The sequence below is a fragment of the Sciurus vulgaris genome (assembly GCF_902686455.1).
Source record: "Sciurus vulgaris genome assembly, chromosome: 4".
In the NCBI taxonomy this organism is placed as follows: domain Eukaryota; kingdom Metazoa; phylum Chordata; class Mammalia; order Rodentia; family Sciuridae; genus Sciurus; species Sciurus vulgaris.
In genome coordinates this window covers 289,459-413,006 of record NC_136464.1, presented here as the reverse complement: position 1 = coordinate 413,006, position 123,548 = coordinate 289,459, and the positions used below count along the sequence as shown (strand labels likewise).

At 54.5% G+C, this 123,548-nt stretch overlaps 4 protein-coding genes across 12 annotated transcripts in view; 3 read left to right on the top strand and 1 right to left on the bottom strand.

The window, feature by feature from the left end:
• Positions 1 to 2,359: 2,359 nt before the first annotated feature.
• On the bottom strand, positions 2,360 to 3,336 carry LOC306660463 (olfactory receptor 226-like; the record flags this gene model as incomplete). The annotated part of the gene is made up of 1 exon (XM_079138737.1): positions 2,360 to 3,336. One exon carries the CDS (start codon positions 3,334 to 3,336, stop codon positions 2,380 to 2,382), a length of 957 nt encoding a protein of 318 aa, XP_078994863.1. The 3' UTR covers positions 2,360 to 2,379.
• A 19,325-nt stretch (positions 3,337 to 22,661) lies between these two features.
• SCART1 (scavenger receptor family member expressed on T cells 1) lies at positions 22,662 to 32,343 on the top strand (the record flags this gene model as incomplete). The annotated part of the gene is given in 13 exon segments (XM_079138418.1): positions 22,662 to 22,873; positions 24,177 to 24,494; positions 25,343 to 25,639; positions 26,518 to 26,826; positions 27,222 to 27,527; positions 27,704 to 28,021; positions 28,099 to 28,413; positions 29,697 to 29,773; positions 29,775 to 29,792; positions 29,794 to 30,016; positions 30,165 to 30,233; positions 30,306 to 30,620; positions 32,219 to 32,343. Coding segments are annotated over 13 exon segments (2,754 nt in total). The 5' UTR covers positions 22,662 to 22,809.
• A 3,915-nt stretch (positions 32,344 to 36,258) lies between these two features.
• On the top strand, positions 36,259 to 63,724 carry LOC306660458 (scavenger receptor cysteine-rich domain-containing protein SCART1-like). 9 transcript variants are annotated; one of them, XM_079138721.1, is made up of 14 exons: positions 36,259 to 36,395; positions 36,680 to 37,021; positions 37,601 to 37,912; positions 56,420 to 56,728; positions 57,124 to 57,429; positions 57,605 to 57,922; positions 58,000 to 58,314; positions 59,596 to 59,913; positions 60,062 to 60,130; positions 60,203 to 60,517; positions 60,741 to 60,767; positions 61,491 to 61,628; positions 62,128 to 62,322; positions 62,794 to 63,722. In XM_079138721.1, exons 1-14 carry the CDS (start codon positions 36,323 to 36,325, stop codon positions 62,871 to 62,873), a joined length of 3,117 nt encoding a protein of 1,038 aa, XP_078994847.1. In that variant the 5' UTR covers positions 36,259 to 36,322; the 3' UTR covers positions 62,874 to 63,722. The 9 variants fall into 9 exon arrangements, with proteins under 9 accessions (XP_078994847.1, XP_078994846.1, XP_078994845.1 ...); XM_079138720.1 differs by lacking the exon at positions 56,420 to 56,728 and adding an exon at positions 38,447 to 38,761 and having other exon boundaries at positions 60,744 to 60,767; XM_079138719.1 differs by lacking the exon at positions 56,420 to 56,728 and adding an exon at positions 38,447 to 38,761.
• A 2,420-nt stretch (positions 63,725 to 66,144) lies between these two features.
• The window catches only part of LOC306660471 (scavenger receptor cysteine-rich domain-containing protein SCART1-like), a 97,388-nt gene continuing 39,984 nt past the window's right edge, over positions 66,145 to 123,548 (top strand). The window contains 4 exon segments of the mRNA XM_079138745.1: positions 66,145 to 66,281; positions 66,566 to 66,907; positions 67,488 to 67,799; positions 68,334 to 68,648. Of these exon segments, the coding sequence (XP_078994871.1) occupies positions 66,209 to 66,281; positions 66,566 to 66,907; positions 67,488 to 67,799; positions 68,334 to 68,648 (1,042 nt within the window). The 5' untranslated portion in view covers positions 66,145 to 66,208.

Sequence of the window (123,548 nt, the reverse complement as noted above, 5' to 3'; positions counted from 1 at the left end):
AAACCTCACTGTGGGCAGGTGATGTGCCCACGTGCCCTGTGCCTGGCAGACCTGGGTGCGGGCAGGTCCTGTCCCCCTGTGCCCTGTGTCTGGTAGACCTCACTGTGGGCAGGTCCTGTGCCCGTGTCTTGTGCCTGGCAGACCAGGCTGTAGGCATGTCCTGTGCCCCTCTGTCCTGTGCCTGGCAGACCTCACTGTGGGCAGGGCCTGTGCCCCTGTGTCCTGTGCCTGGCAGACCAGGCTGTGGGCATGTCTGTGCCCCTCTGTCCTGTGCCTGGCAGACCAGGCTGTGGGCAGGTCCTGTGCCCCTGTGCCCTGTGTCTGGCAGACCTGGCTGTGGGCAGGTCCTGTGCCTGGGAGACCTCAGGGCATGTACAGGGCTCAAGCTTCCAGTGAATAGGCCAGGCTGTGGTCACCGGATTCTGCTGGTCTCTGCAGTGCAGCACCTGCCAGCTGGCACTTCAGATGCCACTTAATAAAGCAAAGCCGCCTCAGTGAAACAGGTGTTTTTGGTTTTGTTTTGGTACTGGGGATTGAACCCAGGGGATTCTACCACTGAGTCACATCCCCAGCCCTTTTTATTTTTTATTTGAGACAGGGTCTTGTTAAATTCCCTGGGCTGACCTTGAACTTGAAGTCCTCCTGCCTCACCCTTCAAAGTCACTGGGATAACAGACATGCCACCCTGCCAGGCTCCACTCTATTTTTAACAGATCAGTTCACAGCAGTTTGGTTTGGAAGTCCATCCACTTGGAAGAGGGAGGTGCTCATGATTTCTGAGTTAAATGTACCCCTCCTGGAACATTTGTTCCATTGTTCAGGCTGCAGGGTCAGGCCCCCTCTTCCTGGGCACGTGGGGCAGGGCTCTGGGTCTCCCCTGATTCAGATGCAAAGATGGTTCCCTCAGGTCCAGCAGTGCCCAACAAGAAGCCCTCCGGTGGTCTCGCCCACAGTCCTGGCTAGAGCACCTGGTTTGTCTGCCTTTGTTCCTTCTTGCCTCTGCCCTTCTCACACCTCCCCTGGGAGGGCACCCAGAGAGACCCTCAGGTACATACCACCCCTAGAGCTGCTGCAGACACCTTCCAGGACTTGGAGGGCCCTGCCCCTCATGCCCTGGCCTGTGTGCCTGCACCCCACCCGTGTGCCTTGCTAGCCTCCGGCTACAGGGTGGGGCCATGACTTGCATACCATGGTCAGCAAGGGGCCTGTTCCACACAGCCAAACCAGACTTGAGCGTCCAAGAGGGCCCCTCCTCTGCTGTGCGTGCTGAGGTGCTGAGTACAGCACAGGACTGCCCAATGTCCTCTGCAAGGTGGACACCCTGCAGTTTGGCCTGCACAGCTGTAATTGTCCTCTGAAGGATCCCGGTGTGACTTCTAACCACACACAGGTGTCTCTGCCTCTGGCTTGGTGCGGGTGGTAGTGGTCCTCATGCCACCTGAGGTTGTGCACTGGGAGGGGATCTGAGTGTGGGCCAGATGCTGCTGCCCCGGCCTTCTTCCTGGGCCCTCAGGAGGAGCAGATGGAGGCTCCTCCAGGAGACTGAGGGACTGGGTTCCCCAGCTGGCCCTTCAAGCCAGGCCCATGGTCAGCATGGGCACCGGTGGTGGGTCTTGTTTGGACTTGGGGTTTTCTGCAGACTCCTACCCTCAGGTAGCTTTGAAGCACTTTTGCTAGGGAGCTGCTCAGGTCTCCAGGGGCTCCTCCTCCATACAGGTGGACAGCATGGGAGGGGAGCAGAGCAGGCACTGGGGAGAACCCCCCAGCGGTGGCTAGTGTCCAGAGGGCTGTGAGCCTGGGTCCCTGATGCCATTTCCTGTTCCAGACTCCTTTCTTCCTCTGGCTCCTAACAGTTGGATTGGGCCAGTCCCAGTTGGGCATTGGGTGGCTGAGCAGCTGTGATTGCTTGGTCATCCCAGCCCCACCTTCTCTGCCCTGCCCTGCTCTGAGCAGTGTGCCACCTTCTTCAGATGTCCTCTCAAAGGCCACTCTGAGGCCCTGGAGGCCTGGCTGGAGGGCTGGAGGGGGACCACCCAGCACGGCCACAGGCTGGGTCAGAGGGGTGGGTGTGCCTGGCACTGGCTGCGCTCCCTGGGCGATGTGGGTAGCCGGAGGGTCTGCGCACCTAGGTCCCCACCTCCATCCTTGGGTGGGAAGGGGCTGCAGTGTGAGTTGAGCACCACCTTTTTTGGTCCTGGTCAGGGTGAGGGCTCCCAGGGGACCCTGCTGGGCACAATGGAAGTGAAACACAAGGGGATGGGTAGGACGTGGGCTGGGGCATGAGGAGGTGCCCACCCTTCTGCAGTTGCCACTGGCCCTGCTGCCTTCAGTGACCTGTGAGGTGCAGGGCTGTGAGCAGGTGGGGGTGGCATGGCCTGCCTAGGAGGTGCCCCCCAGGGCCTGGGCTGCCCTCTGTACCACCCTGTGCAGTGCCCGCTTGACCTCCTGATTCCGCAGGCAGTAGATGACTGGGTTGAGCAGGGGCGTGAGCACAGTGTACACCACGGACACCAGCTTGTTGTAGTTGAAGGAGTAGATGGCCCGCGGTCGGGCGTAGATGAAGAGGGAGGCTGAGTAGAAGATGACCACCACGGCCAGGTGTGAGCTGCAGGTGGAGAAAGCCTTCTGCCGGCCACCTCGGGACGGGGTGCGCAGCACTGCCCCCAGGATGGCCGAATAGGAGAAGATGGTGAGCAGCAGTGGCCCCAGCAGGATGAGCAGGGCCAGCAGGAAGTCCACCAGCTCCGCCACCGACATGTCGGAGCAGGCCAGGTTCAGCAGCGGTGACACGTCACAGAAGAAGTGGTTCATGACGTTGGGGCCACAGAAGCCCAGCCGGGAGATGAAGAAGACCTTCCCCAGGGAGATGGTGAAGCCTGAGAGCCAGGAGCCGGCCGCTAGGAGGCTGCAGAGGCCGGGACTCATGAGGGCCGGGTAGCGCAGGGGGTTGCAGACGGCCACATACCGGTCATAGGCCATGACGCCCAGAAGCGAGCACTCGGTGCAGGCCAGCGCCAGGAAGAAGTAGAGCTGGGCCATGCAGCCTGTGAAGGAGATGCGCCGGAACTCGGGCGCAGCCAGGCTGAGCAGCATCTTGGGCACAGTGACGGAGACATACCACACCTCCAGGAAGGACAGGTTGCTGAGGAAGAGGTACATGGGCTTGTGCAGCATGGTGCTGGTGCGGATCACGGCGATGATGACCAGGTTCTCTGTGACGGTCAGCACGTAGGCCAGCAGGAACAGCAGCAGGAGACACAGGCGGAGCCCCACAGGGCCAGTAAAGCCCACCAGGATGAACTCGGCCACCTCTGAGCGGTTGCCCCTTGCAAACATGGTGCCCGCCACCTCACCTGGGGAGCAGAGGTGGAGGGTTAGGCAGGGGGCGGGGAGAGGCCAGCAGCCCCTGAGTTGAGCTCCCCTTGTGTGGGAGGGAGGCCTCATCCTTGATGTACACTAAGACTGCCTGCAGCTCAGCCATGGCCTCCAGGCCTGTTTCCTGCTGGACCATGGAGACCAACAGCTGGCCGGGCGCAGACCTCAGAAAGACGTCCAGGTGCTGTGAGAGCATCTGAGAGGACGTCTGGCTGCGAGGACTTGCAGCACACTTGGTGACGTCACCGAGCCCCCTGAGTCCTCCCTGCCCCGGTCTGGCTGTCCCCCGCGTGGCTCACACCCACTGCCTGTGGGGTGGGGAGAGGCCACCCCAGGTTCAGGGGTGGGTAGTCAGGGCCATCAGAGTCAGGAAAGGGGCCTGGGGCTGTCTCAAACCTAGCAGCCAGACCCCAGGAAGGTGGCAAGGAAGGGGGCCTGGGGCCAGCAGAGGGGCTGTGGTTCAGTTCGCAGGTGAGTGGCTTTGGGTGAGGCAGGAAGGGCCAGGGCCTGGCCGGCTTCCTCGCCTGTACATGAAGAAGGTGGGCTCTGTAGAAGCTCTCCAGGGATTAAGAAGGTGCAACCCCACCTCGCAGTGCTGCTGCCACCAGAGGCTCTGCAGGGGTTGGCTTAAGGGAGTAAAGCCCAGAGCAGAGGTGGCCCCTCACCCCATGTGGAGTTGGAGTCTGCTCCTCCTGCCCAGTCTCCCCAAATATGGCTGAGCTGGGCTGGGACCCCTGTGCCCAGCTTATAGTCAATCTGTCCATTTGGACAGGGTGGAGTTTTGCTGCTAACCTCAGAGTAAAGCTCAGCAGTTTGCTGCACAAACCAGTGTTTCCTGAATACATCTGGACGGACTGTTGAGGACCACTCCAGTTCTCTGCCCTGTACTACCTTTAGCCTGCCCTCAGCTGAGGGACTGGAGATCAACACAGAAGTCAGTGTCTCTGCTCTACAGCTACCCAGGAGCCCCAGGCTCCTCCTGTCCTGGGCGTGGGGTCCTCCGATGCTGATCGGCGATCAGACGCTCCAGTGGGTGCCTGCTCTTTGCAGGCCCCAGGAGCATCATGGACCAAGACCCCTGCAGGGAGGGTGGCACTCCAGCATCGGTGCCCAGCCTGCCCCTGTGGTGGCTGCCCCAAAGCCCCCTCTGCAGCCCTAGCCCTATGTGTCCCCCATCCACAACCCCAGCATGCTGCTTGGGGCTTCAGCAAGACTAACAGGAATAGTTTTCATCCTGAAAGGACCACAGAGGCAGGAGAGCTCAGGGTGTGGGCTCTGGGACAGTGGCTGGACTCAAATCTCTTCCTTCCCTTAGCCTGCGATGTTGGAGAGGACAGTCTGTGGCCATGATGTGCTCATGGCAGGACCACGACTAGGCTGCAGAGGCAGGCCACAGCAGCCTGGCCCAGATGCTCACAGGGTCGGAAGGCAGGCTCTGAGGACAGGGTAGCCCACTGGTGACCTCTTCTGCTTACTTCATGAAGTGGGAGCAGGGTGGAAGCTCTGCAGGGGACCATCAGGGGTGCTGCACAGCAAGAGGCTCTGGTTAGACCTTAGTAGGGTCAGCCTGCTGTGCCAAGGCTTCCCTCTGCACAGCCAGAGCCCACGTTGCTGTCTCCAAGGGGCCCACCTAGGGAGCTGGTCTGGGTAAAATGAGGCCTGGGCCCCTTTACCTCTACACGGCTCCTGTGGCTCATGACAACCCACTGCCACTCAGATCTGCCACCCACCAGCTGAGGGCTTGGGACAAACACCTGCCTCCTCCAGTCGTTTCTCTCTGAAGGGTGGAGAAGTGTCACTTTATCTGATAGGACTGTGGTTAGGGAGCAGCAGCAATCCACTCTCATCACGCAGACTTGTGGACACCAATTGGAAGGTCCTGGCCTCTGCTGCAGAGGTACCACAGGGCTCTAGGGCCACCGAAGCTGGCACAGGGGAGTGTCACATCCTACACTCGGAGATGCTGCGGTCAGGCTCCAAGATGCTCATATGCAACACACATGCTGCACAAACCCCCAAGATGCTCTTCCAACACATGTGCCCCAAACCAACACGTGTGCCAAATCATACCCTGTCCCCCCCACTCAAATTCACTTGCAGGGTAGCCAGGTACCCACATCAGCACTACACCCACCTCCAGGCCATGTGCACATGCCCCTAGCACAGGCCTCATGCAGGCAGCAGGCTTCTGCTGGTCGGACAAACATTCTTCCCAAACAGACCCAGCCTGGGCACATGCAGGTGTCCCCAGACCCTGGTGCCTTGGAGATACACACTGAGTCCAGCCTCTAGAGCCCCCACTCCTCCACAGAAGCAAGTAGGAAAACACAGCTGTGAAACAGGGATACCATGAAGCCACAGACACACTGCCCACCACACTGACACCTGACCAGGAAAAGCATGCTCACCAGCATACCCTATACAGGCTCACTGCCCAGCGGAGTCACAGGCACAGGCACACATGGGCATGCTCAGGATCATTGAGGTACATGGGAATGAGCAGACACACACAGATAAAGACATGTGTACAGTTGTACAAACAGGTGAACATACAGGTGCACATAGTGCACTCTCAGACATACCTGGGCACATATGCAGGTATGCACAGGTGCATACAAAAGCACATGGCACATGCATGCTCATGCAGGTGCACACAGATGCACACAGGTACATGCAGGTGCATGCACAGGTGCACATAGGTGCATAGAGGTATGCACACAGGCACATGCAGGTGCACATAGGTGAATACACAGGTATGCACACAGGCACTTGCAGGTTCATACACAGGTATATACACAGGTGTGTATACAGGCACACTCGTGACACAAACACTAGAACCCCTCAGGTCTCACCTGTGCAGAGGCTGGTGAGGTTTTAGTAGTGGATCTGGGTTTGAGTCCCAGCAGTGCCCCAGTAGCTCAGCTCTGACTATTGGTCCACTTCTGCACCTGTGTGGGACTGGGGCTGAGCTGTCCTTCCCAGGTTTTCCTTTCCATGCTTTTTGAGGATCAGGGACTCAGCAGACATGCTTCCTTACCTTGGCCTTGAGGACTCAGGGGCTCAGTGTGAGAAGTTGTAGTGGTGGTTCTGAGGGAGTGAGGACCAAGGCTAGGGCAGGCTGACCAGGGGTCAAACACAGAGGGCCTCTCACTCTCACTGAAACCAGACTGGGTGCTGGATCCCACAGGGTCCGCAGGTGGCCCCGGCACATGAGGACAGTGGTGTTTGCTCTTGGACGGAGCACAGCTCCCTGTGACCATCTGGGTCTGTTCCAATAAGACCAGAGCTTGGGGAGTGCAAACCTAGAGAAGTCTGGCTTCATAGGCAACTCCCCCACAATGAGGGAGACTTGTCTGAGTCGGATGAGAATGGACAGCAGAGAAGGACGCAGATGCCTCTTCCTGTGTTCTGATGCTCCACACGTTGGACTGGTGAGACAGTCCCTGCGCTGGGCAGGCCTGCAAACAGTCCTCAGCCTGGAGAGGGCAGCCAGAGTGCACCCCTCGGCCACAGTGTGCTTCTGAAGAATGAGCTGGCTGTGTATGTGGAAAGTCTTCCTCCGTGGCACAATCCCTTCCCCCAAGAACTCACAGGAGAGAGAAACTGAATAGGCGGGGCTGGAGCTGGTGAAGGGAGTAGAGGCCACTCCTCACCCAATCCCCGGGTGACCCATGGCAGGTCCCTCTCCCCTTCCCCTGTGACCATGTCTATCAGACTGGTCACAGATTGGGGCAGATGGACACCTGCCTCCTGCATGGCAGGTGTCAGGGGTGGGTGGCACGCCTATCAGACTGGCTTGATTGGGGCAGATGGACACCTGCCTCCTGCATGGCAGGTGTCAGGGGTGGGGGGCACACTGCAGCACAGCCAGTCCTCATCCCCAGCAGGGGCCTGAGGAGCAAACTACCTGGACCGCTGGGTCCCCTGCCCACCCAGGTCCAGAGCTGTGGGAACAGCCCCCAGACCTCCACCTGCCTGCTCAGAGTAGTCCTGCCTTGTCCTCACCCTCCTATCCTTGGTCCACTTCGAGGGACACTGCGTGGGTTGAACTGTGGAAGGGGTACAGGCGCCAGGAACCTCTGTCCCAGGCACTGAGACTGCAGGAGGACCACAGCCTGGCTCTGCCCTTTCATGGTGGCTGCCTGCTGGGAATCCAGGACGTGGAGGGTTAGCAGGTGCTCCCTGAGTGACCCCACTGGGTGGGCCTGCATGCTCCAGGGTTGGGGTGGTCCTTGCGGTGTAGGGGAAAGGCTGGTGGGAGGCAGAAAGGTGCCAGGGCCTAATAGGGATTCAGCCCCAAGTTGTGGCTGGTGGCTAGGATTGCTGACCAGTCCCTTGGAGGACGTGCAGTCCACAGAGCTTGTAGCCAGACCTTGGGGATACCTGGGGCTAGCGCAGTGGCTTTATGGTGTCATACCCGAGAATTCTCTGACAAATGTCAGTCACTCCTCTGCCCCTTGGCCGTGTCTGGGGCCTCCTCCTTTGTCGGGGCCATGCTGGACCCTGCTGTGACCCCAGCTCCACAAGGCGCTCAGGTGTGGGAGGAGACACAGTGGACTCGTGAAGGGCAGCTCTGTGGCACATGAGGGGCAGACCCTGCGCAGAGATGCAGAGGGGCCTGAAGCACCACACCCACCGTGTCCCACTCAGCTTTGGTTCCTTCTCAGAAGCAAGCCGCAGGGTAGGGCTTGACTTCCTGCCACACACACCCGGCCTCCTCCAGCTGTGCTTTGCTCTGGGCTGTCCCCAGTGCCCAAGGAGGCTTCTTCTGGCCTCCACCTTCTTTCTCTCTTGGCTTCTAAAGTCAACAAGGAAAATGGCCCAGCCTCTTCTCTCATGAACTAAAGGTTGGGAGGCCCTGGCCTGTGCTGCCTCTTCCCTGTCTCCGTCTGCCCTGTGTCCTGGCCAATTTGCAGTCCCACTCACCTCCCCGTCCCCAGGAGGCAGGAACTGGCCTGCCCTCTGAGGCTGCCCACGTCTCCTGTGCCACACTCTGAGAGCCCTCGGGCAGCAGTCAGACAGGAGCGGCTCCTCTGCCTCCAGCTCTCGTGTCCCGGGGGCTACTCCTGCAGACCCTGAGTCAGCTCCAAAGTCCTTCCCTCCTGCATTTGGATTTACGTCTTCACAAACTGGGTCTTCTGGCATCCCAGTTACGTCCACCCCTCAGCGCCTTTCAGTTTTCTGTGAAAGCCTTCCGCATCTTTCGTTGGTTAATTTCTAGATATTTGATATTTTTGCTGCTTTTCTCAGTGGGAGCTACTTAAGAGAATTCATTTTTGGTTTGTTGCTCTGGGTAGAAGTGCAATGACTTCGGCCTATGGCTATGTGTAGTAGGCTTGCTGAGCCTCCCTGAGACTCCTGCCAACTTTCCTGCAGATTCTTATGGACTTTTTCCATCCCTGTCTGGTGATGGTGGTTTGGTCTCTTGCTTTCCAATCTCTGGCCTCTTTGTACTTATCTTCCTGCCTGTCACCGCTTCTGCTGTGCAGTCACCCAGCTGTGGTGAGGGCAGAAAGTAGGACGTTTACCCAGGCGTGTTGGCTGGTGCTCCTTCTCAGGCGGAGGGAGTTCCCCAACTCTAGCTTGCAAAGTTGTGGCTATTTATCTATGATTATACATCAGCATTGCATGTATACAGATTGCTGCTTCTCATGAGATGGAGACGTGGTTTTTTGTGCTTGGTTTCTCAAGGTTAGGGCACCTGACTCTAACATTAGGCTTCTCCCAAGAGCAGCGTGGGGCACTGGGGGTGGGCTGCACTAGTTTCTGGCTCTGCTTGTTCTGCTTCTGGTGTTTTCTTTGTTGGCAGTCTCTCTTTAAAATTCTTTGTGGGGGTCTATTTGACACACAGTAAGCTTCACGCGCTTCAATTGCACAATTTGATGAGTTTCTACGTTGGAACACACCCATGAAACCACGGCAATCAAGATAGGGAGCTTCCCTCCGGCCCAGCTCTCGGCTTCCTGCCCTGCGGGAAACCACCCAGCACTTTAGGGCCCAGGTCATCTTGCATTTCCTAGAACCAGCGTAAGCAGGCCCATGGTGCTTGCCCTCCAACCTGAGTTGGGCAGAGGCCTCTCTGCTCCTCTGGAGAGCATACCTCCGCCAAGCCCCTGGCTCCCGCTTACTCACCGGTGGTGGGCGCTTGGGCTGGTGGGGACGCTGAGTGCCGAGAGCATTCATGTGCACACCTTTTCATATGCGAGGTCCACGTCCAGGAGCAAAACGCCAGGTCCTGTGCAGTGTGGTCCACCCTTCCTCAGTGTCCTGCTTTTGGCCTTCTGGCCGCCAGGCCCTCTCCAGCCCCTGAAGCCGTCAGCCTTCCCATGTTAGCCCCTCCAAGAGGTGGGGAGTGGCTTTAACTCAGGTTTCCCTAAAGACTAGTGGCCTCTTCCTCGTGTATTTGCCATCTGTACCTCTTTTTTGGCAAGGTAGAAACATTTTGCCTATTATTTTATTGGGTTGTTGGTTTTTATATTCTTAAGTGTGAGTGTCCACTGCATCTTCTGAGTATAAGTCCTTTATTAGAGACGTGATTTTCAAAAATTTTTCCCAGTCTAGAGCTTGTCTTTTTGTTTTCTTGACAGCCTATTTCAAGGAGAAAGTTTTAATTTTGACAAAATTTAATTCATCTATTGTTTTTTTATTTCACACTTTTGGTGTCATATTCAGGCAATCTTTGCCTAATTCAAAGTCACAAAGATTTCCTCCTTTGCTTTCTTTGAGAAGTTCCATAATTTTGAGTTTTACACTTAGGTCAATGAGGCCTGTGGAGCTAATTTTTGCACCTGGTGAGGTGCAGCTCAAAGCTGAGTGTTCTCTGACTGAATCGCCTTGTGTCTTTCACAAAAGTCAGTTTCCGTGTTTCTGTGAGTCCATTTTGGCCTCTGTGTAGTCACACTGATCCATTGGACTGTCTTGACATCAACCTCACACTTTCTTGACAGATCTGACACCGGTGGTGGGTCCTTCAAGCTGTTCGCTCTGACACGGTGGTGGGTCCTTCAAGCTGGTCGCTCTGACACGGTGGTGGGTCCTTCAAGCTGGTCGCTCTGACACGGTGCTGGGTCCTTCAAGCTGGTCGCTCTGACACGGTGGTGGGTCCTTCAAGCTGGCTGCTCTTCCTTGGCCCTGGCTGCTCTACGTCCTCTGAGGTCCCGTGTGGATCTGAGTTTTTGGATGTGATCATCTGAAGCTGTAGATGGGTTTGGTGAGATCTGGTGTCTGGGCAGCACCAGTCCCTGGTGTGTGCTCTGTCCTCTTGCTTGTCCAGGGCTCTTGCTGACCCCCAAACCCTGTAGTCCTCACTGTACAGACCTCTTACAATTTGTGGCCATGTGCCTCCAAGTAGACTGCATTTTGATGGTGTGAATGGCACTTTCAAGTTTTAACTTGGGGCTGTTTTTGTTACTCTGTAGAAGGAGGATTGATTCTGCGTGCTGACCTTGTGTCACTCAGTGCTGCTAAATGCCTTCCTAATTGGAAAAGTTCAGTGGGGACATGGAAGACACTAAAAAAGATCTACAGTGAACTTCCAGAGTGGAACACCTGGGATGAGATTACTTGGGGTGTGAACATACCCATAGCAGATGCGATAAGTAACGACAAGGAAAGATGAACACAGTGTGCCAGGCGAGGAGGACATGGGAGCCTAGAAAAGAACAAAGAAGAAATCTTAAAACTTAAAAACAACATCTGTTATTAAAAATTGTGGAACCGATTAACATGAGGAGGACATGGCAGGAGGAGCATTTTATCCATTCATCAATTGAAGGGCATCTAGGTTGGTTCCATAGTCTGGCTATGGTTAATTGAGCAGCTATGAACATTGATGTGGCTGTATCTCTGTAGTGTGCTGATTTTAAGTCCTTTGGATATAGGCCAAGGAGTGGGATAGCTGGGTCAAATGGTAGGTCCATTCCAAGTGTTCTAAGGAATCGCCACACTGCTTTCCAGAGCGACTGCACTAATTTGCAGCCCCACCAGCAATGTATGAGTGTACCTTTTTCCCCACATCCTCTCCAACACCTATTGTTGCTTGTATTCTTGATAATCGCCATTCTAATTGGGGTGAGATGGAATCTTAATGTAGTTTTGATTTGCATTTCTCTTATTACTAAAGATGGTGAACATTTTTTTCATATGTTTGTTCATTGCTTGTAGATCTTCTTCTGTGAAGTGTCTGTTCATTTCCTTAGCCCATTTGTTGATTGGGTTATTTGTATTCTTGGTGTAGAGTTTTTTGAGTTCTTTATATATTCTGGAAATTAGTGCTCTATCTGAAGTATGAGTGGCAAAGATTTTCTCCCACTCTGAAGGCTCTCTCTTCGCATTGCTGATAGTTTCCTTTGCTGAGAGGAAGCTATTTAGTTTGAATCTATCCCAGTTATTGATTCTTGCTTTTATTTCTTGTGCTATGGGAGTCCTGTTAAGGAAGTCTGATCCTAAGCCAACAAGTTAAAGATTTGGACCTACTTTTTCTTCTATAAGATGCAGGGTCTCTGGTCTGATTTCAAGGTCCTTGATCCATTGTGAGTTGAGTTTTGTGCAGGGTGAGAGATAGGGGTTTAGTTTCATTCTGTTGCATATGGATTTCCAGTTTTCCCAGCACCATTGTTGAAGAGGCTATCTTTTCTCCATTGCATATTTTTGGCCCCTTTGTCTAGTATTAGAAAACTGTATTTATTTGGGTTTGTGTCCGTGTCCTCTATTCTGTACCATTAATCTACCTGTCTATTTTGGTGCCAATACCACGCTGTTTTTGTTACTATTGCTTTGTAGTATAGTTGAAGTTTTGGTGTGATAACCCCTGCTTCACTCTTCCTGCTAAGGATTGCTTTAGCTATTCTGGGTTTCTTATTCTTCCAGATGAATTTCATAATTGCTTGCTCTATTTCTGTGAGGTACATCGTTGGGATTTTAATTGAAATTGCATTGAATCTGTATAGCACATTTGGTAGTATGGCCATTTTGACAATATTAATTCTGCCTATCCAAGAACATGGGAGATCGTTCCATCTTCTAAGGTCTTAGGAGGAGCATTTTAAATGCTGTTGCATGAGTTCCCAGCATGTTGTGTGAAGTTAGAAATGCCTGTCATTAGGAAAGACAGGGAGCTGAAAAATGCATGGCTAACCCGGTGGGAGTCAGGAAGAGAGGAGCGAAGCCAGTCCTGTGCTGAACACATGGCTGCATGGCACACTAGGAAGCGCAGACCCAGCTGTGTCGGCTTACAGGGGCAACACAGCAGCAGGAGCAGGGTAACACAGGTACATTGAGAGACATCCCATGTTCATGGATTGGAAAAATTAATACCATTACAGCATCTATACCCTCAAATGATCTACAGATTCAATGAACGCTATTAAAATACCAATGGCATGCTTCACACAAACAGAAAAAAGATCCCAGTATGGAACCATAAGAGACCCTAAATAGTCAAAGCAATCCTGAGCAAAAAGAACAAAGCTGGAGGCACACAGCACCTGCCTTTACAATGTACTACAAAGCAATAGTAAAAGAACATCCAGGTATGGGCATAAAAATAGACCAGTGAAGAGACCAGGGATAAACCCACATATCTGCAGTCAAGTGATCGTTGATGAAGGTGCACGCTTATTATTTATTTATTATTTCTTTTCAATAAATGATCTTGGGAAAAGTGAATATCCACCTGCAGAAGAATGAAATTAGACCTTTATCTCTCACCATGTATGAAACCAACTCAAAATTGGTTGAAGACCTAAATGTAAGACCTCAAACTACGAAACTCCTGAAGCAGACCACAGGCACCTCCTGTGGTCTTGTTCTGGGCAATGATCTTTGGGCTCTGACCTCAAAAGAAAAGACAACCAGACCCCAGACAGAAAAATGGCAGTGTATCGATTTACTTCTGCAATAGGAAGCTATCAACAGAATGAAGAGACAACCTTCAGAAAGGAAGAAATTATTTGTAAACTATATATTTAATAGGAGGTAATGTCATAAACTGACAGGAAACTCAAGCAACTCAATATCAAGAAAACACATAACCCTATTAGCAATGGGTAGAAGATATGCACAGATGCTTCTCTGGAGAAGAAACATAAATGACAAACAGGTACATATTTAAAAAGCTCAATATCATTGATTGTCAGGGGAATGCAAATCAAAACCACAATGAGATCCCAATTGAACTATGCTCATTTTCAATTAATTTTGAATATTCCATCCTCTTTGCCATTCGATGTGATTTTTAATTGTGTAAGTCTACGGGGCACAGTGTCCTACTCTGACACATGCACTCGTGCATGATGGTCCTGTCAAAGTCATCAGCATTTCACTCTCCTTGAACACTTAGACTTTGCTGCTCTGCTCACAGTCAGGTACATGCTTTGCAGTGGTGTGCAGCTCAATGCTTGTGTGTAGCATGCAGTGGTGAAATCAGACCAGTGACGTTTCCATCTTCTCCTTAAAAACACTACAATCAGTGTTTTAGTGTCTACAGAGGTTCTTCTGGAATCTTGAGTAGATTGCACCCCACCTGAAGACCAAATGGGGAGGGTAGACACAGTCCGTCATCATCCAGTCTTTCAGCGTGGTGTGTGTTATGGGATGCAAATTAAAAACAGACCGATCACCACTGAGAAGTTCAAATTTGAGAGTCTTTATTAAGCCAGCCGCTGACTGTCTCACACAATGCCCCCAAAAAATGGCTATTGGGAGAACAGCCCCGACCACAGGGTTGTAGGGGTTCTTATACCAAAAATCACATTAATCATAAGTGTCTGTTGCTATGATTCAAAATTACACATTAACATCATGAGATCATCGATAGAAGGGGAAGTGGGTCAAAGTGACCCTTACCTAGGCACACACTAAAGAATGGTTGCTAACATCCACACAATCACCGTTCACATGGTACATTGTTTAAGAGCGATAGACATCAAAAGAGCAATTCTTCACTACATAGGAGTTGCCATTGTATATTATTAAACATGTCACACCAAGTAACTGGTGATGGGCACAGAGGCAGGTGTTCCCATGGGAGAAGCTTATTTCCTACATAACATGGAGTCTCAGAGCAAACTGGAGTCTGTTTAGTCATTTCTCTTAGAGTCTGGCCTGTGACAGTCTCATGGAGCCAGATCTCTCAGCCCATCACAGTGAGTCTTCTCACTTATGTAGACATGCCTTGATTGATTTCATCAATGGTCTGCGGTTCTCAGCATGCAATCCTGCACTTGTGTTGTTAGATTTATCTCTCGGTAGTTAATTTTTAAGTACTATTATGAATGACACTTAAAGAAATTGCTAAATTCCAATTATTCATTGCTAGTATACAGAGGACCAATTGCTTTTGTGGTTTGATTTTTGTATTCTAAACTTGATAAGCTTAATTATAAATTCCAAGTTTTTTTTTTTTTTGTAAATTCCTTGAGATTTTCCACCTAGATAATAATTATTTGACCTAGGAATAAAATGTTTTATTCCTTCCTTTCTAATCTACAATCTTTTAACTTCCTTTTCTGCCCACACACTAAGACTTCCATTAAAATGTTGAAGAGAAGCAAGGAGGATACCCTTCCCTATAGTTTGTGGGGGAAGTATTCAATCTCACTATTAAGAGACCTTGGCTGAGATGTTTAGTCACATTAAGGTAGTTATTCCCTTCTGTTCCTGGGGCACTGACAGCTTTTATCTTAGATGGAAGTGCCACTTGTCAATGCTTTTCCAACACTGTGAGATGATCATCTGCTGCTACTTCTTGAGTCTGTCTATGTGCTGGATTATGTCAAATGATTTTCATTGTTGTGCAGCTTCTCATTCCTGGGATAGATTTAACTTGGTTGTACTGTGTCCTCTTATTTATTTACTTAACAAATTTACTGCACTGTAAATTATGCACCATAAAAACCACCCAGCGAATGACTTTAAAAACAAGTTTTTTGGGTTGTACATCTGCCACCTCAAACCAGTTGTGGAACATTTCCATCATGCCTGCCTTCTTTATATGTTGTTGAACCTGATTGGTTAATGTTTTCTCAAGATGTTTACATCTTTGTTCAGGAGATAATGTTGGTCTGCATTGTTTCATGCAACGTTTTTGCTGGTTTTAATATGAGGGTAATGATGACTCAGAACATACTGAAAATTGCTGAATTTGTTCCTTTTTCTAGAATACTCTGTGTGAACTGTTCTTTCTTTCTTAAGTATTTGGTAGGATTCACCAGTGAGATGATCTGGGCCCTAAGTTTTCAGTTTGGAAGGTTTTAAACTAAGGATTCAAGTTCTCTAATAGACAGAGGATATTCGGGTACTCCATTTCTTGGTTAGGGACTTTGGTCATCTGTCTTTCAAGGATTCAGTTTCCTCACCACTGACAAATTTATGGGCAGACAGCTGTGTCCAGTGTTTTCTTATTATCTTGTATGTGTCCAGCGTCTGTGGAGATTTCAGTTCCTTAATTCTTGATGTTGGTAATTTGTCTTTCCTCCTTTCCTTCAACGTTCTGGCTAAAATGTACATCCAGTTGGTTGATCTCAAAGAACCAACTATTGGGTTCATTAATTTTCTCCTTTCTATGGTTTCAGTTTTGCTTATTTCCGCTCTTAAGTTTATTTTCTTCTGTTTGTTCTTTTCTCCAGTTTCTTAAGGAAAAATGTAAATTATTGATTTTAGAGCCTCCTTTTTTTTTCTTTTTTTTTGCTTTTTAAAAAATTTTAAAATTTGTTCTAATTAGTTGTACATGGCAGTAGAATGCATTTATACATTTTGATAAATTGTACATAAATGGAGTATGATTTCTCATTTTTCTGATTGTACACATTGTAGGATAAATTGGTCATGCAGTCATATATGTACATAAGGTAATGATGTCTATTTCCCTCTACTATCCTTCCTACCCCCATACCCCTTCCCTCCCTTCACTCCCCTCTACCTGATATAAAGTAACTCTATTCTTCCCTAGCGACCCCTGCTTATTGTGAATTAGCATTCACATATTAGAGAAAAAATTCGGTCCTTGTTTTTTGGGGTTTGGTTTATTTTGCTTAGTATGATGTCTCTAGCTCCAGCCATTTACCAGAAAATGCCATAATTTCATTCTTCTTTAAAGTTGAGTAATATTCCATTGTGTATGTGTGCGTGTATGTGTGTGTATACACATGTATATAACATTGTATATAACGTGTGTGTGTGTGTGTGTGTGTGTGTGTGTGTGTGTGTGTGAATCCATCCCATTTATTGGGATTTAACTTCTTGTGCTTTAGAGGTCATGTTAGGTAAGTCAGACCCTAGGCTGATTTCTTCTATTAGGCACAGGGTCTCTGTTCTAGTGCCTAAGTCTTTGACCCACTTTGAATTGAGTTTGTGCAGGGTGAGAGATAAAGGTTTAATTTCATTTTGTTACATGTGACTTTCCATTTTCCCCAGCACCATTTGTTGAACAGGCTATCTTTTCTCCAGTGAATGTTTTTGGCACCTTTGTCTAGTATGAGATAACTGTATTTATCTGGGTTTGTCTCTATGTCTTCTATTTGGTACCACTGGTCTATTTGGTTTATTGTTTCCTTCATATTGTTTCAAGGATTTCTGTTTGGTTTTTTTTTTGAGAATCTCTATCTATTTGTTGAAATGATCTTTTCCTTCCTGCAGGTGCTCTTTCAGCTTATTGGTATTATCGTTCATTGCCTGCATTTGCTCTCTTATCTCAACCTTTGCTTCGCGAATCATCTTAATCATGTATAATCTGAAGTCCTTTTCTGACATTTCTTCTACCATACTGTCATTGAATTCTATTAATATAGAATCTAGATTTGTTTGGATCATTTTCTTCCCTTGTTTTTTCATGTTGTTCATGTATCTTCCCCTCTAGCAGTGCAGATCTGGGGTATTGCGGATTTCCCCCTATAGGCTTATAGTGGCCCTATAGGTTTCCAAAACCTTTTCTGACAATGAACTTCCAGTCTCCAGCAGGTGTCTGAGGAGGATTTACCCCACCTAAAGATCGGAGCTACAGGCTTCCAGGATTATCCAAGATGGCTGCTCTGGCTTCCAAATGTGTTGGCAAATGGGAAGCTGCAGCTCAGGGTGTGGACATGGTCAGCTGGAGGTCCTGGAGGCGGGATGCAGTTGATCCGGCAGGGGTCCTGGAGGTCTGGTGTGTTTGGTGTGGTTGTGGGATCCTGGAGGCTGGGTGCAATCAGTCGGTCTGGCGTCCCGGTGATAGGGCGCAGTCAGTTGGTCTGGGGGTCCTGGCAGCAGGGAGCAGTCAGTCAATGTGAGGGTCCCAGAGGCAGGGAGTGATCCGTCGGGCTGAGAGATCCTGGAGACGGGGCTCAGTCACTCCGGCCAGGGATCCTGCTGGGCCTGGCTGTTGTCTCAAAATGGCGGCAGCCACATGTAATCAAACCTGCAGGTACTGTAACAGTGAACTTCCAGGCAGCAGCAGGCAGCTGGTTCTCCACTGGTGGTCGCCCGATCAGTTTGCTGACTGTTGTCAGATGATCAGGAGGTGAACCTCGAGCGTTGGGTGATGGATAGGTGTAAGGCAGGTGATGGACAGGCAAGAGGCAGGCAAATGGTGGATGATAGGCGCCTGCCAGTGAGCAATCTGCACTCAAAAAAGGCGTCGATATGCTGGCAGAATGCAGGTGATTACAGCAGACAAATGGGGTAAACAGCAGGGGATCGATAAGCAGCAAAAACTGCCTCACCAAGAAACAGATATCCTCTACTTGAAACCAGAGTTACGGAGCAACAAGGAACACAGCCTCCCTCTAGTCCACCATCTTGGATCTCCTCTGGTACCACTGGTCTATGTGTCTGTTTTGGTGCCAATACCATGCTGTTTTTAATACTATAGCTCTGTGGTATAGTTTGAGGTCTGATATTGTGATGCCTCCTGCTTCACTTTTCTTGCTAAGTATTATGTTGGTTATTCTGGGTCTCTTAATTTTCCAAATGAATTTCATGATTGCCTTTTCTAGTTCTATGAAGAATGTCATTGGGATTTTAATAGGAATTGCATTAAATCTGTATAACACTTTTGGTAGTGTGGTCATCTTAACAATATTAATTCTGCCTATCCAGGAGCAGGGAGGTCTCTCCATCTTCTAAGGTCTTCTTCAGTTTCTTTCTCTAGTGTTCTGTAGTTTTCATTGTAGAGGTCTTTCACCTCTTTTGTTAGATTGATTCCCGTAGAACCTCCTTCTTTTTGAATAGAGGAATTTAATGTGTTAGTTTCTCACTAATCCCAGTTTAGTTGTAGCTCACAAATTTTGATTTGCTGTATTTTAATTTTCACTTAGTTCAAAAAGTTTTCTGATTTCCCCAAAATAAAAGGCTTCATTTTGTCCCATGGATTATTTTGAAATGTGTGGTTTAATTTTCAAATATTTGAGGACTACCTAGATAAATATGTTGATGATTTTAACTTCAATTATAATAGGATCAGAGGGCATATTTTGCATAATTTCTATTTTTTAAAATTTCCCAGGATTTATTATATGGCTTAGAGTCTGCTCTATACTGGTGACTTTTTGTGTTAAAAGAAGGGATTTTCTGATGCTGTTAATGGATGATGTTTGTGTTAGACAACTTTCTGTCCTTATGAAAAACTGCCTGAGAAATTCAACCTGAAGGTGGTAAGGTTTATTTTGTCTCAATTTTAGAAGTTTCAGTCACCTGGTCTGGTGGCTTTGGGCCTGTGGTGAGGCAGTCTATCAGGGCAGATGTGTGTGGTGGAGGAAAGCTACCCTCCTCATGGCAGCCAGAAGGGAGGGGTGGGGGAGGGGGTCCCCTGCAGGATAAGCCTTCAAGGTCATCCCTCCAATGACCCATGCCCTCCAACCAGGCCCCGCCACCTCCTCTAAATCGTGAATCCACGAACAGAAGATTGATCACTGCTCTGCTCAGGGCTCTCACGGCCTGATGGCCTCTCACAGCCCCACTCTGAACACTGCTGCATTGGGACCAAGCCTCCAACAAGGAACTTCTGGAGGACATTCAAGATGCAAACCACAACAGTGCTGGACATGAATTCGAGGTCAAGTCTTCATATCCTAGCCGACTGTCCACCTCCTCTACTGATTACTGAGAAAGGAGTGCTGGCTTGTCCAAGTGCATTTGTGAGCTTGCCCAGTGTTTCTTCAAGTTGTGTTGGATTGTGCTGCGTGTATTCAGCTCTGCCGCTGTGTGCCTTTGCACCGAAGGTTTTGTTTTCTTACCAAATTGACACATTTATCATTGTATAATGCCATCTCGTAATATTTCTTATTCTGAAGTCTTCTTTATTTGATCTTAATACAATTAACCCATAGTTCTATTAGTATTTTTATTTATCTTTTTTCATCTTTAAATTGTAAACTTTGTCATTTTACTTAAAGTGGGTGTGTTGTAGACAGCATACAGTTAGGTCTTTGAAAATTTTTTGTTTTGAAATAATCGTAGAGTCAGGAATTTGCTAAGAAGCATGTGGGGAGATCCTGTGTGTGTCTTACCTACCCTTCTCCAGTTTAGTTTAGCACTGTGCATAATTACAGTGCAATATCAAACCAGGAAATCAACATTGATACAACTGTGGAGCTTATTAAGAGTTCACCAGTTACCTGTGCATCCTGTGTGTGTAACTTGTGATTTTGTCACACATGTGACTTCAAAGAGCCATCACAGTGAGCAAGTTCCTTAGCTGCACCTTTACCATGGGCTCCCCCTTTACAGTTACCCCTTCACCCTCACTTACCTGATCCAATTGTGATCCATCTCCATGTTACTTCAAAAATGCTTATAATGGAACCGAGCAGCATGTCTCTTTTGGGGATCAGCTTTTTCTATTCAGCATATTTCCTTGGGTTGCTCCAAGTTGTTGCAGGTATAAATGGTCCATTCCTTCCATCGCACGACCATTTCTTGTGCTCTTCACCCACTGAAAGACATTGGGACTTTCCAGTTTCTGGCTAATATGAATGTAACTGCTGAGTGTTGCGTGTTCAATGTCATCGCTATTTTAGAGAAGACTCTGACAATTCTGCTGTGATGGTTAGTTTCATGTGTTAACTTGACTGAGTCACAGGGTGCCCAGATATTTGGTCAAACATTATTGTGAATGTTTCTAGGGTGTTTTGGATGAGTTAACATTCAAATTGACTGACTCTGTAATGCTGATCGCCTTCCTAATGTGGGAGAGCCCATTTCAAGCAGTAGTAGGATGATCGGCAGTGTAAGGTCTTTACTCTTGCCCCCACTAAAACTTTGACAGTTTGGAGCACTGCTTCTATGCACGTGGGGTGCCACCTCAGGAAACATCGTGACTTTGCCTTCAAGTAAAATGTACATGACAAATTCAGGAGATGAGGGGCGGCTCATCCTGCCTGCTTCTGCTTCTGCCTGTCGTGCCCCCTTCCCTGATGGAATCCTCTGTTACTGTCTTCTTCCTGCTCAAGAGCTCTCTTTGGCCCAGGTCCTTTGGCAACTGTACTCTGGGGCAGGTCTTTACTTCCCCACCTCCAGGGGGCAGCTTCACCAGGCACGGGTGGGCAGGTGGCTGTTCCACTCCACTGGCTTCCCTCTTGGAGGGAGACTGCTGGCATCCAGGTTGGCAGCACAGCCTTCTGTGTGGCTGCTTTAGGACTTTCCCCCTAGTCTTCAGTTTTCAGAAGTCTCATTGTGATGTGTCTTGCTGTGAATTTCTTTGAATTTATCTTACTTGGGGTTTGCTCATCTTCTTAAATCTGTAGGTTTGTGTTTTTCACCAAGTTCAGGGAGGTTTCAGCAATTATTTCTTCGAATCCATTTTTGGTTCTGCACTCTCTCCTTTACTTCCTGAACGTCCAGTGACACAATTCTTAGAACTTTTTCTGTCCAACAGATTGGGGCTCTACTAATTTCTCTCCTTTTTTGGTGAATGAATTCTATTGGTTTGTCCTCAAATTTATTGGTGCCATCTTCTGTCATTTCCATTTTAGCATTGAGGCCATTCACCAAGATTGAAAAAAAAAGGTTATTATATTTATAGTTCTGTGATATCTGCTTTTAAATAGCAGCTTTATTGAGATATAATTAATGTACAACAAATGCACTCTTCCAAAGCATATGATGCAGGAATGTCAGGATATTTAGAATCATGCCGCATCACCATTAGCTACTTTCAGGACCATCATCCTCTCAGAAGGGACCCTTTGCCACATCCTCCGGCCCAGGCCCCCGCCTGGGGCTCCTGTTCTGGACTTTTCGTGTGAACGGGATCACATACAGAGTCCCTGTGCATTAACGAACACGTGCTTCCGGGGCTCATCTGCACTGCGGCCTGTCAGTGCTGGTGGTGAGTGACATTTGTGTAGAGGACATGCCGCATCTCTCTGATTCACTCACTGGCCGCTGCACTCTGGACTGTCTTCGTTTTTGCCGACGATACACAATGCTGCTGTGACTGTTCCTGTACAGGACTTTGTGTGGACATAAAGTTCCATTTCTCTTGGAGATATGCCTAATGGTGGAATTGCAGGGTAGCAGGGCACCTTCTGTGGTTGCACTGTTCTCCCATCCCACCAGCAAAGGATAAGAGTTCTGCTTGCTCCACCTCCTCACCATTGCCTCATTGTTATAACTTCTGTTTCTTTGGTAAGCTTTCTGCTTTTTTCCCATTTGTTTCATTTGAAACATATTTGCAATTTGCGACTTACTGTGGGAGCATTTTTCTGACAGTTTCCAAACACTTTCAGGTAATTCTGACATCTAATCCCTCTTGGTATTGGCATAAGCTGATGGTCTTTTATCCCCCAGATTGTAGCTCTCTCAGTTCTTCATGGGGTGAGTGATCTCGGCCGTCCCTGGGCATTCTGCTGGCACATCAGGAGACTCTTGATCCTAGCACGTCTTCTCTTTGAGCAGGCAAGCACCCAGGCTGGCATGCGATGCTGCTGCCTGCTCCATGGGCTTTGGTTTCTGTGGCACCTTAGTCTCCAAAACCTCCCGAAGTACCCTAGTCTGCCTTAGCCTTATGGTGCTGCTGACTCTGCCCAATCTCTAGGGCACTGCCCGTGGGGGCAAAGGTGCTGGCCTGGGCTGTCTGGGCATGGTCTTGCCATCTGTGCTGGTGCAGGAGCTAGAGCTGGAGTGTGGAGAGACACGGGCTGGCTGCTGTGCTGCTGGGGGCAGATGGGCCACCTGTCGATTGTGGGGTCTGGCTAAGGCTCCCCATCAGCAGTTATCAGCAAGGGAGGAAAGCCCCAGCCTGGGCCCCTTGCTCACGTCTGGCGGCGCATGGGGCCAGCAAGGTCATTGGCTGCTCTGCTCACAGAGGGAGACATCTGCCGACTCACCCTGGAAAGGCCTCCTGTCCCCATTGGCCCAGGCCAGTGGTGGCTTCACATCTATAGACCCAACTCCGGGCCACGACCTCCACCATTGCCTCAGTGCTCTGAAAGCTGACTGAGCCACAAGCTCCGTGGAACCATGTGGGCAGCTCTCTGGACCTTGTGGCTGGGGCCCTTTCTCACTCTCAGGGCAGTCCCCATCGGTGAGTTTCTCCTTCATCATCCACAGGACTTTCTGGAGGCAGTGGCTCTGTGGATGCCCAGGCCCTGGGACACAAGCATCCCCTGCCACCTCCACCTGTCTGCCTGGCTCTCATTAGCCCGGAGGCTGGTGGGACACCCTCAGGAGGGATATGGGCTGTAAAGGACCCGACCTCTGACTGAGAGGGTCCAATCCCAGCGTAAGCTTGGAGCTCAGGTGCAGGTCTGGGTTGGCACCTGGCCCCAGGGACCCAGATGGACACTCAGTGCTGATAGGTCCTGTGGGGGCTGCTGTCCCCTGGGTTAGGGTTGGGGCCCACAGGGCAGTGAGGGCAGCATGGAGTCCCGGGGTGTGTGTGAGGGGCTACTGGGTCAAGAGTAGAAAGCTACAGAGAAGGAGACCTGCAGAAGAGATAGCACGTGAGACTGGACATGACAGGGAGCCCAGGTTGAGTGTGCAAGAGTGTGCATGCGAGAAGGCATGGTGGGCATCTGCAGGGGTCTGCAGCTTGCAGGGCCCTTGAAACTGAAGGAGGAATACTGCTCTGGCTGGGCTCGTCCAGGCTCAGCAGGGAGGTAGCCCTGTGTGGACAGAAGCCACAAGGTGGGAGTGTAGTTAGAGCCTGTGGGCAGCTGGGGGACAGCGGCAGAAGGGGCGGGCACTGGCACCTACAGAGGTCAGTGGTGTGTTGCTGTGGCTGGGGTCATGGTTGAGGGCTTTGTGCTGGTGTTCAAGACGGCAGACCAGAGTGTGATCCTTCCATAAACCGGGTGGGAAGGGATGAGGAGGGATGAGGAGGGTCTTGGTGGAGGAGTGCAGGGCAGTGATGGTCAAGGGCCCTGCAGGAGACACAGGCTCCCTGGGGAGGGAGAGACACAGGGCCATCTCCCTCTCTCTGAGCCCAACCCCATATGGGACCTTCTCTCTTCTGAGGGTACAGGGTCCACCAGAGTCTCTGGAGGTGAGTTTGGGGGACTGCAGAGTTTCAAATGGAAGTGGGAGCACAATATCTGGGAGCTCCTGGCCTCCAAGGACAGGGGGACTTCCTTGCTTTGCAGGGCATTACCATGATGTTGGTGCTCCAGGCTAGGGAGGGATCAGGGAGAAGAATTGGGGGAGACATGGGGTAGCGGACTGGTCTCCATGCAACCCCCATCATCTTTCCAGAATTGCACTGGGGTGCTGATTTGCAGAGAAAGTCCTTGGAAGCAGCCCCAGGAGGATTCAGCCTGCTCACAGTCTGGTTCCTCTCTCCACCAGACCCAGGGGCATTCTGCCCTCTAACCAGACCTGTCCTTCCCAAGACAGCTCTGGTGACCTGAGGCTGGCACTCAGACAGAGTGCGTGCGACGGAGTGGTGCAGGTCCGACGTGATGGGGAATGGGGACACTTGTGCAACCAGGAGTGGACGCTGGCAGAGGCCTCTGTAGTCTGCAGGCAACTGGGCTGTGGCCGTGCAGTTGGTGCCCCCAAGTATGTTCCGCTACCAGGAGAGGTGGCTCGGCCCTGGCTGCACAATGTGTCCTGCCAGGGCAGTGAGTCCTCCCTCTGGGAGTGCAGCCTGGGCGCTTGGAGTCAGAGCGCATGCCCCCACGAGTGGGTGGTGGTTGCTCTCTGTGCAAGTGAGTAGGGTGGGAGGTTGGGGGTGGGTCTGGAGGACCCCTGTGAGGCTGGGGAGGACCTGGGGAGGGTTGGGAAGGGGACAGACCTGGGGGAGCGGAGGGGTGGGTTTGAGGCTCTCTGGCAGGGGGTTCTTGGTCAGGCCCTGGAGCACTCTGACTGCAAGTTGCTGCCATCTCTTTTTCCTGGATAGTCCCTGTGTGTTAGAATCCTTTGCTGTTCTTTCAGATGCTAGGCCCTACTCCATGGGCTGGTGCCGGGCCTGAGGTGTAGGATGATGGGCCAACTGAACAAGGGTCCTGCTCCACTGAGCTTAGGCTGCTTTAGTGAAGCGGGGCAGGCTTTAGGAGGGCCCAGAGGCCACACAGGCGTGCACTTACGGTTTCTACGTAGATGGCTGAAAGGCAAGTCCTCTCCTTTGGATGTCTGGCTTGACATTGTTCAGCTATGTCTGGGTGCTTTGTGTGGCCAGGAGCTAATGATGACCCTCATTGCATCTGGTCACTGGAGCAGAGCCTCTTGAAAATACCCTATAGAGTCTTGGGGATTAGTGTGAGGCCACCATGAAGGCCTTGCTAAAACATGCTGAAGACTTCAAGGGGGTGACCACAGAGCATTGGACAGGGTCACTGGACTCTGAAATCTGGTCCTGACTCCATTTCCTGAAGGAGAGGTAGGCAGATCTGCACTGTTGTTCCTGGCTCTTACGCTGAAGACAGTACCAGGTAGGCACTGTCATGGCCACACAGAAGCATCTGGAAAGATCTGTCACCAGGGTGTCTGCAGCCTTCAAGTGACCATGTGCCTAGCAGAGTCTGAATCTTTTGTAACATGGGCCTGTGCTTCACAGATGGCACTTTTCGGGAGGTCCGGCTGGTGAAGGGCCACAGTCCCTGTGCAGGACTCCCTGAAATCAGGAATGTGAATGGGGTGGACCGCCTCTGTGGCTTGCACCTGGAAGAGGCCACAGTGTTCTGCCAGGAGCTGGGGTGTGGCCCTGCACTCCAGGCCCCCCGCCAAGGTGTGGGCATCATCAGGAAGTACATGGTTTGCAGGGGCACAGAGCCCACCATCCGCAACTGCAGACTCAACAACAACCTGCGCAGTGGCTGTGACCTCCAGCTGGACGCAGAGGTGATCTGCTCAGGTGAGGCTGTCATGCCATGCTCCCAGGGTCCCTCAGGTGATGCCAGGCCTGGGCACTGCAGAGGTGCCAGGGAGCCATCCTGCCTGAGGCCTTGGGTGCAGATCATTGTGGGTGCAGTGTTCATGGCTGGTCCTCTTCATGGCACCTGCACAGATGGCTCTCAGAAGGGATGACAAGCAGGCTGGGAAGTCAAGGGAAAGCCAGAGAGGAGAGGACTGTTTGAAAAATCTGAAATTCTCTAGCTCACAGTTGCCTTTGGTAGGGACCTAGAGATAAAGGGCCCAGGAAGTGCTTTAGTAGGTGCTGCCGAGTGCGAACGGGCAGGCTGCAGGTGTGCTGAGGTCTGTGTGCTGCACCACACAAGAGTGGAGCAGGTTTCTGGCGACCCAGAGAGGTGCCAACTCAGCACACCCAGCCACGTAGGGGTCCTTGCTGAAGGTGCAGGGCTGACCCAATTCAGCTGAGATAGTTGCAGGCTAACAGGCACTTGGTCAGTTCCTCCCAGCCCTGTCTCAGGTGTGTGTGAGCTGCACTGCACTGAGTATGGGGGGCACAATCTACCAGCCATGGTGCCCACAAAAGGCAGTGCCCTCTGGCCTGAGGGGACCTTGATCTTACCTCTGAAATTGCAAACGAACTTGATACTACCACCTGGACAGGCAGAGACTGTGACAAATGTGCCTGTCAGAGCAGGTGACCCTGACCTCTGGCGTTAGGTCTATGGTGATGGGCCAGTTTTTGGCTGTATCGGGCAGACCACTGGACCCAGACAATATTCCCTGGCTTGAGCCTCCTGTGGGTGTAGTTGAAAGGGTTAGCTCAGGGCCATTCATCTGACAACACCTATCTCCCACCTGAGTGAATGTCGATTCTACCAGGACACATGGAGGCCCGGCTGGTGGGCGGCGAGCACCCCTGTGCTGGGCGCCTGGAGGTTCGTCGGGGCCTGAGCTGGGGCACTGTCTGCCACATGGACCTGGACCTGCCCACAGCCCACGTGGTGTGCCGGGAGCTGCAGTGCGGGTTGGCCGTGTCCACAGTCCAGGGCGCCCTCTTTGGCCAGGGCTCAGGGCCCGTGTGGACGGAGGCCTCCCGCTGTGCGGGCAACGAGTCCCTGCTCTTCCACTGCCAGAGGGAGCCGGGGCACCAGTGCACGCATGACCAGGATGTGGGACTCAGGTGCTCAGGTGAGGCCTAGCGTGGACCACAGAGGTCAAGCCCTGTCTTTCTTGCCAATGTTCCTCCATGGACCAAACCTATGGCTCTGAGGCGAGGCCCTAAGGGTCCTTTAGGGCAGGAGTGTGTGTGCAGGAAGTGTTTGGTTCTGCTGGTTGAAAGGAGGGGAGGAAAGGAAGGGGAAGGATTCTGGCTATTTAGGGATAGAATCAAGGGCCACCCTGCATACTGGGGGCTCCTCTGCAGAGTTGTAGGAGCTGAAGGCTGATTCTCTGGTAGGTGGGGGGCTACAGGAATCAAGGTTCCACTCTGTAAGCAGCACACTGGGTACGAAAGAAAGAAATGGCCAAGCAGGGTGGCTTTTAGGGTGTGCGAATCCGGGCCACAGGACTCCGTCTCTCCCCAGAATTCCGGCTGGTCAATGGCAGCAGCAGCTGTGAGGGCCGCGTGGAGCTCCAGGTGCAGGGGTCCTGGGCGCCCCTCTGTGCCACCCACTGGGACTTAGAAGATGCCACCGTCCTCTGCCACCAGCTGAATTGCGGCAGGGCTGTGGCCACACCCCCAGGAGGCCACTTTGGGGAAGGAGGAGCTCCCCTCTGGCCAGATGTATTTCACTGTGTGGGGACAGAGCCCTATTTGTGGAATTGCCCGGTGAGCACGCTGGGGGCCCAGGTCTGTGCCCCAGGAAATTCGGCCTCTGCCCTCTGCTCAGGTGGGTGAGTAGGATCGTGGCAGAGGAAAAGGGAGGTCGGCAGGAGGTTGGAAAAGTGCTCAGAGAGCGCACTCCAAGTGTGCTGAGAGTGGGCGGGGCTTTGCGGGGTGGGCTTTGCCCCTTTCTAGGCCGGGGCCACTAACCCTGAGACCATGGGACCCCTCTTGCTCCTCTAGGTCTCCTCGACGCCCTGCGTCTGAGCGACGGTCAGAGCCGCTGCGATGGCCGAGTGGAGGTCGCCCTAGACGGTGCATGGGGCCGCGTCCTGGACGACGCCTGGGACCTGCGAGGCGCCAGCGTGGTGTGCCGGCAGCTGGGGTGCGGAAGGGCAGAGCGAGCCTACGATGCGCCCGCCCCTGTCCGCGGTGTCCTGCGGGTGTGGCTGAGCCGCGCGCGCTGCATGGGCTCTGAGACTCGCCTGACCCAGTGCAATGTGTCCACGTTCCAGCTGGTGCCCGCGGGGGCCTCGCGGGACGTGGGCGTCGTGTGCTCTGGTGAGTGTGGAAACAGTCTCTTCCCCCAGCCCCCTGGCCCCCAGAGTCCAGGCGCCCCTGACTCAGTCTCTCCGCAGGGAGCCTGCGGGTGCGGCTGTCCGCTGGGCCAGGGCGCTGTGCCGGGCGCCTGGAGGTGCTGCACGGGGGCGAGTGGGGCACCGTGTGCGACGACTCCTGGGACCTGCAGGACGCGCACGTCGTCTGCAGGCAGCTGGGCTGTGGCCACGCCCTGAGCGCACCGGGGTCCGCCCACTTTGGGGCTGGGGCTGGACCCATCTGGATGGACGAGTTGGCCTGCATGGGCGATGAGTCTGCTCTGTGGCAGTGCCCGTCGGGAGGCTGGGGACAACACGACTGTGGGCACAAGGAGGACGCTGGGGTCTTCTGCTCAGGTGGGTGCCTTGTCTCCTGGTGTCTTCATGGGGGCGGTTGGGCATCTAGAAAGCCTCAGGGTTCCCATCTGGAATTCTTAATTTGGCCCATGTTACTGTGTGGACTTTCTGCAAACCACATTTAAGGTGGTATTATGAAGTTCTTGGCTCACACACCTGCCTCCCTCTTGGTGGACATTCTTGGGTCGGGGTTTGTCATTGTTCCCAGAGATAACCACTGTTGTGGTGGCCAGTCACCCTCAGGGTGGACATCACCATGGGCGGGCACTTATGGAGGTTCCAATCTCTGGCACTGCTTGGTGCAGGTGCCATGGAGTCTGTTCTGTCATAACCCACAATCCAAAGGGAGGGAGGTGGTGCTGATCTTACCCCAGTAGCCAAAGTTCCAGGCAGCCTTCCTTCAGTGCTGCTCCTAAGTTATCTTACTTAGTTATGGCCATTAAAAATTGTTATGATCTTGCTGGAGGCAATTTTTATCAAATTTTCTATAATTATCCTGGCACAGTTACATGAATGTTATTATCGCCCTTGAGGTATAATTTAAAGGGTCTCCATGCTGTACTCTGGGGTTGTATCATACAACCCTGCCACACATCACTCAGGGCCACACTGGGCATAACTAGACCTTGAGCCATCAGGATCAATGCCAATTTACAGCATGAAGCCCTGGACTAAATCATGGTTTTGACTTATTTTTTAATGTCATTAATCAAATTTTAAAAAAATTATTTTAAACTGACAACACAGTAAGTACATATTTGCTGGGTGCAGTGTGACGTTGCAGTGCACAGTGTACAGCGAGCCCTGGCCAGACCAGGGGACTGGCTCGAGCGTCCCCTCAACGTAGCCCACCTCTTGGTGTTGGGAAGATTCCAGTCTTCTCTACTTTCCACTCTGCAGTGTTCAGTTAATTGTTGACAGCACGGTTATCCTACCTGCCACGGGACACTGGGAACCAGCCCTCCTGTCCAGCTGCTCTGGCAGCCATGTCCACCTCCCTCCCCTCCCCTGCAAGAGGCTGTCGCACATCGGAGGTCGTCACTTCCCCTTCCTTCGTGGTGCGAGTCTTCTGAGTGAGGTGCCATCCCACCTGCCTGTGTCGCGGCCTTGTGCAGACAGGTCCTGGGTGTGCCGTCTTCCTCCAGGAGGTGGAGTTTGGGTCTTGCACCGAGGTGTTTGTTCCATCCTGATGCATCTGGCTGCCTCCTCCTGAGTGGTGCCCAGGGCCCCCCACTTCCACGCAACAGGCCTTCCTTCCTACAGGGTGTGCTTGTGTCCTGCAGAATCTGTGGCTCTGAGGCTCCAAGGAGGTCCTGGTGGCTGTGCTGGCTGGCTGGACGTACTCTACAATGGGACATGGGGGTTCTGTGTGCAGCAATGGCCCTCAAGGACATCTCCTTGACTATCATCTGCCAACAGCTGGGGTGCGGGGATCTGGGCTGGCTGGAGAACAAGCCATTCCCAGGGGCAGGTTCCAGCACCTCCTGGGTGGACAATGTCCAGTGCCGCAGGCTGCACAGTTCCACTCTGTGGCACTGCCCTTCTGCCCCCTGGGACCCACACTCCTGCGCTCTGGGAGAAGAGGCCTGGATCACCTGTGCAGGTGGGCATGGCTGTGCTGGGTGCCCTTCTGACAGTCACAGAGGGCTGAGGTCAAAGCTGTTCTGACCTGGAGCCATGGGGATCTGCACACTTCCTCTGAAGCTGCCCACCCATTAACACGCTTATACGTGTTGGGTGCTTGTGTACAGGACTTTCACCGACAAGGGCAAGGGCTTCTGGAGAGACCTTCAACTGTTCATCAGCCCTCAGCTGCCCAGGTATGCCTCTGTCCGCACGCAGGTGCCCCTGCCCCGCTGGTGCGGCCCGAGGTAACCTCTGCACCATTCCAGAGGAGGGCGCGGTGCGCCTGCGCGGCGGCGAGGACGGCTGCTCTGGACGCGTGGAGCTCTGGCACGGGGGTTCCTGGGGCACCGTGTGCGACGACTCCTGGGACCTGGCGGATGCCGAGGTCGTGTGCCGCCAGCTGGGCTGCGGACGGGCGGTGGATGCCTTGCGGGGCGCCGCCTTCGGCCCTGGCTCGGGGCCGGTGTGGCTGGATGAGGTGGGGTGTCGCGGCAGCGAGGCGTCCCTGTGGGGCTGCCCGGCGGAGCCCTGGGGACGTGGAGACTGCGAGCACAAGGAGGACGCGGGCGTGCGCTGCTCAGGCGGGCGCCCGGGGGCGTGTGCCTGCGTCCCCCTCCTCTGCTTGGCCACATCCCACAGGGTTCGGTTGGGTGCTCCTGGCACAGGCTGCCACCTGGGTCCTGGGTGCCTCTGCCGAGGGTGGCCAGGCAGCCCCTGGGTGCTGGCAGGTCGGTGCTGCTGGGGCGCCTCTGCCTCCCCATGCTGGTGCTCAGGCCATATTTCTCCAGCAGGTGTCCCTGGGACCACTGCATCTGGTAGGTGGCATCCTGTCCCCCCCCCCCCCCCCACCCCCAGTCCTTGTGTGCCTAGAGGCCCTGCAGTGGGGCTCAGCTCTGACTGCCCTGGGGACCTCTGGGAGCAGGTGTCCTGGTCAGACCCTGATCAGGTGATCCAGGCCCCTTCCCTGATGACAGCAGCTGTCCTTCCTGTGCCTGGGTGGGTGAGGAGCCTGTGAGGGGCCGAGGCCCAGGCCCTGGCCTCAGAGGGATTTTCCATGGTGCCTGGGTGGGCCCTTGCTTGCTGTGGCCTCTGGGATTTTGTGGCTCTAGGTCCACAGCAGAGCAGAGGCAGGGGCAGAAAGGCGCATAGTGCTCTTCCTGGGTGCATGGGCTGGTCGTGAGTCCTGTGCCCCGAACCTGGGCCTTCGCACCTGGGCCTTGTCCCCTGGATTTTCCTGGCTGAGCTCCGAGCCCTCTACCCAGGCCCTCACACCAGGACCTTTGTTCTGAGCCCTCCACTGGGGCCTGGGCACTTGGGCAGTCCTGTCCGTATCCTCTCACCTGAACCTTGAACCCTGGGCCTCCCCGCTAGGCACCTCTGCCATGGGACCCTCTGGCCATCTGAGGGGGAGCACTGCCTGTGGGGGGTGGCACTGAGGCCCCGCCCCATGCACTCCGCCCCCGAGAGGCTGAGGTCATCCAGACCCAGGGTCACAATGCCCCAGGCAGCCAGTACTCAGGAGGCCCCTCCTGCCCCCACAGCCCCTTCCCTGGCCCCTCCACCTGCTGCTGAGGCCTGGACCCTGCCTGGGATCGCCTGCCTAGTCCTTGGCTGTGTCCTGGGCCTCGTCCTTGTGGTGCTGGGTGTCCAGAGGTGCCACAGCAGCGCTGCCTGCATGGGTAGGTGGATGAGTGGGCATGGGGAGCAGGGTCCCTGGGGGCGGAGTCTGGGGCAGCTCTAGGGATGCCAGTGGGCAGGCCCTCTCTGCTCTGGCCGCTGTCCTGCCTGCTGCAGGGTCTTCCTAGCAGCCACCGCTAGGTGAGTTTCTGTGGAGCCACAAGGTGTCGGGGACCCGGGACCTGGGCTTGAGTCTCACTCCGTTTTGAGAAGACCTACAAAGAGAGTCCTCTTTCCTGGGCACCAAGGAGTCTCTCATCCATCCCTCACGCTGCCCTTTTATCTGGGGCCCGTCAGGGCGTGTCCAGGGCTTGGGACTGACCCCTTCCCCCCAGGACCCTTTGATCTGTGGTCCAGGGTGGGGCAGAGCATGACTGAAGGTCCTGCTGTGCAGAGGCTGTTGCAGAGGAGCTGGGTTTCTGCATGTGTGAGAGGCTCCAGGGGCCAGTGGGAGGGGCTCCGTCTGCAGGGGTGGTCCCTCTGTGAGTGGTTGCCTTCGCAGGTTCTGGACTGTCGGGACAGCAGCCCTCGGAGGGCGTGTATGAGGACATCGAAGCTGTCCCTGTCCGGGAGAGAGATGACGCGTCCCCAGAATCCAGGGACCCCCGTGCAGGAGGAGGACTATGACGATGCAAGCAGAGCTGGTAGGAGGGCCACCAGGATGAGGGGGAGGAGGCTGGGGCCCTGCTGAGCCCCACAGGTGTGCACCTCTTTGCCCTGGGGTCCGTGGTGCTGCTCTTGCTGTACTGCTCCCACGTGCAGGGCTCTGCTCTGGCCAGCACCTACATTTAAAAGGTCCCGAGTGGTTGCTTCTGTGTGTCTGGGTCCTCACTGCATCTCAGGCCGGGGCGTTGGACAGAGCCCTGTCCCTCAAGGCTGCTGCCTAGGCTGGAATCCTGCAGTGGGCAGGATGGTGCCCAGCAAGGTCCTGCTTCCCTTGGTTTCCCGTTGGAGCTGTGCTCAGTGTGCTTCCAACACCAGGTCCCTGAAGGCTGAAAGGGAGGCCCTGGGTGGCTGGTGGAGTTGGAGGGTCTCCATGTTAGAACAATCCCACGGCTGCACCCAGCCCGTCCCATCCCTCTGCGGCTTCCCCTGCCATGGGGACCAGGAGCTGAGCACTGGGGGGCTCTGGGAAGTCCCTGAGGACCACATGCACATATCTCTCCTAATCTCAGGTGGGGCTCCCGGCAGCCTGGTTCCTGGAGCTCAGGCTGGGAGTGAAGAGAGTGGGTGGCCCCTGGCCCAGCCCACGATGACCCTGAGATGACCTTCTGGGACTGTGAGCTGTGTGGTCCAGAGCATGAGATGAACCCAGCAGGCTGGGTGTCTTCCTTGCCCTCGTTCTCAAACCACATGTTGTTCAAGTGCCTTTGGCCTCACTCATTCCTCGCCAGTCCTCCAGGACTGTGCTCCAGGGTCCCCCTGTGTCCTGGGCCCCCTCTCTGCCTCTCCTTGAGCTTTGTGCCCCTGTGTGACCCATGCTTTGCCTGTTCCCAGCCCATGGTTTTCCTAGCAGCTGTCCCTGAGATGTTGGGTGAGGTTCCCCGATGAAGGTCCCATGGTGACCACCTTTGATGTGCAGGCAGGGACGTACTCCTCAGCAGGAAGCTAGTGTACCTCAGGCCCACCTCTCACAAGTGTCCTGGTCTGGATCCCAGCACATCCTGGACACTTGGTCACATGATCAGTGCATATGTGAGCACAGCCTTCCTGCCCCCCTTGAGCACTGCCGTCCAGGAGCACGTGCTCCATTTTGCCACCTACCCTGGCCACCCCTCCAGGAACACCTACTGCTTTGTCCAACACGGTGACTTGTACTCAATAAACATCATGGGGTACCCGGACAGACCTGAACAACTTCTGTAGTTGCACTTGGTCCCAGACGCCCTAAGCACACCGTGCTGGAGGTCGGCTGCCCTGTTACACGTCAGCAGTCCTGTGTCTCACTGTTCTCTAGATCACACCCTCTGACGTGGGTCATGAACTGCTCGGCCTGGGACACTCTCCAGGGCCTCGTAGTCAGATTTTGTTCAAAAACACTGACTTGGGCCTGTAGATGTCCTTGGGTGGCTGGAGTGGGCTGAAGAGGCTTGGCATTCTGTCCCTTCATTTGGGGTCTGCGTCCTCTGCTGCCTTCACCTTCAGGTCAGAGTCTCGTCAGCACCACACACAGGCTTGTGAAACACTCGACACATCCTTGTGCAAACTCTAACACGGGCTTCACTTGACCCCAGACTTGCCCTGCCTCCCTCTACCCCTTTTAAGACTAAAGACACCTGCCCATCCACCATGAAGGGGAACCACTGTACCTTGAAGGGAAATGATAAGAGGTGGGCATCCAGGTTCCTGGAAGATCTCTGCCTGTTCCCCAAGAAGTTCTGGCTGCTCCTCTGCTCTGTTAGCCTACCCCTCCACCCTCCGGAGTGCAGGAGCTGATTTGTGAGCCAAGCTCCACCTTCCCTTCTCTGGCCACTGAATACAGCCTTTTCTTTTCCATCCTTCTCGTGGACAAGGTTTTGTCTGGGGATGAGACTCTGAGTTGGGTAACGTCCCCTGTTTACCTCCATCTGCAACCATGTCCACTGTGTCCACCATTCCTTTCCCCCAACCATCATGAAAGCCACTGTGAGCACTCACCACAGGACCAAACATCTCTGACCCCACCATCTGTGGGAAATATGTTCCCTGATGTCATGCTTCCTTACTTTGGAATCCACTTTTTAAGAGTGAAAGTATTCATGGTTGATGAGGACGGGCCTGACAAAGTCCTGGTGGATAATGGTCCTCATGGTATTCCCTGTGTGTGTAGAATTTACCTTCCTGGTGTCCTGGTGAGCGGTGGATCCTACAGGAAGGCTCATGTAGAGTGGACCCTCCAGGTGTCCTGGTGGGCAGTAGACCTCCTGTTGGGCCATGGACCCTCCTGGTGAATCCAGGTGCATCCAGGTGGGGAATGGACTTTTTTCTGGGCAAGAACACTGCAATTGATGGGTGCGGTTGCCCCAAGTCTACTCTGGGTAGCTTGGGGTTTGGCGACTTTCCAACTGTTCATCCATATGGAGCAGACCTCCATGGAGTGTGGGCACTGGGCAGGACTTGGACGACCATGTGGAAGCTGTGTCCATGACTGTCAGGTCACCTAAAGCCTCAGAGTGCACTGGGGGCTCCCACAGTAGAAGAGGATCTGGCCCTCAGCTTCCCATTTCCCTGCTGGCTGCCTCGTCTTCCTTGTGGTGGTGCAGGCCTCTCTCTGCCCTGTCTGTCCCCTGCTCTTTGACCTTTGGAAGTATTGGAAGCCCCCAATTTGAGCAGGAGTGGTCCCAGCTTCTTCCTGCAGGAAATGGGGAAGTCTGCCACATGCCTTCAACTCTCAGTTGCATCTGTGGGAACTTCTTTAGAATTCTGGTGGGTGGAGTGAGCTTCTGGGGCTCCATTTGTCTTTGGGGCTGGCTTCCCGATGGGTCTGGATCAGGGCTGGGGTGTGGGGTGACCATGTGGGTGGTGACCTTTCCCTGTGTGATCAGTGTCCCTTCCTGTTCAAGGGACGATGGCACCTCTGCGTGCATCTCTGCCGTACAGCCCTCTCTCCACTCGTGTCCCTGGTCCTGGGCCTGCTGCAGTCTGCTCAAAAGGGCCCGCGGGGCTCTTGGTCTGTGCTGTCCCCTGTGATCCTGATAACTGCTCACTGAGGGGCCTTGGCTCTTGATCATGTACTGGGTCTCCATAAGTCAGGTTTCAGATTCTGGGATTTTCTTTGTGTTGACTGAGATCATTCTATTAAAAACCGATGGTCATTTCGAAATCTTTAGAATGTACAGATGCACAAGGAAAAGTGAAACAGTCACCTCACACTAGCGCCCAGCGTGAGGCCGCCCTCCAAGAAGTGAGCATGCTCAGCCGTGGCGAGCCTGTCCCTGCACACTCTATCTGCATGAGCGTTTAGAGGTGAGTTCAGTTCTCAAAGTCCACTTGGTGGGAATGCCACCTTCTCCTGTGCTTCCCCTTGACTGTTGGTCACCCACGGTGGCTCTCAGGTAATAAGCAGGTGTCTTCATGGCCTACTCATTTCCCCTCCTACAGATAATCCTTCCTTCATCTAACTGCCATCCATGACTGCACACTTGACTGTCTGTAGATGGGCCTTCCCCACGGGGAGCTGAGTGCCCTTCAGGCCTGCAGGCTTGAGTATGTTGATTAAATGGACAACTGTCTATTCCTGGTGTTCAGATCACGGAAGGACCCAGATCTTCAGCCACATCTAGTGAGTGAGGCAGAGAAAGACCTTACTTCCCCACTGGCCCTGGTCTCGGAGGCTGGGGCCATCAGGTCCTGGCTGGGAAGCAGTTCCTCAGCCTCACACTGGGGCTGCATGAGCCCCAGCTGCAGGAAGCCCAGTCTGGTCTCAGCACACACTGCTAGTGCTGTCTGGCTCCAGCATGGTGGGTGTGTGCAACTCCAGGTGACAGATGTCTGCTATGCTGTGGGGAGGCCCCGGGCGCTACCGTCTCAGAACAGCGTCACTGCAGCATCGGAGTCCACCTTCCGCGAGGTGGCAGAGCATAACCCCCACCCCGTTGTGAGAGAGCTAGTGTGAGCTGCAGCTGCCATGTGGCCAGGCACAGTGATGTCCCCTCTGAGGCTGTGGCCCCTGCTCCTGGCCTGCTGGGCGCACCCTTCAGGTGAGTGTGCACTGCCGTCTGCAGGTTCTGGTGGTGGGGACACAAGTGGGGCATCTTGGGTGGTTGAGTGGTCCAGTGCTGGTCACTCCTGGTACCTCGTGTCTTGGTGCACATTTTGCTGTCTTGCATTTCATCAGAGTAACTGTTCTGATGCCACCAAAATACAGTGTCAATAGATAAGAACTTGGAAGGAGATAAGTCTGGGACTTGGGATAGAAACCGAGGGAAGCTTTCTACTCCCGGATCATTTGAAATAAATAACCAAACCTCCTCCCTCCATTTAGGACTCGTCCCTGAAAGCCAGGCTGGAGCAGAGTCCCTGAACCTCCTGGGGGGCGGGAACCACTGCGAGGGCCTCGTGCAGGTGCAGTACAGTGGGCAGCAGGGTGTGGTGTGCGGGGACGGCTGGGACATGCAGGAGGCCATGGTGACCTGCAGACAGCTGGGCTGTGGCCCTGCCTTGTCCACCTCCCAGTATGTTCTGCGGCCTAACGAGATGGAGCCGCCCTGGCTGCATGGCGCCCAGTGCCAGGGTGAGGAGGCCTCCCTGTGGGAATGCTCCCAGGGGACCTGGGTCCCCCTCAGTGGCTGCGACTGCCAGTGTGTGGTGGTAGTCATCTGCTCAGGTAGGTTAGTGGGACCCCGAGCCCCCTGGCCTCTGGGACCTCCTTCGCCTACTGGGCTTCAGAGGCCCTGAATGCCGGGTAGGAGGGCAGGTCTGGCCGGGAGTGAACCCTCATCACCTTAGAGCCCCTGGTCCTGGGGTGCCCCCTGCTGTAGCATGAGACAGGGTTTTCCTCCTCTTTCCTGCTGGACAGTCTTATTACTGATGCCCACCCTGGTCTTCAGGTCTCTGGGCTCAGCTGCCCAAGCTGTTTCCCTCTGGTCTTCAGGGGACCTCAGGGAAGGCCTTGGCCTGTACCTCGCCATGTGCAGAACTGCACCCAGTTTCCCAGCTTCCCAGGTGGGTGCTCACAGCAGGTGCCAAGACCCTGGAGGCTGCTCTCCTGCTTCGCCCACCCAGACCAAGACCCTGCAGCCCTAGGAGGAGGGGCTTTGTCACTCAGATGTCCTGGGAACCAGCACAGGATGGAGAAGCAGCAAGGGGCCTCATGGCTGCCTGTTGGGGCTGGCCAGTCCAGACTCGGCCCTAAACACGTGCCTCAGGCAGAACTGGCAGCGCTGTTTCTCCTCTGTACCATCAGGCGGCACTACACGACGAGTCCACCTGCGTGGTGGTGGCAGTCCCTGTGCCGGAAACTTCGAGCTGGTGAACCCAGACAACTCTGTCCTGAGATGCAAGCTGCACCAGGAGGAGGCGACTGTGTTGTGCAGACAGCTGCGGTGTGGCGCCGCTTTGCGGTGGTTCAGAGCCCACCCAGGAGGGACCCCTGGGGGCCAGGTGCAGAAGTTCGTGACCTGCCAGGGTTCAGAGCCTGATATTTTCCAGTGCAACATCAACCTGAACTTCCTGCAGCAGTGTGACCTTCCTTCCTACACCGAGGTGGTGTGTGCAGGTAGGACTCCTCGCCCAGAGCCTTCTGGCTTGGATGTTTGTATACCAGGGAGGGCAAGGCATCTGCCTCACAGACTTGGGGCAGCACCAGTGGAAACCTCTTCCCCTGCAGGGGTTGACGTGACTTTGCCTTTCCTCCTAGTGGTGGTCTGGGGTCCTGGAGCTGTCCCCTGTGGCTGTGCTGTAGCTTCGGCTGCTCTGGTCAGGGCTCCTATCCAGCCTGAGCCCTGAAAGGGCATCTACTCCTGCCTGTGGTGTCCCCTGGGCCCATGACTGCCCAGGGGGCCAGGGGTGGTGGGTAAACCTTTGATGACAGACTCTGAGGGTCCAGGGTCCCAGGGAGATGTGGGGAGGGTGTTAGGATCCTTGGTCTGCAGGTCCAGTACTTGCCCAGCAGGCTTCCAGACCCCTGGGTGGGTTCTCCTGCACCCTTCCTCCCGTGGACTGGAAGGTGGGTCATCATGTGGCTTCACACCAGGGTCCTTCCTGGAGGTGGTCCTGCCCTCTGTTGCTCCAGTTCAGCATCTTCCCCCAGGACACATGGAGGCCCGGCTGGTGGGCAGCGAGCACCCCTGTGCTGGGCGCCTGGAGGTTCGTCGGGGCCTGAGCTGGGGCACTGTCTGCCACATGGACCTGGACCTGCCCACAGCCCACGTGGTGTGCCGGGAGCTGCAGTGCGGGTTGGCCGTGTCCACAGTCCAGGGCGCCCTCTTTGGCCAGGGCTCAGGGCCCGTGTGGACGGAGGCCTCCCGCTGTGCGGGCAACGAGTCCCTGCTCTTCCACTGCCAGAGGGAGCCGGGGCACCAGTGCACGCATGACCAGGATGTGGGACTCAGGTGCTCAGGGGAAAGTGAGTGAGGTCTCAGGTGCCCTGGTGGTGTCTGGGTGGCTGTGCTGGTCCTGAGCAGGGAGGCTCTTGGGGGAGGTTCTGGCTCGATGGCTGACTGGACAGGAGGGCTCTGGCTAGGTTTGTCTGTCACTGGCTATCTTGATCTCTTGTCTCCTTCCTCTTCCCCATTTGTGCTTGGTTTCTCAAGGTTAGGGCACCTGACTCTAACATTAGGCTTCTCCAGAGCAGCGTGGGGCACTGGGGTGGGCTGCACTAGTTTCTGCTGGCTCTGCTTGTTCTGCTTCTGGTGTTTCTTTGTTGGCAGTCTCTCTTTAAAATTCTTTGTGGGGTCTATTTGACACACAGTAAGCTTCACGCGCTTCAATTGCACAATTTGATGAGTTTCTACGTTGGAACACACCCATGAAACCACGGCAATCAAGATAGGGAGCTTCCCTCCGGCCCAGCTCTCGGCTTCCTGCCCTGCGGGAAACCACCCAGCACTTTAGGGCCCAGGTCATCTTGCATTTCCTAGAACCAGCGTAAGCAGGCCCATGGTGCTTGCCCTCCAACCTGAGTTGGGCAGAGGCCTCTCTGCTCCTCTGGAGAGCATACCTCCGCCAAGCCCCTGGCTCCCGTTACTCACCGGTGGTGGGCGCTTGGGCTGGTGGGGACGCTGAGTGCCGAGAGCATTCATGTGCACACCTTTTCATATGCGAGGTCCACGTCCAGGAGCAAAACGCCAGGTCCTGTGCAGTGTGGTCCACCCTTCCTCAGTGTCCTGCTTTTGGCCTTCTGGCCGCCAGGCCCTCTCCAGCCCCTGAAGCCGTCAGCCTTCCCATGTTAGCCCCTCCAAGAGGTGGGGAGTGGCTTTAACTCAGGTTTCCCTAAAGACTAGTGGCCTCTTCCTCGTGTATTTGCCATCTGTACCTCTTTTTTGGCAAGGTAGAAACATTTTGCCTATTATTTTATTGGGTTGTTGGTTTTTATATTCTTAAGTGTGAGTGTCCACTGCATCTTCTGAGTATAAGTCCTTTATTAGAGACGTGATTTTCAAAAATTTTTCCCAGTCTAGAGCTTGTCTTTTTGTTTTCTTGACAGCCTATTTCAAGGAGAAAGTTTTAATTTTGACAAAATTAATTCATCTATTGTTTTTTTATTTCACACTTTTGGTGTCATATTCAGGCAATCTTTGCCTAATTCAAAGTCACAAAGATTTCCTCCTTTGCTTTCTTTGAGAAGTTCCATAATTTTGAGTTTTACACTTAGGTCAATGAGGCCTGTGGAGCTAATTTTTGCACCTGGTGAGGTGCAGCTCAAAGCTGAGTGTTCTCTGACTGAAATCGCCTTGTGTCTTTCACAAAAGTCAGTTTCCGTGTTTCTGTGAGTCCATTTTGGCCTCTGTGTAGTCACACTGATCCATTGGACTGTCTTGACATCAACCTCACACTTTCTTGACAGATCTGACACCGGTGGTGGGTCCTTCAAGCTGTTCGCTCTGACACGGTGGTGGGTCCTTCAAGCTGGTCGCTCTGACACGGTGGTGGGTCCTTCAAGCTGGTCGCTCTGACACGGTGCTGGGTCCTTCAAGCTGGTCGCTCTGACACGGTGGTGGGTCCTTCAAGCTGGCTGCTCTTCCTTGGCCCTGGCTGCTCTACGTCCTCTGAGGTCCCGTGTGGATCTGAGTTTTTGGATGTGATCATCTGAAGCTGTAGATGGGTTTGGTGAGATCTGGTGTCTGGGCAGCACCAGTCCCTGGTGTGTGCTCTGTCCTCTTGCTTGTCCAGGGCTCTTGCTGACCCCCAAACCCTGTAGTCCTCACTGTACAGACCTCTTACAATTTGTGGCCATGTGCCTCCAAGTAGACTGCATTTTGATGGTGTGAATGGCACTTTCAAGTTTTAACTTGGGGCTGTTTTTGTTACTCTGTAGAAGGAGGATTGATTCTGCGTGCTGACCTTGTGTCACTCAGTGCTGCTAAATGCCTTCCTAATTGGAAAAGTTCAGTGGGGACATGGAAGACACTAAAAAAGATCTACAGTGAACTTCCAGAGTGGAACACCTGGGATGAGATTACTTGGGGTGTGAACATACCCATAGCAGATGCGATAAGTAACGACAAGGAGATGAACACAGTGTGCCAGGCGAGGAGGACATGGGAGCCTAGAAAAGAACAAAGAAGAAATCTTAAAACTTAAAAACAACATCTGTTATTAAAAATTGTGGAACCGATTAACATGAGGAGGACATGGCAGGAGGAGCATTTTATCCATTCATCAATTGAAGGGCATCTAGGTTGGTTCCATAGTCTGGCTATGGTTAATTGAGCAGCTATGAACATTGATGTGGCTGTATCTCTGTAGTGTGCTGATTTTAAGTCCTTTGGATATAGGCCAAGGAGTGGGATAGCTGGGTCAAATGGTAGGTCCATTCCAAGTGTTCTAAGGAATCGCCACACTGCTTTCCAGAGCGACTGCACTAATTTGCAGCCCCACCAGCAATGTATGAGTGTACCTTTTTCCCACATCCTCTCCAACACCTATTGTTGCTTGTATTCTTGATAATCGCCATTCTAATTGGGGTGAGATGGAATCTTAATGTAGTTTTGATTTGCATTTCTCTTATTACTAAAGATGGTGAACATTTTTTTCATATGTTTGTTCATTGCTTGTAGATCTTCTTCTGTGAAGTGTCTGTTCATTTCCTTAGCCCATTTGTTGATTGGGTTATTTGTATTCTTGGTGTGAGTTTTTTGAGTTCTTTATATTCTGGAAATTAGTGCTCTATCTGAAGTATGAGTGGCAAAGATTTTCTCCCACTCTGAAGGCTCTCTCTTCGCATTGCTGATAGTTTCCTTTGCTGAGAGGAAGCTATTTAGTTTGAATCTATCCCAGTTATTGATTCTTGCTTTTATTTCTTGTGCTATGGGAGTCCTGTTAAGGAAGTCTGATCCTAAGCCAACAAGTTAAAGATTTGGACCTACTTTTTCTTCTATAAGATGCAGGGTCTCTGGTCTGATTTCAAGGTCCTTGATCCATTGTGAGTTGAGTTTTGTGCAGGGTGAGAGATAGGGGTTTAGTTTCATTCTGTTGCATATGGATTTCCAGTTTTCCCAGCACCATTGTTGAAGAGGCTATCTTTTCTCCATTGCATATTTTTGGCCCCTTTGTCTAGTATTAGAAAACTGTATTTATTTGGGTTTGTGTCCGTGTCCTCTATTCTGTACCATTAATCTACCTGTCTATTTTGGTGCCAATACCACGCTGTTTTTGTTACTATTGCTTTGTAGTATAGTTGAAGTTTTGGTGTGATAACCCCTGCTTCACTCTTCCTGCTAAGGATTGCTTTAGCTATTCTGGGTTTCTTATTCTTCCAGATGAATTTCATAATTGCTTGCTCTATTTCTGTGAGGTACATCGTTGGGATTTTAATTGAAATTGCATTGAATCTGTATAGCACATTTGGTAGTATGGCCATTTTGACAATATTAATTCTGCCTATCCAAGAACATGGGAGATCGTTCCATCTTCTAAGGTCTTAGGAGGAGCATTTTAAATGCTGTTGCATGAGTTCCCAGCATGTTGTGTGAAGTTAGAAATGCCTGTCATTAGGAAAGACAGGGAGCTGAAAAATGCATGGCTAACCCGGTGGGAGTCAGGAAGAGAGGAGCGAAGCCAGTCCTGTGCTGAACACATGGCTGCATGGCACACTAGGAAGCGCAGACCCAGCTGTGTCGGCTTACAGGGGCAACACAGCAGCAGGAGCAGGGTAACACAGGTACATTGAGAGACATCCCATGTTCATGGATTGGAAAAATTAATACCATTACAGCATCTATACCCTCAAATGATCTACAGATTCAATGAACGCTATTAAAATACCAATGGCATGCTTCACACAAACAGAAAAAATCCCAGTATGGAACCATAAGAGACCCTAAATAGTCAAAGCAATCCTGAGCAAAAAGAACAAAGCTGGAGGCACACAGCACCTGCCTTTACAATGTACTACAAAGCAATAGTAAAAGACATCCAGGTATGGGCATAAAAATAGACCAGTGAAGAGACCAGGGATAAACCCATATCTGCAGTCAAGTGATCGTTGATGAAGGTGCACGCTTATTATTTATTTATTATTTCTTTTCAATAAATGATCTTGGGAAAAGTGAATATCCACCTGCAGAAGAATGAAATTAGACCTTTATCTCTCACCATGTATGAAACCAACTCAAAATTGGTTGAAGACCTAAATGTAAGACCTCAAACTACGAAACTCCTGAAGCAGACCACAGGCACCTCCTGTGGTCTTGTTCTGGGCAATGATCTTTGGGCTCTGACCTCAAAAGAAAAGACAACCAGACCCCAGACAGAAAAATGGCAGTGTATCGATTTACTTCTGCAATAGGAAGCTTCAACAGAATGAAGAGACAACCTTCAGAAAGGAAGAAATTATTTGTAACTATATATTTAATAGGAGGTAATGTCATAAACTGACAGGAAACTCAAGCAACTCAATATCAAGAAAACACATAACCCTATTAGCAATGGGTAGAAGATATGCACAGATGCTTCTCTGGAGAAGAAACATAAATGACAAACAGGTACATATTTAAAAAGCTCAATATCATTGATTGTCAGGGGAATGCAAATCAAAACCACAATGAGATCCCAATTGAACTATGCTCATTTTCAATTAATTTTGAATATTCCATCCTCTTTGCCATTCGATGTGATTTTTAATTGTGTAAGTCTACGGGGCACAGTGTCCTACTCTGACACATGCACTCGTGCATGATGGTCCTGTCAAAGTCATCAGCATTTCACTCTCCTTGAACACTTAGACTTTGCTGCTCTGCTCACAGTCAGGTACATGCTTTGCAGTGGTGTGCAGCTCAATGCTTGTGTGTAGCATGCAGTGGTGAAATCAGACCAGTGACGTTTCCATCTTCTCCTTAAAAAACTACAATCAGTGTTTAGTGTCTACAGAGGTTCTTCTGGAATCTTGAGTAGATTGCACCCCACCTGAAGACCAAATGGGGAGGGTAGACACAGTCCGTCATCATCCAGTCTTTCAGCGTGGTGTGTGTTATGGGATGCAAATTAAAAACAGACCGATCACCACTGAGAAGTTCAAATTTGAGAGTCTTTATTAAGCCAGCCGCTGACTGTCTCACACAATGCCCCCAAAAAATGGCTATTGGGAGAACAGCCCCGACCACAGGGTTGTAGGGGTTCTTATACCAAAAATCACATTAATCATAAGTGTCTGTTGCTATGATTCAAAATTACACATTAACATCATGAGATCATCGATAGAAGGGGAAGTGGGTCAAAGTGACCCTTACCTAGGCACACACTAAAGAATGGTTGCTAACATCCACACAATCACCGTTCACATGGTACATTGTTTAAGAGCGATAGACATCAAAAGAGCAATTCTTCACTACATAGGAGTTGCCATTGTATATTATTAAACATGTCACACACCAAGTAACTGGTGATGGGCACAGAGGCAGGTGTTCCCATGGGAGAAGCTTATTTCCTACATAACATGGAGTCTCAGAGCAAACTGGAGTCTGTTTAGTCATTTCTCTTAGGTCTGCCTGTGACAGTCTCATGGGAGCCAGATCTCTCAGCCCATCACAGTGAGTCTTCTCACTTATGTAGACATGCCTTGATTGATTGCATCAATGGTCTGCGGTTCTCAGCATGCAATCCTGCACTTGTTTATGTTAGATTTATCTCTCGGTAGGTTAATTTTTAAGTACTATTATGAATGACACTTAAAGAAATTGCTAAATTCCAATTATTCATTGCTAGTATACAAGAGGACCAATTGCTTTTGTGGTTGATTTTTGTATTCTAAACGTGATAAGCTTAATTATAAATTCCAAGTTTTTTTTTTTTTTGTAAATTCCTTGAGATTTTCCACCTAGATAATAATTATTTGACCTAGGAATAAAATGTTTTATTCCTTCCTTTCTAATCTACAATCTTTTAACTTCCTTTTCTGCCCACACACTAAGACTTTCCATTAAATGTTGAAGAGAAGCAAGGAGGATACCCTTCCTATAGTTTGTGGGGGAAGTATTCAATCTCACTATTAAGAGACCTTGGCTGAGACTGTTTAGTCACATTAAGGTAGTTATTCCCTTCTGTTCCTGGGGCACTGACAGCTTTTACTTAGATGGAAGTGCCACTTGTCATTGCTTTTCCAACACTGTGAGATGATCATCTGCTGCTACTTCTTGAGTCTGTCTATGTGCTGTGATTATGTCAAATGATTTTCATTGTTGTGCAGCTTCTCCTTCCTGGGATAGATTTTAACTTGGTTGTACTGTGTCCTCTTATTTATTTACTTAACAAATTTACTGCACTGTAACTTAGGCACCATAAAAAACACCCCAGCGAATGACTTGTAAAAACAGTTTTTGGGGTGTACATCTGCCACCTCAAACCAGTTGGGAACATTTTCATCATGCCTGCCTTTCTTATATGTTGTTGAACCTGATTGGTTAATGTTTTCTCAAGATGTTTACATCTTTTGTTCAGGAGATAATGTTGGTCTGCATTGTTCATGCAACGTTTTTTGCTGGTTTTTAATATGAGGGTAATGATGACTCAGAACATACTGAAAATTGCTGAATTGTTCCTTTTTCCTAGAATACTCTGTGTGAACTGTTTCTTTCTTTCTTAAGTATTTGGTAGGATTACCAGTGAGATGATCTGGGCCCTAGTTTTCAGTTTGGAAGGTTTGTAAACTAAGGAATTCAAGTTCTCTAATAGACAGAGATATTCGGGTACTCCATTTCCTTGGTTAGGGACCTTTGGTCATCTGTCTTTCAAGGATTCAGTTTCCTCACCACTGACAAATTTGATGGGCAGACAGCTGTGTCCAGTGGTTTTCTTATTATCTTGTATGTGTCCAGCGTCTGTGGAGATTTCAGGTCCTTAATTCTTGATGGTTGGTAATTTGTCTTTCCTCCTTTCCTTCACGTTTAGGCTAAAATGTAATCCAGTTTGTTTGATCTCAAAGAACCAAACTATTGGGTCATTAATTTTTCTCCTTTCTATGGTTTCAGTTTTGCTTATTTCCGCTCTTAAGTTTATTTTCTTCTGTTTGTTTTTTTCAGTTTCTTAAGGAAAAAATGTAAATTATTGATTTTAGAGCCAGCTCCTTTTTTTTTCTTTTTTTTGCTTTTTAAAAAATTTTAAAATTTGTTCTAATTAGTTGTACATGGCAGTAGAATGCATTTACATTTTGATAAATTGTACATAAATGGAGTATGATTTCTCATTTTTCTGATTTGTACACATTGTAGGATAAATTGGTCATGCAGTCATATATGTACATAAGGTAATGATGTCTAGTTTCCCGCTACTATCCGTCCTACCCCCATACCCCTTCCCCTCCCTTCACTCCCCTCTACCTGATATAAAGTAACTCTATTCTTCCCTAGCGACCCCTGCTTATTGTGAATTAGCATTCACATATTAGAGAAAAATTTCGGTCCTTGTTTTTTGGGGTTTGGTTTATTTTGCTTAGTATGATGTCTCTAGCTCCAGCCATTTACCAGAAAATGCCATAATTTCATTCTTCTTTAAAGTTGAGTAATATTCCATTGTGTATGTGTGCGTGTATGTGTGTGTATACACATGTATATAACATTGTATATAACGTGTGTGTGTGGTGTGTGTGTGTGTGTGTGTGTGTGTGTGTGAATCCATCCCATTTATTGGGATTTAACTTCTTGTGCTTTAGAGGTCATGTTAGTAAGTCAGACCCTAGGCTGATTTCTTCTATTAGGCACAGGGTCTCTGTTCTAGTGCCTAAGTCTTTGACCCACTTTGAATTGAGTTTGTGCAGGGTGAGAGATAAAGGTTTAATTTCATTTTGTTACATGTGACTTTCCATTTTCCCCAGCACCATTTGTTGAAACAGGCTATCTTTTCTCCAGTGAATGTTTTTGGCACCTTTGTCTAGTATGAGATAACTGTATTTATCTGGGTTTGTCTCTATGTCTTCTATTTGGTACCACTGGTCTATTTGGTTTATTGTTTCCTTCATATTGTTTCAAGGATTTCTGTTTGGTTTTTTTTTTTTTTTGAGAATCTCTATCTATTTGTTGAAATGATCTTTTCCTTCCTGCAGGTGCTCTTTCAGCTTATTGGTATTATCGTTCATTGCCTGCATTTGCTCTCTTATCTCAACCTTTGCTTCGCGAATCATCTTAATCATGTATAATCTGAAGTCCTTTTCTGACATTTCTTCTACCATACTGTCATTGAATTCTATTAATATAGAATCTAGATTTGTTTGGATCATTTTCTTCCCTTGTTTTTTCATGTTGTTCATGTATCTTCCCCCTCTAGCAGTGGCAGATCTGGGGTATTGCGGATTCCCCCTATAGGCTTATAGTGGCCCTATAGGTTTCCAAAACCTTTTTCTGACAATGAACTTCCAGTCTCCAGCAGGTGTCTGAGGAGGATTTACCCCCACCTAAAGATCGGAGCTACAGGCTTCCAGGATTATCCAAGATGGCTGCTCTGGCTTCCAAATGTGTTGGCAAATGGGAAGCTGCAGCTCAGGGTGTGGGACATGGTCAGCTGGAGGTCCTGGAGGCGGGATGCAGTTGATCCGGCAGGGGTCCTGGAGGTCTGGTGTGTTTGGTGTGGTTGTGGGATCCTGGAGGCTGGGTGCAAATCAGTCGGTCTGGCGTCCCGGGTGATAGGGCGCAGTCAGTTGGTCTGGGGGTCCTGGCAGCAGGGAGCAGTCAGTCAATGTGAGGGTTCCCAGAGGCAGGGAGTGATCCGTCGGGCTGAGAGATCCTGGAGACGGGGCTCAGTCACTCCGGCCAGGGATCCTGCTGGGCCTGGCTGTTGTCTCAAAATGGCGGCAGCCACATGTAATCAAACCTGCAGGTACTGTAACAGTGAACTTCCAGGCAGCAGCAGGCAGCTGGTTCTCCACTGGTGGTCGCCCGATCAGTTTGCTGACTGTTGTCAGATGATCAGGAGGTGAACCTCGAGCGTTGGGTGATGGATAGGTGTAAGGCAGGTGATGGACAGGCAAGAGGCAGGCAAATGGTGGATGATAGGCGCCTGCCAGTGAGCAATCTGCACTCAAAAAAGGTGTCGATATGCTGGCAGAATGCAGGGTGATTACAGCAGACAAATGGGGTAACAGCAGGGGATCGATAAGCAGCAAAAACTGCCTCACCAAGAAACAGATATCCTCTACTTGAACCAGAGTTACGGAAGCAACAAGGAACACAGCCTCCCTCTAGTCCACCATCTTGGATCTCCTCTGGTACCACTGGTCTATGTGTCTGTTTTGGTGCCAATACCATGCTGTTTTTAATACTATAGCTCTGTGGTATAGTTTGAAGGTCTGATATGTGATGCCTCCTGCTTCACTTTTCTTGCTAAGTATTATGTTGGCTATTCTGGGTCTCTTAATTTTCCAAATGAATTTCATGATTGCCTTTTCTAGTTCTATGAAGATGTCATTGGGGATTTTAATAGGAATTGCAATTAAATCTGTATAACACTTTTGGTAGTGTGGTCATCTTAACAATATTAATTCTGCCTATCCAGGAGCAGGGGAGGTCTCTCCATCTTCTAAGGTCTTCTTCAGTTTCTTTCTCTAGTGTTCTGTAGTTTTCATTGTAGAGGTCTTTCACCTCTTTTGTTAGATTGATTCCCGTAGAACCTCCTTCTTTTTGAATAGAGGAATTTAATGTGTTAGTTTCTCACTAATCCCATTTTAGTTGTAGCTCACAAATTTTGATTTGCTGTATTTTAATTTTCACTTAGTTCAAAAAGTTTTCTGATTTCCCCAAAATAAAAGGCTTCATTTTGTCCCATGGATTATTTTGAAATGTGTGGTTTAATTTTTCAAATATTGAGGACTACCTAGATAAATATGTTTGATGATTTTAACTTCAATTATAATAGGATCAGAGGGCATATTTTGCATAATTTCTATTTTTTAAAATTTCCCAGGATTTATTATATGGCTTAGAGTCTGCTCTATACTGGTGACTTTTTGTGTTAAAAGAAGGGATTTTCTGATGCTGTTAATGGATGATGTTTGTGTTAGACAACTTTCTGTCCTTATGAAAAACCTGCCTGAGAAATTCAACCTGAAGGTGGTAAGGCTTATTTTGTCTCAATTTTAGAAGTTTCAGTCACCTGGTCTGGTGGCTTTGGGGCCTGTGGTGAGGCAGTCTATCAGGGCAGATGTGTGTGGTGGAGGAAAGCTACCCTCCTCATGGCAGCCAGAAGGGAGGGGTGGGGGAGGGGGTCCCCTGCAGGATAAGCCTTCAAGGTCATCCCTCCAATGACCCATAGCCCTCCAACCAGGCCCCGCCACCCTCCTCTAAATCGTGAATCCACGAACAGAAGATTGATCACTGCTCTGCTCAGGGCTCTCACGGCCTGATGGCCTCTCACAGCCCCACTCTGAACACTGCTGCATTGGGACCAAGCCTCCAACAAGGAACTTCTGGAGGACATTCAAGATGCAAACCACAACAGTGCTGGACATGAATTCGAGGTCAAGTCTTCATATCCTAGCCGACTGTCCACCTCCTCTACTGATTACTGAGAAAGGAGTGGCTGGCTTGTCCAAGTGCATTTGTGAGCTTGCCCAGTGTTTCTTCAAGTTGTGTTGGATTGTGCTGCGTGTATTCAGCTCTGCCGCTGTGTGCCTTTGCACCGAAGGTTTGTTTTCTTACCAAATTGACACATTTATCATTGTATAATGCCATCTCGTAATATTTCTTATTCTGAAGTCTTCTTTATTTGATCTTAATACAATTAACCCATAGTTCTATTAGTATTTTTATTTATCTTTTTCATCTTTAAATTGTAAACTTTGTCATTTTACTTAAAGTGGGTGTGTTGTAGACAGCATACAGTTAGGTCTTTGAAATTTTTTGTTTTGAAATAATCGTAGAGTCAGGAATTTGCTAAGAAGCATGTGGGGAGATCCTGTGTGTGTCTTACCTACCCTTCTCCAGTTTAGTTTAGCACTGTGCATAATTACAGTGCAATATCAAACCAGGAAATCAACATTGATACAACTGTGGAGCTTATTAAGAGTTCACCAGTTACCTGTGCATTCCTGTGTGTGTAACTTGTGATTTTGTCACACATGTGACTTCAAAGAGCCATCACAGTGAGCAAGTTCCTTAGCTGCACCTTTACCATGGGCTCCTCCTTTACAGTTACCCCCTTCACCCTCACTTACCTGATCCAATTGTGATCCATCTCCATGTTACTTCAAAAATGCTTATAATGGACCGAGCAGCATGTCTCTTTTGGGGATCAGCTTTTTCTATTCAGCATATTTCCTTGGGTTGCTCCAAGTTGTTGCAGGTATAAATGGTCCATTCCCTTCCATCGCACGACCATTTCTTGTGCTCTTCACCCACTGAAAGACATTGGGACTTTCCAGTTTCTGGCTAATATGAATGTAACTGCTGAGTGTTGCGTGTTCAATGTCATCGCTATTTTAGAGAAGACTCTGACAATTCTGCTGTGATGGTAGTTTCATGTGTTAACTTGACTGAGTCACAGGGTGCCCAGATATTTGGTCAAACATTATTGTGAATGTTTCTAGGGTGTTTTGGATGAGTTAACATTCAAATTGACTGACTCTGTAATGGCTGATCGCCTTCCTAATGTGGGAGAGCCCATTTCAAGCAGTAGTAGGATGATCGGCAGTGTAAGGTCTTTACTCTTGCCCCCACTAAAACTTTGACAGTTTGGAGCACTGCTTCTATGCACGTGGGGTGCCACCTCAGGAAACATCGTGACTTTGCCTTCAAGTAAAATGTACATGACAAATTCAGGAGATGAGGGGCGGCTCATCCTGCCTGCTTCTGCTTCTGCCTGTCGTGCCCCCTTCCCTGATGGAATCCTCTGTTACTGTCTTCTTCCTGCTCAAGAGCTCTCTTTGGCCCAGGTCCTTTGGCAACTGTACTCTGGGGCAGGTCTTTACTTCCCCACCTCCAGGGGGCAGCTTCACCAGGCACGGGTGGGCAGGTGGCTGTTCCACTCCACTGGCTTCCCTCTCGGAGGGAGACTGCTGGCATCCAGGTTGGCAGCACAACCTTCTGTGTGGCTGCTTTAGGACTTTCCCCCTAGTCTTCAGTTTTCAGAAGTCTCATTGTGATGTGTCTTGCTGTGAATTTCTTTGAATTTATCTTACTTGGGGTTTGCTCATCTTCTTAAATCTGTAGGTTTGTGTTTTTCACCAAGTTCAAGGGAGGTTTCAGCAATTATTTCTCTTCGAATCCATTTTTGGTTCTGCACTCTCTCCTTTACTTCCTGAACGTCCAGTGACACAATTCTTAGAACTTTTTCTGGTCCAACAGATTGGGGCTCTACTAATTTCTCTCCTTTTTGGTGAATGAATTCTATTGGTTTTGTCCTCAAATTTATTGGTGCCATCTTCTGTCATTTCCATTTTAGCATTGAGGCCATTCACCAAGATTGAAAAAAAAAGGTTATTATATTTATAGTTCTGTGATATCTGCTTTTAAATAGCAGCTTTATTGAGATATAATTAATGTACAACAAATGCACTCTTCCAAAGCATATGATGCAGGAATGTCAGGATATTTAGAATCATGCCGCATCACCGTTAGCTACTTTCAGGACCATCATCCTCTCAGAAGGGACCCTTTGCCACATCCTCCGGCCCAGGCCCCCGCCTGGGGCTCCTGTTTTGGACTTTTCGTGTGAACGGGATCACATACAGAGTCCCTGTGCATTAACGAACACGTGCTTTCCGGGGCTCATCTGCACTGCGGCCTGTCAGTGCTGGTGGTGAGTGACATTTGTGTAGAGGACATGCCGCATCTCTCTGATTCACTCACTGGCCGCTGCACTCTGGACTGTCTTCGTTTTTTGCCGACGATACACAATGCTGCTGTGACTGTTCCTGTACAGGACTTTGTGTGGACATAAAGTTCCATTTCTCTTGGAGATATGCCTAATGGTGGAATTGCAGGGTAGCAGGGCACCTTCTGTGGTTGCACTGTTTCTCCCATCCCACCAGCAAAGGATAGAGTTCTGCTTGCTCCACCTCCTCACCATTGCCTCATTGTTATAACTTCTGTTTCTTTGGTAAGCTTTCTGCTTTTTCCCATTTGTTTCATTTGAAACATATTTGCAATTTGCGACTTACTGTGGGAGCATTTTTCTGACAGTTTCCAAACACTTTCAGGTAATTCTGACATCTAATCCCTCTTGGTATTGGCATAAGCTTATGGTCTTTTATCCCCCAGATTGTAGCTCTCTCAGTTCTTCATGGGGTGAGTGATCTCGGCCGTCCCTGGGCATTCTGCTGGCACATCAGGAGACTCTTGATCCTAGCACGTCTTCTCTTTGAGCAGGCAAGCACCCGGCTGGCATGCGATGCTGCTGCCCTGCTCCATGGGCTTTGGTTTCTGTGGCACCTTAGTCTCCAAAACCTCCCGAATTACCCTAGTCTGCCTTAGCCTTATGGTGCTGCTGACTCTGCCCAATCTCTAGGGCACTGCCCGTGGGGGCAAAGGTGCTGGCCTGGGCTGTCTGGGCATGGTCTTGCCATCTGTGCTGGTGCAGGAGCTAGAGCTGGAGTGTGGAGAGACACGGGCTGGCTGCTGTGCTGCTGGGGGCAGATGGGCCACCTGTCGATTGTGGGGGTCTGGCTAAGGCTCCCCATCAGCAGTTATCAGCAAGGGAGGAAAGCCCCAGCCTGGGCCCCTTGCTCACGTCTGGCGGCGCATGGGGCCAGCAAGGTCATTGGCTGCTCTGCTCACAGAGGGAGACATCTGCCGACTCACCCTGGAAAGGCCTCCTGTCCCCATTGGCCCAGGCCAGTGGTGGCTTCACATCTATAGACCCAACTCCGGGCCACGACCTCCACCATTGCCTCAGTGCTCTGAAAGCTGACTGAGCCACAAGCTCCGTGGAACCATGTGGGCAGCTCTCTGGACCTTGTGGCTGGGGCCCTTTCTCACTCTCAGGGCAGTCCCCATCGGTGAGTTTTCTCCTTCATCATCCACAGGACTTTCTGGAGGCAGTGGCTCTGTGGATGCCCAGGCCCTGGGACACAAGCATCCCCTGCCACCTCCACCTGTCTGCCTGGCTCTCATTAGCCCGGAGGCTGGTGGGACACCCTCAGGAGGGATATGGGCTGTAAAGGACCCGACCTCTGACTGAGAGGGTCCAATCCCAGCGTAAGCTTGGAGCTCAGGTGCAGGTCTGGGTTGGCACCTGGCCCCAGGGACCCAGATGGACACTCAGTGCTGATAGGTCCTGTGGGGGCTGCTGTCCCCTGGGTTAGGGTTGGGGCCCACTGGGCAGTGAGGGCAGCATGGAGTCCCGGGGTGTGTGTGAGGGGCTACTGGGTCAAGAGTAGAAAGCTACAGAGAAGGAGACCTGCAGAAGAGTAGCACGTGAGACTGGACATGACAGGGAGCCCAGGTTGAGTGTGCAAGAGTGTGCATGCGAGAAGGCATGGTGGGCATCTGCAGGGGTCTGCAGCTTGCAGGGCCCTTGAAACTGAAGGAGGAATACTGCTCTGGCTGGGCTCGTCCAGGCTCAGCAGGGAGGTAGCCCTGTGTGGACAGAAGCCACAAGGTGGGAGTGTAGTTAGAGCCTGTGGGCAGCTGGGGGGACAGCGGCAGAAGGGGCGGGCACTGGCACCTACAGAGGTCAGTGGTGTGTTGCTGTGGCTGGGGTCATGGTTGAGGGCTTTGTGCTGGTGTTCAAGACGGCAGACCAGAGTGTGATCCTTCCATAAACCGGGTGGGAAGGGATGAGGAGGGATGAGGAGGGTCTTGGTGGAGGAGTGCAGGGCAGTGATGGTCAAGGGCCCTGCAGGAGACACAGGCTCCCTGGGGAGGGAGAGACACAGGGCCATCTCCCTCTCTCTGAGCCCAACCCCATATGGGACCTTCTCTCTTCTGAGGGTACAGGGTCCACCAGAGTCTCTGGAGGTGAGTTTGGGGGACTGCAGAGTTTCAAATGGAAGTGGGAGCACAATATCTGGGAGCTCCTGGCCTCCAAGGACAGGGGGACTTCCTTGCTTTGCAGGGCATTACCATGATGTTGGTGCTCCAGGCTAGGGAGGGATCAGGGAGAAGAATTGGGGGAGACATGGGGGTAGCGGACTGGTCTCCATGCAACCCCCATCATCTTTCCAGAATTGCACTGGGGTGCTGATTTGCAGAGAAAGTCCTTGGAAGCAGCCCCAGGAGGATTCAGCCTGCTCACAGTCTGGTTCCTCTCTCCACCAGACCCAGGGGCATTCTGCCCTCTAACCAGACCTGTCCTTCCCAAGACAGCTCTGGTGACCTGAGGCTGGCACTCAGACAGAGTGCGTGCGACGGAGTGGTGCAGGTCCGACGTGATGGGGAATGGGGACACTTGTGCAACCAGGAGTGGACGCTGGCAGAGGCCTCTGTAGTCTGCAGGCAACTGGGCTGTGGCCGTGCAGTTGGTGCCCCCAAGTATGTTCCGCTACCAGGAGAGGTGGCTCGGCCCTGGCTGCACAATGTGTCCTGCCAGGGCAGTGAGTCCTCCCTCTGGAGTGCAGCCTGGGCGCTTGGAGTCAGAGCGCATGCCCCCACGAGTGGGTGGTGGTTGCTCTCTGTGCAAGTGAGTAGGGTGGGAGGTTGGGGGTGGGTCTGGAGGACCCCTGTGAGGCTGGGGAGGACCTGGGGAGGGTTGGGAAGGGGACAGACCTGGGGGAGCGGAGGGGTGGGTTTGAGGCTCTCTGGCAGGGGGTTCTTGGTCAGGCCCTGGAGCACTCTGACTGCAAGTTGCTGCCATCTCTTTTTCCTGGATAGTCCCTGTGTGTTAGAATCCTTTGCTGTTCTTTCAGATGCTAGGCCCTACTCCATGGGCTGGTGCCGGGCCTGAGGTGTAGGATGATGGGCCAACTGAACAAGGGTCCTGCTCCACTGAGCTTAGGCTGCTTTAGTGAAGCGGGGCAGGCTTTAGGAGGGCCCAGAGGCCACACAGGCGTGCACTTACGGTTTCTACATAGATGGCTGAAAGGCAAGTCCTCTCCTTTGGATGTCTGGCTTGACATTGTTCAGCTATGTCTGGGTGCTTTGTGTGGCCAGGAGCTAATGATGACCCTCATTGCATCTGGTCACTGGAGCAGAGCCTCTTGAAAATACCCTATAGAGTCTTGGGGATTAGTGTGAGGCCACCATGAAGGCCTTGCTAAAACATGCTGAAGACTTCAAGGGGGTGACCACAGAGCATTGGACAGGGTCACTGGACTCTGAAATCTGGTCCTGACTCCATTTCCTGAAGGAGAGGTAGGCAGATCTGCACTGTTGTTCCTGGCTCTTACGCTGAAGACAGTACCAGGTAGGCACTGTCATGGCCACACAGAAGCATCTGGAAAGATCTGTCACCAGGGTGTCTGCAGCCTTCAAGTGACCATGTGCCTAGCAGAGTCTGAATCTTTTGTAACATGGGCCTGTGCTTCACAGATGGCACTTTTCGGGAGGTCCGGCTGGTGAAGGGCCACAGTCCCTGTGCAGGACTCCCTGAAATCAGGAATGTGAATGGGGTGGACCGCCTCTGTGGCTTGCACCTGGAAGAGGCCACAGTGTTCTGCCAGGAGCTGGGGTGTGGCCCTGCACTCCAGGCCCCCCGCCAAGGTGTGGGCATCATCAGGAAGTACATGGTTTGCAGGGGCACAGAGCCCACCATCCGCAACTGCAGACTCAACAACAACCTGCGCAGTGGCTGTGACCTCCAGCTGGACGCAGAGGTGATCTGCTCAGGTGAGGCTGTCATGCCATGCTCCCAGGGTCCCTCAGGTGATGCCAGGCCTGGGCACTGCAGAGGTGCCAGGGAGCCATCCTGCCTGAGGCCTTGGGTGCAGATCATTGTGGGTGCAGTGTTCATGGCTGGTCCTCTTCATGGCACCTGCACAGATGGCTCTCAGAAGGGATGACAAGCAGGCTGGGAAGTCAAGGGAAAGCCAGAGAGGAGAGGACTGTTTGAAAAATCTGAAATTCTCTAGCTCACAGTTGCCTTTGGTAGGGACCTAGAGATAAAGGGCCCAGGAAGTGCTTTAGTAGGTGCTGCCGAGTGCGAACGGGCAGGCTGCAGGTGTGCTGAGGTCTGTGTGCTGCACCACACAAGAGTGGAGCAGGTTTCTGGCGACCCAGAGAGGTGCCAACTCAGCACACCCAGCCACGTAGGGGTCCTTGCTGAAGGTGCAGGGCTGACCCAATTCAGCTGAGATAGTTGCAGGCTAACAGGCACTTGGTCAGTTCCTCCCAGCCCTGTCTCAGGTGTGTGTGAGCTGCACTGCACTGAGTATGGGGGGCACAATCTACCAGCCATGGTGCCCACAAAAGGCAGTGCCCTCTGGCCTGAGGGGACCTTGATCTTACCTCTGAAATTGCAAACGAACTTGATACTACCACCTGGACAGGCAGAGACTGTGACAAATGTGCCTGTCAGAGCAGGTGACCCTGACCTCTGGCGTTAGGTCTATGGTGATGGGCCAGTTTTTGGCTGTATCGGGCAGACCACTGGACCCAGACAATATTCCCTGGCTTGAGCCTCCTGTGGGTGTAGTTGAAAGGGTTAGCTCAGGGCCATTCATCTGACAACACCTATCTCCCACCTGAGTGAATGTCGATTCTACCAGGACACATGGAGGCCCGGCTGGTGGGCGGCGAGCACCCCTGTGCTGGGCGCCTGGAGGTTCGTCGGGGCCTGAGCTGGGGCACTGTCTGCCACATGGACCTGGACCTGCCCACAGCCCACGTGGTGTGCCGGGAGCTGCAGTGCGGGTTGGCCGTGTCCACAGTCCAGGGCGCCCTCTTTGGCCAGGGCTCAGGGCCCGTGTGGACGGAGGCCTCCCGCTGTGCGGGCAACGAGTCCCTGCTCTTCCACTGCCAGAGGGAGCCGGGGCACCAGTGCACGCATGACCAGGATGTGGGACTCAGGTGCTCAGGTGAGGCCTAGCGTGGACCACAGAGGTCAAGCCCTGTCTTTCTTGCCAATGTTCCTCCATGGACCAAACCTATGGCTCTGAGGCGAGGCCCTAAGGGTCCTTTAGGGCAGGAGTGTGTGTGCAGGAAGTGTTTGGTTCTGCTGGTTGAAAGGAGGGGAGGAAAGGAAGGGGAAGGATTCTGGCTATTTAGGGATAGAATCAAGGGCCACCCTGCATACTGGGGGCTCCTCTGCAGAGTTGTAGGAGCTGAAGGCTGATTCTCTGGTAGGTGGGGGGCTACAGGAATCAAGGTTCCACTCTGTAAGCAGCACACTGGGTACGAAAGAAAGAAATGGCCAAGCAGGGTGGCTTTTAGGGTGTGCGAATCCGGGCCACAGGACTCCGTCTCTCCCCAGAATTCCGGCTGGTCAATGGCAGCAGCAGCTGTGAGGGCCGCGTGGAGCTCCAGGTGCAGGGGTCCTGGGCGCCCCTCTGTGCCACCCACTGGGACTTAGAAGATGCCACCGTCCTCTGCCACCAGCTGAATTGCGGCAGGGCTGTGGCCACACCCCCAGGAGGCCACTTTGGGGAAGGAGGAGCTCCCCTCTGGCCAGATGTATTTCACTGTGTGGGGACAGAGCCCTATTTGTGGAATTGCCCGGTGAGCACGCTGGGGGCCCAGGTCTGTGCCCCAGGAAATTCGGCCTCTGCCCTCTGCTCAGGTGGGTGAGTAGGATCGTGGCAGAGGAAAGGGAGGTCGGCAGGAGGTTGGAAAAGTGCTCAGAGAGCGCACTCCAAGTGTGCTGAGAGTGGGCGGGGCTTTGCGGGGTGGGCTTTGCCCCTTTCTAGGCCGGGGCCACTAACCCTGAGACCATGGGACCCCTCTTGCTCCTCTAGGTCTCCTCGACGCCCTGCGTCTGAGCGACGGTCAGAGCCGCTGCGATGGCCGAGTGGAGGTCGCCCTAGACGGTGCATGGGGCCGCGTCCTGGACGACGCCTGGGACCTGCGAGGCGCCAGCGTGGTGTGCCGGCAGCTGGGGTGCGGAAGGGCAGAGCGAGCCTACGATGCGCCCGCCCCTGTCCGCGGTGTCCTGCGGGTGTGGCTGAGCCGCGCGCGCTGCATGGGCTCTGAGACTCGCCTGACCCAGTGCAATGTGTCCACGTTCCAGCTGGTGCCCGCGGGGGCCTCGCGGGACGTGGGCGTCGTGTGCTCTGGTGAGTGTGGAAACAGTCTCTTCCCCCAGCCCCCTGGCCCCCAGAGTCCAGGCGCCCCTGACTCAGTCTCTCCGCAGGGAGCCTGCGGGTGCGGCTGTCCGCTGGGCCAGGGCGCTGTGCCGGGCGCCTGGAGGTGCTGCACGGGGGCGAGTGGGGCACCGTGTGCGACGACTCCTGGGACCTGCAGGACGCGCACGTCGTCTGCAGGCAGCTGGGCTGTGGCCACGCCCTGAGCGCACCGGGGTCCGCCCACTTTGGGGCTGGGGCTGGACCCATCTGGATGGACGAGTTGGCCTGCATGGGCGATGAGTCTGCTCTGTGGCAGTGCCCGTCGGGAGGCTGGGGACAACACGACTGTGGGCACAAGGAGGACGCTGGGGTCTTCTGCTCAGGTGGGTGCCTTGTCTCCTGGTGTCTTCATGGGGCGGTTGGGCATCTAGAAAGCCTCAGGGTTCCCATCTGGAATTCTTAATTTGGCCCATGTTACTGTGTGGACTTTCTGCAAACCACATTTAAGGTGGTATTATGAAGTTCTTGGCTCACACACCTGCCTCCCTCTTGGTGGACATTCTTGGGTCGGGGTTTGTCATTGTTCCCAGAGATAACCACTGTTGTGGTGGCCAGTCACCCTCAGGGTGGACATCACCATGGGCGGGCACTTATGGAGGTTCCAATCTCTGGCACTGCTTGGTGCAGGTGCCATGGAGTCTGTTCTGTCATAACCCACAATCCAAAGGGAGGGAGGTGGTGCTGATCTTACCCCAGTAGCCAAAGTTCCAGGCAGCCTTCCTTCAGTGCTGCTCCTAAGTTATCTTACTTAGTTATGGCCATTAAAAATTGTTATGATCTTGCTGGAGGCAATTTTTATCAAATTTTCTATAATTATCCTGGCACAGTTACATGAATGTTATTATCGCCCTTGAGGTATAATTTAAAGGGTCTCCATGCTGTACTCTGGGGTTGTATCATACAACCCTGCCACACATCACTCAGGGCCACACTGGGCATAACTAGACCTTGAGCCATCAGGATCAATGCCAATTTACAGCATGAAGCCCTGGACTAAATCATGGTTTTGACTTATTTTTTAATGTCATTAATCAAATTTTAAAAAAATTATTTTAAACTGACACACAGTAAGTGCATATTTGCTGGGTGCAGTGTGACGTTGCAGTGCACAGTGTACAGCGAGCCCTGGCCAGACCAGGGGACTGGCTCGAGCGTCCCCTCAACGTAGCCCACCTCTTGGTGTTGGGAAGATTCCAGTCTTCTCTACTTTCCACTCTGCAGTGTTCAGTTAATTGTTGACAGCACGGTTATCCTACCTGCCACGGGACACTGGGAACCAGCCCTCCTGTCCAGCTGCTCTGGCAGCCATGTCCACCTCCCTCCCCTCCCCTGCAAGAGGCTGTCGCACATCGGAGGTCGTCACTTCCCCTTCCTTCGTGGTGCGAGTCTTCTGAGTGAGGTGCCATCCCACCTGCCTGTGTCGCGGCCTTGTGCAGACAGGTCCTGGGTGTGCCGTCTTCCTCCAGGAGGTGGAGTTTGGGTCTTGCACCGAGGTGTTTGTTCCATCCTGATGCATCTGGCTGCCTCCTCCTGAGTGGTGCCCAGGGCCCCCCACTTCCACGCAACAGGCCTTCCTTCCTACAGGGTGTGCTTGTGTCCTGCAGAATCTGTGGCTCTGAGGCTCCAAGGAGGTCCTGGTGGCTGTGCTGGCTGGCTGGACGTACTCTACAATGGGACATGGGGTTCTGTGTGCAGCAATGCCCTCAAGGACATCTCCTTGACTATCATCTGCCAACAGCTGGGGTGCGGGGATCTGGGCTGGCTGGAGAACAAGCCATTCCCAGGGGCAGGTTCCAGCACCTCCTGGGTGGACAATGTCCAGTGCCGCAGGCTGCACAGTTCCACTCTGTGGCACTGCCCTTCTGCCCCCTGGGACCCACACTCCTGCGCTCTGGGAGAAGAGGCCTGGATCACCTGTGCAGGTGGGCATGGCTGTGCTGGGTGCCCTTCTGACAGTCACAGAGGGCTGAGGTCAAAGCTGTTCTGACCTGGAGCCATGGGGATCTGCACACTTCCTCTGAAGCTGCCCACCCATTAACACGCTTATACGTGTTGGGTGCTTGTGTACAGGACTTTCACCGACAAGGGCAAGGGCTTCTGGAGAGACCTTCAACTGTTCATCAGCCCTCAGCTGCCCAGGTATGCCTCTGTCCGCACGCAGGTGCCCCTGCCCCGCTGGTGCGGCCCGAGGTAACCTCTGCACCATTCCAGAGGAGGGCGCGGTGCGCCTGCGCGGCGGCGAGGACGGCTGCTCTGGACGCGTGGAGCTCTGGCACGGGGGTTCCTGGGGCACCGTGTGCGACGACTCCTGGGACCTGGCGGATGCCGAGGTCGTGTGCCGCCAGCTGGGCTGCGGACGGGCGGTGGATGCCTTGCGGGGCGCCGCCTTCGGCCCTGGCTCGGGGCCGGTGTGGCTGGATGAGGTGGGGTGTCGCGGCAGCGAGGCGTCCCTGTGGGGCTGCCCGGCGGAGCCCTGGGGACGTGGAGACTGCGAGCACAAGGAGGACGCGGGCGTGCGCTGCTCAGGTGAGCTGGCGGGACCCGGGCGGCCCGGGGGCGTGTGCCTGCGTCCCCCTCCTCTGCTCGGCCACATCCCACAGGGTTCGGTTGGGTGCTCCTGGCACAGGCTGCCACCTGGGTCCTGGGTGCCTCTGCCGAGGGTGGCCAGGCAGCCCCTGGGTGCTGGCAGGTCGGTGCTGCTGGGGCGCCTCTGCCTCCCCATGCTGGTGCTCAGGCCATATTTCTCCAGCAGGTGTCCCTGGGACCACTGCATCTGGTAGGTGGCATCCTGTCCCCCCCCCCCCCCCACCCCCAGTCCTTGTGTGCCTAGAGGCCCTGCAGTGGGGCTCAGCTCTGACTGCCCTGGGGACCTCTGGGAGCAGGTGTCTGGTCAGACCCTGATCAGGTGATCCAGGCCCCTTCCCTGATGACAGCAGCTGTCCTTCCTGTGCCTGGGTGGGTGAGGAGCCTGTGAGGGGCCGAGGCCCAGGCCCTGGCCTCAGAGGGATTTTCCATGGTGCCTGGGGTGGGCCCTTGCTTGCTGTGGCCTCTGGGATGTTGTGGCTCTAGGTCCACAGCAGAGCAGAGGCAGGGGCAGAAAGGCGCATAGTGCTCTTCCTGGGTGCATGGGCTGGTCGTGAGTCCTGTGCCCCGAACCTGGGCCTTCGCACCTGGGCCTTGTCCCCTGGATTTTCCTGGCTGAGCTCCGAGCCCTCTACCCAGGCCCTCACACCAGGACCTTTGTTCTGAGCCCTCCACTGGGGCCTGGGCACTTGGGCAGTCCTGTCCGTATCCTCTCACCTGAACCTTGAACCCTGGGCCTCCCCGCTAGGCACCTCTGCCATGGGACCTCTGGCCATCTGAGGGGGAGCACTGCCTGTGGGGGTGGCACTGAGGCCCCGCCCCATGCACTCCGCCCCCGAGAGGCTGAGGTCATCCAGACCCAGGGTCACAATGCCCCAGGCAGCCAGTACTCAGGAGGCCCCTCCTGCCCCCACAGCCCCTTCCCTGGCCCCTCCACCTGCTGCTGAGGCCTGGACCCTGCCTGGGATCGCCTGCCTAGTCCTTGGCTGTGTCCTGGGCCTCGTCCTTGTGGTGCTGGGTGTCCAGAGGTGCCACAGCAGCGCTGCCTGCATGGGTAGGTGGATGAGTGGGCATGGGGAGCAGGGTCCCTGGGGGCGGAGTCTGGGGCAGCTCTAGGGATGCCAGTGGGCAGGCCCTCTCTGCTCTGGCCGCTGTCCTGCCTGCTGCAGGGTCTTCCTAGCAGCCACCGCTAGGTGAGTTTCTGTGGAGCCACAAGGTGTCGGGGACCCGGGACCTGGGCTTGAGTCTCACTCCGTTTTGAGAAGACCTACAAAGAGAGTCCTCTTTCCTGGGCACCAAGGAGTCTCTCATCCATCCCTCACGCTGCCCTTTTATCTGGGGCCCGTCAGGGCGTGTCCAGGGCTTGGGACTGACCCCTTCCCCCCAGGACCCTTTGATCTGTGGTCCAGGGTGGGGCAGAGCATGACTGAAGGTCCTGCTGTGCAGAGGCTGTTGCAGAGGAGCTGGGTTTCTGCATGTGTGAGAGGCTCCAGGGCCAGTGGGAGGGGCTCCGTCTGCAGGGGTGGTCCCTCTGTGAGTGGTTGCCTTCGCAGGTTCTGGACTGTCGGGACAGCAGCCCTCGGAGGGCGTGTATGAGGACATCGAAGCTGTCCCTGTCCGGGAGAGAGATGACGCGTCCCCAGAATCCAGGGACCCCGTGCAGGAGGAGGACTATGACGATGCAGCAGAGCTGGAGGAGGGCCACCAGGATGAGGGGGAGGAGGCTGGGGCCCTGCTGAGCCCCACAGGTGTGCACCTCTTTGCCCTGGGGTCCGTGGTGCTGCTCTTGCTGTACTGCTCCCACGTGCAGGGCTCTGCTCTGGCCAGCACCTACATTTAAAGGTCCCGAGTGTTGCTTCTGTGTGTCTGGGTCCTCACTGCATCTCAGGCCGGGGCGTTGGACAGAGCCCTGTCCCTCAAGGCTGCTGCCTAGGCTGGAATCCTGCAGTGGGCAGGATGGTGCCCAGCAAGGTCCTGCTTCCCTTTGTTTCCCGTTGGAGCTGTGCTCAGTGTGCTTCCAACACCAGGTCCCTGAAGGCTGAAAGGGAGGCCCTGGGTGGCTGGTGGAGTTGGAGGGTCTCCATGTTAGAACAATCCCACGGCTGCACCCAGCCCGTCCATCCCTCTGCGGCTTCCCCTGCCATGGGGACCAGGAGCTGAGCACTGGGGGCTCTGGGAAGTCCCTGAGGACCACATGCACATATCTCTCCTAATCTCAGGTGGGGCTCCCGGCAGCCTGGTTCCTGGAGCTCAGGCTGGGAGTGAAGAGAGTGGTGGCCCCTGGCCCAGCCCACGATGACCCTGAGATGACCTTCTGGGACTGTGAGCTGTGTGTCCAGAGCATGAGATGAACCCAGCAGGCTGGGGTCTTCCTTGCCCTCGTTCTCAAACCACATGTTGTTCAAGTGCCTTTGGCCTCACTCATTCCTCGCCAGTCCTCCAGGACTGTGCTCCAGGGTCCCCCTGTGTCCTGGGCCCCCTCTCTGCCTCTCCTTGAGCTTTGTGCCCCTGTGTGACCCATGCTTTGCCTGTTCCCAGCCCATGGTTTTCCTAGCAGCTGTCCTGAGATGTTGGGTGAGGTTCCCCGATGAAGGTCCCATGGTGACCACCTTTGATGTGCAGGCAGGGACGTACTCCTCAGCAGGAAGCTAGTGTACCTCAGGCCCACCTCTCACAAGTGTCCTGGTCTGGATCCCAGCACATCCTGGACACTTGGTCACATGATCAGTGCATATGTGAGCACAGCCTTCCCGCCCCCCTTGAGCACTGCCGTCCAGGAGCACGTGCTCCATTTGCCACCTACCCTGGCCACCCCTCCAGGAACACCTACTGCTTGTCCAAACGGTGACTTGTACTCAATAAACATCATGGTACCCAGGACAGACCTGAACAACTTCTGTAGTTGCACTTGGTCCCAGACGCCCTAAGCACACCGTGCTGGAGGTCGGCTGCCCTGTTACACGTCAGCAGTCTGTGTCTCACTGTTCTCTAGATCACACCTCTGACGTGGGTCATGAAACTGCTCGCCTGGGACACTCTCCAGGGCCTCGTAGTCAGATTTTGTTCAAAACACTGACTTGGGCCTGTAGATGTCCTTGGGTGGCTGGAGTGGGCTGAAGAGGCTTGGCATCTGTCTTCATTTGGGGTCTGCGTCCTCTGCTGCCTTCACCTTCAGGTCAGAGTCTCGTCAGCACCACACACAGGCTTGTGAAACACTCGACACATCCTTGTGCAAACTCTAACACGGGCTTCACTTGACCCAGACTTGCCCTGCCTCCCTCTCCCCTTTTAAGACTAAAGACACCTGCCAGCCACCATGAAGGGAAACACTGTACCTTGAAGGGAATGATAAGAGGTGGCATCCAGGTTCCTGGAAGATCTCTGCCTGTTCCCCAAGAAGTTCTGGCTGCTCCTCTGCTCTGTTAGCCTACCCCTCCACCCTCCGGAGTGCAGGAGCTGATTTGTGAGCCAAGCTCCACCTTCCTTCTCTGGCCACTGAATACAGCCTTTCTTTTCCATCCTTCTCGTGGACAAGGTTTTTCTGGGGATGAGCTCTGAGTTGGGTAACGTCCACTGTTTACCTCCATCTGCAACCATGTCCACTGTGTCCACCATCCTTTTCCCCCAACCATCATGAAAGCCACTGTGAGCACTCACCACAGGACCAAACATCTCTGACCCCACCATCTGTGGGAAATATGTTCCCTGATGTCATGCTTCCTTACTATTTGGAATCCACTTTTTAAGAGTGAAAGTATTCATGGTTTGATGAGGACGGGCCCTGACAAAGTCCTGGTGGATAATGGGTCCTCATGGTATTCCCTGTGTGTGTAGAATTTACCTTCCTGGTGTCCTGGTGGAGCGGTGGATCCTACAGGAAGGCTCATGTAGAGTGGACCCTCCAGGTGTCCTGGTGGGCAGTAGACCTTCCTGTTGGGCCATGGACCCTCCTGGTGAATCCAGGTGCATCCAGGTGGGGAATGGACTTTTTTCTGGGCAAGAACACTGCAATTGATGGGTGCGGTTGCCCCAAGTCTACTCTGGGTAGCTTGGGGTTTGGCGACTTTCCAACTGTTCATCCATATGGAGCAGACCTCCATGGAGTGTGGGCACTGGGCAGGACTTGGACGACCATGTGGAAGCTGTGTCCATGACTGTCAGGTCACCTAAAGCCTCAGAGTGCACTGGGGGCTCCCACAGTAGAAGAGGATCTGGCCCTCAGCTTCCCATTTCCCTGCTGGCTGCCTCGTCTTCCTTGTGGTGGTTGCAGGCCTCTCTCTGCCCTGTCTGTCCCCTGCTCTTTGACCTTTGGAAGTATTGGAAGCCCCCAATTTGAGCAGGAGTGGTCCCAGCTTCTTCCTGCAGGAAATGGGGAAGTCTGCCACATGCCTTCAACTCTCAGTTGCATCTGTGGGAACTTCTTTAGAATTCTGGTGGGTGGAGTGAGCTTCTGGGGCTCCATTTGTCTTTGGGGCTGGCTTCTCGATGGGTCTGGATCAGGGCTGGGGTGTGGGGTGACCATGTGGGTGGTGACCTTTCCCTGTGTGATCAGTGTCCCTTCCTGTTCAAGGGACGATGGCACCTCTGCGTGCATCTCTGCCGTACAGCTCTCTCTCCACTCGTGTCCCTGGTCCTGGGCCTGCTGCAGTCTGCTCAAAAGGGCCCGCGGGGCTCTTGGTCTGTGCTGTCCCCTGTGATCCTGATAACTGCTCACTGAGGGGCCTTGGCTCTTGATCATGTACTGGGTCTCCATAAGTCAGGTTTCAGATTCTGGGATTTTCTTTGTGTTGACTGAGATCATTCTATTAAAAACCGATGGTCATTTCGAAATCTTTAGAATGTACAGATGCACAAGGAAAAGTGAAACAGTCACCTCACACTAGCGCCCAGCGTGAGGCCGCCCTCCAAGAAGTGAGCATGCTCAGCCGTGGCGAGCCTGTCCCTGCACACTCTATCTGCACGAGCGTTTAGAGGTGAGTTCAGTTCTCAAAGTCCACTTGGTGGGAATGCCACCTTCTCCTGTGCTTCCCCTTGACTGTTGGTCACCCACGGTGGCTCTCAGGTAATAAGCAGGTGTCTTCATGGCCTACTCATTTCCCCTCCTACAGATAATCCTTCCTTCATCTAACTGCCATCCATGACTGCACACTTGACTGTCTGTAGATGGGCCTTCCCCACGGGGAGCTGAGTGCCCTTCAGGCCTGCAGGCTTGAGTATGTTGATTAAATGGACAACTGTCTATTCCTGGTGTTCAGATCACGGAAGGACCCAGATCTTCAGCCACATCTAGTGAGTGAGGCAGAGAAAGACCTTACTTCCCCACTGGCCCTGGTCTCGGAGGCTGGGGCCATCAGGTCCTGGCTGGGAAGCAGTTCCTCAGCCTCACACTGGGGCTGCATGAGCCCCAGCTGCAGGAAGCCCAGTCTGGTCTCAGCACACACTGCTAGTGCTGTCTGGCTCCAGCATGGTGGGTGTGTGCAACTCCAGGTGACAGATGTCTGCTATGCTGTGGGGAGGCCCCGGGCGCTACCGTCTCAGAACAGCGTCACTGCAGCATCGGAGTCCACCTTCCGCGAGGTGGCAGAGCATAACCCCCACCCCGTTGTGAGAGAGCTAGTGTGAGCTGCAGCTGCCATGTGGCCAGGCACAGTGATGTCCCCTCTGAGGCTGTGGCCCCTGCTCCTGGCCTGCTGGGCGCACCCTTCAGGTGAGTGTGCACTGCCGTCTGCAGGTTCTGGTGGTGGGGACACAAGTGGGGCATCTTGGGTGGTTGAGTGGCCCAGTGCTGGTCACTCCTGGTACCTCGTGTCTTGGTGCACATTTTGCTGTCTTGCATTTCATCAGAGTAACTGTTCTGATGCCACCAAAATACAGTGTCAATAGATAAGAACTTGGAAGGAGATAAGTCTGGGACTTGGGATAGAAACCGAGGGAAGCTTTCTACTCCCGGATCATTTGAAATAAATAACCAAACCTCCTCCCTCCATTTAGGACTCGTCCCTGAAAGCCAGGCTGGAGCAGAGTCCCTGAACCTCCTGGGGGGCGGGAACCACTGCGAGGGCCTCGTGCAGGTGCAGTACAGTGGGCAGCAGGGTGTGGTGTGCGGGGACGGCTGGGACATGCAGGAGGCCATGGTGACCTGCAGACAGCTGGGCTGTGGCCCTGCCTTGTCCACCTCCCAGTATGTTCTGCGGCCTAACGAGATGGAGCCGCCCTGGCTGCATGGCGCCCAGTGCCAGGGTGAGGAGGCCTCCCTGTGGGAATGCTCCCAGGGGACCTGGGTCCCCCTCAGTGGCTGCGACTGCCAGTGTGTGGTGGTAGTCATCTGCTCAGGTAGGTTAGTGGGGACCCCGAGCCCCCTGGCCTCTGGGACCTCCTTCGCCTACTGGGCTTCAGAGGCCCTGAATGCCGGGTAGGAGGGCAGGTCTGGCCGGGAGTGAACCCTCATCACCTTAGAGCCCCTGGTCCTGGGGTGCCCCCTGCTGTAGCATGAGACAGGGTTTTCCTCCTCTTTCCTGCTGGACAGTCTTATTACTGATGCCCACCCTGGTCTTCAGGTCTCTGGGCTCAGCTGCCCAAGCTGTTTCCCTCTGGTCTTCAGGGGACCTCAGGGAAGGCCTTGGCCTGTACCTCGCCATGTGCAGAACTGCACCCAGTTTCCCAGCTTCCCAGGTGGGTGCTCACAGCAGGTGCCAAGACCCTGGAGGCTGCTCTCCTGCTTCGCCCACCCAGACCAAGACCCTGCAGCCCTAGGAGGAGGGGCTTTGTCACTCAGATGTCCTGGGAACCAGCACAGGATGGAGAAGCAGCAAGGGGCCTCATGGCTGCCTGTTGGGGCTGGCCAGTCCAGACTCGGCCCTAAACACGTGCCTCAGGCAGAACTGGCAGCGCTGTTTCTCCTCTGTACCATCAGGCGGCACTACACGACGAGTCCACCTGCGTGGTGGTGGCAGTCCCTGTGCCGGAAACTTCGAGCTGGTGAACCCAGACAACTCTGTCCTGAGATGCAAGCTGCACCAGGAGGAGGCGACTGTGTTGTGCAGACAGCTGCGGTGTGGCGCCGCTTTGCGGTGGTTCAGAGCCCACCCAGGAGGGACCCCTGGGGGCCAGGTGCAGAAGTTCGTGACCTGCCAGGGTTCAGAGCCTGATATTTTCCAGTGCAACATCAACCTGAACTTCCTGCAGCAGTGTGACCTTCCTTCCTACACCGAGGTGGTGTGTGCAGGTAGGACTCCTCGCCCAGAGCCTTCTGGCTTGGATGTTTGTATACCAGGGAGGGCAAGGCATCTGCCTCACAGACTTGGGGCAGCACCAGTGGAAACCTCTTCCCCTGCAGGGGTTGACGTGACTTTGCCTTTCCTCCTAGTGGTGGTCTGGGGTCCTGGAGCTGTCCCCTGTGGCTGTGCTGTAGCTTCGGCTGCTCTGGTCAGGGCTCCTATCCAGCCTGAGCCCTGAAAGGGCATCTACTCCTGCCTGTGGTGTCCCCTGGGCCCATGACTGCCCAGGGGGCCAGGGGTGGTGGGTAAACCTTTGATGACAGACTCTGAGGGTCCAGGGTCCCAGGGAGATGTGGGGAGGGTGTTAGGATCCTTGGTCTGCAGGTCCAGTACTTGCCCAGCAGGCTTCCAGACCCCTGGGTGGGTTCTCCTGCACCCTTCCTCCCGTGGACTGGAAGGTGGGTCATCATGTGGCTTCACACCAGGGTCCTTCCTGGAGGTGGTCCTGCCCTCTGTTGCTCCAGTTCAGCATCTTCCCCCAGGACACATGGAGGCCCGGCTGGTGGGCAGCGAGCACCCCTGTGCTGGGCGCCTGGAGGTTCGTCGGGGCCTGAGCTGGGGCACTGTCTGCCACATGGACCTGGACCTGCCCACAGCCCACGTGGTGTGCCGGGAGCTGCAGTGCGGGTTGGCCGTGTCCACAGTCCAGGGCGCCCTCTTTGGCCAGGGCTCAGGGCCCGTGTGGACGGAGGCCTCCCGCTGTGCGGGCAACGAGTCCCTGCTCTTCCACTGCCAGAGGGAGCCGGGGCACCAGTGCACGCATGACCAGGATGTGGGACTCAGGTGCTCAGGGGAAAGTGAGTGAGGTCTCAGGTGCCCTGGTGGTGTCTGGGTGGCTGTGCTGGTCCTGAGCAGGGAGGCTCTTGGGGGAGGTTCTGGCTCGATGGCTGACTGGACAGGAGGGCTCTGGCTAGGTTTGTCTGTCACTGGCTATCTTGGATCTCTTGTCTCTTCCTCTTCCCCAGCTCTTTTGTGCACCTCTGCTGTGGTTATGGAGAATTGTCTGTGGACGTTCTTCACCCATTTCAGAAATGAGGTTCTCATCTTTGGAGACCCCCTGTGAGTTTTTGGTACTTCTGTGTAGCAGACCATTATTAATGTGTGACCTGCAAATGCTCCCCACTCTTGTTGACCTCCCCTAGGCATGTGTCCTTCAGTGCCAATGTCCCCAAGTGTGACGAAGCCCAGTGTCTCTCTTGCTGCTTGTGCTTTGGTGTCATAGCTGAAGATCTGACGGCACGATCTCAAACCTGGAGCTCCCCATCTGCACTTTCTACTGAGCCTTTTGGGCCATTCTCACTCTGAGTTCCTTTTGTGTCGGGTTAGGAATGTGCCAGCATTACTCTCTCACCTGGACGCCCAGTGTCCCCAGTGCACTTGTTCTCAGGCTGTGTTCACCTCCCTGGTGGCCCTGGGGGTCTTCCAAGGTGTGGGACACCAGCGCGTGTGTCTGATTCTGGTCCTCGGCTCCCTTCCACGGAGCCCTTGGCCCATCTCTGTGGCTCCACGTCATTCTCTTCAGAGGAGATCTGTAGCAGTTTTCGAGTCAGGACGTGTGAGTCCTCCGACATCGTTCTGTTCATGTAACTTGGCTGTTTGGGACCTTTTTTATCTACATGAATTTTGGGATTAACTCTTACGTTTATTCAAAACCCCAGCTGCTTGGATTTTGATGGAGATCACAGTGAACCCTCGGAATGCTCTGGGTGGTCTGCCTTCTTCACAGAACCACTTCCTCCCACCTTTGAACAGGAGGCGTGTGCCCCTGTGTGTAGGTCTTGTTGAAAATCTTTTCAAATGAAGTGTATTTAAAATATTTTTATTTTAAACTGACACACAGTAAGTGCATATTTGCTGGGTGCAGTGTGACGTTGCAGTGCACAGTGTACAGCGAGCCCTGGCCAGACCAGGGGACTGGCTCGAGCGTCCCCTCAACGTAGCCCACCTCTTGGTGTTGGGAAGATTCCAGTCTTCTCTACTTTCCACTCTGCAGTGTTCAGTTAATTGTTGACAGCACGGTTATCCTACCTGCCACGGGACACTGGGAACCAGCCCTCCTGTCCAGCTGCTCTGGCAGCCATGTCCACCTCCCTCCCCTCCCCTGCAAGAGGCTGTCGCACATCGGAGGTCGTCACTTCCCCTTCCTTCGTGGTGCGAGTCTTCTGAGTGAGGTGCCATCCCACCTGCCTGTGTCGCGGCCTTGTGCAGACAGGTCCTGGGTGTGCCGTCTTCCTCCAGGAGGTGGAGTTTGGGTCTTGCACCGAGGTGTTTGTTCCATCCTGATGCATCTGGCTGCCTCCTCCTGAGTGGTGCCCAGGCCCCCTACTTCCACGCAGCAGGCCTTCCTTCCTACAGGGGTGCTGGAGCTGCCTGTGCTGACAGCAGGTGGCTGTGGACTATGGACTTGCTGCTGGCTCCTGTTGTGTCCTGCGGGTCTGCGAGTCTGCTCTTGAGCCAGTTCCAGGCAGTTTTGGTGATGCTGCATTGGAAGGTGTCTTGGAGCGGGGTGTTGTGACGCTTCCATTGGTCCCCTTCACTGAGCTCAGGATTGCTGTGGCTGCTCAGGGCTGTTCCTGGCTCTGTACGGGTTTTAGGAGTGTTTTCTATCTCTGTGAGGAATGTCACTCCATAGTCCAATTTGGGTAATGTGGGCATCTACAACACGAGGGTCTTCCCCGTTCTTGGTGGCCCTTCCTTTCCTTCAGTAGCACTTGGTGACTTCACCATGGAGGCTGTTCCCTTGGGGTGAACTCCATGGCAGGAAGTTTGGGTTTTGCTGCCTTGTGAGGGGAATGTCGTCACGGACAAGCTTCTCAGCCATCTTGGTGTGTGAACAGCTGCTGAGTGTCGCAGGCTGCCTCTGTGTCCTGCAGTATGATGAGATGTGGACATCAGTTCTAAGAGTGGTTCATGGTGGAGCCTCTCAGGTTTCTGACGTGCAGACACCTGGTCTGCGGACGGTGTGGGGGCCTCCGCCGGCCGCCGCTGCTCTCTGGCGAGGCTCACTGCTGCACCGCTGTGCTGGAGACCTGCTGGGGATGGCTACCTCCTCCCCACCCAGTGCTGTGGGCTGTGGCTCATCGCGCGCGACCTTTCCATGCGGGCTGCCCTTCTTGCTTTGCTTCTGAGGGTTCTTCTGAGGGGGAGGTTGGATTTGCAAATGCTCTTCTGCGAGCGCTGGGAGGCGGTGTGGTCTGCGCCCATGCTTCTGAGGTGATGTGTGTCCTCATGGGTCCCAGCGCATTGCCCAGCTGTGTGTCCCTGGGCACCCACGTGCAGCTGCATTTGATTTGCTGTGTTCTGTGGAGGTTTGGTGTCTTTGCTCACTAGGTCTTTGGTTGTGTGTTTTCTCTTTCTTCTGTGTTTATCTAGCTTGGTGTCAGAGTAGGTCTGGTCTCACAGATGGGTTTGGAAGGGTCTCCTGCTTTTGCACATTCAGATAGTTTGAGAAGGAATCGCTTTAGTTCTTCTGTAAAGGCTGGTGGTATTCGGCAGGGAAGCTGCTCTGACCGGGCTTTTCTTTTTGGGGAGACCCTTTCCTGCCAGTGCACCTCATTGCTTGCTATTGGCGTGCTCAGCTGCGTGGGCTGCCCGCGTTCCGCGTCCACCATCCTGTCCTGTTCTCGGGGCTTGGGATCTGTTGCTCTGTGGGTGTTCAGGATGGTCGGGATGGGTTTTGCTGAGTTGCTTTGTCTGGGCATTCCCTCTCTCTTCCTCTCGCTCCTGGTTGGTCTAGCTGCAGGTTTCTCGGCTTTGCTGATTTTCAGGACTTCCTCTCTTTCTTGTCAATGCTCCAGGCTTTTCAGCCTCTCGTTCATTTCTCCTGCTCTGCTCTCTCTTCTCTCTCTCCTGCCAGGGTTGTTGGGCCTTTTGCTGCTTCTCCTTGGGATGCGCTGCCAGGTGCCAGTTGGGGTCTCCTATTCTCAGGCGCCGGCTTGCTTCGGCCTGCTGCTCCCTGCTGCGTTTGCAGTGTCCTCAGGCTTAGGTCTCTCCCTCCCTCTCGTTTTCTGTGGCCTTGGGATGAATCCCAGGGCCTGGCGCACACTGCGCGCATGGCACCACTATGCTCTGACCTCTGTCCGCCACACGTTCTCTCAGTTGTGTTTTCATTTCCTTGTGTTTTTAGAAAAGTGTGAAATTCCCTCTTGATTTTTCGTTGGCCCACTGGTCATTCAGGGCGAAGTGCTTCAGTCTCCGTGTATTCAGTGTTCCTACTGTTCCTGGTGTGGCTTTCTGTTTCTATTCCATTGTGGTCAGACAACGCAGGCCGAGTCCGTGTTTGGATTGCTTGCGACCTGGCCTGGGCTCCACAGGTCGGGCAGGAAAGGCGTCTCCGGCAGCTCCTGCTGACGTGCTTGGTCACAGGCCCAGGTCCATCTCCTCGTGAGGCGTGGCTCCCAGGGTGGTGCTCTGTGAGCTCCTGACTACCCGACCTGTGCCCTGGTGAGAGTGGGGTGCTGCGCTCTGTGCTGGACCTGGAAGGTGGCCCTCACTGGGAACCTGTGGCACATGCCCAGGGAAGTGGCGTCTCCGTTGCCAGGGTCACTTCCATTCACAGCTCGCGTCCGTGTTGCACTGACCCCACGGCAGCAAATGCACCTTTGTCTTTTCATAGTTAACATCTGCTCCATCCAGCATGGGCAGAGCCTGTCCCGCCTGCTTTGGTCTCTGTGTCCTTCATTCTGTACGTGGGGTACCATTGGCTGATGTGCATGCTGAGTCCCCTCAATGCCTGAGATAAACCTCACTTCGTTTTGCTGTGTGGTTGCTTAGATGGTGGCTCTACCTCTCTGCTTTATTTTGTTGACGGCAGGCTTCCCGGGTTTGGTTGGCACTTTCATTCTGACAACAAGTCTTTGTTAGGCTTGACTGTCAGAGTGACGCTGGCCTCATGGCGGCCAAGACAGTGCTCTGCTCCTCTTACTGTTTTGGGGATCTGGAGGAGGGCTGGTGTGAATTTCCCTAGCGTTTCCAAGTGAATTCTGCAGTAAGCAAAGCAAGCCCTGCCTGTTTGTTGGGAGGTGGCTGCTGACCAGACCTCGCTGCCAGTTTCTACGTCCTGTTGGTTCCGTTTTGGCCTCTTGTGTTTTGGAGGACTTGCTCCTTCAGCTGGGTTTTCTGGATCCTTGGCATAGCTACTCAGAGTCCCACACATTCCCTAGGACCCCTAGAGGTCCCCACTTCACTTTCCGTGTTAGCCGTCTGAGCCTGTTTCACTGCCTCCTCCACTTCAGACATCCTAAGGATTGGTCTTTCCAGAAACCAGATCATTGGTCTGGCAGGTTCTTTATGATGTCCAAATCGCTGTGTTCCCACCCCGACAGTCCTCTGGGCTCATGGGCTTTGTTGTTCCTCTTTGTAGCAGTTCCTTGAGGAATAACGATAGGGTCCTGAGTAGAGTTCACTCTTCTTTCCAAACGTCCTGACAGCAGCCTGAAGTTTCCACTGAGGACAGACATATTGCACCTGTGAACTGGCATGTGTTGGTTCTGTTGCCAGATAGCTTATGACTTCCACTTGGATTTGAGTCTTCAACTCATTATTTATGAATTAGATTAAACTCTACACATTTGGAAAATTGACAGGTTCCTTTGCTATTGAATGTTGTCTCGCCCATTGTGGTCAGAAAAATATCTCACAGATTAAATATTTGACAGTTATGTTATATGGTCTAACACGTGCAGTGTGCTGGAGGGTGTCCCCTGCACCTAGGGACAGTGTGTCCTAACTGGGGGAGTGTCCTGGAGGGTGTCCCCTGCACCTAGGGACAGTGTGTCCTAACTGGGGGAGTGTCCTGGAGGGTGTCCCCTGCACCTAGGGACAGTGTGTCCTGATGGGTGGAGTGTCCTGAAGGGTGTCCCCTACACCTAGGGACAGTGTGTCCTGACGTGTGGATCGTGCCGCAGGGTGTCCCCAGCACGTAGGTACACTGCGTCCTGACGTGCGGAGTGTGCTGGAGGGTGTCCCCTGCACCTAGGGACAGTGTTCATGACATGTGGAGTGTCCTGGAGGGTGTCCCCTGCACCTAGGAACAGTGCGTCCTGACGTGTGGATCGTGCCGCAGGGTGTCCCCAGCACGTAGGTACACTGCGTCCTGACGTGCGGAGTGTGCTGGAGGGTGTCCCCTGCACCTAGGGCAGTGTGTCCTGATGGGTGGAGTGTCCTGAAGGGTGTCCCCTACACCTAGGGACAGTGTGTCCTGACGTGCGGAGTGTGCTGGAGGGTGTCCCCTGCACCTAGGGACAGTGTCTCTGACGTGTGGAGTGTGCTGGAGGGTGTCCCCTGTACCTAGGGACAGTGTGTCCTGACGTGTGGAGTGTCCTGGAGGGTGTCCCTTACACCTAGGGACAGTGTTCCTGACGTGTGGAGTGTCCTGGAGGGTGTCCCCTACACCTAGGGACAGTGTTCCTGACCTGTGGAGTGTCCTGGAGGGTGTCCTCTGCACCTTGGGACAGTGTTCCTGACATGTGGAGTGTGCTGTAGGGTGTCCAATGCACATAGGGACAGTGTTCATGACATGTGGAGTGTCCTGAATGGTGTCCCCTGCACCTTGGGACAGTGTTCCTGACATGTGGAGTGTGCTGTAGGGTGTCCAATGCACATCGGGACAGTGTTCATGACATGTGGAGTGTCCTGAATGGTGTCCCCTGCACCTTGGGACAGTGTTCCTGACATGTGGAGTGTGCTGTAGGGTGTCCAATGCACATATGGACAGTGTTCATGACATGTGGAGTGTCCTGGAGGGTGTCCCCTGCACCAAGGGGAGTGTTCCTGACATGTGGAGTGTGCTGGAGGGTGTCCCCTGCACCTAGGAACAGTGCGTCCTGACGTGTGGATCGTGCCGCAGGGTGTCTCCAGCACGTAGGTACACTGCGTCCTGATGTGCGGAGTGTGCTGGAGGGTGTCCCCTGCACCTAGAGATAGTGTTCCTGATCTGTGGAGTGTCCTGGAGGGAGTCCCCTGCACCTAGGGACAGTGTTCCTGACCTGTGGAGTGTCCTGGAGGGTGTCCCCTGCACCTAGGGACAGTGTTCCTGACATGTGGACTGTGTTGGAGGGTGTCCCCTACACCTAGGGACAAGGTTTCTGACGTGTGGAGTGTGTTGGAGGGTGTCCCCTGCACCTAGGGAGAGTGTGTACTGACATGTGGAGTGTCTGGAGGGTGTCCCCTACACCTAGGGACAAGGTTTCTGACGTGTGGAGTGTGTTGGAGGGTGTCCCCTGCACCTAGGGACAGCGTGTACTGACCTGTGGATTGTCCTGGAGGGTGTTCCCTGCATGTAGGTACAGTGTTCCTGACCTGTGGAGTGTCTTGGAGGATGTCCCCTGCAACTAGGAACAGTGTTCCTGACCTGTGTAGTGTACTGGAGGGTGTTCCCTGCCCCTAGGGACAGTGTTCCTGACGTGTGGAGTGTGGTGGAAGGTGTCCCCTGCACCTAGGACAGTGTTCTTGACATTTGGAGTTTCCTGGAGGGTGTCCCCTGCACCTAGGGACAGGGTTCCTGACATGTCGAGTGTCCTGGAGTGTGTCCACTGCACATAGGGACAGTGTTCATGACGTGTGCAGTGTCCTGGAGGGTGTCCCATGCACCTAGGTGAGTGTTCCTGACATGTGGAGTGTCCTGGAGTGTGTCCCCTGCAACTAGTTAAGTGGTCCTGACCTGTGGAGTGTCCTGGAGGGTGTCCCCTGCACTTAGGGACAGTGTTCCTGACATGTGGAGTGTGCTGGAGTGTGTCCCCTGCACCTAGGAACAGTGCGTCCTGAAGTGTGAATTTTGCTGCAGGGTGTCCCCAGCACCTAGGAACACTTTCTCGACGTGTGGAGTGTGCAGGAGGGTGTCCCCTGCACCTAGGGACAGTGTTCCTGACCTGTGGAGTGTCATGGAGAGTGTCCCCTGCACCTAGGGACAGTGTTTCTGACCTGTGGAGTGTGCTGGAGGTTGTCCCCAGGACCTAGGACAGTGTTCCTGAAGTGTGGAGTGTGCTGGACGGTGTCCTCTGCACCTAGGACAGTGTTCCGAATGTTTGTAGTGTCCTGGAGGGTGTCCCCTGCACCTAGGACAGTGTTCCTGATGAGTGGAGTGCGCTGGAGGGTGTCCCCTGCACCTAGGACAATGTTCCTGATGTTTGTAGTGTCGGGCGGGTGTCCCCTGCACCTAGGGACAGAGTTCCTGACATGTGGAGTGTGCTGGAGGGTGTCCCCTGCACATAGGGACAGTGTTTCTGACGTGTGGAGTGTGCTGGAGGTTGTTCCCTGCACCTAGGGACTGTGCGTCCTGATATGTGGAGTGCCCTGGAGGGTGTCCCCTGCACCTAGGAACAGTGCTCCTGACCTGTGAAGTGTCCTGGAGGGTGTCCCCTGCCCCTGGGGACAGTGTTCCTGATGTCTGGACTGTGGTGGAAGGTGTCCCCTGCACCTAGGACAGTGTTCCTGACGTTTGGAGTGTCCTAGAGGGTGTCCCCTGCACCTAGGGACAGTGTTACTGACATGTGGATGTCCTGGAGGGACTCCCCTGAACCTAGGACTGAAGTGTTCCTGAAGAGTGGAGTGTGTTGGAGGTTGTCCCCTGCACCTAGAGACAGTGTTCCTGACCTGTGTAGGGTCTTGGAGGATGTCCCCTGCACCTAGGGACAGTGTTCCTGACGTGTGGAGTGTCCTGGAGGGTGTCCCCTGCACCTAGAGACAGTGTTCCTGACCTGTGTAGGGTCTTGGAGGATGTCCCCGCACATAGGGACAGTGTTCCTGACCTGTGGAGTGTCCTAGAGAGTGTCCCCTGCACCTAGGGACAGTGTTCCTGACATCTGGTTGTTCTGGAGGGAGTACTCTGAACCTAGGACAGTGTTCCTGAGGTGTGGAGTGTGTCGGAGGGTGTACCCCGCACCTATGGACAGTGTTCCTGACCTGTGGAGTGTCCCGGAGGGTGTTCCCTGCACCTAGGGAGTGTTCCTGACGTTTGGAGTGTCCTGGAGGTTGTCTCCTTCACCTAGGGACAGTGGTCCTGACGTGTGGAGTGAGCTGGAGGGTGTCCCCTGCACCTAGGACAGTGTTCCTGATGAGTGGAGTGTGCTGGAGGGTGTCTCCTGCACCTAGGACTGTATTACTGACGTGCGGAGTGTGCTGGAAGGTGTCCCCTGCACCTAGGACAGTATTCCTGACATGTGGTTGTCCTGGAGGGTGTCCCCTGCACCTAGGGACAGTGTTCCTAACATGTGGAATGTGCTGGAGGGTGTCCCCTGCACCTAGGGACAGTGTGTCATGAGTTGTGAAGTGTCCTGGAGGGTGTCCCTGCACCTAGGACAGTGTTCCTGACGTGTGGAGTGTCCTGGAGGGTGTCCCCTGCACCTAGTGATAGTATTCCTGACATGTGGAGTGTGCTGGAGGGTGTCCCCTGCACCTAGGGACAGTGTGTACTGACCTGTGGAGTGTCCTGGTGGGTGTTTCCAGCACCTAGGGACAGTGTTCCTGACCTGTGTAGGGTCTTGGATGTCCCCTGCACCTAGGAACAGTGTTTCTGACCTGTGGAGTGTCCTTAGGGTGTCCCCTGCTCCTAGGGACACTGTTCCTGACCTGTGGATTGTCCTGGAGGGTGTCCCCTGCACCTATGACAGTGTTCCTGACGTGTGGAGTGTGCTGGAGGGTGACCCCTGCACCTAGGGGCAGTGTTCCTTACCAGTGGAATGCCTTCGTCGATGTCCCCGGCAACTAGGGACAGTGTTCCTGATATGTGGTTGTCCTGGAGGGAGTACCCTGAACCTAGGAGATTGTTCCTGAGGTGCGGAGTGTGTTCAAGGGTGTAACCCGCACCAAGAGACATTGTGTCCTGAGTTGTGAAGTGTCGTGGAGGGTGTCCCTGCACCTAGGACAGTGTTCCTGACGTGTGGAGTGTCCTGGAGGGTGTCCCCTGCACCTAGGGACAGTGTTCCTAACATGTGGAGTGTGCTGGAGGGTGTCTCCTGCACCTAGGCACAGTGCGTCCTGACGAGTGGATTGTGCTGCAGGGTGTCCTCCGCACCTAGGTACGCTTTTTCAAGACGTGCGCAGTGTGCTATAGGGTGTCCCCTGCACCTATTCATAGTTTTCCTGACATCTGGAGTGTGCTGGAGGGTGTCCCCTGCACCTAGGGACAGTGTTCCTGACCTGTGGAGTGTCTTGAAGGGTGTCCCCTGCACCTTGGGACAGTGTTCCTGACCTGTGGAGTGTCCTGGAGGGTGTCCCCTGCACCTAGGACAGTGTTCCTGACGTGTGGAGTGTGCTGGAAGGTGTCCCCTGCAACTAGGACTGTGTTCCTGATGTTTGTAGTGTCCTGGAGGTTGTCCCTTGCACCTATGTACAGTGGTCCTGAACTGTGTAGTGTCCTGGAGGATGTCCCCTGCACCTAGGACAGTGTTCCTGATGATTGGAGTGTCTTGGAGTGTGTCCCCTGCACCGAGAGACAGTGTTCCTGACCTGTGGAGTGTACTGGAGGGTGTCCCCTGCACCTAGGGACAGTGTTCCTGACTTGTGGAGTGTTCTGGAGGGCGTCCCCTGCACCTACGGACAGTGTTCCTGATATGTGGATTGTGCTGGAGGGTATGCCCTGCACCTAGGGGAGGGTTCCTGACGTGTGGAGTGTGCTGGAGGGTGTCCCCTGCACCTAGGGATAGTGCGTCCTGACGTGTGGATTGTGCTGGAGGGTGTTCCTTGCACCTAGGGACAGTGCGTACTGACATGTGGAGTGTGGTGGACGGTGCCCCCTGGACCTAGGGATAGTGTGTCCTGACGTGTGGAGTGTGCTGGAGGGTGTCCCCTGCACTTAGGGACAGTTGTTCTGACTTGTGGAGTGTCCTGGTAGGTGTCCCCTGCACCGAGGTACAGTGTTCCTGACCTGTGGAGTGTCCTGGAGGGTGTCCCCTGCACCTGGGGAAAGTGTTCCTGACCTGTGGAGTGTCCTGGAGGGTGTCCCCTGCACCGAGAGACAGTGTTCCTGACATGTGGAGTGTGCTGGAGGGTGTCCCCTGCACCTAGGGACAGTGCGTCCTGACGTGTGTAGTGTGCTGGAGGATGTCCCCTGCACCTAGTCATAGTGTTCCTGACATCTGGAGTGTGCTGGAGGGTGTTTCCTGCACCTAGGGACAGTGTCCCTGACCTGTGGAGTGTGCTGGAGGGTGTTCCCTGCACCCAGGGACAGTGTTCCTGACCTGTGGAGTGTTGTGGAGGGTGTCCCCTGCATGTAGGACAGTGTTCCTGACGAGTGGAGTGCGCTGGAGGGTGTCTCCTGCACCTAGGACAGTGTTCCTGACGTGCGGAGTGTGCTGGAGGGTGTCCCCTGCACCTAGGGACAGTGTTCCTGACCTGTGGAATGTGCTGGAGGGTGTCCCCTGCACCTAGGAACAGTGCGTGCTGACGTTTGTAGTGTGCTGGAGGATGTCCCCTGCACCTAGGGACAGTGTGTCTTGAGTTGTGAAGTGTCCATGAGGGTGTCCTCTGCATCTAGGAACAGTGTGTCCTGACTTGTGGAGTGTCCTGGGGGTTGTCCCCTGCACCTAGGGACAGTGGTCCTGACTTGTGGAGTGTGCTGGAGGTTGTCCCCGCCTCCTAGGACAGTGTTCCGGACGTGCGGAGTGTGCTGGAGGATGTCCCTGCACGTTGGGACAGTGGTCGCGACCTGTGGCCTGTACTGCAGGGTGTTCCCTGCACCTAGGACAGTGTTCCTGACGTGTGGAGTGTGCTGGAGGGTGTCCCCTGCACATAGGGACAGTGATCCTACCTGTGGAGTGTGCTGGAGGGTGTCCTCTGCACCTAGGGACAGTGTGTCCTGACCTGTGTATGTGCTGCAGGGTGTCCCCTGCACCTAGGGACAGTGTGCCCTGAGTTGTGGAGTGTCCTGGAGGGTGTCCTATGCACCTAGGGACAGTGTTCCTGACGTGCGTAGTGGGCTGGCGGGTGTCCCCTGCACCTAGGGACAGTGTGTCCTAACTTGTGGAGTGTCATTGAGGGTGTCATCTGCACCTAGGCACACTGTGTCCTGACTTGTGTAGTATCCTGGAGGGTGTCCTATGCACCTAGGGACAGTGTTCCTGACAGTGTGGTGTGTGCTGGAGGGAGTCCCCTGCACCTAGGACAGTGTTCCTGATCTGTAGAGTGTGCTGGAGGGGGTACCCTGCACCTAGGGACAGTGGTCCTGACAGTGTGGTGTGTGCTGGAGGGAGTCCCCTGCACCTAGTACAGTGTTCCTGATCTGTAGAGTGTGCTGGAGGGTGTACCCTGCACCTAGGGACAGTGGTCCTGACCTGTGGAGTGTCCTGGAGTATTTCCCCTGCACCTAGGACAGTGTTCCTGACGTGTGGAGTGTGCTGGAGGGTGTCCCCTGAACCTAGGGACAGTGTTCCTGACCTGTGGAGTGTGCTGGATGGTGTCCCCTGCACCTAGGAACAGTGCGTCCAGAAGTGTGTAGTGGGCTGAAGGGTGTCCCCTGCACCTAGGGGCAGTGTGTCCTAAATTGTGGAGTGTCCTTGAGAGTGTCCTCTGCACCTAGGGACAGTGTGTCCTGACTTGTGGAGTCTCCTAGATGGTGTCCTATGCACCTAGGGACAGTGTTCCTGACGTGTGGAGTGTCCTGGAGGGTGTCCCTTGCACCTGGGGACACTGCGTCCTGACCTTTGGAGTGTGCTGGACGGGGTCCCCTGAATGTAGGGACTGTTCTTGATGTGTAGAGTGTCCTAGAGTGTGTCCCCTCTACCTAGTGACAGTGTCCCTGATGTGTGGTGTGTGCTGGAGGGTGTCCCCTGCACCAAGGGACAGGGTTCCTGATGTGTGGAGTGTGGTGGAGGGTGTCCCCTGCACCTAGGGACAATGTGTCCCGACCTGTGGAGTGTGCTGGAGTGTGTCCCCTGCACCTAGGGACAGTGTGTCCCGACCTGTGGAGTGTGCTGGAGGGTGTCCCCTGCACCTAGGACAGTGTTCCTGATGTGGGAGTGTGCTAGAGGGTGTCCCCTGCACCTAGGGACAGTGCGTCCTGACGTGTGTAGTGTGCTCGAGGGTGTCCCATGCACCTAGAGACAGTGTGTCCTGAGTTGTGAAGTGTCCTGGAGGGTGTCCTCTGCACCTAGGGACAGTGGGTCCTGACTTGTGGAGGCTCCAGGAGTGTGTCCTATGCACCTAAGGACAGTGTTCCTGACCTGTGGAGTGTGCTGGAGGGTGTCCCCTGCAACTAGGACACTGTTCCTGACATGTGGAGTGTCCTGGAGGTTGTCCCCTGCACCTAGAGTCAGTGGTCCCGACCTGAGGAGTGTCCTGGAGGGTTTCCCTTGCACCTCGGGACAGTGTTCCTGACATGTGGAATGTCCTGGAGGGTTTCCCCTGCACCTAGGAATGGTTCATTGTGAAGTGTGGATTGTGCTGCAGGGTGCCCCGGGCACCTAGGTACAGTGCGTCCTGACGTGGGGAGTGTGGTGGCGGGTGGCCCCTGCACGTAGGACAGTGTGCCTGAGTTGTGGAGTGTCCTGGAGGGTGTTCCCTGCACTTAGGGACAGTGATCCTGACCTGTGGATTGTCCTGCAGGTTGTCTCCTGCACCTAGAGACAGTGATCCTGACGTGTGGAGTATCCTGGTGGGTGTCCCCTGCACATAGAGACAGTGTTCCTGACCTGTGGAGTGTCCTGGAGGGTGTCCCCTGCAGCTAGGACATTGTTTCTGACGTGTGAAGTGTGCTGGAGGGTGTGCCCTGCACCTATGGACAGTGTTCCTGACATGTGGAGTGTGATGAAGGTGATCCTTGCACCTAGGGACAGTGTTTCTGACCTGTGGAGTGTGTGGGAGGATGTCCCCTGCACCTAGGGACAGTGTTCCTGACTTGTGGTGTGTCTTGGAGGGGGTCCCCTGTACCTAGGGAAGTTTTGCCAACCTTCGAGTGTCCTTGAGGGTGTCCCGTGCACCTAGGACAGTGTTCCTGACCTGTGGAGTGTCTTGGAGGATGTCCCCTGCACCTAGGGACAGTGTTCCTGACTTGCAGAGTGTCCTTCAGGGTGTCCCCTGCACCTAGGACAGTGCTCCTGATGTGTGGGGTGTGCTGGAGGGTTCCCCTGCACCTAGGGAGAGTGATCCTGACTTGTGGAGTGTCCTGGACGGTGTCCCCTGCACCTAGGGACAGTGTGTCCTGACTTGTGGAGTGTCTTGGAGAGTGTCCTGTGCACCTAGGGACAGTGTTCCTGACATGTGTAGTGGGCTGGAGGGTGTCCGCTGCACCTAGGGACATGTGCCCTGACTTGTGGAGTGTCCTGGAGGGTGTCCTATGCACCTAGGGACAGTGTTCCTGACATGTGGAGTGTCCTGGAGGGTGTCCCCTGCACCTAGGAACAGTGCATCCTGAACTGTGGAGTGTGCTGGAGGGTTTCCCCTGCACCTAGGGACTGTTCATGACGTGTGGAGTGTCCTGGAGGGTGTCCCGTGCACCTAGGTACAGTGTGTCCGGACTTGTGGAGTGTCCTGGAGGGTGTCCCCTGCACTTAGGGACAGTGATCCTGACCTGTGGATTGTCCTGCAGGTTGTCTCCTGCACCTAGAGACAGTGATCCTGACGTGTGGAGTATCCTGGTGGGTGTCCCCTGCACATAGAGACAGTGTTCCTGACCTGTGGAGTGTCCTGGAGGGTGTCCCCTGCAGCTAGGACATTGTTTCTGACGTGTGAAGTGTGCTGGAGGGTGTGCCCTGCACCTATGGACAGTGTTCCTGACATGTGGAGTGTGATGAAGGTGATCCTTGCACCTAGGGACAGTGTTTCTGACCTGTGGAGTGTGTGGGAGGATGTCCCCTGCACCTAGGGACAGTGTTCCTGACTTGTGGTGTGTCTTGGAGGGGGTCCCCTGTACCTAGGGAAGTTTTGCCAACCTTCGAGTGTCCTTGAGGGTGTCCCGTGCACCTAGGACAGTGTTCCTGACCTGTGGAGTGTCTTGGAGGATGTCCCCTGCACCTAGGGACAGTGTTCCTGACTTGCAGAGTGTCCTTCAGGGTGTCCCCTGCACCTAGGACAGTGTTCCTGATGTGTGGGGTGTGCTGGAGGGTTCCCCTGCACCTAGGGAGAGTGATCCTGACTTGTGGAGTGTCCTGGACGGTGTCCCCTGCACCTAGGGACAGTGTGTCCTGACTTGTGGAGTGTCTTGGAGAGTGTCCTGTGCACCTAGGGACAGTGTTCCTGACATGTGTAGTGGGCTGGAGGGTGTCCGCTGCACCTAGGGACATGTGCCCTGACTTGTGGAGTGTCCTGGAGGGTGTCCTATGCACCTAGGGACAGTGTTCCTGACATGTGGAGTGTCCTGGAGGGTGTCCCCTGCACCTAGGAACAGTGCATCCTGAACTGTGGAGTGTGCTGGAGGGTTTCCCCTGCACCTAGGGACTGTTCATGACGTGTGGAGTGTCCTGGAGGGTGTCCCGTGCACCTAGGTACAGTGTGTCCGGACTTGTGGAGTGTCCTGGAGGGTGTCCCCTGCACTTAGGGACAGTGATCCTGACTTGTGGAGTGTCCTGGTTGATGTCCCCTGCACATAGGGACAGTGTGTCCTGACCTGTGGAGTGTCCTGCAGGGTGTCCCTGCACCTAGGGACAGTGTTCCTTACATGTGGAGGGTTCTTGAGGGTGTGCCCTGCATCTAGGGACAGTGTTCCTGACATGTGGTTGTCCTGGAGGGAGTCCTGTGAACCTAGGCAGTGTTCCTGACAGTGCGTCCTAACGTTCAGAGTTTGCTGGAGGGTGGCCCCTGCACCTAGGACAGTGTGACTGACTGTGGAGTGTCCTGGAGAGTGTCCCCTGCAATTAGGGACAGTGATTCCGTCCTGTGGATTGTACTGGAGGTTGTTCCCTGAACCTAGGACAGTGTTCCTGTCGTGTGGAGTGTGCTGGAGGGTGTCCCCTGCATCTAGGACAGTGTTCCTCACATGTCGAGTATTTTGGAGGTTGTCCCCTGCACCTAGGGACAGTGGTCCTGACCTGCGGAGTGTCCTGGGGGGTTTCCCCTGTACCTAGGACAGTGTTCCTGCCTTTGGAGTGTGCTGGATGGTGTCCCCAGCCCCTAGGACAGTGTTCCTGACGTGTGGAGTGTGCTGCAGGGTGTCCTATGCACCTAGGGACAGAGTGTCCTGACTTGTGAAGTGTCCTGGAGGGTGTCCTCAGCACGTAGGGACAGTGTTCCTGATGTGTGTAGTGGACTGGAGGGTGTCCCCTGCACATACGGACAGTGTGTCGTAACTTGTGGAGTGTCCATGTGAGTGTCCTCTGCACCTAGGGTTAGAGTGTCCTGACTTGTGAAGTGTCCTGCAGGGTGTCCTCCGCACGTAGGGACAGTGTTCCTGACGTGTGTAGTGGACTGGAGGGTGTCCCCTGCACATAGGGACAGTGTGTCGTAACTTGTGGAGTGTCCTTGTGAGTGTCCTCTGCACCTAGGGACAGAGTGTCCTGACTTGTGGAGTGTCCTGGACGGGGTTCTATGCACCTAGGGACAGTATTCCTGACGTGTGTAGTGTCCTGGAGGGTGTTCCCTGCACCTAGGGACAGTGTGTCCTGATCTGTGAAGTGTGCTGCAGGGTGTCCCCTGCATCTAGGGACTGTTCATGACGTGTGGAGTGTCTTGAATGGTGTCCCCTGCACCTAGGGACAGTGTTCCTGACGTGTGGAGTGTGCTGGAGGGTGTCCCCTGCACTTAGGGACTGTTCATTACGTGTGGAATGTCCTGGAATGTGTCCCCCGCACCTAGGGACAGTGTTCCTGACGTGTGTAGTGTCCTGGAGGGTGTTCCCTGCACCTCGGGACAGTGCGTCCTGATCTGTGGAGTGTGCTGGAGGGTGTTCCCTGCACCTAGGGACTGTTCCTGACGTGTGGAGTGTCCTGAATGGTGTCCCCTGCACCTAGAGACAGTGTTCCTGACGTGTGGAGTGTGCTGGTGGGTGTCCCCTGCACCTGGGGACAGAGTTCCTGACGTGTGGAGTGTGCTGGAGGAGTCCCCTGCACCTAGGGACAGTGTGTCCTTACCTGTGTAGTGTCCTGGTGGGTGTCCCCTGCACTTAGGGACTGTTCATTACATGTGGAATGTCCTGGAGTGTGTCCCCCGCACCTAGGGACAGTGTTCCTGACGTGTGGAGTTTGCTGGAGGGTGTCCCCTGCACCTAGGGACAGTGTTCCTGATGTGTGGAGTGTGCTGGAGGGTGTCCCCTTCACCTAAGTACAGGGGTCCTGAGCTGTGGAGTGTCCTGGAGTTTGTCCCCTGCACCTAGGAGAGTGTTCCTGATGAGTGGAGTGTGCTGGAGGGTGTCCCCTGCACCTAGGTCAGTTTCCTGACACGTGGAGTGTGCTGGAGGGGGTCCTCTGCACCTAGGGACAGTGCGTCCTGACGTGTGTAGTGTGCTGGAGGGTGTCCCTTGCACCTAGGACAGTGTGTCTTGAGTTGTGGAGTGTCCTGGAGTGTGTCTTCTGCATGTAGGGACAGAATGTCCTGACATGGGGAGTGTCTTGGACAGTGTACTATGCACCTAGGGACAGTGTTCTTGACGTGTGTAGTGTGCTGGAGTGTGTCCCCTGCACCTAGTGACAGGGTGTCCTAACTTGTGGATTGTCCTTGATTGTGTCCTCTGCACCTAGGGACAGTTCATGACGTGTGAAGTGTCCTGGATGGTGTCCCCTGCACCTAAGGACAGTGTTCCTGATGTGTGGAGTGTGCTGGAGGGTGTCCCCTGCACCTCGGGACAGTGTTCCTGATGTGTGGAGTGTGCTGGAGGATGTCCCCTTCACCTAAGTACAGGGGTCCTGAGCTGTGGAGTGTCCTGGAGTTTGTCCCCTGCACCTAGGAGAGTGTTCCTGACGAGTGGAGTGTGCTGGAGGGTGTCCCCTTCACCTAGGACAGTTTCCTGACACGTGGAGTGTGCTAGAGGGGTCCCCTGCACCAAGGGACAGTGCGTCCTGACGTGTGTAGTGTGCTGGAGGGTGTCCCTTGCACCTAGGACAGTGTGTCTTGAGTTGTGGACTGTCCTGGAGTGTGTCCTCTGCACCTAGGGGCAGAATGTCCTGACATGTGGTGTCTTCCGGAGGGTGTACTATGCACCTAGTGACAGTGTTCCTGACGTGTGGAGTGTCCTGGAGGGTGTCCCTTGCACCTAGGGACAGTGAGTCCTGACCTTTGGAGTGTGCTGGATGGGGTCCCCTGCACCTAGGGACTGTTCATGATGTGTCGAGTGTCCTAGAGTGTGTCCCCTGCACCGAGGGACAGTGTTCCTGACGTGTGGTGTGTGCTGGGGGTGTGTCCCCTGCACCAAGGGACAGGGTTCTTGAAGTGTGGAGTGTGCTGGAGGGTGTCCCCTGCACCTAGGGACTGTTCATGATATGTGGAGTGTCCTGGAGGGTGTCCTCTGCCCCTAGGGACAGTTTTCCTGAAGTATGGATTGTGCTGGGGGTGTCCCCTGCACTTAGAACAGTGTTCCTGATGTGTGGAGTGTGCTGGAGGGTGTCCCCTGCACCTAGGGACAGTGCGTCCTGACGTGTGTAGTGTGCTCGAGGGTGTCCCATGCACCTAGAGACAGTGTGTCGTGAGTTGTGGAGTGTCCTGGAGGGTGTCCTATGCACCTAGGGACAGTGTTCCTGACATGTGGAGTGTCCTGGAGGGTGTGCCCTGCGCCTAGGAACAGTGCATCGTGAACTGTGGAGTGTGCTGGAGGGTTTCCCCTGCACCTAGGGATTGTTCATGACGTGTGGAGTGTCCTGGAGGGTGTCCCCTGCACTTAGGGACAGTGATCCTGACTTGTGGAGTGTCCTGGAGGGTGTCTCCTGCACCTCGGGACAATGATCCTGACGTGTGGAGTGTCCTGGTTGATGTCCCCTGCACATAGGGATAGTGTGCCTGACCTGTGGAGTGTCCTGCAGGGTGTCCATGCACCTAGGGACAGTGTTCCTTACATGTGGAGTGTCCTTGAGGGTGTGCCCTGCATCTAGGGACAGTGTTCCTGACATGTGGTTGTCCTGGAGGGAGTTCTGTGAACCTAGGCAGTGTTCCTGACGTGTGGAGTGTCCTGGAGTCTTTCCCCTGCACCTAGGTACAGTGCGTCCTGACGTTCAGAGTTTGCTGGAGGGTGGCCCCTGCACCTAGGACAGTGTGACTGACTGTGGAGTGTCCTGGAGAGTGTCCCCTGCAATTAGGGACAGTGATTCCGTCCTGTGGATTGTACTGGAGGTTGTTCCCTGAACCTAGAACACTGTTCCTGTCGTGTGGAGTGTGCTGGAGGGTGTCCCCTGCATCTAGGACAGTGTTCCTGACGTGTCGAGTATTTTGGAGGTTGTCCCCTGCACCTAGGGACAGTGGTCCTGACCTGCGAAGTGTCCTGGGGGATTTCCCCTGCACCTAGGACAGTGTTCCTGTTGTGTGGAGTGTGCTGGAGGGTGTCCCCTGCCTCTAGGACAGTGTTCCTGACGTGTCGAGTATTTTGGAGGTTGTCCCCTGCACCTAGGGACAGTGGTCCTGACCTGTGGAGTGTCCTGGGGGGTTTCCCCTGCACCTAGGACAGTGTTCCTGCCTTTGGAGTGTGCTGGATGGTGTCCCCTGCCCCTAGGACAGTGTTCCTGACGTGTGGAGTGTGCTGCAGGGTGTCCTATGCACCTTGGGACAGAGTGTCCTGACTTGTGAAGTGTCCTGGAGGGTGTTCCCTGCACCTAGGGACAGTGCGTCCTGATCTGTGAAGTGTGCTGCAGGGTGTCCCCTGCATCTAGGGACTGTTCATGATGTGTGGAGTGTCCTGGATGGTGTCTCCTGCACCTAGGGACAGTGTTCCTGACGTGTGGAGTGTGCTGGAGGGTGTCCCCTGCACTTCGGGAGAGAGTTCCTGATGTGTGGAGTGTGCTGGAGGTGTCCCCTGCACCTAGGGACAGTGTGTACTTACCTGTGGAGTGTCCTGGTGGGTGTCCCCTGCTCTTAGGGACTCTTCATTACGTGTGGAATGTCCTGGAGTGTGTCCCCCGCACCTAGGGACAGTGTTCCTGACGTGTGGAGTGTGCTGGCGGGTGTCCCCTCCACCTAGGTACAGTGCTCCTGAGCTGTGGAATGTCCTGGAGTTTGTTCCCTGCACCTAGGAGAGTGTTAATGACGAGTGGAGTGTGCTGGAGGGTGTCCCTTGCACCTAGCACAGTGTGTCTTGAGTTGTGGAGTGTCCTGGAGTGTGTCTTCTGCACCTAGGGACAGAATGTCCTCATAGGTGGAGTGTCTTGGACGGTGTACTAAGGACCTAGGGACAGTGTTCTTGACGTGTATAGTGGGTTGGAGTGTGTCCCCTGCACCTAGTGACAGGGTGTCCTAACTTGTGGAGTGTCCTTGATTGTGTCCTCTGCACCTAGGGACTGTTCATGACGTGTGGAGTGTTCTGAATAGTGTCCCCTGCACCCAAGGACAGTGTTCCTGACGTGTGGAGTATGCTGGAGGGTGTCCCCTGCACCTAGGGACAGTGTACCTGATGTGTGGAGTGTGCTGGATGGTGTCCCCTTCACCTAGGTACAGTGTTCCTGAGCTGTGGAGTGTCCTGGAGTTTGTCCCCTGCACCTAGGAGAGTGCTCCTGACGAGTGGAGTGTGCTGGAGGGTGTCCCCTGCACCTAGGACAGTTTCCTGACACGTGGAGTGTGCTGGAGGGGTCCCCTGCACCTAGGGACAGTGCGTCTGACGTGTGTAGTGTGCTGGAGGGTGTCCCTTGCACCTAGGACAGTGTGTCTTGAGTTGTGGAGTGTCCTGGAGTGTGTCCTCTGCACCTAGGGACAGAATGTCCTGACATGTGGAGTGTCTTGGACGGTGTACTATGCACCTAGGGACAGTGTTCTTGACATGCATAGTGGGCTGGAGTGTGTCCCCTGCACCTAGTGACAGGGTGTCCTAAGTTGTGGAGTGTCCTGAACGGTGTCCCCTGCACCTAAGGACAGTGTTCCTGACGTGTGGAGTGTGCTGGAGGGTGTCCCCTGCACCTAGGGATAGTGTTCCTGACGTGTGGACTTTGCTGGCAGTGTTCCCTGCACATTGGGACAGTGTACCCTGACTTGTGGAGTGTTCTGGAGGGTTTCCTATGCACTTGGGACTGTTCATGACTTGTGGAGTGTCCTGGACAGTGTCCCCTGCACCTCAGGACAGTGTTCCTGACATGTGGAGTGTGCTGGAGGGTGTCCCCTGCACCTAGGGACAGTGTTCTTGACGTGTGGACTGTGCTGAAGGTGTCCCCTGCACCTCGGGACAGGGTGTTCTGACCTGTGGAGTGTGCAGGAGGGTGTTCCCGGCACCTAGGGACTGGTCATGATGGGTGAAGTGTCCTGGAGGGTGTTCCCTGCACCTAAGGACAGTGTTCCTGATGTGTGTAGTGTGCTGGTGGGTGTCCCCTGCACCTAGGACAGTGTCTTGATGTGGGGAGTGTGCTGGAGTGTGTCCCCTGCACCTGGGACAGTGTTCCTGACGTGTGAGGTGTGCTTGAGGGTGTCCCCTTCACCTAGGGACAGTGGTCCTGAGCTGTGGAGTGTCCTGGAGTGTGTCCCCTGCACCTAGGACAGTGTTCCTGATGAGTGGAGTGTGCTAGAGTGTTTCCCCTGCACCTAGGACCTTGTTCCTCATGTGTGGAGTGTGCTGGAGGGTGTCCCCTGTACCTAGGGACAGTGTCCCTGAGCTGTGGAGTGTCCTGGAGTGTGTCCCCTGCACCTTGGACAGTTTTCCTGATGAGTGGAGTGTGCTGGACGCTGTCCCTTGCACCTAGGACAGTTTTCCTGAACTGTGGAGTGTGCTGGAGGGTGTCCCCTGCACCTAGGGACACTGTGTCCTGACGTGTGTAGTGTACTGGAGGGTGTCCCCTGCACCTAGGGACAGTGTGTCCTGAGATGAGGAGTGTCGCTGGCTCTTTGCGGTTCCAAAATCCACGGATATTTGTCACCGCCTGCAGCAACAAGTTGCACGGGTCTTATGGGTGGTGGAGTGGAATCTGAGGCCCTTCTCTCTTTCTCTTTGGTGCACTGCTTTCTTGCTTGTTTATAGAGGATAGAGGAAATGAGGTTTTCTTGCTTTGAGAGGGGAGAGAGACTTTGTTTCTTGCTTGTTACTTGCTTTGACTGGAGAGAGAGACCCTGCCTATCATAGAGAAAGAAACTTTACTTAGAGAGAAACTTTGAAAGAAAGGCAGGCTTTTCTTAGAGCTTAGAAGGAGAGAGGCCTGCCATGACTTAGTCCTGCATCCTGTGAACTAAGGGTGTGTCTACCTAAGGTCCCCTAGTGATGCGTCTCAGTTCTCCGTTCCGCAATCTGCCTTCCGCAGCTGCCCCTCCTCGCTGCTGCCGCGTGTGTGTGTTTCTTCTCCTGCCTCTCTGCTAATGGCTGCTATGCGTGTTTTTCCCTCTGGGTGCTTCTAATGGCTGCTGTGGCGTGTCTTCTTCTCTGGCTACTGCTGCACCACCTGTCTTTCCCTCTAGCTGCTTCTAATGGCTGCTATTGCGTGTCTTCTCTGGCTACACTTATATCACCTCCAGGACGCGGAGAGCAGGGCCACGCCTCTTTCGCAAAGATTAGGCGAGACGCTCCTAGCTGGGAATTAGTGCTCGAGGACACATGTGCATACATTGTGTGCGTGGACGAGAAAATCACCTGAGTGTGCTTATGTCAATTAACCTCCTCGCTGCCAATGTGATCAGGCGCCATGCTGGTGCCGCCAACATGGCACAGCCCCCAACAGTGGAGTGTCCTGGAAGGTGTCCTCTGCACCTAGGTACAGTGTTCTTGACGTGTGGTGTGTCCTGGAGGGTGTCTCCTGCACCTAGGAGCAGTGCGTCCTGACCTGTGGAGTGTGGTGGAGGGTTTCCCCTGCAACTAGGGACAGTGATCCTGACATGTGGAGTTTCCTGGAGGGTGTCCCCTGCACCTAGGGACAGTGTGTACTCACTTGTGGAGTGTCCTGGAGGGTGTCCCCTGCACATAGGGACAGTGATCCTGACGTGTGGAGTGTCCTGGATGGTGTCTCCTGCACATAGGGACAGTGTGTACTGATCTGTGGAGTGTCCTGGAGGGTGTCCCTGCACCTAGGGACAGTTTTCTGACCTGTGGAGTGTACTGGAGGGTGTACCCTTCACCTAGGGACAGTGTTCCTGACATGTGGAGTGTCCTGGAATGTGTCCCGTGCACCTCAGGACAGTGTTCCTGAGGTGTGGAGTGTGCTGGAGGGTGTCCCCTGCACCACGGACAGTGTTCCTGATGAGTGGAGTGTGCTGGACGCTGTCCCTTGCACCTAGGATAGTTTTCCTGAACTGTGGAGTGTGCTGGAGGGTGTCCCCTGCACCTAGGGACAGTGTTCCTGACATGTGGACTGTGCTGGAGGGTGTCCCCTGCACATAGGGGCAGTGAGTCCTGATCTCTGTAGTGGGCTGGAGGGTATCCCTTGCACCTAGGACAGTGTTCCTGAATGTGGAGTGTCCTGTAGTGTGTCCCTTGCACCTAGAGACAGTGTTCCTGAGGTATGGAGTGTGCTGGAGTGTGTCCCCTGCACCTAGGACAGAGTTCCTGATGTGTGGAGTGTGCTGCACTGTGTCCACTGCATCTAGGAACAGTGTTCCTGACATTTGGAGTGTGCTGGAGGGTGTCCCCTGCTCATACGGACAGTGTTCCTGACCTGTGGAGTGTCATGGATGGTGTCTCCTGTACCGAGGGGCAGTGTTCCTGACCTGTGGAGTGTCCTGAAGGGAGTTGCCTGCACCTAGGGACAGTGTGTCCTGACCTGAGGAGTGTCCTGGAGGATGTCCCCTGCACCTAGGGACAGTGTTCCTGACCAGTGGAGTGTCCTGGAGGGTGTCCCCTGCAACTAAGGACAGTGTTCCTCAAGTGTGGAGTGTCCAGGAGGGTGTCCCCTGTATATAGGGACAGTGTGTCCTGACGTGTGGAGTGTCCTGGAGGGTGTCCCCGCACCTAGGGACCGTGTGTCCTGACCTGTGGAGTGTGGTGAAGGGTGTCCCCTGCACATAGGGACAGTGTTCATGACGTGTGGAGTGTGCTGGAGGGTGTCCCCTGCACCAAGGGACAGTGTTCCTGACATGTGGTGTGTTTTGGAGGTTGTCCCCTGCACCTAGGGACAGTGTTCCTGACCTGTGGTGTGTCGTGGATGGTGTCTTCTGCACCTAGGACAGTGTTCCTGACGGATGGAGTGTGCTGGAATGTGTCCCCTGCACCACAGGCAGTGTTCCTGACGTATGGAGTGTGCGGGAATGTGTCCCCTGCACCACGGACAGTGTTCCTGACGTGTGGAGTGTGCTCGAAGGTGTCCCCTGCACCTAGGGACAGTGTTCCTGACATGTGGAGTGTCCTGGAGCGTGTCCCCTGCAGCTTGGACAGTGTTCCTGACGTGTGGAGTATGCTGGAGTGTGTCCACTGCACCTAGGACAGTGTTCCTGATGTATGGAGTGTGCTGGAGGGTGTCCCGTGCACCTAGGACAGTGTTCGTGACATGTGGAGTGTGCTGGATTGTGTCCCCTTCACCTAGCGACAGTGGTCCTGTGCTGTGGAGTGTACTGGAGTGTGTCCCCTGCACCTAGAACAGAGTTCCTGATGTGTGGAGTGTGCTGCACTGTGTCCACTGCATCTAGGGAAAGTGTTCCTGACATTTGGAGTGTGCTGGAGGGTGTCCCCTGCACATAGGGACAGTGTTCCTGACCGGTGGAGTTTCATGGATATTGTCTCCTGCACCTAGGGGCAGTGTTCCTGACCTGTGGAGTGTCCTGGAGGGAGTCCCCTGCACCTAGGGACAGTGTTCCTGACCTGTGGAGTGTCGTGAATGGTGTGTACTGCACCTCGGACAGTGTTCCTGACTTATGGAGTGTGCTGGAATATGTCCCCTGCACCTCGGACAGTGTTCCTGACGTATGGAGTGTGCTCGAGGGTGTCCCCTGCACCTAGGGACAGTGTTCCTGACGTGTGGAGTGTGCTGGAGAGTGTCCCCTGCACCTAGCGTCAGTGTGTACTCACCTGTGGATTGTCCTGGAGGGTGTCCGCTTCACCTAGGGACAGTGTGTCCTGACCTGTAGAGTGTGCTGGAGGGTGTCCGCTGCACCTTGGGACAGTGTGTCCTGACCTGTGGAGTGTACTGTAGGGTGTCCTCTGCACCTAGGAACATGTTGCTGACGTGTGGAGTGTCCTGGAGGGTGTATCCTGCACCAAGGACAGTGTTCCTGACCTCAGGAGCGTCCTGAATCGTATCCCCTGCACCTAGGAACTGTGTTCCTGATGTGTGGTGTGTCCTGGAGGGTATCCTCTGCACCTACGGATAGTGTTCCTGACATGTGGAGTGTGCTGGAGGGTGTCCCCTGCACCTAGGGAGAGTGTTCCTCAAGTGTGGAGTGTCCGGGAGGGTGTTCCCTGCACATAGGGACAGTGTGTCCTGATGTGTGGAGTGTCCTGGAGGGTGTTCCCTGCACATAGGGAGAGTGTGTACTGACCTGTGGAGTGTCCTGGAAGGTGTCCCCTGCACGTAGGGACAGTGTTCCTCAAGTGTGGAGTGTCCGGGTGGGTGTCCCCTTCACATAGGGACACGTGTCCTGACGTGTGGAGTGTGCTGAGGTTGTCCCCTGCACCTAGGGAGAGTGTGTACTGACCTGTGGAGTGTCCTGGAGGATGACCCCTGCACCTAGGGAGAGTGTGTACTGACCTGTGGAATGTCCTGGAGGGTGTCCCATGCACGTAGGGACAGGGTTCCTCAAGTGCGGGGTGACTGGGAGGGTGTCGCCTGCACATAGGGACATGTGTCCTGACGTGTTGAGTGTTCTGAGGGTGTCCCCTGCACCTAGGGAGAGTGTGTACTGACCTGTGGAGTGTCCTGGAGGATGTCCCCTGCACCTAGGGACAGTGTGTCCTGACCTGAGGAGTGTCCTGGAGGGTGTCCCCTGCACGTAGGGACAGTGTTCCTGACCTGTGGAGTGCCCTGGAGGGTGTCCCCTGCACCTAAGGACAGTGTCCCTCAAGTGTGGAGTGTCCGGGAGGGTGTCCCCTGCACATAGGGACAGTGTGTCCTGACGTGTGAAGTGTCCTGGAAGGTGTCCCCTGCACCTAGGGACAGTGTTCCTGACTTGTGGATTGTGCTGGAGGGGTCCCCTGCGCCTTGGAAAGTGTTCCTGACGTGTGGAGTGTGCTCGAGGGTGTCCCCTTCACCTAGGGATAGTGTTCCTGACTTGTGGATTGTGCTGGAGGGGTCCCCTGCACCTTGGACAGTGTTCCTGACGTGTGGAGTGTGCTGGAGGGTGTCTCCTGCACCTAGCATCAGTGTGTACTGACCTGTGGAGTGTCCTGGAGGGTGTCCGCTGCACCCAGGGACAGTGTGTCCTGACCTGTAGAGTGTGCTGGAGGGTGTCCGCTGAACCTAGGGACAGTGTGTCCTGACCTGTAGAGTGTACTGTAGGGTGTCCTCTGCACCTAGGGACATTTTGCTGATGTGTGGAGTGTCCTGGAGGGTGTATCCTGCACCTAGGACAGTGTTCCTGACCTCGGGAGTGTCCTGGATCGTGTCCCCTGCACCTAGGAACTGTGTTCCTGATGTGTGGTGTGTCCTGAAGGGTATGTTCTGCATCTACGGATAGTGTTCCTGACATGTGGAGTGTGCTCGAGGGTGTCCCCTGCACCTAGGGACTTGTGTACTGACCTGTGGAGTGTCCTGGAGAGTGTCTGATGCACCTAGGGACAGTGTGTCCTGACGTGTGGAGTGTCCTGGAGGGTGTCCCTTGCACCTTAGGACAGTGTTCCTTACGTGTGGAGTGTGCTGGAGTGTGTCTCCTGCACCAAGCACGGTGTTCCTGACGTGTGGAGTGTGTTGGACTGTGTCCCCTGCACCTAGGGACAGTGTTCCTGACCTGTGGAATGTGCTGGAGGGTGTCCCCTGCACCTAGGAACAGTGTGTCCTGACGTGTGGAGTGTTCTGGAGGGTGTCCCTTGCACCTAGAGACAGTGTGTCCTGACCTGTGGAGTGTGCTGTAAGGTTTCTCCTGCACCTAGGGACTGTTCATGACATTTGGAGTGTAATGGAGCGTGTCTCCTGCACCTAGGGACAGTGGTCTTGACTTGTGGAGTGTCCTGGAGGTTGTCCCCTACACTTAGGGACAGTGATCCTGACTTGTGGAGTGTCCTGGAGGGTGTCTCCTGCACCTCGGGACAATGATCCTGACGTGTGGAGTGTCCTGCAGGGTGTCCTATGCACCTAGGGACAGAGTGTCCTGACTTGTGAAGTGTCCTGGAGGGTGTCCTCAGCACGTAGGGACAGTGTTCCTGACGTGTGTAGTGGACTGGAGGGTGTCCCCTGCACATAGGGACAGTGTGTCGTAACTTGTGGAGTGTCCTTGTGAGTGTCCTCTGCACCTAGGGACAGTGTGTCCTGACTTGTAGAGTGTCCTGGACGGTGTTCTATGCACCTAGGGACAGTGTTCCTGACGTGTGTAGTGTCCTGGAGGGTGTTCCCTGCACCTAGGGACAGTGCGTCCTGATCTGTGAAGTGTGCTGCAGGGTGTCCCCTGCATCTAGGGACTGTTCATGACGTGTGGAGTGTCCTTGATGGTGTCCCCTGCACCTAGGGACAGTGTTCCTGACGTGTGGAGTGTGCTGGAGGGTGTCCCCTGCACCTCGGGAGAGAGTTCCTGACGTGTGGAGTGTGCTGGAGGTGTCCTCTGCACCTAGGGACAGTGTGTCCTTACCTGTGGAGTGTCCTGGTGGGTGTCCCCTGCACTTAGGGACTCTTCATTACGTGTGGAATATCCTGGAGTGTGTCCCCCGCACCTAGGGACAGTGTTCCTGACGTGTGGAGTGTGCTGGCGGGTGTCCCCTGCACCTAGGGACAGTGCTCCTGAGCTGTGGAGTGTCCTGGAGTTTGTCCCCTGCACCTAGGAGAGTGTTCCTGACGAGTGGAGTGTGCTGAATGGTGTCCCTTGCACCTAGGACAGTGTGTCTTGAGTTGTGGAGTGTCCTGGAGTGTGTCTTCTGCACCTAGGGACAGAATGTCCTGATATGTGGAGTGTCTTGGATGGTGTACTAAGGACCTAGGGACAGTGTTCTTGAAGGGTATAGTGGGTTGGAGTGTGTCCCCTGAAACTAGTGACAGGGTGTCCAAACTTGTGGAGTGTCCTTGATTGTGCCCTCTGCACCTACGGACTGTTCATGACGTGTGGAGTGTTCTGAATAGTGTCCCCTGCACCTAAGGACAGTGTTCCTGACATGTGGAGTATGCTGGAGGGTGTCCCCTGCACCTAGGGACAGTGTACCTGATGTATGGAGTGTGGTGGACGGTGTCCCCTTCACCTAGGTACAGTGGTCCTGAGCTGTGGAGTGTCCTGGAGTTTGTCCCCTGCACCTCGGGGGAGAGTTCCTGACGTGTGGAGTGTGCTGGAGGTGTCCCCTGCACCTAGGGACAGTGTGTCCTTACCTGTGGAGTGTCGTGGTCGGTGTCCCCTGCACTTAGGGACTCGTCATTACGTGTGGAATGTCCTGGAGTGTGTCCCCCACACCTAGGGACAGTGTTCCTGACGTGTGGAATGTGCTGGTGGGTGTCCCCTGCACCTAGGGACAGTGTTCCTGATGTGTGGAGTGTGCTCGAGGGTGTCCCCTTCACCTAGGTACAGTGCTCCTGAGCTGTGGAGTGTCCTGGAGTTTGTCCCCTGCACCTAGGATAGTGTTCCTGACGAGTGGAGTGTGCTGGAGGGTGTCTCTTGCACCTAGGACAGTGTGTCTTGAGTTGTGGAGTGTCCTGGAGTGTGTCTTCTGCACCTAGGGACAGAATGTCCTGATATGTGGAGTGTCTTGGACGGTGTACTAAGGACCTAGGGACAGTGTTCTTCACGTGTGTCGTGGGTTGGAGTGTGTCCCCTGCACCTAGTGACAGGGTGTCCTAACTTGTGGAGTGTCCTTGATTGTGTCCTCTGTACCTAGGGACTGTTCATGACGAGTGGAGTGTGCTGGAGGGTGTCCCCTGCACCTAGGACAGTTTCCTGACACGTGGAGTGTGCTGGAAGGGGTCCCCTGCACCTAGGGACAGTGCGTCCTGACGTGTGCAGTGTGCTGGAGGGTGTCCCTTGCACCTAGGACAGTGTGTCTTGAGTTGTGGAGTGTCCTGGAGTGTGTCCTCTGCACCTAGGAACATGTGGAGTGTCTTGGACGGTGTACTATGCACCTAGGGACATGTGGAGTGTCTTGGACGGTGTACTATGCACCTAGGGACAGTGTTCTTGACATGCATAGTGGGCTGGAGTGTGTCCCCTACACCTAGTGACAGGGTGTCCTAAGTTGTGGAGTGTCCTGGACGGTGTACCCTGCACCTAAGGACAGTGTTCCTGACGTGTGGAGTGTGCTGGATGGTGTCCCCTGCACCTTGGGATAGTGTTCCTGACGTGTGGACGTTGCTGGAGGTGTTCCCTGCACCTTGGGACAGTGTACCCTGACTTGTGGAGTGTTCTGGAGGGTTTCCTATGCACTTGGGAGTGTTCATGACTCGTGGAGTGTATTGGACAGTGTCCCCTGCACCTCAGGACAGTGTTCCTGACATGTGGAGTGTGCTGGAGGGCGTCCCCTGCACCTAGGAACAGTGTTCTTGATGTGTGGACTGTGCTGAAGGTGTCCCCTGCACCTAGGGACAGTGTGTTCTGACCTGTGGAGTGTGCTGGAGGGTGTCCCCGGCACCTAGGGTCTGGTCATGATGGGTGAAGTGTCCTGGAGGGTGTTCCCTGCACCTAAGGACAGTGTTCCTGACGTGTGGAGTGTGCTGGCGGGTGTCCCCTGCACCTAGGACAGTGTCTTGACGTGGGGAGTGTGCTGGAGTGTGTCCCCTGCACCTCGGACAGTGTTCTTGACGTGTGAGGTGTGCTGGAGGGTGTCCCCTTCACCTAGGGACAGTGGTCCTGAGCTGTGGAGTGTCCTGGAGTGTGTCCCCTGCACCTAGGACAGTGTTCCTGATGAGTGGAGTGTGCTAGAGTGTTTCCCCTGAACCTAGGACCTTGTTTCTCATGTGTGGAGTGTGCTGGAGGGTGTCCCCTCCACCTAGGGACAGTGTTCCTGAGCTGTGGAGTGTCCTGGAGTATGTCCCCTGCACCTTGGACAGTGATCCTGATGAGTGGAGTGTGCTGGACGCTGTCCCTTGCACCTTGGACAGTTTTCCTGAATTGTGGAGTGTGCTGGAGGGTGTCCCCTGCACCTAGGGACACTGTGTCCTGACGTGTGTAGTGTACTGGAGGGTGTCCCCTGCACCTAGGCACAGTGTGTCCTGAGTTGAGGAGTGTCGCTGGCTCTTTGCGGTTCCAAAATCCATGGATATTTGTCACCGCCTGCAGCAACAAGTTGCACGGGTCTTATGGGTGGTGGAGTGGAATCTGAGGCCCTTCTCTCTTTCTCTTTGGTGCACTGCTTTCTTGCTTGTTTATAGAGGATAGAGGAAATGAGGTTTACTTGCTTTGAGAGGGGAGAGAGAGAGACTTTGTTTCTTGCTTGTTACTTGCTTTGAGAGGAGAGAGAGACCCTGCCTATCATAGAGAAAGAAACTTTACTTAGAGAGAAACTTTGAAAGAAAGGCAGGCTTTTCTTAGAGCTTAGAAGGAGAGAGGCCTGCCATGCCTTAAAGTCCTGCATCCTGTGAACTAAGGGTGTGTCTACCTAAGGTCCCCTAGTGATGCGTCTCAGTTCTCCGTTCCGCAATCTGCCTTCCGCAGCTGCCCCTCCTCGCTGCTGCCGCGTGTGTGTGTTTCTTCTCCTGCCTCTCTGCTAATGGCTGCTATGCGTGTTTTTCCCTCTGGGTGCTTCTAATGGCTGCTGTGGCGTGTCTTCTTCTCTGGCTACTGCTGCACCGCGTGTCTTTCCCTCTAGCTGCTTCTAATGGCTGCTATTGCGTGTCTTCTCTGGCTACACTTATATCACCTCCAGGACGCGGAGAGCAGGGCCACGCCTCTTTCGCAAAGATTAGGCGAGACGCTCCTAGCTGGGAATTAGTGCTCGAGGACACATGTGCATACATTGTGGGCGTGGACGAGAAAATCACCTGAGTGTGCTTATGTCAATTAACCTCCTCGCTGCCAATGTTCAGGGGCCATGCTGGTGCCGCCAACATGGCACAGCCCCCAACAGTGGAGTGTCCTGGAGGGTGTCCCCTGCACTTAGGGACAGTGGTCCTGACGTGTGGAGTGTCCTGGAGGGTGTCCCCTGCACATATGGACAGTGTGTCCTCACCTGTGGAGTGTCCTGAAGGGTGTCCCTGCACCTAGGGACAGCTTTCCTGACCTGTGGAGTGTCCTGGAGGTTCTCCCCTGCACCTAGGGACAGTTTTCCTGACCTGTGGAGTGTCCTGGAGGGTGTCCCCTGCACCTAAGGACAGTGTTCCTTACATGTGGAGTGTGTTGGATGTTGTCCCCTGCACTTAGGACAGTGTCCTGACGTGTGGAGTGTGCTGGAGTGTGTCCCCTGCACCAAGGACAGTGTTCCTGACGTGTGGAGTGTGCTGGAGGGTGTCCCCTGCACCTAGGGACACTGTGTCCTGACCTGTGGAGAGTCCTGGAGGGTGTCCTTGCACGTAGGGACAGTTTTCCTGACCTGTGGAGTGTCCTGGAGGTTGTCCCCTGCACCTAGGGACAGTGTTCCGGACATGTGGAGTGTCCTAGAGGGTGTCCTTTGCACCTAAGGACAGTGTTCCTTAGGTGTGGAATGTGCTAGATGTTGTCCCCTGCACTTAGGACAGTGTTCCTGACGTGTGGAGTGCCCTGGAGGGTGTCCCTTGCACCTGTGGACAGTGTTCCTTACGTGTGGAGTGTGCTGGAGTGTGTCCCCTGCACGAAGGACAGTGTTCCTGACGTGTGGAGTGTGTTGAAGGGTGTCCCCTGCACCTAGGGACAGTGTTCCTGACCTGTGGAATGTGCTGGAGGGTGTCCCCTGCACCTAGGAACAGTGTGTCCTGACGTGTGGAGTGTTCTGGAGGGTGTCCCCTGCACCTAGAGACAGTGCGTCCTGACCTGTGGAGTGTGCTGTAAGGTTTCTCCTGCACCTAGGGACTGTTCATGACGTGTGGAGTGTAATGGAGCATGTCTCCTGCACCTAAGGACAGTGTTCCTGACTTGTGGAGTGTGCTGGAGTTTGTCCGCTGCACCTAGGACAGTGTTCCTGACGTGTGGAGTGTCCTGGAGGTTGTCCCCTACACCTAGCATCAGTGGTCTTGACTTGTGGAGTGTACTGGTGGGGGTCCCCTGCACCTAGGAAAGTTTTCCTGACGTGTGGAATGTGCTGCAGGGTGTCCACTGCACCTAGACACAGTGGTCTTGTCGTGTGGAGGGATGTGGAGGGTTTCCCCTGCATCTAGGACAGTGTTCCTGAATGTGAAAGGTCCTGCAGACTGTCCCCTGCACCTAGGGTCAGTGTTCCCTACGTGTAAAGTTTGCTGGCGGTTGTCCCCTGCACCTAGGACAGTGATCCTGATGAGTGTAGTGTGCTGGAGGGTGTCTCCTGCACCTAGGGTCAGTGTTCCTGACATGTGGAGTGTTTGGAGGGTGTCCCCTATACCTCGGGACAGTGTTCCTGACATTTGGAGTGTGCTGGAGGGTGTCCCCTGCAACTAGGACAGTGTATCTGACTTGTGGAGAGTCCTGGAAGTTGTGTCCTGCACCTAGGGTCAGTGGTCTGACCTGGGGAGTGTCCTGGAGGGTTTCCCCTGCACCTAGGACAGTGTTCCTGTCGTGGGGAGTGTGCTGGAGGGAGTGCCCTGCACCTAGGACAGTGTTCCTGACGTGTGGGGTGTGCTGGAAGGTTTCCCCTGCACCTAGGGAGAGTGGTCCTGACTTGTGGAGTGTCCTGGAGGGTGTACCTAGCACCTAGAACCTTTTTCCTGACGAGTGGAGTGCGCTGGAGGTGTCCCCTGCACCTAGGGGCAGTGTTCCTTACCAGTGGAGTGCCTTCGTAGATGTCCCGGGCACCTAAGGACAGTGTTCCTGACTTGTGGAGTTTCCTGGAGGGTGTCCCCTGCACCTAGGGACAGTGTTTCTGACCTGTGGATTGTTACGGAGGGTGTACCCTGCACCTAGGGACTGTGGTCCTGACCTGTGCAGTGTCCTGGAGGGTGTCCCCTGCACCAAGGAGAGTGTTCCTGACATGTGGTGTGTGCTGGAGGGTGTCCCCTGAACCTAGGGACAGTGTTCCTGACCTGTGGAGTGTGCTGGATGGTGTCCCCTGAACCTAGGGACAGTGTTCCTGACGTGTGGAGTGTGCTGGATGGTGTCCCCTGCACCTAGGGACAGTGCGTCCTGAAGTGTGTAGTGGGCTGAAGGGTGTCCCCTGCACCTAGGGGCAGTTTTCCTGAAGTGTGGAGTGTGCTGGGGGTGTCCCCTGCACCTAGGGACAGTGCTCCTGATGTGTGGAGTGTGCTGGAGGGTGTCCCATGCACCTAGAGACAGTGTGTCCTGAGTTGTGAAGTTTCTTGGAGGGTGTCCTCTGCACCTAGGGACAGTGTGTCCTGACTTATGGAGGCTCCAGTAGTGTGTCCCCTGCACCTAGGGACAGTGTTTCTGACCTGTGGATTGTTACGGAGGGTGTACCCTGCACCTAGGGACTGTGGTCCTGACCTGTGCAGTGTCCTGGAGGGTGTCCCCTGCACCAAGGAGAGTGTTCCTGACGTGTGGAGTGTGCTGGAGGGTGTCCCCTGAACCTAGGGACAGTGTTCCTGACTTGTGTATTGTCCTGGAGGGTGTCCCCTGCACTTAGGGACAGTGATCCTGTCCTCTGGAGTGTCCTGGATTGTGTCTCCTGCACCTAGAGACAGTGATCCTGACGTGTGGAGTGTCCTGGAGGATGTCTCCTGCACATAGGGACAGTGTTGTGACCTGTGGCGTGTTCTGGAGGGTGTCCCCTGCAGCTAGGACGTTGTTCCTGACATGTGAAGTGTGCTGGAGCGTGTCCCCTGCACCTATGGACAGTGATCCTCTACTGTGGAGAGTCTTGGAGGGTGTCTTCTGCAACTGGGGACAGTGTTCCTGATGTGTGAAGTGTGCTGAAGGTTGTCCTCTGCACCTAGGACAGTGTTCATGACGTATGGAGTGTATTGGAGGGTGTCCGCTGCACCTAGGGATAGTGCCCCTGACATGTGGACTGTGCTGGACTTTATCGCCTGCACCTGGAACAGTGTGTACTGACCTGAGGAGTTTCCTGGAGGGTGACCCCTGCACCTAGGGGCAGTGTTCCTTACCAGTGGAGTGCCTTCGTAGATGTCCCCGGCACCTAGGGACAGTGTTCCTGACTTGTGGAGTGTCCTGGAGTGTGTCCCCTGCACCTAGGACAGTGTTCCTGACCTGTGGAGTGTCCTGGAGGGTGTCGCCCGAACCTAGGACAGTGTTCCTGACGTGTGGAGTGTGCTGGAAGGTGTCCCCTGCACCTAGGATAGTGTTCCTGATGTGTGGAATGTGCTGGAGGGTGTGCCCTGCACCTAGGACAGTGTTTCTGACTTGTGGAGTGTCCTGGAAATTGTGCCCTGCACCTAGGGTCAGTGGTCCTGACCTGTGGAGTGTCCTGGAGGGTTTCCCCTGCACCTACGACAGTGTTCCTGTCGTGTGGAGTGTGCTGGAGGGTGTCCCCTGCAACTAGGATAGTGTTCCTGACGTGGGGAGTGTGCTGGAGGGAGTGCCCTGCACCTAGGACAGTGTTCCTGACGTGTGGGGTGTGCTGGAAGTTTTCCCCTGCACCTAGGGAGAGTGGTCCTGACTTGTGGAGTGTCCTGGAGGGTGTACCTAGCACCTAGGACCGTTTTTCTGACGAGTGGAGTGTGCTGGAGGTGTCCACTCACCTAGGGGCAGTATTCCTTACCAGTGGAGTGACTTTGTAGATGTCCACAGCACCTAAGGACAGTGTTCCTGACTTGTGGAGTTTCCTGGAGGGTGTCCCCTACACGTTTCTGACGTGTGAAGTGTGCTGGAGGGTGTGCCCTGCACCTATGGACAGTGTTCCTGACGTGTGGAGTGTGGTGAAGGTGATCCTTGCACCTAGGGACAGTTTTCCTGACCTGTGGAGTGTGTGGGAGGATGTCCCCTGCACCTAGGGACAGTGTTCCTGACTTGTGGTGTGTCTTGGAGGGGGTCCCCTGTACCTAGGGAAGTGTTGCTAACCTTCGAGTGTCCTTGAGGGTGTCCCCTGCACCTAGGACAGTGTTCCTGAACTGTGGAGTGTCTTGGAGGATGTCCCCTGCACCTAGGGACAGTGTTCCTGACTTGCAGAGTGTCCTTCAGGGTGTCCCCTGCACCTAGGACAGTGTTCCTGATGTGTGGGGTGTGCTGGAGGGTTCCCCTGCACCTAGGGAGAGTGATCCTGACTTGTGGAGTGTCCTGGACGGTGTCCCCTGCACCTAGGGACAGTGTGTTCTGACTTGTGGAGTGTCTTGGAGAGTGTCCTGTGCACCTAGGGACAGTGTTCCTGACATGTGTAGTGGGCTGGAGGGTGTCCACAGCACCTAGGGACAGTGTTCCTGACGTGTGGAGTGTCCTGGAGGGTGTCCTATGCACCTAGGGACAGTGTTCCTGACATGTGGAGTGTCCTGGAGGGTGTGCCCTGCGTCTAGGAACAGTGCATCGTGAACTGTGGAGTGTGCTGGAGGGTTTCCCCTGCACCTAGGGACTGTTCATGACGCGTGGAGTGTCCTGGAGGGTGTCCCGTGCACCTAGGTACAGTGTGTCCTGACTTGTGGAGTGTCCTGGAGGGTGTCCCCTGCACTTAGGGACAGTGATCCTGACTTGTGGAGTGTCCTGGAGGGTGTCTCCTGCACCTAGGGACATTGATCCTGATTTGTGGAGTGTCCTGGTTGATGTCCCCTGCACATAGGGACAGTGTGTCCTGACCTGTGGAGTGTCCTGCAGGGTGTCCATGCACCTAGGGACAGTGTTCCTTACATGTGGAGTGTCCTTGAGGGTGTGCCCTGCATCTAGGGACAGTGTTCCTGACATGTGGTTGTCCTGGAGGGAGTCCTGTGAACCTAGGCAGTGTTCCTGACGTGTGGAGTGTCCTGGAGTCTTTCCCCTGCACCTAGGTACAGTGCGTCCTGACGTTCAGAGTTTGCTGGAGGGTGGCCCCTGCACCTAGGACAGTGTGACTGACTGTGGAGTGACCTGGAGAGTGTCCCCTGCAATTAGGGACAGTGATTCCGTCCTGTGGATTGTACTGGAGGTTGTTCCCTGAACCTAGGACAGTGTTCCTGTCATGTGGAGTGTGCTGGAGGGTGTCCCCTGCATCTAGGACAGTGTTCCTGACGTGTCGAGTATTTTGGAGGTTGTCCCCTGCACCTAGGGACAGTGGTCCTGACCTGCAGAGTGTCCTGGGGGGTTTCCCCTGCACCTAGGACAGTGTTCCTGCCTTTGGAGTGTGCTGGAGGGTGTCCCCTGCCCCTAGACAGTGTTCCTGACGTGTGGAGTGTGCTGCAGGGTGTCCTATGCACCTAGGGACAGAGTGTCCTGACTTGTGAAGTGTCCTGGAGGGTGTCCTCAGCACGTCGGGACAGTGTTCCTGACGTGTGGAGTGTGCTGCAGGGTGTCCTATGCACCTAGGGACAGAGTGTCCTGACTTGTGAAGTGTCCTGGAGAGTGTCCTCAGCACGTAGGGACAGTGTTCCTGACCTGTGTAGTGGACTGGAGGGTGTCCCCTGCACCTAGGCACAGTGTGTCCTGAGTTGAGGAGTGTCGCTGGCTCTTTGTGGTTCCAAAATCCATGGATATTTGTCACCGCCTGCAGCAACAGGTTGCACGGGTCTTATGGGTGGTGGAGTGGAATCTGAGGCCCTTCTCTCTTTCTCATGGTGCACTGCTTTCTTGCTTGTTTATAGAGGATAGAGGAAATGAGGTTTACTTGCTTTGAGAGGGGAGAGAGAGAGACTTTGTTTCTTGCTTGTTACTTGCTTTGAGAGGAGAGAGAGACCCTGCCTATCATAGAGAAAGAAACTTTACTTAGAGAGAAACTTTGAAAGAAAGGCAGGCTTTTCTTAGAGCTTAGAAGGAGAGAGGCCTGCCATGCCTTAAAGTCCTGCATCCTGTGAACTAAGGGTGTGTCTACCTAAGGTCCCCTAGTGATGCGTCTCAGTTCTCCGTTCCGCAATCTGCCTTCCGCAGCTGCCCCTCCTCACTGCTGCCGCGTGTGTGTGTGTTTCTTCTCCTGCCTCTCTGCTAATGGCTGCTATGCGTGTTTTTCCCTCTGGGTGCTTCTAATGGCTGCTGTGGCGTGTCTTCTTCTCTGGCTACTGCTGCACCGCGTGTCCTTCCCTCTAGCTGCTTCTAATGGCTGCTATTGCGTGTCTTCTCTGGCTACACTTATATCACCTCCAGGACGCGGAGAGCAGGGCCACGCCTCTTTCGCAAAGATTAGGCGAGACGCTCCTAGCTGGGAATTAGTGCTCGAGGACACATGTGCATACATTGTGTGCGTGACGAGAAAATCACCTGAGTGTGCTTATGTCAATTAACCTCCTCGCTTCCAATGTTCAGGCGCCATGCTGGTGCCGCCAACATGGCACAGCCCCCAACAGTGGAGTGTCCTGGATGGTGTCCCCTGCACTTAGGGACAGTGATCCTGACCTGTGGAGTGTCCTGGAGGATGTCCCCTGCACCTAGGGAGAGTGTGTACTGACCTGTGGAGTGTCCTGAAGGGTGTCCCATGCACGTAGGGACAGGGTTCCTCAAGTGCGGGGTGACTGGGAGGGTGTCACCTGCACATAGGGACATGTGTCCTGACGTGTTGAGTGTGCTGAGGGTGTCCCCTGCACCTAGGGAGAGTGTGTACTGACCTGTGGAGTGTCCTGGAGGATGTCCCCTGCACCTAGGGACAGTGTGTCCTGACCGGAGGAGTGTCCTGGAGGGTGTCCCCTGCAAGTAGGGACAGTGTTCCTGACCTGTGGAGTGCCCTGGAGGGTGTCCCCTGCACCTAAGGACAATGTTCCTCAAGTGTGGAGTGTCCGGGAGCGTGTCCCGTGCACCTAGGGAGAGTGTGTACTGACCTGTGGAGTGTCCTGAAGGATTTCCCCTGCTCCTAGGGACAGTGTGTCCTGCCCTGTGGAGTGTCCTGGAGGGTGTCCCCTGCACGTAGGGACAGTGTTCCTCAAGTGTGGAGTGTCCGGGTGGGTGTCCCCTTCATATAGGGACATGTGTCCTGACGTGTGGAGTGTGCTGAGGTTGTCCCCTGCACCTAGGGAGAGTGTGTACTGACCTGTGGAGTGTCCTGGAGGGTGTCCCATGCACGTAGGGACAGGGTTCCTCAAGTGCGGGGTGACTGGGAGGGTGTCACCTGCACATAGGGACATGTGTCCTGACGTGTTGAGTGTGCTGAGGGTGTCCCCTGCACCTAGGGAGAGTGTGTACTGACCTGTGGAGTGTCCTGGAGGATGTCCCCTGCACCTAGGGACAGTGTGTCCTGACCTGAGGAGTGTCCTGGAGGGTGTCCCCTGCACGTAGGGACAGAGTTCCTGACCTGTGGAGTGCCCTGGAGGGTGTCCCCTGCACCTAAGGACAGTGTTCCTCAAGTGTGGAGTGTCCGGGCGGGTGTCCCCTGCACATAGGGACAGTGTGTCCTGACGTGTGAAGTGTCCTGGAAGGTGTCCCCTGCACTTAGGGACAGTGATCCTGACTTGTAGATTGTGCTGGAGGGGTCCCCTGCACCTTGGACAGTGTTCCTGACGTGTGGAGTGTGCTGGAGGGTGTCTCCTGCACCTAGTGTCAGTGTGTACTGACCTGTGGAGTGTCCTGGAGGGTGTCCGCTGCACCCAGGGACAGTGTGTCCTGACCTGTAGAGTGTGCTGGAGGGTGGCCTCTGCACCTAGGGACATGTTGCTGACGTGTGGAGTGTGCTGGAGGGTGTATCCTGCACCTAGGACAGTGTTCCTGACCTCGGGAGTGTTCTGGATCGTGTCCCCTGCACCTAGGAACTGTGTTCCTGATGTGTGGTGTGTCCTGAAGGGTATGCTCTGCATCTACGGATAGTGTTCCTGACATGTGGAGTGTGCTCGAGGGTGTCACCTGCACCTAGGGATTTGTGTACTGATCTGTGGAGTGTCCTGGAGAGTGTCTGATGCACCTAGGGACAGTGTGTCCTGACGTGTGGAGTGTCCTGGAGGGTGTCCCTTGCACCTAGGACAGTGTGTCTTGAGTTGTGAAGTGTCCTGGAGTGTGTCTCTGCACCTAGAGACAGAATGTCCTGATATGTGGAGTGTCTTGGACGGTGTACTAAGGACCTAGGGACAGTGTTCTTGACGTGTGTAGTGGGTTGGAGCGTGTCCCCTGCACCTAGTGACAGGGTGTCCTAACTTGTGGAGTGTCCTTGATTGTGTACTCTGTACCTAGGGACTGTTCATGACGTGTGGAGTGTTCTGAATAGTGTCCCCTGCACCTAACGACAGTGTTCCTGACGTGTGGAGTATGCTGGAGGGTGTCCCCTGCACCTAGGGACAGTGTACCTGATGTGTGGAGTGTGGTGGACGGTGTCCCCTTCACCTAGGTACAGTGGTCCTGAGCTGTGGAGTGTCCTGGAGTTTGTCCCCTGCACCTAGGAGAGTGTTCGTGATGAGTGGAGTGTGCTGGAGGGTGTCCCCTGCACCTAGGACAGTTTCCTGACACGTGGAGTGTGCTGGAGGGGGTCCTCTGCACCTAGGGACAGTGCGTCCTGACGTGTGTAGTGTGCTGGAGGGTGTCCCTTGCACCTAGGACAGTGTGTCTTGAGTTGTGGAGTGTCCTGGAGTGTGTCCTCTGCACCTAGGGACAGAATGTCCTGACATGTGGAGTGTCTTGGACGGTGTACTATGCACCTAGGGACAGTGTTGCTGACATGCATAGTGGGCTGGAGTGTGTCCCCTGCACCTATTGACAGGGTGTCCTAAGTTGTGGAGTGTCCTGGACGGTGTCCCCTGCACCTAAGGACAGTGTTCCTGACGTGTGGAGTGTGCTGGAGGGTGTCCCCTGCACCTAGGGATAGTGTTCCTGACGTGTGGACTTTGCTGGTGGTGTTCCCTGCACCTTGGGACAGTGTACCCTGACTTGTGGAGTGTTCTGGAAGGTTTCCTATGCACTTGGGAGTGTTCATGACTTGTGGAGTGTCCTGGACAGTGTCCCCTGCACCTCAGGACAGTGTTCCTGACATGTGGAGTGTGCTGGAGGGTGTCCCCTGCACCTAGGGACAGTGTTCTTGACGTGTGGACTGTGCTGAAGGTGTCCCCTGTACCTAGGGACAGTGTGTTGTGACCTGTGGAGTGTGCTGGAGGGTGTCCCCGGCACCTAGGGCCTGTTCATGACGTGTGATGTGTCCTGGAGGGTGTTCCCTGCACCTAAGGACAGTGTTCCTGACGTGTGGAGTGTGCTGGCGGGTGTCCCCTGCACCTAGGACAGTGTCTTGACGTGTGGAGTGTGCTGGAGTGTGTCCCCTGCACCTGGGACAGTGTTCCTGACGTGTGAGGTGTGCTGGAGGGTGTCCCCTTCACCTAGGGACAGTGGTCCTGAGCTGTGGAGTGTCCTAGAGTGTGTCCCCTGCACCTTGGACAGTGTTCCTGATGAGTGGAGTGTGCTGGACGCTGTCCCTTGCACCTAGGACAGTTTTCCTGAACTGTGGAGTGTGCTGGAGGGTGTCCCCTGCACCTAGGGTCAGTGTTCCTGACATGTGGAGTGTCTTGGAGGGTGTCCCCTATACCTCGGGACAGTGTTCCTGATATTTGGAGTGTTCTGGAAGGTGTCCTCTGCACCTAGGTACAGTGTTCCTGACTTGTGGAGTGTCCTGGAGGGTGCCCCTGTACCTAGAGACAGTGTTCCTGACATTTGGAGTGTGCTGGAGGGTGTCCCCTGCACCTAGGACAGTGTTTCTGACTTGTGGAGAGTCCTGGAAGTTGTGCCCTGCACCTAGGGTCAGTGGTCTGACCTGGGGAGTGTCCTGAAGGGTTTCCCCTGCACCTTGGACAGTGTTCCTGTCGTGTGGAGTGTGCTGGAGGGAGTGCCCTGCACCTAGGGCAGTGTTCCTGACGTGTGGGGTGTGCTGGAAGGTTTCCCCTGCACCTAGGGAGAGTGGTCCTGACTTGTGGAGTGTCCTGGACGGTGTACCTAGCACCTAGGACCTTTTTCCTGACGAGTGGAGTGCGCTGGAGGTGTCCCCTGCACCTAGGGGCAGTGTTCCTTACCAGTGGAGTGCATTCGTAGATGTCCCGGGCACCTAGGGACAGTGTTCCTGACTTGTGGAGTTTCCTGGAGGGTGTCCCCTGCACCTAGGGACAGTGTTTCTGACCTGTGGATTGTTACGGAGGGTGTACCCTGCACCTAGGGACTGTGGTCCTGACCTGTGCAGTGTCCTGGAGGGTGTCCCCTGCACCAAGGAGAGTGTTCCTGACGTGTGGAGTGTGCTGGAGGGTGTCCCCTGAACCTAGGGACAGTGTTCCTGACCTGTGGAGTGTGCTGGAGGGTGTCCCCTGCACCTAGGGACAGTGCATCCTGAAGTGTGTAGTGGGCTGAAGGGTGTCCTCTGCACCTAGGGGCAGTTTTCCTGAAGTGTGGAGTGTGCTGGGGGTGTCCCCTGCACCTAGGACAGTGTTCCTGATGTGTGGAGTGTGCTGGAGGGTGTCCCCTGCACCTAGGGTCAGTGCGTCCTGTCGTGTGTAGTGTGCTCGAGGGTGTCCCATGCACCTAGAGACAGTGTGTCCTGAGTTGTGAAGTGTCTTGGAGGGTGTCCTCTGCACCGAGGGACAGTGTGTCCTGACTTGTGGAGGCTCCAGTAGTGTGTCCTATGCACCTAAGGACAGTGTTCCTGACGTGTGCAATGTGCTGGAGTGTTTCCCTGCACCAAGGACAGTGTTCCTGACCTGTGGAGTGTCCTGGAGGGTGTCGCCCGAACCTAGGACAGTGTTCCCGACGTGTGGAGTGTGCTGGAAGGTGTCTCCTGCAACTAGGATAGTGTTCCTGACGTGTGGAATGTGCTGGAGGGTGTGCCCTGCACCTAGGACAGTGTTTCTGACTTGTGGAGTGTCCTGGAAATTGTGCCCTGCACCTAGGGTCAGTGGTCCTGACCTGAGGAGTGTCCTGGAGGGTTTCCCCTGCACCTACGACAGTGTTCCTGTCATGTGGAGTGTGCTGGAGGGTGTCCCCTGCAACTAGGACAGTGTTCTTGACGTGGGTATTGTGCTGGAGGGAGTGCCCTGCACCTAGGACAGTGTTCCTGACGTGTGGGGTGTGCTGGAAGTTTCCCCTGCACTTAGGGAGAGTGGTCCTGACTTGTTCAGTGTCCTGGAGGGTGTACCTAGCACCTAGGACCATTTTTCTGACGAGTGGAGTGTGCTGGAGGTGTCCACTCACCTAGGGGCAGTATTCCTTACCAGTGGAGTGACTTTGTAGATGTCCACAGCACCTAAGGACAGTGTTCCTGACTTGTGGAGTTTCCTGGAGGGTGTCCCCTACACGTTTCTGACGTGTGAAGTGTGCTGGAGGGTGTGCCCTGCACCTATGGACAGTGTTCCTGACGTGTGGAGTGTGATGAAGGTGATCCTTGCACCTAGGGACAGTTTTCCTGACCTGTGGAGTGTGTGGGAGGATGTCCCCTGCACCTAGGGACAGTGTTCCTGACTTGTGGTGTGTCTTGGAGGGGGTCCCCTGTACCTAGGGAAGTGTTGCTAACCTTCGAGTGTCCTTGAGGGTGTCCCCTGCACCTAGGACAGTGTTCCTGAACTGTGGAGTGTCTTGGAGTATGTCTCCTGCACCTAGGGACAGTGTTCCTGACTTGCAGAGTGTCCTTCAGGGTGTCCCCTGCACCTAGGACAGTGTTCCTGATGTGTCGAGTATTTTGGAGGTTGTCCCCTGCACCTAGGGACAGTGGTCCTGACCTGCGGAGTGTCCTGGGGGGTTTCCCCTGCACCTAGGACAGTGTTCCTGCCTTTGGAGTGTGCTGGATGGTGTCCCCTGCCCCTAGGACAGTGTTCCTGACGTGTGGAGTGTGCTGCAGGGTGTCCTATGCACCTAGGGACAGAGTGTCCTGACTTGTGAAGTGTCCTGGAGGGTGTCCTCAGCACGTAGTTACAGTGTTCCTGACGTGTGTAGTGGACTGGAGGGTGTCCCCTGCACATAGGGACAGTGTTTCGTAACTTGTGGAGTGTCCTTGTGAGTGTCCTCTGCACCTAGGGACAGTGTGTCCTGACGTGTGGAGTGTCCTTGACGGTGTCCTATGCACCTAGGGACAGTGTTACTGATGTGTGTAGTGTCCTGGAGGGTGTTCCCTGCACCTAGGGACAGTGCGTCCTGATCTGTGAAGTGTGCTACAGGGTGTCCCCTGCATCTAGGGACTGTTCATGATGTGTGGAGTGTCCTGGATGGTGTCCCCTGCACCTAGGGACAGTGTTCCTGACGTGTGGAGTGTGCTGGAGGGTGTCCCCTGCACCTCGGGAGAGAGTTCCTGACGTGTGGAGTGTGCTGGAGGTGTCCCCTGCACCTAGGGACAGTGTGTACTTACCTGTGGAGTGTCTTGGAGGGTGTCCCCTGCACTTAGGGACTCTTCATTACGTGTGGAATGTCCTGGAGTGTGTGCCCCACACCTAGGGACAGTGTTCCTGACGTGTGGAGTGTGCTGGCGGGTGTCCCCTGCACCTAGTGACAGTGTTCCTGATGTGTGGAGTGTGCTCGAGGGTGTCCCCTTCACCTAGGTACAGTGCTCCTGAGCTGTGGAGTGTCCTGGAGTTTGTCCCCGACACCTCGGAGAGTGTTCCTGACAAGTGGAGTGAGCCAGAGGGTGTCCCTTGCACCTAGGACAGTGTGTCTTGAGTTATGGAGTGTCCTGGAGTGTGTCTTCTGCACCTAGGGACAGAATGTCCTGATATGTGGAGTGTCTAGGACGGTGTACTAAGGACGTAGGAACAGTGTTCTTGACGTGTGTAGTGGGTTGGAGCGTGTCCCCTGCACCTAGTGACAGGGTGTCCTAACTTGTGGAGTGTCCTTGATTGTGTCCTCTGTACCTAGGGACTGTTCATGACGTGTGGAGTGTTCTGAATAGTGTCCCCTGCACAAAAGGACAGTGTTCCTGACGTGTGGAGTATGCTGGAGGGTGTCCCCTGCACCTAGGGACAGTGTACCTGATGTGTGGAGTGTGGTGGACGGTGTCCCCTTCACCTAGGTACAGTGGTCCTGAGCTGTGGAGTGTCCTGGAGTTTGTCCCCTGCACCTAAGAGAGAGTTCCTGACGAGTGGAGTGTGCTGGAGGGTGTCCCCTGCACCTAGGACAGTTTCCTGACACGTGGAGTGTGCTGGAGGGTGTCCCCTGCACCTAGGGACAGTGCGTCCTGACGTGTGTAGTGTGCTGGAGGGTGTCCCTTGCACCTAGGACAGTGTGTCTTGAGTTGTGGAGTGTCCTGGAGTGTGTCCTCTGCACCTAGGGACAGAATGTCCTGACATGTGGAGTGTCTTGGACGGTGCACTATGCACCTAGGGACAGTGTTGCTGACATGCATAGTGGGCTGGAGTGTGTCCCCTGCACCTATTGACAGGGTGTCCTAAGTTGTGGAGTGTCCTGGACGGTGTCCCCTGCACCTAAGGACAGTGTTCCTGACGTGTGGAGTGTGCTGGAGGGTGTCCCCTGCACCTAGGGATAGTGTTCCTGACGTGTGAACTTTGCTGGAGGTATTCCCTGCACCTTGGGACAGTGTACCGTGACTTGTGGAGTGTTCTGGAGGGTTTCCTATGCACTTGGGACTGTTCATGACTTGTGGAGTGTATTGGACAGTGTCCCCTGCACCTCAGGACAGTGTTCCTGACATGTGGAGTGTGCTGGAGGGTGTCCCCTGCACCTAGGGACAGTGTTCTTGACGTGTGGACTGTGCTGAAGGTGTCCCCTGCACCTAGGTACAGTGTGTTCTGACCTGTGGAGTGTGCAGGAGGGTGTCCCCGGCACCGAGGGACTGGTCATGATGGGTGAAGTGTCCTGGAGGGTGTTCCCTGCACCTAAGGACAGTGTTCCTGACGTGTGGAGTGTGCTGGCGGGTGTCCCCTGCACCTAGGACAGTGTCTTGACGTGGGGAGTGTGCTGGAGTGTGTCCCCTGCACCTGGGACAGTGTTCCTGACGTGTGAGGTGTGCTGGAGGGTGTCCCCTTCACCTCGGGACAGTGGTCCTGAGCTGTGGAGTGTCCTGGAGTGTGTCCCCTGCACCTAGGACAGTGTTCCTGATGAGTGGAGTGTGCTGGAGTGTTTCCCCTGCACCTAGGACCTTGTTCCTCATGTGTGGAGTGTGCTGGAGGGTGTTCCCTGCACCTAGGGACAGTGTTCCTGAGCTGTGGAGTGTCCTGGAGTGTGTCCCCTGCACCTTGGACAGTTTTCTTGATGAGTGGAATGTGCTGGACACTGTCCCTTGCACCTAGGACCGTTTTCCTGAACTGTAGAGTGTGCTGGAGGGTGTCCCCTGCACCTAGGACAGTTTTCCTGAACTGTGGAGTGTGCTGGAGGGTGTCCCCTGCACCTAGGGACACTGTGTCCTGACGTTTGTAGTGTACTGGAGGGTGTCCCCTGCACCTAGGGACAGTGTGTCCTGAGTTGAGGAGTGTCGCTGGCTCTTTGCGGTTCCAAAATCCACGGTTTTTGTCACCGCCTGCAGCAACAAGTTGCACGGGTCTTATGGGTGGTGGAGTGGAATCTGAGGCCCTTCTCTCTTTCTCTTTGGTGCACTGCTTTCTTGCTTGTTTATAGAGGATAGAGGAAATGAGGTTTACTTGCTTTGAGAGGGGAGAGAGAGACTTTGTTTCTTGCTTGTTACTTGCTTTGAGAGGAGAGAGAGACCCTGCCTATCATAGAGAAAGAAACTTTACTTAGAGAGAAACTTTGAAAGAAAGGCAGGCTTTTCTTAGAGCTTAGAAGGAGAGAGGCCTGCCATGCCTTAAAGTCCTGCATCCTGTGAACTAAGGGTGTGTCTACCTAAGGTCCCCTAGTGATGCGTCTCAGTTCTCCGTTCCGCAATCTGCCTTCCGCAGCTGCCCCTCCTCGCTGCTGCCGCGTGTGTGTGTTTCTTCTCCTGCCTCTCTGCTAATGGCTGCTATGCGTGTTTTTCCCTGTGGGTGCTTCTAATGGCTGCTGTGGCGTGTCTTCTTCTCTGGCTACTGCTGCACCGCGTGTCCTTCCCTCTAGCTGCTTCTAATGGCTGCTATCGCGTGTCTTCTCTGGCTACACTTATATCACCTCCAGGACGCGGAGAGCAGGGCCACGCCTCTTTCGCAAAGATTAGGCGAGACGCTCCTAGCTGGGAATTAGTGCTCGAGGACACATGTGCATACATTGTGTGCGTGGACGAGAAAATCACCTGAGTGTGCTTATGTCAATTAACCTCCTCGCTTCCAATGTGATCAGGCGCCATGCTGGTGCCGCCAACATGGCACAGCCCCCAACAGTGGAGTGTCCTGGAAGGTGTCCTCTGCACCTAGGTACAGTGTTCTTGACGTGTGGTGTGTCCTGGAGGGTGTCTCCTGCACCTAGGAGCAGTGCGTCCTGACCTGTGGAGTGTGGTGGAGGGTTTCCCCTGCACCTAGGGACAGTGTGTACTGACTTGTGGAGTGTCCTGGAGGGTGTCCCCTGCACCTAGGACAGTGTTCCTGACGTGTGGTGTGTCCTGGAGGTTGTCCCCTACACCTAGAATCAGTGGTCCTGACTTGTGGAGTGTACTGGAGGGGGTCCCCTGCACCTAGGAAAGTTTTCCTGACATGTGGAATGTGCTGCAGGGTGTCTACTGCACCTAGACACAGTGGTCTTGACCTGTGGAGGGTCGTGGAGGGTTTCCCCTGCATCTAGGACAGTGTTCCTGAATTTGGAGTGTCCTGCAGAGTGTCCCCTGCACCTAGGGTCAGTGTTCCCTACGTGTAAAGTTTGCTGGCGGTTGTCCCCTGCACCTAGGACAGTGATTCTGATGAGTGTAGTGTGCTGGAGGGTGTCCCCTGCACCTAGGGTCAGTGTTCCTAACATGTGGAGTGTCCTGGAGGGTGTCCCCTATACCTCGGGACAGTGTTCCTGACATTTGGAGTGTACTTGAAGGTGTCCCCTGCACCTAGGTACAGTGTTCCTGACTTGTGGAGTGTCCTGGAGGGTGCCCCTGCACCTAGAGACAGTGTTCCTGACATTTGCAGTGTGCTGGAGGGTGTCCCCTGCACCTAGGACAGTGTTTCTGACTTGTGGAGAGTCCTGGAAGTTGTGCCCTGCACCTAGGGTCAGTGGTCTGACCTGGGGAGTGTCCTGGAGGGTTTCCCCTGCACCTAGGACAGTGTTCCTGACGTGTGGGGTGTGCTGGAAGGTTTCCCCTGCACCTAGGGAGAGTGGACCTGACTTGTGGAGTGTCCTGGAGGGTGTACCTAGCACCTAGAACCTTTTTCCTGACGAGTGGAGTGCGCTGGAGGTGTCCCCTGCACCTAGGGGCAGTGTTCCTTACCAGTGGAGTGCCTTCGTAGATGTCCCGGGCACCTAGGGACAGTGTTCCTGACTTGTGGAGTTTCCTGGAGGGTGTCCCCTGCACCTAGGGACAGTGTTTCTGACCTGTGGATTGTTACGGAGGGTGTACCCTGCACCTAGGGACTGTGGTCCTGACCTGTGCAGTGTCCTGGAGGGTGTCCCCTGCACCACGGAGAGTGTTTCTGACGTGTGGAGTGTGCTGGAAGGTGTCCCCTGCACCTAGGGACAGTGTTCCTGATGTGTGGAGTGTGCTGGAGGGTGTCCCCTGCACCTAGGGACAGGGCGTCCTGAAGTGTGTAGTGGGCTGAAGGGTGTCCCCTGCACCTAGGGGCAGTTTTCCTGAAGTGTGGAGTGTGCTGGGGGTGTCCCCTGCACCTAGGACAGTGTTCCTGATGTGTGGAGTGTGCTGGAGGGTGTCCCCTGCACCTAGGGACAGTGCGTCCTGTCGTGTGTTGTGTGCTCGAGGGTGTCCCATGCACCTAGAGACAGTGTGTCCTGAGTTGTGAAGTGTCTTGGAGGGTGTCCTCTGCACCTAGGGACAGTGTGTCCTGACTTATGGAGGCTCCAGTAGTGTGTCCTATGCACCTAAGGACAGTGTTCCTGACGTGTGCAATATGCTGGAGGGTGTCCCCTGCACCTAGGGCAGTGTGCCTGACTTGTGGATTGTCCTGGAGGGTGTCCCCTGCACTTAGGGTCAGTGATCCTGTCCTCTGGAGTGTCCTGGATTGTGTCTCCTGCACCTAGAGACAGTGATCCTGACGTGTGGAGTATCCTGGAGGATGTCTCCTGCACATAGGGACAGTGTTGTGATGTGTGGCGTGTTCTGGAGGGTGTCCCCTGCAGCTAGGACATTGTTCCTGACATTTGATGTGTGCTGGAGCGTGTCCTCTGCACCTATGGACAGTGATCCTCTACTGTGGAGTGTCTAGGAGGGTGTCTTCTGCAACTGGGGACAGTGTTTCTGACGTGTGAAGTGTGCTGAAGGTTGTCCTCTGCACCTAGGACAGTGTTCATGATGTATGGAGTGTCTTGGAGGGTGTCCGCTGCACCTAGGGATAGTGCCCCTGACATGTGGACTGTGCTGGAGTTTATCTCCTGCACCTGGAACAGTGTGTACTGACCTGAGGAGTGTCCTGGAGGGTGACCCCTGCACCTAGGGGCAGTGTTCCTTACCAGTGGAGTGCCTTCGTAGATGTCCCCGGCACCTAGGGACAGTGTTCCTGACTTGTGGAGTGTCCTGGAGTGTGTCCCCTGCACCTAGGACAGTGTTCCTGACCTGTGGAGTGTCCTGGAGGGTGTCGCCCGAACCTAGGACAGTGTTCCCGACGTGTGGAGTGTGCTGGAAGATGTCCCCTGCACCTAGGATAGTGTTCCTGACGTGTGGAATGTGCTGGAGGGTGTGCCCTGCACCTAGGACAGTGTTTCTGACCTGTGGAGTGTCTTGGAAATTGTGCCCTGCAGCTAGGGTCAGTGGTCCTGACCTGTGGAGTGTCCTGGAGGGTTTCCCCTGCACCTACGACAGTGTTCCTGTCGTGTGGAGTGTGCTGGAGGGTGTCCCCTGCAACTAGGACAGTGTTCCTGACGTGGGGAGTGTGCTGGAGGGAGTGCCCTGCACCTAGGACAGTGTTCCTGACGTGTGGGGTGTGCTGGAAGTTTTCCCCTGCACCTAGGGAGAGTGGTCCTGACTTGTGGAGTGTCCTGGAGGGTGTACCTAGCACCTAGGTCCGTTTTTCTGACGAGTGGAGTGTGCTGGAGGTGTCCACTCACCTAGGGGCAGTATTCCTTACCAGTGGAGTGACTTTGTAGATGTCCACAGCACCTAAGGACAGTGTTCCTGACTTGTGGAGTTTCCTGGAGGGTGTCCCCTACACGTTTCTGACGTGTGAAGTGTGCTGGAGGGTGTGCCCTGCACCTATGGACAGTGTTCCTGACGTGTGGAGTGTGGTGAAGGTGATCCTTGCACCTAGGGACAGTTTTCCTGACCTGTGGAGTGTGTGGGAGGATGTCCCCTGCACCTAGGGACAGTGTTCCTGACTTGTGGTGTGTCTTGGAGGGGGTCCCCTGTACCTAGGGAAGTGTTGCTAACCTTCGAGTGTCCTTGAGGGTGTCCCCTGCACCTAGGACAGTGTTCCTGAACTGTGGAGTGTCTTGGAGTATGTCTCCTGCACCTAGGGACAGTGTTCCTGACTTGCAGAGTGTCCTTCAGGGTGTCCCCTGCACCTAGGACAGTGTTCCTGATGTGTAGGGTGTGCTGTAGGGTTCCCCTGCACCTAGGGAGAGTGATCCTGACTTGTGGAGTGTCCTGGACGGTGTCCCCTGCACCTAGGAACAGTGTGTCCTGACTTGTGGAGTGTCTTGGAGAGTGTCCTGTGCACCTAGGGACAGTGTTCCTGACATGTGTAGTGGGCTGGAGGGTGTCCGCTGCACCTCATGTGCCCTGACTTGTGGAATGTCCTGGAGGGTGTCCTATGCACCTAGGGACAGTGTTCCTGACATGTGGAGTGTCCTGGAGGGTGTGCCCTGCGCCTAGGAACAGTGCATCGTGAACTGTGGAGTGTGCTGGAGGGTTTCCCCTGCACCTAGGGACTGTTCATGACGCGTGGAGTGTCCTGGAGGGTGTCCCGTGCACCTAGGGACAGTGTGCCCTGACTTGTGGAGTGTCCTGGAGGGTGTCCTATGCACCTAGGGACAGTGTTCCTGACTTGTGGAGTGTCCTGGAGGGTGTCCCCTGCACTTAGGGACAGTGATCCTGACTCGTGGAGTGTCCTGGAGGGTGTCTCCTGCACCTAGGGACATTGATCCTGATTTGTGGAGTGTCCTGGTTGATGTCCCCTGCACATAGGGACAGTGTGTCCTGACCTGTGGAGTGTCCTGCAGGGTGTCCATGCACCTAGGGACAGTGTTCCTTACATGTGGAGTGTCCTTGAGGGTGTGCCCTGCATCTAGGGACAGTGTTCCTGACATGTGGTTGTCCTGGAGGGAGTCCTGTGAACCTAGGCAGTGTTCCTGACGTGTGGAGTGTCCTGGAGTCTTTCCCCTGCATCTAGGTACAGAGCATCCTGGCGTTCAGAGTTTGCTGGAGGGTGGCCCCTGCACCTAGGACAGTGAGACTGACTGTGGAGTGTCGTGGAGAGTGTCCCTTGCAATTAGGGACAATGATTCCGTCCTGTGGATTGTACTGGAGTTTGTTCCCTGAACCTAGGACAGTGTTCCTGTCGTGTGGAGTGTGCTGGAGGGTGTCCCCTGCATCTAGGACAGTGTTCCTGACGTGTCGAGTATTTTGGAGGTTGTCCCCTGCACCTAGGGACAGTGTTCTTGCCTTTGGAGTGTGCTGGATGGTGTCCCCTGCCCCTAGGACAGTGTTCCTGACGTGTGGAGTGTGCTGCAGGGTGTCCTATGCACCTAGGGACAGAGTGTCCTGACTTGTGAAGTGTCCTGGAGGGTGTCCTCAGCACGTAGGGACAGTGTTCCTGACGTGTGTAGTGGACTGGAGGGTGTCCCCTGCACATAGGGACAGTGTATCGTAACTTGTGGAGTGTCCTTGTGAGTGTCCTCTGCACCTAGGGACAGAGTGTCCTGACTTCTGAAGTGTCCTGGAGAGTGTCCTCAGCACGTAGGGACAGTGTTCCTGACGTGTGTAGTGGACTGGAGGGTGTCCCCTGCACCTAGGCACAGTGTGTCCTGAGTTGAGGAGTGTCGCTGGCTCTTTGTGGTTCCAAAATCCACGGATATTTGTCACCGCCTGCAGCAACAAGTTGCACGGGTCTTATGGGTGGTGGAGTGGAATCTGAGGCCCTTCTCTCTTTCTCTTTGGTGCACTGCTTTCTTGCTTGTTTATAGAGGATAGAGGAAATGAGGTTTTCTTGCTTTGAGAGGGGAGAGAGAGAGACTTTGTTTCTTGCTTGTTACTTGCTTTGAGAGGAGAGAGAGACCCTGCCTATCATAGAGAAAGAAACTTTACTTAGAGAGAAACTTTGAAAGAAAGGCAGGCTTTTCTTAGAGCTTAGAAGGAGAGAGGCCTGCCATGCCTTAAAGTCCTGCATCCTGTGAACTAAGGGTGTGTCTACCTAAGGTCCCCTAGTGATGCGTCTCAGTTCTCCGTTCCGCAATCTGCCTTCCGCAGCTGCCCCTCCTCGCTGCTGCCGCGTGTGTGTGTTTCTTCTCCTGCCTCTCTGCTAATGGCTGCTATGCGTGTTTTTCCCTGTGGGTGCTTCTAATGGCTGCTGTGGCGTGTCTTCTTCTCTGGCTACTGCTGCACCGCGTGTCCTTCCCTCTAGCTGCTTCTAATGGCTGCTATCGCGTGTCTTCTCTGGCTACACTTATATCACCTCCAGGACGCGGAGAGCAGGGCCACGCCTCTTTCGCAAAGATTAGGCGAGACGCTCCTAGCTGGGAATTAGTGCTCGAGGACACATGTGCATACATTGTGTGCGTGGACGAGAAAATCACCTGAGTGTGCTTATGTCAATTAACCTCCTCGCTTCCAATGTGATCAGGCGCCATGCTGGTGCCGCCAACATGGCACAGCCCCCAACAGTGGAGTGTCCTGGAAGGTGTCCTCTGCACCTAGGTACAGTGTTCTTGACGTGTGGTGTGTCCTGGAGGGTGTCTCCTGCACCTAGGGAGAGTGTGTACTGACCTGTGGAGTGTCCTGAAGGGTGTCCCATGCACGTAGGGACAGGGTTCCTCAAGTGCGGGGTGACTGGGAGGGTGTCACCTGCACATAGGGACATGTGTCCTGACGTGTTGAGTGTGCTGAGGGTGTCCCCTGCACCTAGGGAGAGTGTGTACTGACCTGTGGAGTGTCCTGGAGGATGTCCCCTGCACCTAGGGACAGTGTGTCCTGACCGGAGGAGTGTCCTGGATGGTGTCCCCTGCAAGTAGGGACAGTGTTCCTGACCTGTGGAGTGCCCTTGAGGGTGTCCCCTGCACCTAAGGACAGTGTTCCTCAAGTGTGGAGTGTCCGGGAGCGTGTCCCGTGCACCTAGGGAGAGTGTGTACTGACCTGTGGAGTGTCCTGAAGGATTTCCCCTGCTCCTAGGGACAGTGTGTCCTGACCTGTGGAGTGGCCTGGAGGGTGTCCCCTGCACGTAGGGACAGTGTTCCTCAAGTGTGGAGTGTCCGGGTGGGTGTCCCCTTCATATAGGGACATGTGTCCTGACGTGTGGAGTGTGCTGAGGTTGTCCCCTGCACCTAGGGAGAGTGTGTACTGACCTGTGGAGTGTCCTGGAGGATGTCCGCTGCACCTCGGGACAGTGTATCTTGACCTGTGGAGTGTCCTGGAGGGTGTCCCCTGCATGTAGGGACAGTGTTCCTGACCTGTGGAGTGCCCTGGAGGGTGTCCCCTGCACCTAAGGACAGTGTTCCTCAAGTGTGGAGTGTCCGGGAGGGTGTCCCCTGCATCTAGGGAGAGTGTGTACTGACCTGTGGAGTGTCCTGAAGGATTTCCCCTGCTCCTAGGGACAGTGTGTCCTGACCTGTGGAGTGTCCTGGAGGGTGTCCCCTGCATGTAGGGACAGTGTTCCTGACCTGTGGAGTGCCCTGGAGGGTGTCCCCTGCACCTAAGTTCAGTGTTCCTCAAGTGTGGAGTGTCCGGGAGGGTGTCCCCTGCACCTAGGGAGAGTGTGTACTGACCTTTGGAGTGTCCTGAAGGATTTCCCCTGCTCCTAGGGACAGTGTGTCCTGCCCTGTGGAGTGTCCTGGAGGGTGTCCCCTGCACGTAGGGACAGTGTTCCTCAAGTGTGGAGTGTCCGGGTGGGTGTCCCCTTCATATAGGGACATGTGTCCTGACGTGTGGAGTGTGCTGAGGTTGTCCCCTGCACCTAGGGAGAGTGTGTACTGACCTGTGGAGTGTCCTGGAGGGTGTCCCATGCACGTAGGGACAGGGTTCCTCAAGTGCGGGGTGACTGGGAGGGTATCGACTGCACATAGGGACATGTGTCCTGACGTGTTGAGTGTGCTGAGGGTGTCCCCTGCACCTAGGGAGAGTGTGTACTGACCTGTGGAGTGTCCTGGAGGATGTCCCCTGCACCTAGGGACAGTGTGTCCTGACCTGAGGAGTGTCCTGGAGGGTGTCCCCTGCACGTAGGGACAGAGTTCCTGACCTGTCGCGTGCCCTGGAGGGTGTCCCCTGCACGTAAGGACAGTGTTCCTCAAGTGTGGAGTGTCCGGGCAGGTGTCCCCTGCACATAGGGACAGTGTGTCCTGACGTGTGAAGTGTCCTGGAAGGTGTCCCCTGCACTTAGGGAGAGTGTTCCTGACTTGTAGATTGTGCTGGAGGGGTCCCCTGCACCTTGGACAGTGTTCCTGACATGTGGAGTGTGCTGGAGGGTGTCTCCTGCACCTAGTGTCAGTGTGTACTGACCTGTGGAGTGTCCTGGAGGGTGTCCGCTGCACCCAGGGACAGTGTGTCCTGACCTGTAGAGTGTGCTGGAGGGTGGCCTCTGCACCTAGGGACATGTTGCTGACGTGTGGAGTGTGCTGGAGGGTGTATCCTGCACCTAGGACAGTGTTCCTGACCTCGGGAGTGTCCTGGATCGTGTACCCTGCACCTAGGAACTGTGTTCCTGATGTGTGGTGTGTCCTGAAGGGTATGCTCTGCATCTACGGATAGTGTTCCTGACATGTGGAGTGTGCTCGAGGGTGTCACCTGCACCTAGGGATTTGTGTACTGATCTGTGGAGTGTCCTGGAGAGTGTCTGATGCACCTAGGGACAGTGTGTCCTGACGTGTGGAGTGTCCTGGAGGGTGTCCCTTGCACCTAGGACAGTGTGTCTTGAGTTGTGGAGTGTCCTGGAGTGTGTCTTCTGCACCTAGAGACAGAATGTCCTGATATGTGGAGTGTCTTGGACGGTGTACTAAGGACCTAGGGACAGTGTTCTTGACGTGTGTCGTGGGTTGGAGCGTGTCCCCTGCACCTAGTGACAGGGTGTCCTAACTTGTGGAGTGTCCTTGATTGTGTCCTCTGTACCTAGGGACTATTCATGACGTGTGGAGTGTTCTGAATAGTGTCCCCTGCACCTAAGGACAGTGTTCCTGACGTGTGGAGTATGCTGGAGGGTGTCCCCTGCACCTAGGGACAGTGTACCTGATGTGTGGAGTGTGGTGGACGGTGTCCCCTTCACCTAGGTACAGTGGTCCTGAGCTGTGGAGTGTCCTGGAGTTTGTCCCCTGCACCTAGGAGAGTGTTCGTGATGAGTGGAGTGTGCTGGAGGGTGTCCCCTGCACCTAGGACAGTTTCCTGACACGTGGAGTGTGCTGGAGGGGGTCCTCTGCACCTAGGGACAGTGCGTCCTGACGTGTGTAGTGTGCTGGAGGGTGTCCCTTGCACCTAGGACAGTGTGTCTTGAGTTGTGGAGTGTCCTGGAGTGTGTCCTCTGCACCTAGGGACAGAATGTCCTGACATGTGGAGTGTCTTGGACGGTGTACTATGCACCTAGGGACAGTGTTGCTGACATGCATAGTGGGCTGGAGTGTGTCCCCTGCACCTAGTGACAGGGTGTCCTAAGTTGTGGAGTGTCCTGGACGGTGTCCCCTGCACCTAAGGACAGTGTTCCTGACGTGTGGAGTGTGCTGGAGGGTGTCCCCTGCACCTAGGGATAGTGTTCCTGACGTGTGGACTTTGCTGGCGGTGTTCCCTGCACCTTGGGACAGTGTACCCTGACTTGTGGAGTGTTCTGGAAGGTTTCCTATGCACTTGGGAGTGTTCATGACTTGTGGAGTGTCCTGGACAGTGTCCCCTGCACCTCAGGACAGTGTTCCTGACATGTGGAGTGTGCTGGAGTGTGTCCCCTGCACCTAGGGACAGTGTTCTTGACGTGTGGACTGTGCTGAAGGTGTCCCCTGCACCTAGGGACAGTGTGTTTTGACCTGTGGAGTGTGCTGGAGGGTGTCCCCGGCACCTAGGGCCTGTTCATGACGTGTGATGTGTCCTGGAGGGTGTTCCCTGCACCTAAGGACAGTGTTCCTGACGTGTGGAGTGTGCTGGCGGGTGTCCCCTGCACCTAGGACAGTGTCTTGACCTGTGGAGTGTGCTGGAGTGTGTCCCCTGCACCTGGGACAGTGTTCTTGACGTGTGAGGTGTGCTGGAGGGTGTCCCCTTCACCTAGGGACAGTGGTCCTGAGCTGTGGAGTGTCCTAGAGTGTGTCCCCTGCACCTTGGACAGTGTTCCTGATGAGTGGAGTGTCCTGGACGCTGTCCCTTGCACCTAGGACAGTTTTCCTGAACTGTGGAGTGTGCTGGAGGGTGTCCCCTGCACCTAGGGTCAGTGTTCCTGACATGTGGAGTGTCTTGGAGGGTGTCC

Bases quoted from the DNA above. Each gene is read 5' to 3' on its own strand.
- LOC306660458 (XM_079138719.1), top strand. From the start codon at position 36,323: ATGTGGCCAGGCACAGTGATGTCCCCTCTGAGGCTGTGGCCCCTGCTC. The intron at 60,518-60,740 runs GTGAGCTGGCGG...ATATTTCTCCAG, and splicing joins CGCGGGCGTGCGCTGCTCAG to CAGGTGTCCCTGGGACCACT. The intron at 60,768-61,490 runs GTAGGTGGCATC...CTGCCCCCACAG, and splicing joins CCCTGGGACCACTGCATCTG to CCCCTTCCCTGGCCCCTCCA.